Source organism: Macaca mulatta, chromosome 2 (assembly GCF_049350105.2).
Source record: "Macaca mulatta isolate MMU2019108-1 chromosome 2, T2T-MMU8v2.0, whole genome shotgun sequence".
Classification (NCBI taxonomy): Eukaryota; Metazoa; Chordata; class Mammalia; order Primates; family Cercopithecidae; genus Macaca; species Macaca mulatta.
The window spans coordinates 109829381-109965716 of record NC_133407.1 but is presented as its reverse complement, the minus strand read 5'-3'; the positions used below and the strand labels follow the sequence as shown (position 1 = coordinate 109965716).

Here is a 136336-nt window from a genome sequence, read left to right as displayed (position 1 = left end):
TGGACAGGAGCACCCAGGGTGCAGGAAGTGGTCTGTGCAGAGACCTGCAGTGGGAACCTTGCAGAACAAAGAGTTGCAGAAACAGATTGGGGATTGCCTGAGGTCAGTTGCGGGAGGGGACTGAGGGCAAAGGAGCATGGGGGCTCTTTTTAGGATAATGGAAATGTTCTGTGTCTTGTTTATTAGTTATTTATTTATTTTTTAAGAGAGAGTTTCGCTCTGTCACCCAGGTTGGATTGCAGTGGCACGATCTCAGCTCACTGCAACCTCCATCTCCTGGGTTGAAGCAATTCTCCTGCTTCAGCCTCCCGAGTAACTGGGATTACAGGTGCCTGCCACCACCCCTGGCTAATTTTTGTATTTTTAGTAGAGACAGGGTTTCACCATGTTGGCCAGGCTGGTCTCAAACTCCTGACCTCAGGTGATCCATCTGCCCCCACCTCCCAAAGTGCTGGGGTTACAGGTGTGAGCCTCCGTGCCTGGCCTATATCTTGTTTATAATGTTGATTATATAGCAGTATACAATTGCTAAAACTTACCAAACTCTATATTTTAAATGAGTGAATTTCACTACACATAAGTTATTCCTCAGTAAACATAGGGGAAAAGCTTCTTCTGTCTTTGGACTAGAAGTTCAAGTTCCCTGGGCTGGGCACGGTGGCTCATGCCTGTAATCCCAGCACTTTGGGAAGCCGAGATGGGTGGATCACTGAAGGTTCGAGATCAACCTGTCCAATATAGTGAAACCCCATCTCTACTAAAAATACAAAAAAATTAGCCGGGTGTGGTGGTGGGTGGGCGCCTGTAGTCCCAGCTACTTGGGAGGCTGAGGCAGGTGAATGGCGTAAACCCAGGAGGCGGAGCTTGCAGTGAGTCAAGATCGTGCCACTGCACTCCAGCCTGGGTGACAGAGCGAGACTCCATCTCAAAGAAAAACAAAGAAGTTCAAGTTCCCTGGCTCTAACCTACCGGGAGACTCTGTTAGCATCTTGTCATTAGGGTTTAGCCCATTTCTTCACAGGTAACGTGTATTTCTGTGAGTATTTGTGTTTCGATTTCCTAGTGTCTACAGTGAAGACAACTGCTCCTCTTAGTAGAAGTGTGATGAGGAGACTATCCATAGTTGGAAAGCTCTTGATAAGTAAATAGCTCTATTCCTCTGTATCCCCTCAGCCCAAAACGCCATCCAACCTTGTGCTTGAGAGAATTCGTGCTGCTGCGTCCAGTCAATCAGCACCAACTTGGACGAACCATAACCTCTATAACCCTTAGGAATTTTACTTCACAAAATCAACAATTAATGCTTACAGAGAACGACCGCATGAAGGGCTGTGAAGACATTGATTCGGTCAAACCAAATGTGTCGCACTTGACCGCCTGTGAGGCATCTGTGCTGCCCCAGGAGCCAACTCACATTCGGCAAATCGACGGGAACAAAGGAACATTTGTCCCTTGTGAGCCTTAACGCTGTGCCAGCAATTTGATTTCCCAAGTCTCAGTTACCCAGAGTATTAAACTCAAATTGAGAAATCTGAGAGCTGCTTTTTTAAAAGAGGCTTTTGGCTTACACTGAGTGTGCTTGTGACTCTTGGCTAGGATGGTTCAATGCACACCAGCTGACTGTGCACACCACTCACGTACTTCTTGCCTATTCAACACCTGAGAGCAAGTATTTCATGATTATTTTTCACATATCCAAAAGTATGTTTAACCACCTTTCACATTTTTCTTTATGATTGGGGCTTGAAATAGAACAGAAGGGTTCCAGATCCAAGTAAGATGGAGGAAGTACACCCTAATCTGTCTCTCCAAAGAATGCAGCCTGGACAGAATGTGTGGTGCGGCTGTTTGAGGACTCTGAAAAGTAAACAGCAGCAGGTAGATTAGGGGAAAACCCCCAGAATTCCAGTTACCATTGAACAGTGCTAGATTTTCTGTTTTTACTCTGGTATCCCCCGTTTAGACTCAAGGCAACCCAGAAGTGGGAACAAGGATAGAAAGAGCTCTGAGAAGTCCTCTGGTGCCGGGGAGAAAGGGAATTGGAACTCTCACATTGCTGGTAGACTGCAGGATGGTACAGGTATTATTGTGAAAAACAGTTTGGCAGTAGTTTCTTTTCTTTTTTTCTTTTCTTTTCTTTTTTTTTTTTTTTTTGAGAAGAAGTTTCCCTATTGTTGCCCAGGTTGGAGTGCGATGGCGTGATCTTGGCTCACTGCAACATCCACCTCCCAGGTTCAAGGGAGGGTATGACTGCAGAGGCAAAGCATGAAGGAACTGAGGGGAACCTGATGGAATTGTTCTGCATTCTTCATGGCGGTGGTTACACGAAGTTGTATGTATGTTAAAATTCATAGAACTAGGCCGGGTGCGGTGGCTCACGCCTGTAATCCCAGCACTCTGGGAGGCCGAGACGGGTGGATCACGAGGTCAGGAGATCGAGACCATCCTGGCTAACACGGTGAAACCCCGTCTCTACTAAAAAATACAAAAAACTAGCCGGGCGAGGTGGCAGGCGCCTGTAGTCCCAGCTACTCCGGAGGCTAAGGCAGGAGAATGGCGTGAACCCAGGAGGCGGAGCTTGCAGTGAGCTGAGATCCGGCCACTGCACTCCAGCCTGGGCAACAAAGCGAGACTCCGTCTCAAAAAAAAAAAAAAAAAAAAATTCATAGAACTGAGTACACACAAAAGAATCATTTTTTACTGTGTGTTAATTTAAAAATAAAAACTTTAAAAACGGAACAGAAAATGCTTTTGGTAAAATGCATTTTGACTGTGCTGATTTGATAAGATTCAGGCATGGAGAAGTCTCAAAGATTATTTACTGTCACTGAGACCCCAGTGAGCCCTGCCACCCAATTGTCCTGTGAACCAGCAGCACTGGCATCACCACGGAGTTGGAACAAGTGCAGAATTTATCAAGGCCCAAATCGGAATCAAACCCTGCATTTTCATTTCATCCCCAGAGGACTCCTGTGCATACTGCAGTTTAAGCAGCTCTGCTTCAGAATTACAAAGGCCGAAGCTAAGGTACAGCCTCCTCAGTGCTAGTCTCCCGAGAAGCCCACTGTGGTCGAGCATCTCTATTTGAACATTCCTTGAGGGTGTTCGTTCCTTTGGGGTATTGGCATCTCACAGTCCATATGTACTATTTTTCTCAGAGGCTGGTTAAGTGGACAGTGGCACCGATTTCCGGCTTTCTCACAGTTTAACTTGTTTTGATTGCATCATCGAATTATATAAATTAGGTATAGAAAAACCCCATTAGGATTTGTGAGTCATTCCCAAGCAGATGCAAGCAAGGGAATTCAGGGGGAAAGCTGAATCCCAGCCGCTGAGAAAGACAGGTTTACAGGCTTACAAGGGGCACATCCACTTCCCTTCCCGCCGAAGAGTGAGACGAACCTCCATCAGGCTCCCCCATCCACATCAAGTTCAACATCCTTTACCTTTGCGATGAATCTGCTGCTGCCTTGATGTGTTGTAACAGAAGGCAAGTATTGTAACTCCTGTTTCCTCAGCTCTGGGGCTCTCAGAGGCCACGACCTGGTCCTGAAACCTCAGGGTCTTAATCTTTTATATGCAGAGGGGAGGAGTTACAGAAATGCCTTTGCCTGACAAGGTTACACACACCAAATTAGCACTAGAATCATAGAGATCTTAAGTGTAAAACAGTCCCCATCCCCTGCTCCCTCTGCCCACCCCAGGGGCAGGTAAGCTTCTGCTCTGGCAGGTTCTACAGAGGCCATGACTTGGCTGGAAGTAAAGTTAATGTTTAGAACATGCCCCGGATCATCTGTGAACGTGAATCCTTAGTGCATCAGGCCAGGCTGCCCTTTGCGGCCCAGGGGATAAAGAAGGCGGGATGGTGTGACAAGTCACACTTCTGGGTCACCTTACAGGATGACTTAGCGAGGCATGTTGTTCTTTGGAGCCGCTAATCCAAGGATAGAGCTGGGTGGGGACATTTCACAGTATGCTCAGTCCTCCCCTAATGGGGACAGGAACAGTGACCGTTTTCCAGTAAAAGGCATCAAAACAAAAAGTGAACCAAACTTTCACTTCTCAGTTGAAAATGCCCTTTAGGTATTTCAAGGAGCATGGCATGTTCTTGAGTGAAACTTCTGGGGTGGTCCCCTGTCTGGAAACAGACCCAGTTCAAGTCATCATCACACCCTGCTTTGCCACTAATAAGCCTGCTTCTGACTTAGGTTACCGGAGTCGCAGTGTTCATACTAAGGGCAACACTGATATCACTGGAATATAATTAAAGGCAACAAAAATACCCATTTTGCTTTTTGTTTTTTTCTTCTGATAAATGTTATAACACAAGCAGACAGAATAGGATAAAAATGTTGTTTAAATATTTTTACTGTAAATTTAAATACCCATTTCCTCTTTAAAAAATTCACAGTGAAACTGAATATTTAATAGGTAGAAGATCATCTTGAAGGATTGGATTGTTTTGTTTTTGTTTATTCAGTGACATGCTAAATGCTAGGAAAGTCTTTTTCATTACACTAGATTCCTTAAACTTTATTGAAGCCGTTAGCAAGTCCTCCAAGAAAAAGCTTATAAAATTAAGCTTAAGTGTTGCTACTCCTCTTGGGCTCACAAATGATCGAAACGAAAAACAAAAACAAAACAAAACCCTAATCCACCAGCAGGAATTTCATAGCCTCCATAATTTGTTTACTTCAAAGCACAAACATTTACAATTTTTCCAGTTCAGCTGAATTTTGAATCAACAACTTTCTGAATTTCCAAATTTCCTTTCTGTTTATAATTGATTTAATGGACAGAGACTCCTACAAGGATCTTCTCATTTAGACTGAAGCCAAGTATCTTATTTAGAGTTAGAGTATGTCTTTAATCCATGTTACCCACAGACTTTCTCTGAGAAGTTTAAGAAGACTCCAGAGACAGAAGAAAATTTCTCTGTGGGGGTAGGAGTGGGCCGTGGTTGATTCTGTGTCCCCGTAGCCACAGTTGTTGACTTGGACCTGTTCCTGAGGTGCTCTCTCACATTTCAGGGTTTACAGTCATATAGGAATGGAGGGAGAGATGTTTAGCACAAGGTCCCTCCTGCTCTGACACCAGTGTTGTTCACATTATAGGCTAGGAAGCATTTAAAATTGTACTTAAAAAATCTCACAGCTTGGGAGGGGCCTGGGTGATAATAGAGCATGACCATTTCCCAATTTAGCAAGCTCCCATCTAGGTGTGTGTGTGTTATTTTTGCAAAGTTTTATATTTTCCACTTCATGGCTTGATTTCAAATAATTCTGATTAGCTCAAGCTATTTACCCCACTGGAAACCAAGCTCCTACCTAATGACAGGGATCCCACTAGAGGAGGGAGCTGTAATAAACTAAGTGGACAGGCCCTTTGCTTCCGCAGCTAGCCCTGGCAGTGTCAAGGTTCCTTCGCTGATGCCCAGACCCCTGTGGAACAGGAGCCCCTTCCTAGCACGCTTCCTGGACAGTGGGTGTGGTTGCATTTACTAGTACTTACAGACATTTCTGGCTCCCCTCCCTCTTCTGGACACAGAGAGGACTGCTTTACCCGACTTCCCTGCAGGGCCATGGGACCGGCTCTAGCAAAAGCCTGGAAAGGAGGCAACTTGTCCCCTGGTGTGAGATTTTCCATGCTTGCTCCTCCTACTGCTGTGAACCCCAAAGCCTCAGGTTGCTGGAAGATTGCATAAGCCTGGGACTGAGTAAGACCTTGGATGGCCCTGAAACGTTGGCTGTAAGTTTTGGGAACAAAAAATAAACTGCCACAGTTGTATGTTTCAGAAAACTTGGTGTTGCCTATTATGGCATCATAAACCAGCCTTTCTGACTGACACACATATATATCAAATATAATTGTCAAAAACTAAGTATGCTGTGGCTGAAACTTTGTAAGATTTGTGTTGCTGCCATGGCAAAACTCTGTCTCTACTAAAATACAAAAATTAGCTGGGTGTGGTGGTGGGTGCCTATAATCTCAGCTACTCAGGAGGCTGAGGCAGGAGAATCGCTTGAACCCGGGAGGCAGAGGTTGCAGTGAGCCAAGATCGCACCATTGCACTCCAGCCTGGGCGACAGAGTGAGACTCTGTCTCAAAAAATAAATAAATAAATAAATAAATAAATAAATAAATAAATAAATAGATTTGTATTGTTGCTTAGTTTTAAAATTAACTACTATTTTGCCTGTTGATAAGGGAGTGTCAAAGGAGAAGGGTGCTTTTAATGGTGGGAGGAGGATGCTGGTTACTACCCAAGAGCCACTGTCTACTTCTTTCCTGTGACTCAATCTCAGTTTTGCTTGGGTAACCCACCCTTCTTCACACAGCCACGTGCTTCACTGAGCCAGTCACGACAGTCCATGGGCTGGTGACACAACTCGAACTAAGGTGCTGGTTAAGATTTCCCTTTCCTAAAAAACACATGTTGGGAGTAGTCTTCCTTCTCCCTTGGATTTTGTTGTGTGGAAATAGTGCAGTCATGTTGGGACCACAGTGGGAGCTAAACCATCGCTGAAACTGGCAGAGCGGAGAGACAGAAAAACCCATGTTAGTGATGACATTGCTGAGCCACTGAATTCACCAGCCCCCAAGGCTCCCAAACTTGGACATTCATGGTAAGTGTGAGAATTAACTTCCTTTATAGTTTAAGTCAGTTGAGATGTTCTTTTACAGTGGCCCTTGAACAACGTGGGTTTGAACTGTGCAGGTCCACTTATACATAGATTTTCTTCCACCTCTGCCACCCCTTAGACAGCAAAGTCAACCATTTCTTCCTCTTCCTCCTTCTCCTCCTCAGCCTACTCAATGTGAAGGCAATGAGGATGAAGACATTCATGATGATCCACTTCCACTTAATAAATAGCAAATATATATATTTTATTGTATTTAATTAATTTAATTTTTAAAATATTATTGTTTTTTAATGAAGACATTTTATTTTATAAAGATTTACAAAAACAATTCTCATTCTATTGCCCAGGCTGGAATGCAGTGGCATGAACATGACTGACTACAGCCTTGAACTCCTGGGCTCAAACAATCCTCCTGTCTCAGCTTCTTGAGTAGCTGGGACAACAGGCCTGTGCCACTATGCCCAGCTAATTTTTGCATTCTTTGTAGAGATGTGGTCTTGCTATGTTGGCCAGGCTGGTTTTGAACTCCTGGCCTCATGTGATCTTCCCATCTTGGCCTTTTAAAGTGTTGGGATTACAGGCATGAGCCATTGTGCCTTGCCAATAAATTTTATCTTCTTTATGATTTTCTTAATAACTTTTTTCTCTATTTTATTGCAAGAATATAGTATATAATACACATAACATACAAAATATGTGCTAATATACTGTTTATGTTACCAGTAAGGCTTTGGGCCAACAGTACACTTTTAGTAGTTGAGTTTTGGGGGAGTCAAAGGTTATAGGCAGATTTCGACTGCATGGGCCATCAGTACCCCTAACTCCTGCATTATTGAATGTCAACTGTACAATCTTTCTTCCTGGGATAGAATTTATTCTTTTATTCTTTTTTTTTTTTTGGAGAGGGAGTCTCGCTCTGTCTCCAGGCTGGAGTGCAGTGGCACGATCTTGGCTCACTGCAACCTCTGCCTCCCGGGTTCAAGTGATTCTCTGCCTCAGCCTCCGAGTAGCTGGGATTACAAGCGCCCACCACCACACCCAGCTAATTTTTGTATTTTTAGTAGAGACGTGGCTTCACCATCTTGGCCAGGCTGGTCTTGAACTCCTGACCTCGTGATCCACCCTCCTTGGCCTCCCAAAGTGCTGGGATTACAGGCGTGAGCCACCACGCCCGGCCTAGAATTTATTCTTTGTCCTTTTCTCTGCTTTCTGGATTTTCTTTTTCTTCTTTTGCTAGTAAGGTATCCATAGAGACTTAATCAAATAGGCATATTGAAAAGGGCATAAACTTTGTCCTGTGACTAATGAGCCCATGCTAGTTAATTGGTTTTGCCAAGACCTAGCTTATTCATTGTAAAATAGGAATGTTAAAACTTGTAGAGAGTTATGATAATATTAAGCAGTTGTTTTTATGAGTATTATAAATAACAACTAATATTTACTAACTCTTTCTAGGTGTCTGGTACTGTTCTAAGCTATATACATATACATGCACACCTCACACACAGAATAGTCCTATGATATGGGTACTATTATCATCCTCATTTCATAGATAAGAAAACTGAAACACAAATGGGTAAGCATTGTAGCTAAGATTTTGTGAATAGTGACAGATTGGCCTTTGAATCCAGCAGCCTGACTTCAAAGTCCTAATCCAACGTGAGCTTCAGCATTTAGAGTTAATCCTGTGCTTACAGGCTACACCCAGACTCTTGTGTGTCTCTGCCCTTGTACTTCCACCATCTTTTCCAACTGCTAAGATACATGAAGAAGGGGGTTGAGATCACATACAAAGTTCTGAGAGTTGCTATAGTTTGGATGATTGCCCCCCAAAACCTCATGTTGAAATTTGATCCTCAGTTTTGGAGGTGGGGCCTAATTGAGAGGTGTTTGTTTCAGATCCCTCATGAATAGATTAACGCCCTGTCTCCAAGGTGAGTGAGTTCTCACTCTATAAGTTCCCACAACAGCTGGTTGTTAAAAAGATTACCTCTTGCCCTGCCTCTTGCTTTCTCTCTTGCTATGTGATCTCTGCACACACCAGCTCCCTTCCACTATAAGAAGCAGCCAGAGGCCCTCACCCAATGTGGATGCTGGCACCATGCTTCTTGTACAACCTACAAAACCATGAGCCAAATAAACCTCTCTTCTTTATAAGTGAACCAACCTCAGATATTCCTTTATAGCAACACACAATAGACTAAGACAGGGGTTATCAGACAAGATAAGACAAGATGACAGTCTGAAGGATAGACTTCCCACAGGACATCTCTTGGGAGCAGAGTCACCAGTGGTATAGCAGGGGAGTGCACACAGGCTTTGTTTAGAGTTGCTTTTTTGTTCGTTTTCAGCTTTGTATTTTGGAATAGTTATAGATTTACAGGAAGTTGAAAAGAAATGTACAGGGAGGTCCTGTGCACCCTTCCTCTAGTGTTAGCTTCTTGCATAACCATAGCACAGTATCAAGAGCAGGAAATGGACATTTGTACTATCTACAGGGCTTCTTCAGATTTCTCACATGCACTTGTTTGTGTGTGTGTGTGTGTGTGTGTGTGTGTGCATGTATAGTTCTATTCAGTTCTGTCATATTGTAACCAACCAGTGGGTTCATTTTGCCTGCTGCTTAGATAGAGCTGATTTGTCAAGACGGGGAAATTGCAATAGAGTTTAATTGCAAGAGTTTTATACACATAGAGCTAGCTAAACGGGAGACTGGAATTTTATTATTACTCAAATGAGCCTCCCCAAAAATTTGGAGGCTAGGGATTTTCAAGGATTTTCAAGGATGGTTTTGTGCGCAGAGGGGTAAGAAAGAAGGAATACTAATTGGTAGGGGATGCAATCAAAGGGGTGTGGAAAATGGTCCTCATGTGCTGAGTTGGCTTTTGGGTGGGGCCACAGAGGAGTTGCCAGTCCAGGAGGAGCCATCCAGTCACTGGAATGCAAAAGCCTGAAAAGATATCTCAAAAGGCCAGTGTTAGGTTAGACAATAGTGATGTTAATTATGGGAGTATTTGGAGAAGTTGTAAATCTTGTGACCTCCAGAATAATGGCTTGTAATTATTTAGCTATCTTAGAAGAATTCAGGCCTCTCTTGTAATCTGGTGGCCTTTCATGAGTTTTACAAAAGAGGTTTAGTTTTGGGAAGGGGTATTATCATTTAAACTGTAAACTAAATTTCTCCCAGAGTTAGCTTGGCCCATGTCCAGGAATGAACAAGGGCAGTTTGAAGGTTAAAGGCAAGATAGAATTGGTTAGGTCAGATCTCTTTCACTGTGGTAATTTTCTCACTGTTATGAGTTTTGCAAAGGCAGTTGCAGTATGCATAGATTTGTGTATCTATTGCAGTCAAGCTACAGGCCCATTCCATCACAAAGGTCCTTCTGATTGCCCTCTTAGAGTCATAGCTTCTTCCCTCCCTCCCTTTCTCTACATCCTCTAGTAGTAGTTTCAGGGCACAAAACTACAAATCTGTGCTCTGTAACATTTTAAGAATGCTATATAAATAGAATCCTACTGTGTGTGACTTTTTTTTGAGTTTGGCTTTTTGCACTCAGCATAATTTCCTTGAGATTCATCCAAACTGTTGCATATATGAATAGCTTGTTCCTTTTTATTGCTAAGTAGTATTCCATGGTGCGACTACACCAGTTTGTTTAACCAGTCACCTGTTGAAGGATGTTTTGGTGGTTTCAAGTCTTCGAGTATTACCAATAAAGCTGCTGGGAACATTCATGTACAGGTTTTTAGTGGACATAAGTTTTCCTTTTCTGGGATAAACACCCAAGAGCTCAATTACTGGGTCATATGGTAAGCACATGTTTAGTGTTTTAGGAAACTGCCAAACTATTTTCCAGAGTGTCTGTACCATTTTATATTCCCATCCTGCATATATCCTGCTTAATATCTTTCTTTTCACTTGTCATGTTTTGCTTTTTAATAAACTTGCTACTTTAAAATAATTTCACATTTAATAGCAAAGTTTCAAGAGTAGTACATAGAATATCCTTCACCAAGATTAACCAAATATCATTTTGCCACCTTTGCTGTAGCATTTCCTGACTCTTTCTCTGTCCCTTGCTATACCCACCACCTGTCTATCCATCTAGTTCTGTTTTTGAGTCGTTTGAAGGTAAGTTGCAAACAACAGGCCTTTTTACCACAAAATTCTTCATTGTGTATTTCTTAAGAACATTACCTTATATAACTACCATACGGTGATCAAAATTAGGAATTTTAACAAATATTATCTAATATACAAACACTTTTCAGATTTGATGCAACTTATAGCAATTCTTTTTCCTGGGATTCAATCCCAGATCAGACATGGCATTCACTTATCATGTCTCTTCAGCCACTTTTAGCTTAGCACACTTCCTCAGCACCCTTTTTTTCTTTTGTGACACTGATGTTTTTAAAGATCACAGGCCAACACTTTGTAGGATGCCTCTCAATTTAGTTTTGGTTGATGTTTCATCATTACTAGACTCAGCCTGTGGATTTTGGGTGTGAGTGCCACTGAAGAGACGATGTTTCCCATTGGGGCGTCCTCACCGGAGGCGTAAGATAGCCATTTGTTCCTGTATTGGTGTCAACACTGATCACTTGATCAAGGTGAAATCTACCAGTTTTCTCCCTGTAAAGTGACTATTTCTCCCTTCACAATGAATAAGCATCTTGTGGGGAGATGTTGTGAGACTGAGCAAACACCTTGTTGCCCGTCAAACTTTCAGACTCTAGTTTTAGCATCCACTGATGATTTTTGCCACCAACAATTTTTATTATGATGGTTACAAATGTAACTTTCCTTTATTTTTAACTTACTATTTTTTAGAGATGAGATCTCACTCTGTCACCTAGGCTGGAGTGCCGTGGCGCTATCATAGCTCACTGCAGCCTTGAACTCCTGGGCTCAAGGGATCCTCCCGCCTCAGTCTTCGGAGTAGTTGGGACTACACGTGTGCACCACCACACCCCGCTAATTTTTGTATTTTTTTTTTCTTGTAGAGATGAGATCTTGTTATGCTGCCCAGAATGGTCTCAAACTCCTTGCCTCAAGTGGTCCTCCTGCCTCAACCTGCCAAAGTGCTGGGATTCCAGGCGTGAGCCACTGTGCCTGTCCACACATGTAATTTTCTAACTCCATCTTTCCCTCTGCATTTATTAGTTGACATCCTACAGCAGAGAAGTTTCCTCTTCTCAACCATCAGCCTATTGATCTATTGACCTAGATATCAATTTACTACCAGTATGAACTTATAAATTATTATTATTATTATTTTTTGAGACAGCTTACTCTGTCACCCAGGTTGGACTGCAGTGGTGTGATCTCGGCTCACTGAAACCTCCGTCTTCTGGGCTCAAGCTATCCTCTCATCTCAGCCTCCTGAGTAGCTGGGACTATAGGTGCACGCCACCACATACGGCTAATTTTTGTATTTTTTGTAGAGATGGGTTTTGCCATGTTGTCTAGGCTGGTCTTGAACTCCTGGACTCAAGTGATCCTCCCATGTCGGCCTTCCAAAGTGCTGGGATTACAGGAGTGAGCCTCCGCTCTCAGCCACATCACTTTTAATTTTGATGCTCAAGTTGTCTCACATTTGACCACCTCAAGCTGCTTTCTGTGTCCCTTTGAGGTATTCCCATCATTCTTTGTGCATATCTTTACTTTTTGGCACAAAATGCTTCAGTGTCATCTTGTATTTTCCCTGTCTCAGCCCTGGAATCAGTCATTTCTCCAAGGAGCTCTGGCATCTTTTAGAGGAGAGAGGAATTTATAAACAACACACGGTACTGAGTGTGTCTGTGCTGTGGAGGGGTCCTAGCTTCCAAGCTAGGCTGGGCGAGGTGGTTCATGCCTGTAATCCCAGCACTTTGGGAGGCCGAGGTGGGTGGATCACCTGAGGTTGGGTATTCAAGATCAGTCTGGCCAACATGGTGAAACCCAGTCTCTACTAAAAATATATAAATTAGCCTGGTGCAGTGGCTCATGCCTGTAATACCAGCACTTTGGGAAGTTGAGCGGGCGGATCATGAGGTCAGGAGTTCGAGACCAGCCTGGCCAAAATGGTGAAACCCTGTCTCTACTAAAAATACAAAAATTAGCCAGATGTGGTGGTACACACCTATAGTCTTAGCTACTTGGAAGGCTGAGGCAGAGGAATTGCTTGAACCCAGGAGGCAGAAGTTGCAGTGAGCTGAGATCGTGCCACTGTACTCCAATCTGGGTGACAGAGTGAGACTCCGTCTCAAAAAAAAAAAAAATTATCTGGGTGTGGTGGCAGGTGTCTGTAATCCCAGCTACCTGGGAGACTGAGATAATCGTTTGAACCCAGGAGGCGGAGGCTGCAGTGAGCTGAGATCATGCCATTATACTCCAGCCTGGGCAACACAGTGAGACTCCATTTAAAAAAAAAAAAGTCTCTGGATGGCTAGGCTAGATCCAAGGCAAGTCAGGAAATAACATCAGTGACTGACCAAGGGGCCGTGTCCCTTACTCTGCCACATCTGGGTGGCTTTCACCTTGGACCAACCTGGGCCCCCTTCACCAAGACCATGGGGGACTGTTAAATAGGAAGCAGCTGAACATCTGTTGTCTCCCTCCATTCCTCAGCAAGCCCCTTACCAGGCTGGGCTCCTAATGGACAGGTCAAGAGTCCTGAGTCATGATTGTGAGTCTGCAACAATAAAAATTTAATACAGACTTCATAGAACACTTTTTAATTTACAAAGTGCTTTCAATTACATTATCGAATTTAATCAGTTATCAATGAGGATTTTAAAAAAGTGTTAAGAAACGCAACAAATATAACAAAAGACACAGACAGGCAGGGGAAGGCCCCCAAATGATGCTGCTCCTGTTGCAGAGGGCGTGATCAGAGAAGAGGCGGAGGCCTGCAGGGGAGTAGGCCCATGCATGCTGGGCCATCTGGGCAGGGCACTGGACTTGACAGAGGGATTGGGCAGACTCGCCGACCCATATACCCCTCTCCCCCTGCCCGCCACAGACCCCAACTGATACAGTGCCAGGAACTGGAGCTCCTCTGAGAAGCATCCTCTGCAACTCTGACAGAAGCCTCCCTCCAAAGCTTTAAGTGCCTTTGAGTGTTCTGGGAAGACTGTACCACTTTGTGATGCAGAAATCTGTGAGTAATTGGAAGTCTGTGCCACTGGTGATTTATCTTCAAAGACCTCATTTAAAATTGTGCATGGCAATGGACACGATTGTGAAATTGACATGGCCTGGGCTTGTGTCTCACTTGGCCTGACATTTTCCAACCCCTTTATAGATCGGATCCGTATTCCATTACTTTCAGATAAGCAGTTCCTGCTTGGCTGTCGAGGTGGATACTAGTTAGTAAGCCGCCCTGGATTACACTAGCATTTTCACTGGAGTGTTCCACGTCATTCTCTGAAGAAAACATGAGATCAGGGGAAGATTCTCCAGCAGTACTGTTGGGTAGATTATTTTGAGCAAGAGACTCTTTGGGGTCTTTCCAGACACTCAGAATGAGGTTGCTGAGTCCAGTCACGTCTGCCTGGGCACGTCCTTAGGTTTCAAGGTAAAAGGCTTGGAGAGGGCGGAGGTGGATCACAGAGCAGCTCTCTGGTCAGCCCCGAGGTGGGCTTCAGGGAGAAGGGATCAGGCTGCAGTGACCACGGAATGGAACCCCCTCCATTCTGCAGCCCAGGGGTGGGTGAACAAACATGTGTTCAGCTCATGGCGCGGGCTGACATCCTGGGTCTGGAGTGCAGCCTGTGATCTGTGAGTGACCACGGCACCAGCCAGGGCAGCTGCTGGACAATGGGGGGTGCCAGCAGTTGGACTTGAGGGCTTTGAGGACCTCCACCATTCATGCAGGATCGGTTCTTTCCAGGCTCCTCCCAGCTGCTCTACCAGGGTCTAATGACTTTCCTGTCAGTTAAGGCATTTTACGTTATCTCCTGGTGAACAAAGTGTCATCGGGGACAGCCTAGGGGATGGGGAGAGTCCAGGGGCTGAGTAAAGACAGGCTTTGGTGGAGTTGTGGCCTTGGAAACGCTTATCATTCTCAACCCTCCTATCATTGTAGATTCATCTGTGAAATGAGGGGATTTCAGGTCATTCCCACATATTTAACACACAGTGATTTCTGGGAGGGTTCCTAAGCCGAGGTCCATGGACCGTGGATGGTTTCAAGGCACCCATGAACCCCCTGAGCCTACATGTGCTCATCTCTGTATGCTCATATCTGCACAGGGCTCGGTGACAATGATGCTGGCAGAGCATTCTAGGGAGGTACCATTCTCATTCTTCAAATGAATGAACTCACATCCAGTCCTCACCTCAGCCCTCAGGGGCACAGAGAGGGAAAGTGATTTGCCCGAGGTCACACAGTGGGCATTGGGGCTCTGTTCCCCAAGCTTTTGTCCACTTTACTACTTGTGGGTGAGCAATGGTCTTTCCATTTTTTTTTTTTTTCTTGTGTCTGATAAAAACCTTCTCTTTTCACCTGAGGAGATGCTATAAAGACTAACAAGGTGTTTTAAGGTTAAATTCCTCTTCTGATTTAAATCACCAGTGCTGACTTCATCACTAATAATTAAACCATCAATACTGATTAAAGTCATTGGTAATAAGTTAATTGTAATACATCAATTGCAACAAATCAATAATGATTTAAATCATTAATAATGAAACTTTATTAAGAGCTATGGGAAAATTGGTACATGAAAAGCAGTATATATGCATGACTTTCACACAATTCTTTTTTCACAGTAGGTGACTGATCTCAGACAACCACTATTTTTACAGATTCCTGTAATTTTCAATTAATGTCCTGTGAAAACCAGTCTATTGTATTCTTCACAAAGATGGTTAAAGATATTCCCAGGTCTTGCATTGGCAGATTCATTTTTCTGTAGTGAAAATATATTAGCCTGTGGTCTGCTGTTACCCAAGCATGCATCTATAACAAAAATAAGTAAATAAAAAAAAGGAGACATAAAAGATTACTCATTACTCATAAAATGTTTTTCTGTAAACACCCAACATGGGACAATTACTTCATTACAGTCAAGCCTGACAGCCTCTCTTAGCTTTATGTTTTGATGTGTTTATTCTGGAGGCAGTTTGACTTCCTCGTTACTAGTTTGGATGCCCTTTATTTCTTTCTTTTGTCTAATTGCTCTGGCTAGGACCTCGAGTGCTATGCTGAATAGAAGTGGTGAGAGTGGACATCCTTGTCTTGTTCCAGCTCTCAGGGGGAAGGAATGCTTTCAACCAAAAGCCAGTTTTGACTTTTTTGAAGATGAAATGTTACAATAGCAATGTCAGTTGTTCTGATTAATATGATGTAATGATTTATCGAACCCTTAGTCCTCACTTTTTTTTTTCCAATTGAAAATAAATCTGAACGGGGACTTTATAATTTCCCATTTGCCTTTGATTCCTAGCATTGGCGTCTGCCATGGAGGGCTCACTATATGAAACTGGGGCAAATCTGAGAATTACGGGTTTACACCACACAATCAGCATCAGAAATACCTGTGCAGATCAGCAGTGCTGTATCACCAAGGAGAAGAATGTGAGCTCCCTCTTCTGTTTTCATTTCGCTCTCTCCCTTTTTCCTTTTAGACCAGTGTTGACTAGGGGGATGCGGCTGGCCAGGTCTGCAGGGAAGCGCAGACTCCTAGCGGGTGACCAGACCTGACAGGGCCTGCTTCTCCTCTGAAGGAGCTCTGTCTCTGCACTGCCTTGTTCTTTCTTTACTATCTTCCCCGTGCTGGGGGATGTAGGAGGCAATCTAAGAAGTGCTAATTATTATGTAAGAGGGTCTTGTCACTGTTAATGAGAAAGACCCTCTGCTTGCCCATCTCCCCTCTTCTTCCTTCCCTCTCTCCCTCTCTTCCTTTAATCTTTCCTTCCTCCACTTATCAAGCTTCTATGAAATGGCCCTAGGATTCCCGCAGCCGGCACACAGGTTCCGAGGATGCGTACAGACCAGTCGGGCTGACAGACATGAAAACGTATCAGTGTGATGGAGCATAACGGAACCTACAAGAGACTAAAGGTACATGAGGGGATTCAGTGGGGGCTCACAGAGTGGACATTCCCCTATGGCAGGGGCAGGGGTCTGGAAGGTAGGAAAAGTAGGAGGGACATGTGGGAGCCCCAGACTATGTTTCTCCCTCCCCGATGAGGATGATTGTACTATACCTGTGCCAAGGTGGGCATTACATTAAAAAAAAATTTCCACAGGTTATTGGGGTTCAGGTGGTATTTGGTTACATGAGTAAGTTATTTAGTGGTGATTTGTGAGATTATGGTGCACCCAACACCTGAGCAGTATATGTTGCACCCTACTCATAGTCTTTTATCCCTCACCCTCCTCCCACCCTTCTTCCCAAGTCCCCAAAGTCCATTGTATCATTCTTACGCCTTTGTGTTCTCATAGCTCAGCTCCCACTTATCAGTGAGAACATATGATATTTGTTTTTCCATTCCTGAGTTACTTCACTTAAAATAGTCTCCAATCTCATCCAGGTCGCTGCAAATGCTGTTAATTCATTCCTTTTTATGTCTGAGTAGTATTCCGTTGTATATATATACCACAGTTTCTTTATCCAGTCATCGATTGATGGGCATTTGGATTGGTTCCACAATTTTGCAATTACAAATTGTGCTGGTATAAACATGCATATGCAAGTATCTTTCTTGTATAATGATTTCTTTTCCTCTGGGTAGATACCCAGCAGTGGGATTGCTGAATCAAACGGTAGTTCTACTTTTAGTTCTTTAAGGAATCTCCACACTGTTTTCCATAGTGGCTGTGCTAGTTTACATTGGCATCAGCAGTGTGGAAGTGTTCCCTGATCACTGCATCCACGCCAACATCTACTGTTTTTTGATTTTCTGATTATGGCCATTCTTGCAGGAGTAAGGTGGTATCACATTGTGGTTTTGATTTGCATTTTCCTGATCATTAGTGATGTTGAGCATTTTTTTTCACGTTTGTTGGCCATTTGTATGTCTTCTTTTGAGAATTGTCTATTCATGTCCTTAGCCCACTTTTTGATGGGATTGTTTGTTTTTTTCTTACTGATTTGTTTGAATTCATTGTAGATTCTGGATATTAGTCCTTTGTCAGATGTATAGATTGTGAAGATTTTCTCCCACTCTGTGAGTTGTCTGTTTACTCTGCTGACTGTTCCTTTTGTTGTGCAAAAGCTCTTTAGTTTAATTAAGTCCCTGCTATTTATCTTTGTTTTTATTGCATTTGCTTTTGGGTTCTTGGTCATGAAATTCTTGCCTAAGCCAATGTCTAGAAGGGTTTTTCCAATGTTATCTTTTAGAATTTTTACAGTTTCAGGTCTTAGATTTAAATCTTTGATCCATCTTTAGTTCATTTTTGTATAAGGTGAGAGACGAGGATCCAGTTTCATTCTCCTACACGTGACTTGCCAATTATCCCAGTGCCATTTGTTGAATAGGGTGTCCTTTCCCCACTTCATGTTTTTGTTTGCTTTGTCAAAGATCAGTTGGCTGTAAGTATTTGGGTTTATTTCTGGGTTCTCTATTCTAGTCCATTGGTCTATGTGCCTATTTTTATACCAGTACCATGCTGTTTTGGTGAGTACGGCCATGAGTATAGTTTGAAATCAGGTAGTGTGATGCCTCCATATTTGTTCTTTTTGCTTAGTCTTGCTTTGGCTATGGAGGCTCTTTTATGGTTCCATATGAATTTTAGAATTGCTTTTTCTAATTCTGTGAAGAATGATGGTGGTATTTTGAAGGGGATTGCGTTGAATTTGTAGATTGCTTTTGGCAGTGTGGTCATTTTTACAATATTGATTCTACCCATCCATGAGCATGGGATGTGTTTCCATTTGTTTGTGTCATCTACAATTTCTTTCAGCAGTGTTTTGTAGTTTTCCTTGTAGAGATCTTTCGATTCCTTTGTTAGGTATATTCCTAGGTGTTTTATATTTTTTTGCAGCTATTGTAAAAGGAGTTGAGTTCTTGATTTTTTTCTCTGCTTGTTCGCTGTTGTTGTATAGAAGAGCTACTGATTTGTAGACATTAATCTTGTATCCAGAAACTTTGCTGAATTCTTTTATCAGTTCTAGGAGCTTTTCGGAGGAGGCTTCAGGGTTTTTGAGGTAAATGATCATATTGTCAGCAAACAGTGACAGTCTGACTTCTTCTTTGCCAATTTGGCTGCCCTTTATTTCTTTAGCTTGTCATATTGCTCTGGCTAGGTTTCCAGTACTATGTTGAAGAGGAGTAGTAAGAGTGGGCATCCTTGTCATGTTCCAGTTCTCAGAAGGAATGCTTTCAACTTTTCCCCTTTCAGTATTATGTTTGCTGTGGGTTTGTCATAGATGACTTTTATTACATTCAGTTATGTCCCTTGTAGGCCAATTTTGCTGAGAGTTTTTTTTATTTTTGAGACGGAGTTTCACTCTTGTTGCCCAGGCTAGAGTGCAATGGTGCGATCTCGGCTCACCACAACCTCTGCCTCCCAGATTCAAGCAATTCTCCTGCCTCAGCCTTCCGAGTAGCTGGGATTACAGGCATGCACCACCATGCCCGGCTAATTTTGTATTTTTAGTAGAGACAAGGTTTCTCCATGTTGAGGCTGGTCTCGAACTCCTGACCTCAGGTGATCCACCTTCCTCGGCCTCCCAAAGTGCTGGGATTACAGGCGTGAGCCATTGTGCCCGGCTGAGAGTTTTAATCATAAAGAGAGGCTGGGTTTTTTCTAATGCTTTTTCTTCATATATGGAGGTGATCACTGATTTTTAAAAAATTCTGTTTATGTCATGTATCACATTTATTGACATGCATATGTTAAACCACCCCTGCATCCCTGGTATGAAACCCACTTGATCATGGTGGATTACCTTTTTGACATGTTGTTGGATTCGGTTAGCTAATATTGTGTTAAGGATGTTAGCATCTATGTTCATCAGGGATATCGGTCTGTAGTTTTCTTTTTTGGTTATGTCCTTTCCTGGTTTTGGTATTAGGGTCATGATGGCTTCATAGAATAAATTAGGGAGGGCTCCTTCTTTCTTTATCTTGTGGAATAGTATCAAAAAGATTAATAAGATTAGTACCAATTCTTCTTTAAATGTGTGGTAGAATTCTGCTGTGAATCCATCTGGTCCTGGACTTTTTATTGTTGGTAATTTTTAAATTACCATTTCAATCTTGCTGCTTGTTATTGGTCTGTTCAGGGTATCTAATTCTTCATGATTTAAGCCAGGAGGGTTGCATTTTTCCAGGAATTTATCCATCTCTTCTAGGTTTTCTAATTTATGTATGTAAAGGTGTTCATAGTAGCCTTGAATGATCTTTTGTATTTCAGTGGTGCCAGTTGTAATATCTCCCTTTTCATTTCTTAATGAGGTTATTTGAAATTTCTCTCTTCTTTTTTTGGTTAATCTTGCTAACGGTCTATCAATTTTATCTTTTAAAAAAACCAGCTTTTTTTTTGGCCGGACGCAGTGGCTCAAGCCTGTAATCCCAGCACTTTGGGAAGCCGAGACAGGTGGATCACGAGGTCAGGAGATCGAGACCATCCTGGCTAACACGATGAAACCCCGTCTCTACTAAAAAATACAAAAAAAAAAACTAGCTGGGCGAGTTGGTGGGCACCTGTAGTCCCAGCTACTTGGGAGGCTGAGGCAGGAGAATAGCGTAAACCCGGGAGGCGGAGCTTGCAGTGAGCTGAGATCTGGCCACTGCACTCCAGCCTGGGTGACAGAGTGAGACTCCATCTCAAAAAACAAACAAACAAACAAAAAACCCCCCCAGCTTTTTGTTTCATTTATCTTTTGTGGTTTTTTGTTGTTGTTGTTGTTGTTTCAATTTCATTTAGTTCTGCTCTGATCTTGGTTATTTCATTTATTCTGCTGGGTTTAGGTTTGGTTTGTTCTTATTTCTCTAGTTCCTTGAGGTGTGACCTTAGATGTCAGTTTGTGGTCTTTCAGTCTTTTTGATACAGGCATTTAGGGCTATGAACTTTCCTCTTAGCACGGCCTTTGCTGTATCCCAGAGGTTTTGGTAGGTTGTGTCATAATTGTTCAGTTCAAAGAAATTTTAAATTTCCATCTTGCTTTCCTTTTTGACCCAATGATCATTCAGGAGCAGGTTACTTAATTTCCATGTATTTCCATGGTTTTGAAGTTTCCTTTTGGAGTTATTTCCAGTTTTATTCTACTGTGGTCTGAGAGAGTGCTTGATATAATTTCAATTTTCTTAAATTTATTGAGACTCATTTTGTGGCCTATCATATGGTGTATCTTAGAGAAAGTTCCATATGCTGTTGAATAGAATGTGTATTCTGCAGTTGTTGGATGAAATGTTCTGTATATATCTGCTAAGTCCATTTGTTCCAAAGTATAGTTGAAATCCATTGTTTCTTTGTTGAGTTTCTGTCTTGATGACCTGTCTAGTGCTCTCAGTGGAGTACTGAAGTCCCCTGCTATTATTGTGTTGCTGTCTATCTCATTTCCTAGGTCTTTTAGTAATTGTTTTATAAATTGGGGTTCTCCAGTGTTAGGTGCATATATATTTAGGATTGTGATATTTTCCTGTTGGACAAGGCCTTTTACCATTATATAATGACTCTCTTTGTTTTAACTGCTGTTGCTTTAAAGTTTGTTTTGTCTGATAGAAGAATAGCTACCCCTGCTTGCTTTTGGCGTCCGTTTGCATGAAATGCCTCTTTCCATCCCTTTAAGTTTATGTGAGTCCTTATGTGCTAGGTGAGTCTCCTGAAAGCAGCAGATAGTTGGTGGGTGATTTTTTTTATCCATTCTCCAGTTCTGTATCTTTTAAGAGGAGCATTTAGGCCATTTACATTCAATGTTAGTATTGAGATGTGAGGTACTATTCTGTTCATTGTGCTATTTGTTGCCCGTGTGCCTTGGTTTTTTTGTTTTTTGTTTTTGCTTTATAAATTGTATGTTTGTTTTATAGGTCCTGTGTGATTTATGCTTTATAGAGGTTTTGTTTTGATGTGTTTCCAGGATTTGTTTCAAGATTTAGAGCTCATTTTTAACAGTTCTTGTAGTGGTGACTTGGTAGTGGCAAATTCTCTCAGCATTTGTTTGTCTGAAAAAGACTGTATCTTTCCTTCATATATGTACTTAGTTTTGCTGGATACAAAATGCTTGGCTGATAATTGTTTTGTTTGAAGAGGCTGAAGAAAGGGCCCCAATCTTTTCTAGCTTGCAGGATTTCTCCTGAGAAATCTGCTGTTAATCTGATAGGTTTTCCTTTATAGGTTACCTAGTGCTTCTGTCTGACGCTCTTAAGATTCTTTCCTTCGTCTTAACTTTGGATAACCTAATGACAATGTGCCTAGGCGAGGAGCTTTTTGTGATGAATTTCCCAGGTGTTCTTTGTGTTTCTTGTATTTGGATGTGCAATCTCTAGTAAGGCCGGGAAGTTTTCCTCAATTATTCCCCCCAAATATGTTTTTCAAACTTTTAGATTTTTCTTCTTCCTCAGGGACACCGATTATTCTTAGGTTTGGTCATTTAACATAATCTCAGACTTCTTGGAGGCTTTGTTCATATTTTCCTGTTTTTTGTTTGTTTGTTTGTTTGTTTTTGTCTGTGTTGGATTGGGTTAATTTGAAGACCTTGTCTTTGAGCTCTGAATTTCCTTCTTCCACTTGTTCAATTCTGTTGCTGAGAATTTCAGAGCATTTTGCATTTCTACATCTAATGTTTCCTGAAATTTTGATTGTTTTTTCTTTATGTTATCTATTTCCTTGAATATTTCTCCCTTTACTTCTTGTATCCTTTTTGGATTTTCTTGCATTGGGCTTCACCTTTTTCTGGTGCCTCCCTGATTTGCTTGATAACAAACATCATGAATTCTTTTTCAGGTAAATCAGGGATTTCTTTTTGATTTGGATCCATTGCTGGTGAGCTAGTATGATTTTTTAGGGTTGCTAAAGAGCCTGTTTTGTCATATTACCAGAGTTGGTTTTCTGGTTCCTTCTCATTTGGATAGGCTCTGTCAGAGGGAAGGTCTAGGGCTGAAGCCTGTTGTTCAGATCCTTTTGTCCCATGGGGTGTTTCCTTGATGTAGTACTCTCCTCCTTTTCCTATGGATGTGGCTTTCTGAGAGCCAAGATGCAGTGATTGTTATCTCTCTTCTGGGTCTAGCAACCCAGCAAGTCTACCAGGCTCCGGCTGATACTGGGGGTTGTCTGCACAGAGTCCTGTGATGTGAACCGTCTATGGGTCTCTCAGCCATGGATACTAGCACAGTATTTGAGGTGTCTCCCAGGTCCTGCAGGAGCAGTCCACTTCCTTGAGAGGGTCTGTGGGTCCTCTCGGGATTGCCGGTTTGTTTTTGCACTCGTTCTGGAGCTAAAATTCACAATGTGAGCCTCTGCATGCTGCTCTGTCCATCTGAGTTGGAGCTGCAATCTCAGCACTACATTTTAAGGCTCATAACTACTTTGTAAGGCCTATTGACATCCATGCCAGTTTTTAAAATGTGGGCTGCCTTTGCTGTGCTCCTTGAACAGCCTGTGAGGTTGTCAGCCCTGGGGTGCCAGTAGCAGCCCAGGATGCTTTCCCATTGTGTGTTGTGGGTTGCCTGTGATTAAATGGGGGTTCAAATCCATTAGCTCCTGACTTCTCAACCACACTCGCCAGGTTGGTAAAGCTTCTTCTATCTTCAAGTCTTCTCACGGGTTGTTTCTCCTTCCTCTGTCTGGTCCTTAGGTGCTCATCAGGGCTGACCCTTAGCTCTTTCCTTTCCTTAGCAAAGAGTCATAGAGGGTTCATCCCTGAGCTGCTGAGCCCTGCCCTTGGCTCTAGTGCTGCCTTCCCCAGGGCCTCCCCTCCATTCCTCCTGCTGGCCCCTTTAATGAAATTTGGTAGTCTTTTTTTAATCAAGGAGTGCACATGCATAGTTGACAAAATCTGCACAATTGACTACTCTCCAATGTTGGTAGAATCAATGTAGAGCCAACTGGTTTTGTCAGCTGTAGAAATGTTTAAAAGTGAAGGTTTTACAAAACAATAGCTCCAAGACAAAACAGTGAGCTCATAGGTAACTGCATTCTTCCTGTTTGCTCATATAAGGCACCTGGAAACTCCCCACTGGCTGGTAGAGTTTGGAGTGATCGTGTCCCTGCTCCCCCATTTATAGAGGGGACAGACATGGACTGTCACCCATGCTCTGGGGGCACTACAGATGGGAGATGTTCTTGCAGAAAAGTATGAATAGTCAGACTCCCTGGGTTCTCCCCACGCAACCTGTTTTTCTTGTTTTGTTTTTTTGTTGTTTTAAGACTTTGCTGAGGCCAGAGAGGAGGCCTACCAGAGAATGTTGACAAATGGGAGTAATGCATGGCCCTTGATTAAGGTCTAAGCTAAGAAAGAAGTGGTTAAACATTAACTGTTGCATGATTATTGCAACAGCTAAGTCCTGAGGTGACCTGTGAAATGGCACATATAGTTTCATAAAATAATTCACAGTTGACCCTTGAACAACGTATGTTTGAACGGCACGAATCCACTTACATACGAATTTTCTTTCATCTCCAGCACCCCTGAGACAGCAAGGCCAACCCCTCCTCTTCCTTCTCCTCCTTGGCCTACTCAACATGAAGACGATGAGGATGAAGACCTTTATGATGACCCACTTCCACTGTATCAATAGTAAATATATTTTCTCTTCCTTATGATTTTCTTAATACTCTTTTCTGTAGTTTATTTCAAGAACATAATATATAATACACATGGCATACAAAATATGTGTTAATTGACTATGTTATTGGTAAGGCTTCTAGTTAACAGTAGGCTATTAGCAGTTAAGTTTTGGGGGAATCCAAAGTTATACATGGACTTTCAACTAAGTGAGGGGTCAGTTCAGCTAATCCCTGTGTTGCTCAGGAGTCAGCTGTGGGGTGGAAGAATAATTGTGGAGCACAGAAGTTGTGATCAGAGAAGCTGAATATTCACTGTTATGGAAGCAGCATGGCACAGGCAGTGTACATGTGAGAACGCCGTGGGGGCACTCCCTGGGGGTGGATTAGAGCATATTGGCTGCTCCTGGCTTAGTGTCTCTCACTGGGACTCACCCTTGACTGATAGGAACTGCTGAGGCCAAGGAGGTGCTTCCTCCCAGGGAAGATTCTAATGCTGTAGGGGTACAAAGGTTCAGCTCAGGTGATCCACAGGGGCATATTTTGGTACCCCTGCCCAATTTGAGCTTGAGAAGGGCATGAGGATCAGGGGTTTAGACCCTCTAGGGATGAAGGTTTGGTCACCCCCACCAGGCAATCCGCATACAACAGCAGAGGCGCTAGCTCAGGGCAAGGGGAGGCAGAATGGATACAGGAGGGAGATGAACCTCAGTTCTCTGTTGTGCTGTGAGATCAGCTGCAGGAGAGGGGACTGTAGTCTACCCACCAATCTTCTGTTAAAGTTCACCCAGGAAAGCCGACCATTCAGAATCCCGAAGGAAATGGAACCAGCAGCATGAGCAGTGGACTGTGATGAGATCCACCTTTCCCCAGAGGCTGGAGGTGTTGGGTGTGAACTGTCCTCATCTCAAAGGAGTCCACTTACCCAAGGCCACACGCCCTCCCGGGGGCAGCTTGTGCTCCATGACCGATTGATGTCGGGGGTAGAAAGACCTGGCTTCTTGCTTCAGCTGGGGACAACTCTGAAGGGCCACCCCAGCTCCAGAACTCCCCATGGCTCCAGAGCTCCCCATCGCACCCAGCAATGCAGGTGAGGTGTCTACTGACTGCAGCATCGGTGTCACCTCTCCCTGGCTGGCAAGGGCTGTGCCCAGGGCGCTCAAGAAACCCCTCTGAGACACGAGTCTCTTCGGAAAGACGATGAGGATGAAGACCTTTATGATGACCCACTTCCACTGTATGGAGAGTAAATATATTTTCTCTTCCTTATGATTCTCTTAATACTCTTTTCTGTAGTTTACTTTATTTCAAGAATATAACATATAATACATATGGCATACAAAATATGTGTCATCTCAGACACATTCCAAAGCAACTGCTTCTACCAGCGTTGCGTTTCCTCTAATTTTCTCTTTTTTTATTTTATTTTTTGAGATGAAGTCTTGCTCTGTGGCCCAGGCTGGAGTGCAGGGGTGGGATCTCGGCTCACTGCAACCTCTGCCTCCCAGGTTCAAGTGATTCTCCTGCCTCAGCCTCCCGAGTGGCTGGGATTACAGGTGCACATTACCATACTCAGCTAATTTTTGTATCCTTTTTTAGTGGAGATGGGGTTTCACTATGTTGGCCAGGCTGGTCTCAACACTCCTGACCTCAGGTGATCCATCCATCTCAGCCTTTTCCCAAAGTGCTGGGATTACAGGCGTGAGCCACCATGCTTGGCCTCTAATTTTCTTTTATTTACTGATGTCACCATAGTACAACCCTGTCATAATTTTCATTGAAATAGAAACATGTATTCTGCATCTAGCCACTCATCTCAAAGGTTTTTTCCCCTTATCATTTCATAGTTGTCCCAGGATGACTCCTCCTTTGCCCATGAAAGCACCCATGAACTTTACTTGGATTATTTGTAACCTCACAAATTCATACTAAGTTTTGCCTTTATTTACAAAAACTTAACTCCCCAATTATGAAATTAATTACATGCTATTTAGTTTAAAAAAATAAAATGTAAAATTACCCATAATTATCCTATTCAGAACTGACTGCTTTAATATTTTTATGTTTCCTACCTTTTAAGAATTCTAGTTGAGACCATACTATATTCTCCCTTTAACACCTGACATAGTATCTTCAGTATTTCTCCAGAGCATTAAAAATCCTTTCTAAAGATGATTTTTTAAAGGTGATGTAATATTCCATGGTGGAGGCTGAGCTCTTATAAGTAAACCATTCTCTGATGTCAGGCCTTTAAAACAGCACCATTGGCTGGGCATGGTGGCTCATGGCTGTAATCACAGCACTTTGGGAGGCTGAGGTAGGCGGATCACTTGAGGTCAGGAGTTTGAGACCAGCCTGGCTAATATGGTGAAACTCCATCTCTACTAAAAATACAAATATTAGCCAGGTGTGGTGGCAGGTGCCTGTAGTCCCAGCTACTTGGGAGACTGAGGCGGGAGAATGGCGTGAACCCAGGAGGCGGAGCTTGCAGTGAGCCAAGATCGCACCACTGCACTCCAGCCTGTGCAACAGAGTGAGACTCTGTCAAAAAAAAAAAAAAAAACAAAAACCAAAAACTAAAAAACCAGCACCAGTGTTTTGAATGAACCAGGGGGAGTCCACCCACAGGGAATGCCCTCCACCCCCAGAACGTGGACCCACACATGTCTATGGGTCCCACAAGGGGACCAGTACTTTCAGGACTCTGTAGGCCAGCTGAAGGTAGAATCTAGAGTCTCGCGTATCCCCCCAGAGAACCATTTCCCAACATGTACCTCTGCTTCATAATTTTAGATGGCTTGCAGGTGAACATTACTATTTTTTAATTTCAAGACTTGTGTAAATTATCTGGGACTTCACAAATGCTATTCCTTTGGCCAAGTAGAAAGCATTTTTAAAAATGAGTTGATAGCCACTAAGTACATGAAAAAAAAATCCTCATCTCTAATAATTAGGGAGATGCAAATCCAAACCATAATGAGATACCACTTCACACTCATCAGGATAACTAATATGAAAACAAAACAAAACAAAACAAAGCAGGTGCCAGGCAAGGATGTAGAGAAACTAGAACCCTTGTGCATTGCTGGTGGGAATGCAAAATGTCACAAAATTGAGACTTGGTATTACCATATTATTCAGCAATTCCACTTCTGAGTATGTACACAAAAGAAAGCAGGGACTCAAAACAGGTATTTGTACACCAGTGTTCACAGTAGCATGATTCACAGTAATCAAAGGTGGAAACAACTCAAATGTCCATCAATGGATGAATGTGGTACACACATACAATGAAATATATTCAGCATCAAAAAAAAAGAAAGTTTGACACACGCTGCAACGTGGATGAACCTTGAAGACAGGATGCTGAGTGAAATAAGCCAGCCACAAAAGGACAAATAGCGTACAACTCCCCCTACTGGAGGTATCCAGAACAGTCAAATTCAGAGACAAAGTTAAGAGTGGTTACCAGGGTCCTGGGGAAGGGCAAAGGGAAGTTAATGTTTAATAGGTAGAATTTCAGCTTAGGATGATGAAAAAGTTTTGGAAATAGATGGTGGTGACAGTTGTACAACAATACAAATGGACTTAAATGCTACTGAACTTACAAATGGTTAAAATGGTAAATGTTATGTATATTTTACCACAATAAAAATAAGTTGATAAAAAGAAAAAAATTAGCAGATGATGTGGCTTAAATCAAGAACCCATCTCTATAAAAAATAAGCAAAATTAGCTGGTCGTGGTGGTGTGCTCCTGTGGTCCCAGCTACTTGGGAGACTGAGGTGGCAGGAGCGCTTGAGCTCAGGCGGTCAAGGCTGCAGTGAGCTGCTGTGAATGCACCACTGCAGTCCAGCCTGGGGGACAGCATGAAACCCTGTCTCAGAAAAAAAGTAAATTATATTTCTGGCCCCAAAAATGTTTTAAAATCCTCTGTGGTAAATATGCAGGTAAAAAGAGAAGAAAATATGACATTTATTGAGAACCTATTTTGTATAAATGTTTTAACTATTTAACTATTTTATGTCACTTAGTTCTAATACTGTGATGTAGGCACTAATCCAGATTCAGATCAGGAAGCTGGGTCCAACTGTCAGTAAGTGGCCAGACCACCTTCCAAACCCAGCCTGTCCACCTCCTGATTTTGTGCTTTCTGGTACACCTCACTGCTTCCTGCTTATCCCATTTCACTTTCTTTCCACTGGACACTGTAAAAAATTTCACCTATTTGGAAGTTTGCATCTGCAGGAAATTAATTAGGAAAAACACAAATTATGGACCAAGTGGTACCTAAATAATAGAAGCAAATCTTGTCCTTCACAGAAGAACACACACGTCAAAGCCAGAAACAGAACTGAGCACTCACCTGGGACTCGGCTCTTCTGGTTTCCTCAGTTTTGAGCCAGATATAGTTGCCATATTCCGTATGAAATCAGTAAAAAAATCAGTACAAATCAATAAGGTGAAAGGGTTCTGTGACCAGTCATGGTGGGGGACGGGGAGGGGGTTGCCAGGGACTTTGAGGACCCTGGAAAACAGATACAACACATCCTCACCATGGTACTTTGGAAAATGCAGAAGGGCACAGAGAGCAAAAACCTACCACCATAAAGCACCTCATCACCTAGAAAGAACCAGTTCACATTTAGGTCAATATAGTTTCCATTTTTACTGCGCATACACATATATACAATGTATTTTAAAAATGGGTTTTACAATATGTAGTTTGATCACTTGGTTTACAACTAAATATACTGTGAACATTTTCTCTTCTACAATAGTTAAAAGAATTGCACAGCTTGGAGGAAACATAATTTATTAAGCAATGTTTTTGGGGACATTGAGGTATAATTTTTTTTCTAAGGAGACTTCATTCTTTTTACAATGCCTTTGGGGAAAAAAACGGGAGTCCTTGTCTTATATAGCTTTCTGTAGATGATGGAAACTTGCCCTTTCATTTAGCCTTTTTACTTGCTTCTCTACACCCACCTAATCACCAATCAAGTAACCCATTATGTTTTCCAACCTCTCTCTTCTCTTTGCTTCCTCTTTCCTACCCAGTCTCCCTGCACACACACAGACAGACTTCCATTCCTTCAGCACTCTGGTTCCTCCCCTTAAAGAGGCTTTCTTTCCTTCTAGAGAGACTATTTTAATTGATTTTGATCAACTCTACTCAAAACTGTATCCTAAGGTCCACATTAGAATTAGTCTTTAATAGTCTGAAGATATAATTCAATCATTTAAAAGAACATATTAAGAAGACCTTGGTAGAATTACATGTATCAAGAAACACCAGGCCTTGCGTGGTTGCTCACGTGTGTAATCTCAGCACTTTGAGAGGCTTAGGCAGGTGGATCACAACGTCAGAAGTTTGAGACCAGCCTGGCCAATACGCTGAAACCCCGTCTCTATTAAAAATACAAAAAAATTAGCCGGGCATGGTGGCCCATGCCTGTAATCCCAGCTACTTGGGAGGCTGAGGCAGGAGAATTGCTTGAACCTGGGATGCAGAGATTGCAGTGAACTGAGATTGCGCCATTGCACTCCAGCCTGGGTGACAGAGTGAGACTCCATCTCAAAAAAAAGAACCACTGGACTTGGGCACAATGGAGATATTGCTGACTTTTTTCCTTTTTTTTTTTGAGACAGTCTCGCTCTGTCGCCCAGGCTGGAGTGCAGTGGCGTGATCTCAGCGCACTGCAAGCTCCACCTCCCAGGTTCACACCATTCTCCTGCCTCAGTCTCCTGAGTACCTGGGACTACAGGTGCCCGCCACCATGCCCGGCTAATTTTTTGTATTTTTAGTAGAGACAGGGTTTCACAGTGTCAGTCAGGATGGTCTTGATCTCCTGACCTTGTGATCTGCCCACCTCAGCCTCCCAAAGTGCTGGGATTACAGGCGTGAGCCACCGCGCCCGGCAGATATGGCTGACTTTCTTTTGAAAAAAGAAGTAGTTTTTTGGGAGAGGGCAGGGCAAAGAGGTAAGAAGTAGTCAGTTCTGTAAGGAAACGTTAGAGACCATTTTGGAAATGTATTCATTATTTTAAGGCAACTAACAAATGATCATCTTTCAGTTAGGACATTGTAGCAGCCGCCTTTACTGGTCATGAAATTTGCATGATATCTAAAATTATATTTCTGGAAATAGGTCAATGTCGATTAATAGTAACTTTGTATAGAAAGGCAGATGCCAGCTAGCATAAAAGCAGTACGTGCAGACGGTGGTAGTTCTGGAGTCCTGGAAGCCACGAGGTGCTCATCCATCACAAGGCCATCTGGAAGTAGGGATGCTTGATCATTAAAGGAAACCTCTCTGGCAGTTCATCCTGCTGCCCACAAACGTGGCATATCTACATGCCTACTGTGAACCTGCTCTTCTCAGGACACTCACATTGGAACCTAGCCCAGTGGTGATGCCTTCACTTGCAGGGATAAGCAGAACCTGATTAGGTTCTGATGGGTTCCATGTTCCAGGAGGAGAACATGGTCCCTACATATCCAATCATTCAACCCACACTTATCAAACACCTATCCTAAGTCTGACACCCAGGATACAAATGGCAAAGACATAATCCCTGTCTGGATTGGGGAATTCCTTCCTGTTCTCAGTGAAATGTTTGCTTTCATTTACTTCCTGGACTTGAATATTTTCCATTTCTAACATCTCCAAGCCCAAAACTATTATAGGTCTCTGAACTTGGGGGGCCCTAGAAACCTGGCTCAGGCTGGGGTGGAGAGAGGACCGTCGCCTCTTTTTCTCTCCAGGTGCTGCCCTTCTTTTCATTGTTTTCCTCAAATTAGTAAAAATCAATAAGGTGAAAGGGTTCTACGACCAGTCATGGTAAGGTATGGGGAGAGGGTTACCAGGGACTTTTAGGACCCTGGAAGTTCCTAAAGGACTAGCAAGGGGCCAAGCCTCTGATAGAATTTGCTGTTGGGGTGGACTCCAAATGAGCTGCCCATCCTGGTTTGGGTCCTCCTGCCCAAAGGAAAGGAACACCAGAGAACATCTCTTGGTTAAACAAGAGACCAAGACTTGTTTGTTTTCCTCAATAGAAGTTCAGACCATAAAATGTCAAATAGACTTGAAATACATCTCCATCTGAAAGGCAGCAGGACTAGCCAGGTTTCCGAGGAAATAAATATCAAAGAAGCCAAGGCAACTATCTCATCAAGAGTCTGTGATGCTTTTATAAGCAGAACTTTGGTTGCTAGGCTCTAGCAAGCCAAGAGGTACAAGGAGAGCCTACTAACTAAGCACCCCCCAAGGCAACTTCAAAGGGCAAAAGAAAGAGGAGAACCTCAGCTTACCACAGCCAGGTAGAAATGCCTGAGGAAAGCAGCGGAGCTGGCCGTGCCAGCATTTACACAGGGAACACTTCTTGGGCAGCCAGGTGTCATGGGGCACAGACCCACAGTTCCTGAGAATGAACAGGGAAGGCAATAGCCATGGGTCTGAAATTTCTACTTCCCTTTCCCTCTCCTCTCCATGGCTCCCCTCCCCTCTGAATGGCTTACTCTTTGCGCACATCATGCTCACAGTTTCGTCCGTAGAAGGAGGGGGGGCAGGCACAAAAGGACCCCAGCATGCAGGTTCCCCCATTCAGGCAGCAGGTTCTGTTTAGCTCCTTACCTGAAAGGTAAGAACAGATGACTGAGGGTGTAGGGATGGAAAAGTGCAAGGGCAATTCCTGTAAGCGAAGGTTAATGCAACACTAATGTGTTGTCCCACAGAATAAGACTCTGCGTCTTTGAGCAGAAGTCATTTTCATGCATAGGCCAGTGGTGGTTCTGGGGTTCCCCAGCGTGAAGTGGACTCAGGTGATGAAAACTGCGCTCTAGGGAAGTAAAATACACAATCCCTGTCTCACTTCCAAAACCAAAAGCAGTCCAGCACCTGCCCAGTTCCAGAACCAGGTGCCCTTTTAGGTGAAAGAGCGTTGGAAAGATACTCAGGAGACACATGAAGGACCAGGGCAGAAGCATCGAAGCCAGGCACTTCTTACTGTTCTGTATCCCCATGGGCGACACATGCTGGGAAGACCGAGGCCGAATCGCAGGCTCCTCCTGGGGCCGAATGCTGTCATCTCTGAAGGCCAGGTCTCCCCGAGATGGACGTGCAAATTCCCGATGGCTGAGCCCTTAAGGACAAAATCAGTTCAAGGAGTCTGTATTTCAGGCCACATAAAAATTGTGAGTGATCAAAATAACAAAAGGTCTCTCACCGGCAACTAATCCCAGTTCAAAGGCTTTAGAAATGGCCATGATCCAAATCACACTAGGAAGAGGAAGTCAGACATGAGTTAGCAAAACAAAGGAAATAAAGCCTTACAGGTTAACACCTGGGTCCTCCCATCGCAAGGACAAGACCACAGATCACTCAAGAGAAATTGTAGAGCGCCACCTTTCTTTCTTTAATGGCCAATTCATGTAACAAAGAAAAATGTTGAAAAAGTCACCAATATCCAAGTCTTTTTAATATATTTTATTATTTCTTAGGCCCTGTCCTCACATAAGTACCTAATTTTAGGTCTTTTGTCTTTTATTTCACATATTTTTCTCCTGCATACAGTTTTCATACAAGGATTTAAAAATGGCTGCGTCCCATGTTACTGATGAATCACATTTTACAAACTACTTTATTTTTTGAGATGGAGTTTCACTTTTTCACCCATGCTGGAGTGCAATGGTGCAATCTCAGCTCACTGCAACCTCTGCCTCAAGCGATTCTCCTGCCTCAGCCTCTGGAGTAGCTGGGATTACAGGTGTCTGACACCTGTAATCCTAATTTTTGTATTTTTAGTAGAGACAGGGTTTCACCATGTTGGCCAGGCTGGTCTCAAACTCCTGACCTCAGGTGATCCACCCACCTTGGCTTCCCAAAGTGTTGGGATTACAGGCGTGAGCCACTGTGCCGGGCCAAACTATTTTAACCAATCATTTAAAAGGTTTTTAGGTAAAAAATGTGGGTTTTTTTTTTTCCTATTATCTTAATGGTTTTGCAAGTATCGTATCTGCTTATACCTTTAATCTTTTCAGAAGATTTTAAATTTGGTTGTAGTATTGACCTTTGTTTACACAAGAATAAAGAAACAATATTTCATAGACAGAGTCATTAACGTAAAATGAAAATTAACATTAACAGGAAAATGTTAAAAGCCAACGGCAAAGTTAGAAGTAACAGTGTGAAATTCCAGGTCTTTCAGGAAAAAGAGCAGTGCTGTTGGCAGCACTTTAAGGCTTAAGCAAGAGAAAAATCAAATGACGGGTGTAGAACATTCATTTCCTAAACTGGCAATCTCTAGCAATGAAAAAAAGCTCACATTCAAGATTAGCTCATACCTGTAAGAGAAGCGGGCCATCTTCCTGCAGTCCGTAGCTTTTAGCAATTAGCGGGGAAAGAAGGCGTTAGCATCGCTTTAATTCAGAGTCATTGCCAAAATAGCCAAAGGAAAACATTCATCTCCTAAAGCGAAAATGGCAATTTAAGAAGAAAATGAGAAATATGCGTTCCCCAGAAGGTCGTAGCAGAAGCAGGAACAAGATGTCCAGGGGAAACTGGAGGGCTTTCGGCCTTGAAAGTTTAGACCTTGAGCTGGAGACTCAGCCTTTCCGGGGATTCTCCTTCTTCAACAACAAACCCCAGTCGGGGCGGGGAGACCCTTCAGGTGGGCGGGACGCCCACCAGCATGACAATGGCCCACATGCAGGGAGAGGAGTCTTGTAAAACTGTGGTTAACTAGTCCTAATATCTCTCTCATTAGTTGCAGGCTAAAATGATCAGATGTACTCTTTTGGGGCGGGGCGGGGGGGGAGCGGGGCGGGGAGAAAGAAAGAAAGAAAGAAAAATCAGTTTCTCGAATCAAGTTGGTGATTCCAGGTTGGAGGGGTGGTGGAAAGTAATTGCTTTAATTAGGAAAACCTGAAAATGTATGGGTCTCAAGGCGTCTGATATTTTATTTCAGGAAGTTTTATTTCCTGAAATTTGCTTCCACCTTTGTTTTTCCGGGAGTTTTGAGCCCCGTACTCCCGCTGGGGGATACCCGGGTGGCCAAGAAAGGGGTGCTCTCCGCCCGAGGAGCTAGGTGTGTGTCGGGGGAAGACTAGGAAGCTTGAAACTGAGACAGAAGTTCAGGTTCAGGAGGGGTTCCTTGGGGACTCCAGACTTGAAGTGCAAATTCCAGGCGGACCTGAATTCCTGGAAAGACGCGGGAGCCGGCGCCAGGTGCCCGGGAGAGGGGAGGGGCGGCCAGGGGCGCAGCCGCTGGGGCTTTGCAGTGGGAGTGCCGGCCTGTTCCAGGAAAAAGTTCTAGAACCACGGCAGTCCGGCATGGGAGGCCGTTTCAGTCCCCAATCACGGGAATGTATCTCAGCCTTCAGCGCCCACAGTGCGACCTCTTGCAGCCCCTCGCCGTGCTGGCCCCACAACACCGGGAGTTACCGCCGGGCTCTAATGTGCCGCTTGCAGGGGTAAACGTGTTTATTGAGTGGCTCCACGAAGCTCCAGACGCCCCAGATGGAGAGGCGCGTCTATGAGCCGGAGTCGCCTCCCCTAACATTTCAATCCTCCGGGTAATATGTTACTAAATACGCCCAAAGTCGTTAGTAGTTTCTAAATCGCATTTAATTCCAATTTCTAAAGGAAAACCTGACGGTTACTTAATATTGCCAGGCACACAAATGTGAAGCTTTTATTAGATAGTTGTTTCCATCCATCTCTGTTTATTGGATTTAGGCCTCGGCAGAAAGAATTGGTGGCATCCAAACCCATTTCAGCGTCAGTGCCTACCTGTGTGGATGCCATGGATCCACAGGTGCTGGGAAGAGGTGCTATTTACTTCTACACATGATCTTGGGAGAAGCAAACGTAAAATAATTTGTACTGGGGGAGTGAGGCCCCATCCAGTCAAGGGTGGGATGCAGTAACATTTCCAACTCCACGGCAGTTGACTATTTCATTCCTGCTGCGCTTCACCTCCTCCCTGTGTGGTCTTTTCAGGTGAAACGCTTCAAGTACCATGCTGAGATTCACAGGGGACATGGGAACATGGCCTGAAGCTCTAGGAGGCCGGAGGTGGGGGAGGGCTTTGCAAAGGAGAAGGCTAGCCCTGGAGCTGCAAGGAGGTGTAAAGGTGTTACTCAGTGCGGTACATTTGTAAGGTAGCTTGTGCACCACAGTCCTCACCAGTCCAAGGTGCTAAGTAGATAAGTAGCGCCCACAATATTAGTCTCACTTTGTGGACAAGACAACTAGTTCTATTTGGTCTTGTCTTCAGAGACTGGGCAGGCCTGTGGCAGAACTGGCAACAGAACACACCCCTGCGTTGCTATTTCCTTATCTAAAGCTCTTGTGGAATTTTTAGAGCTTAAATAGGACCCCTGGAAATCACTGCATTTTCGGAGGAAGTAACTGAGGTCTCCAGTCTGGCGATGTTGGCATTGATGGGACCAGAATCCCAGGACGCCAGCTTTTCAGCCACACAAAATCCCTTCTCTAAGGACCAGAACCCCCTGAAGAGATCCCCATTCCCCATAGGTACTGACTGCAGAGGAAGCCAAGTGGATCCAGGGTAGTCAGAGCCTGGGCCAGGTTTTGGGATGGGGGGTGGGGAGAAGGGGAAGGGAAGGGCTGTGGTGTTTAAGAGAGGTTAGATATTTGCTGTTGGGCTGGAGATGTAAGGGCTATTTAACAGGTATTTGATGTCTACTGCTGGGCTGCCTGTAGACTGGAGCTTGGCTCTGGAGAAACAGCTGTGAGAAGTGACCCCACTGTGAGGCTGGAGAGGAAGAACAGTAATTGTTGATTCTAATTGTACTAACTGCAAAAAGTTGTTGCTGCCTCCAGGTGGGGAAATTGAATGACTACCCTAGGATGGCCACTGGTCACCTCTGCTTGGTCACTGTTGGAACTGGGCTGCTGGCCAGCCTCCAGGCCAATGAGTGCTTTGTGTCAAAAGGTCAGGCCTAGGATTGGGAAGTGCTGTGCAATGGGGGTTCCCCAATCACAGTCAGCCCATCTCATCCCTTACTAAAGGCACTGAGAACAGAAAGTAAAAAACAATGCTCTTGGTATTGACCATTTGTTGGTACTGCCCTTGAGACACTGTGTATTAAAAACTGGGGCAGAATTGTGTTTAAAAATCACACAAATAAGCCTTTGACTTAAAACCATCCAAACAAGAATGGTGGAATGAAATACATCATAATCAAAGGACAGACTTCCTGTGTCTGCCTAAAATTCAAGGAAGAAAATAAACTTGGAGAATGGGATCAATTTTAGCTATCAAAAGCCAATTCGACCTTGTTTAAATGGTTGAGAACACATAGAACTAAATTCCAACCAAAGAGTTAACAGAAGAACGCCATCTCTGCAGTACAATGACAGTATTTCAAGGTTAAAAGCCTCCTTTTATCATAGGGCTCTTAGGTCTTACCTCTGTCATTGTTTCCTTGAACATCCAGGCAGGCCAGAAGATGGGAGAGAGCAGAGGAGGTGGGGGAGTTCTGTATATTTATGTACCCTCCAGCTGAGGAACGTCAGGGCCTCTAATTTCGTCAAGCTTAGCGCCCAACAGCTTCTGTTAACACCTGAGCTACACTCCTGCGGAAGCATTATCCACCCAGTGTGTCCTGGCCATACTTCATTAACAAGTTAATGACTTTCTGTTTTCACTGGCAAACTTACAAATTCCAACTGGAAACCTATTCTGTATTTGCCACAGGTCTCTGTGTGGGACATAAAAGGACAGATTCCTGCATTCAAAAATCTGCAATTTCAGTGGGGAAGATGTGCTCAAGCAAGTCATTTTAGAGCCATATTGTTACACAAATGGCGTAAGAGGAAGGGAGAAGGGCTTAAGAGAGGACTTCATTTTTTTCTGTGAGCCATGGGGCTGTATCATATTTCTTCCTATGTAGACATACTATACATGATTTTATCAATGAATAGACATGACATGTTTCCACGTTTTGTGGTGAACTTCCTTGTATGTATATCTTGCCAAACGCTTGAAAGCATATTCCTCTTGCAAATTTCTAGCACTGGAATTGCTTGGTTAAAGGGTGGATGCTTCCAAATTATTTTCCAAGAAGCCTGCCCCTCCTCCCTCTCCCTTGAGTTGGTATTGAGAGCTCATCTCCCAAGTACTTACCAACTCTGGCTGCAGCAAGCATCTTAAGTTTTGCTAATACAGTATGTGAAAAGTAGTATTTCATTGTTGCTTGGATTTACATTGTGTCCTGTGGTTATTGGGTGTTTGTATTTCATTTTCTATGACCTGGCTGGTCCTTCTTACAGAGCACTTGAATTGGCTTCTTTGAGACTCAGCCCAAATGTCATTTGCTCTGGGAAGTCCTTGCTGAGACCATCTTCCCTACTACAGCTTCCAGCTGTTCTGAGAGCCCTGTCCTGGCACCCACTGACCCCGGAGTTTATCTTGTCATCACTGTATTTTTTTTTTTTTAGACGGAGTTTTGCTCTTGTTGCCCAGACTGGAGTGCAATGGCATGATCTCGGCTCACCCCAACCTCCGCCTCCCTGGTTCAAGCGATTCTCCTGCCAAGTAGCTGGGATTACAGGCATGCACCACCATGCCCGGCTAATTTTGTACTTTTAGTAGAGACGGGATTTTACCACGTTGGCCAGGCTGGTTTCAAACTCCCAACCTCAGGCAATCTGCCCACCTCGGCCTCCCAAAGTGCTGGGATTACAGGTGTGAGCCACCTTGCCCGTGTAAGGTGTATTGCAAATTGCTTGGGTTTTTTTTTTTTTTTTTTTTTTTTTTTTTTTTTGGTCTTTCACCAACTCTTCCCCCTATCCTTTATTCCCTTGGAGTAAGAGGTCCAGAAATCCGGTCTTCCAGAAACCTCAGCTTCTCCAACCTCTAGTGAAGTGTTTACCTGTGCTGGTTTTCTTTTGGCTTAGTCTTTCTCCAATAGCCACGTCTGTGACAGAGAGATATTAAATCTCAGCCCTATTTTCTAAAATGGGGGTGGGGCGAGGGCAAGGTCCTTGAGAAACCTTGAGAAACGCCACAGGAAAACAACTTGTTTCCCCAATCCTGATCCTAGAAATAAAACAAAGAATACCCTCTTCCCCCAGCGAAGAAGGAAAAAAAGACAAATCTGAAATATGTAACCCAAACCACCACTGATATTCTGGGCTGAATTCTGGGCAACTTATTAAGAGTATTTACCACATGTAAGACAAGATAATTTTGATGTGCTTACTGGGAACCATGTTAGACTATGGAAAATCTGATTTAACCTTTTTTTTTTTTTGAGATGGAGTTTCGCTCTTGATGCTCAGGCTGGAGTGCAATGGCGCAATCTCAGCTCACTGCAACCTCTGCTTCCCAGGTTAAGCAGTTCTCCTGCCTCAGCCTCCCAGGTAGCTGGGATTACAGGTGTGCGCCACCATGCCCAGCTAATTTTGTATTTTTAGTAGAGACGGCGTTTCACCATGTTGGCCAGGCTGATCTCAAACTCCTGACCTCAGGCAGTCTGCCTGCCTTGGCCTCCCAAAGTGCTGGGATTATAGGCATAAGCCACCGCACCCAGCCCTGATTTAGACTTTTAGACATAGCTATAATTTAGAATTCTTTTACACCAAAATCTTAATTTTTTCGATTAAATTCAACAAATATTTACTGATCAGCTATCTGTGCTTAGCACGATGAGGTAGACAGAGATTTTCCAGGTAGGGCTCCTGCTCCCATCTCCCCTGCCCTGAGATAAGACAAGCCCAGTAATCTAAATGAAATGCCATTTTAGTGTGATCAATAAGCTGCTGATGGGGAGGAGGCAGTCACTTCCTAGTTTCCTACCAACCAAGTCGAGGCCATTTGGCCCCAGCAGACAGATAGATGGACAGACAGACTCCCAGGAGTTAGACTTGGGAGGCAAGCTGGGGTCTCACTTGGTTTTCATGACCTGGACAATCTCATTTAAAAGTGCTTCTTAAGCCGGTGCAGTAGTTCATGCCTGTAATCCCAGCACTTTGGGAGGCTGAGGCAGACAGATCATCTGAGGTCAGGAGTTTGAGACCAGCCTGACCAACATTCAGAAACCCTGTCTCTGCTAAAAACACAACATTAGCCAGGCGTGGTGGCGGGCACCTGTAATCCTAGCTACTCAGGAGTCTGAGGCAGGAGAATTGCTTGAATCCGGGAGGCAGAGGTTGTGGTGAGCTGAGGTCACGCCATTGCACTCCAGCCTGGGCAACAAGAGTGAAACTCCATCTCAAAGAAAAAAAAAAGTGCTTCTTACATGGTGGATCTTGTATTTGATCACGTACAGCTCTTAATGACTATTTTATTTTTTTGAGATGGAGTCTTGCTATGTTGCCCAGGCTGGAGTGCAGTGGTTCCATCTTGGCTCACTGCAGCCTCTATCTGCTGCTGGGTTCAAGTGATTTTCAAGCCTCAGCCTCCTGAGTAGCTGGGACTACAGGCATGCGCCACCACGCCTGGCTAATTTTTTCCTTTTCTTTCTTTTTTTTTTTTTTGAGATGGAGTCTCGCTCTTGTCTCCCAGGCTGGAGTGCTATGACACAATCTCAGCTCACTGCAACCTTCACCTCCCGGGTTCAAAGGATTCTCCTGCCTCAGCCTCCTGAGTAGCTGGGATTACAGGTGCCTGCCACCATGCCCAGCTAATTTTTTGTATTTTCAGTGGAGACAGGGTTTCACTACGTTGGCCAGGCTGGTCTTGAACTCCTGACCTCAGGTGATCCACCTGACTCGGCCTCCCAAAGTGCTGGGATTATAGGCGTGAGCCACCATGCGCAGTCCTACTTTGATTTTTAGATCCCACAAATAAGTGAGAACATGGGAGGTTTGTCTTTCAGTGCCTGGCTTATTTCACTTAACATAATCATCTCCAGTTTCATCCATGTCATTGCAAATGACTGGATCTCATTCTTTTTTATGGCTGAATAGTATACCATTGTGTATATGTACCACATTTTCTTTATCCATTCATCTGCTGATGGACACTTAAGTTGCTTTCAAATCTTAGTTATTGTAAACAGCGCTGCAACAAACAGGAATGCAGATATCTCTCTGATATACTGATTTCCTTTCTTTTGCATATATACCCAGCAGTGGAATTGCTGGTTCATATGGTAGCTCAATTTTTAGTTTTTTGAGGAGTTTCCAAATTGTTCTCCATAGTGGTTGTACTAATTTGCATTCTCACTAACAGTGTGCAAGGGTTCCCTTTCTCCACATCCTTGCCAGCATTTGTTATGGCCTGTCTTTTAGATATAAGCCATTTTAACTGAGTTGAGATGATATCTTACTGTAGTTTTGATTTGCATTTCTCTGATGATCAGTGATGTTTAGCATCCTTTCATATGCCTGTGTGACATTTGTATGTCTTGTTTTGAGAAATGTCTATTTAAATCTTTTGCCCAGCTTTTTTGATCAGATTGTTAGATTTTTTTCCTATAGAGTTGTTTGAGCTCCTTATATATTCTTATTATTAATCTCTTGTCAGATGGGTAGTTTGCAAATATTTTCTCCCATTCTGTGGGTTGTCTCTTCACTTTGTTGATTTTATCCTCTGCTGTGCAGAAGCTTTTTAACTTGATGTAATCCCATTTGTCCATTTTTGCTTTGGTTGCCTGCGTTTGTGGGGTATTTGTGTGGTTGTGGCCTGTGGTTGTGGTGTTGCCCAGACCAAGGTCTTGGGGATTTTTCCCCATGTTTTCTTGTAGTAGTTTCATAGTTTGAAGTCTTAGATTTAAGTCTTTAATCCATTTTGATTTGATTTTTGTATGTGGTGAGAGATAGGGGTCTAGTTTAATTCTTTTGCGTATGGATATTCTGTTTTCCCAGCAGCTTTTATTGAAGAGACTGTTCTTTTCCCTAATGTATGTTCTTGGTACTTTTGTCAAAAAAGAGTTCTCTGTAGGTATGTAGATTTGTTTCTGGGTTCTCTATTCTGTTCCATTGGTCTATGTGTCTGTTTTTATGCCAGTACCATGCTGTTTTGGTTACTATGGCTCTGTGGTATAATTTGAAGTCAGATAATGTGAATCCTCTAGTTTTGTTCTTTTTGCTTAGGGTAGCTTTGGCTATTCTGGGTCTTCCGTGGTTTCATATAAATTTTAGAATTTCTTTTTTCTATTTCTGTGAAAAATGTCCAGTATTTTGATAGGGATTGCATTGAATCTGTAGATGGCTTAGGGTGGTGTGGACATTTTTAGCAATATTGATTCTTCCAACACATGAACACGGAATGTTTTTCCATTTTTTTGGTATTTTCTTCAATTTCCTTCATCAGTATCTTACAGTTTTCATTATAGAGATATTTCACTTCTTTGGTTAAGTTAATTCCTAGGTATTTAATTTAAGTGTGGTTATTGTACATGGGATTACTTTTTAAATTTCATTTTCATATTGTTCACTGTTGGCATATAGAAATGCTACTGACTCTTTTTTTGTTTGAGACAGGGTTTCTGTTTCCTAGGCTGGAGTGCAATGGCACAATCTCAGTTCACTGCAACTTCTGACTCCTGGGCTTAGATTATCCTCCTACCTCAGCCTCCCAAGCAGCTGGGACTACAGGTGTACACCACCATGCCTGGTTAATTTTTATATTTTTTTGTAGAGATGGGGTTTTGCCTTGTTGCCCAGGCTGGTCTCAAACTCCTGGGCTCAAGCAATCCATTTGCCCTGGGCTCCCAAAGTGCTGGGATTACAGGTGTGAGCCACTGTGCCCAGCCTGCTGCTGGGTTTTGTATGTTGATTTTGTCTCTCGCAACTTTACTGAATTTGTTTATCAGTTCTAATAGTTTTCTTGTGGAGTCTTTAGGTTTTTCCAAATATAAGACCATATCGTTAGCAAACAGATAATTTAACTTCTTCCTTTCCAATTTGGATGCCCTTTATATCTTTCTCTTGTCTGATTCTTCTAGCTAGGACTTCCAGTTCTATATTGAATAACAGTGGTGACAGTGGGCATCCTTGCTGTGTTCCAGCTGTTAGAAAAAAGGCTTAATTTTTTCCACATTCAGTAAGATACCAGTTGTGGATCTGTCATATATGGCTTTTATTATGTTGAGGTATGTTCCTTCAATACCCAGGTTTTTTTGAGGCTTTTTATCATAAGGGATGTTGAATTTTATCCAATGCTTTTTCAGCATCAATTAAAATGATCATATGATTTTTATCTTTCATTCTGTTGATCTGATGTATGGTGTCAATTGATTTGTGTATGTTGGAACTACCCTTGTATCCCAGGGATAAATTCCACTTGGTTGTGATGAATGATCTTTCTAATGTATTGCTGAATTCGGCTTGCTATTATTGTTGTTGAAGATTTTTGCATCAATATTCATCAGAGATGAATTTTGACCTGTAGTTTTCTTTCTTTTTTTTTTTTTTTTTTGATGTGTCTTTCTCTGGTTTTGGTATCAGGGTAATACTGGCCTATAGAATGAGTTTGCAAATATTCCTTCCTCCTCTATTTTCTGGAATAGTTTGGGTAGGATTGGTATTAGTTCTTCTTTAAATGTTTGGTAGAATTCAGCAGTGGAGCCATCAGGTTCTGGGCATTTCTTTACTGGGAGACTTTTTATTACCTTGATCTTGTTACTTGTTATTGGTCTGTTCAGGTTTTGAATTTCTTCCTGATTCAATCTTTGTAGGTTGTATGTACCTAGAATTTTGTTCATTTCTTCTAGACTTTCCAATTTATTGGCATACAGTTGCTCAATGAGTGGATTTTTAAAAGTAAAAGAAGGAGACAGAGAAGGATTGATATAAAGTTATTTGTTAGGAATTTTCATTGGTTTACAGAAATGACATTGATTAGTGATTGGCTATACATCCTTTAGCTATAGGGTGTGGGTTATAGTGTCTGGTGTGTTGCTCTTAGGTTAATTTACAGCTACTTGTGACGATAGCAAGCAATTTCAAGAGATGAAGACATAGCTCAAAGAGGGGAGTAGGCATGAGTGCAGTTTCATTATAATGTCTCCTTGGGCCTGATAATGGAAAAAAAACCTTGCATTTCTCAGATAAAAGTCCTTTTTTTTTTCTTTTTTGAGACAGAATTTCGCTCTTGTTGCTCAGGCTGGAGTGCAATGGCGTGATCTCGGCTCACTGCAACCTCCGCCTCCCGGGTTCAAGTGATTCTCCTGCCTCAGCCTCCCCAGTAGCTGGGATTACAGGAGCCTGCCACTACGCCCGGCTAATTTTGTATTTTTAGTAGAGACGGGGTTTCTCCATGTTGGCCGGGCTGGTCTCAAACTCCAGACCTCAGGTAATCCGCCTGTCTTGGCCTCCCAAAGTGTTGTGATTACAGGGGTGAGCCACCGTGCCCGGCCAAAAAGCATTATTTTCAAAAGGCTGGGCACCGTGGCTCACGCCTATAATCCCAGCACTTCGGGAGGCCCGCGGGCGGGATCACCTGAGATCAGGAATTTTAGATCAGCCTGGCCAACATGGTGAAACCCCGTATCTACAAAAATTAGCCGGGCGTGGTGTCAGGCGCCTGTAATCCCAGCTACTGGGGAGGCTGAGGCAGGAGAACCGCTTGAATCCGGGAGGCAGAGGTTGCAGTGAGCTGAGATTGCACCACTGCACTCCAGCCTAGGCGACAGAGGGAGACTCCTCTCAAATAAATAAATAAATAAATAAATAAATAAATAAATAAAATAAAAACAAAGAAAAAGAAAATTACGCTTTTTTAAGGAAATGAATTTTAGAAGTATGACATATATATCACACAAAAGGTATTTTTCAGTTTTAGGCTAAGGGATATGAGGAGCCACTGCCATTAAGGGTCAGGAAGGGGTCACATGGACTCTTGGGAGCAGCAAGGGACTTGATTACTGATTATTAATTTGTCATATTTTCACGATGTGGGCTATCAGCAAAACATATTTGCCCAATTAGTAAACTATCTAAAGAGAATCTAAGCTCACATACATTTTAGGAAATTAAAAATATAAAATATAACGGTGAAATTGAGACCTTGGATATCTGCTGCTTCCAACATCGAAAACGCTTTTACATTCCCTTGGTCATATGGCTTTCAAAGCCTGCGTCTGGCTTGGTTCCCAGTTTAGTGTGCTGAGCCCTCGGAACCCGCTCCCTTCCATTCCACACCCTCCGGGATCTCCAATGTGAAAAGGTCTGGCCCCGGGTAGGCGGCTGCAGATAGTCCCCGGGCCCGGGCTCTCGCTGGCCGGCTGCAGCGCGCAGGGTGCCAAGCCCTCCCCTACGAAGTCTGTTTTGTCTCAGGCTGGGCTGAGTCACATAGAATAGATAGATAGTTGATTAGCACATGTCCTCCAGATCATATTATCCGCCTACAAATATAGCCTGTTAGCGCACAGGCACGGTAGGCTTCTTCCGGCTCGGTCGTGCTGCTCAGCGGGTGTAAACAGCGTCTGTGGTGTAAACAGCCGCGGCGGGCAGGCCGCGACTGTCAGTGCCCGCCCCTCGGGGCAGGTAAGCGCTGGGCGTCCGAGGTGGCCTGCGGGGCGGGAGCAGGGGGCTTGCGCTCCCCGTGGGAGGACGCGGGCGGACGGCCGGTGCCCTAGGCACTCAGTTGTTTACGCCTTCCTCCGTGCCTTGGTGACCTGCAGTCGGCGGGAGCGACAGGGGTAAACGTCCCTAACCGGACAGCGGCTGGGGCTTAGGCATCGAAGGTATCTGAGGTCCAGGACTATGGTGGGATGGCGAGAAAGGAGAGAGCGTGGGGAGGCGGGTGTCCCCGCGAGTGAATCTTGCTCCGGGTTAGCGGTTCCCCTGCGGGTACTGCCCCGGTGCCCAAGGCTGAGCCCAAAGCTTTCTGGTCCAAAGAGCTGTCCAGGGGAGATAAATCAACTTTGTTTGTGCCCTGAATGGTATGATTGACACATGGCCCTGGCGGGGAAGTCTTTTCTCCCAGCGTCTCACGCCCCCTGGTTTGGGGTTGGGACAGGCGTGAGGCAAGGGCGGAAAGTGACTGGAGACCCAAAGGAGGAGAAATTGTCTGGCTTGTTAGCCGCTCTGCCCTGTTGCTAGCTCTTCTGCTGGACCAAACCCTCTCCCAGAACTCAGGGACTGGGGAGTTCCCCCATTATTCACCCAAAGAACCTCTGCTAATCATGCCAGGTGGAGAAAAATCCTCGGATGCTCACATACCTCTTGTTTTTGTCTTTTGTCACTTAATTGGTGACAGCGATTCTTAGTTTCCTTTCTTTTTACTTTAAGTGATTGAGCTTTTTGACCTTACTAGGTGCCAGGTACTGTCTTAAGCCCTTGACACAATGATCCTACGCGATGTTCTCGCCAACTTGTGAGCTCAGTGCTGTTTGCTCCATCACGTCCACAGGAGAACATAAGCTCAGAGAGGTTAGGCCATGTTCTCAGGGACGTGTGGCCAGAGAGTAGGTAGGCAGGGCTCCAGCCCAGGCAACTTGGCCCTGGAACTGCCCTCTTAATCCCGTTTGGACCCTCTGCCTCCCCTGGCTGAATTTTCTTGCTTAACAAATTACAATAAAATTAATCAGATGTCCCCAGGGAAACTGTGATCATGTGGCATAAATGTCATTTAATTCAGGATTTGGCTGACTATTCTGACCTTACTTGACTATTTAGCTCCCTATTTACCTCCATTTCTATCAGAAAACTCATTCGTTCATCCCAACCCTGGTGTCCAGGCAGTGGCCTTATGTGAGGATAGAATGGAATTTGTGAGTCACCAAAGATCCTTGGTTGTCATATTATTGCCCATTGTATCTTGGTGCCCCCAGAAATTCCCATGGGTTACAGTTGTTCTCTTGGATGCAGCGAGGCTGATGATAGAGGTTTTCCTCACATTGATGACACACCTGGAAGGGCGCCGTGGAGGGGAGTTCTGAGAGGCAGGTGTGGAGAAGAGAGCCTCTCTCTGCATGGCTGGTTCAGGTGACCTCTGGCATTAGCTTTGTCCTCCTCTCCTGCTCCATCTCTTGCTCCTGTCCCCCTCCCAGCCTCACAGAGGGAGCACCAAGAATGGCTTGGCACCTGCATGATGAGGTGACTCTCCTCCTAGACTCCCCCAGATCCTTCTTAGGATGCTCTGAGGGGTTAACCCTGCACCCACTCTACACCTCCTACCCAGCAACCCAGTGTCATTTGACAAGAAGGGAGAGGACTAGATGACTGGAAAGCCCCCCCTCCCCCTAGCATATGACTTCTGAGTGGAGACTACTGCCCTGGTGCCAGGGGACATGTTTTTCCAGTCATGCCCTCTGGCTCTGGAAGCGGATGGCTCTGTAGAGTGGATGACTGTAAAGTGGATGGCTCTGTCAAGTGGTTCTGATATAACTGGGTTGGGGAGTGGGGCGTGGAAAGTTGTTCCGTCAAACCTGCACTGTTAGCCCTTTCCCGTTCCTCAAGGTCCGGGCGGGACTCTCCCAACCCCTTCCCCTACCCTTTCTCTTTTGGCTCCTACAGGGGTTGGTTCAGCCTCTGTTGTCTAATGAACGTGCTGCGCTGAAAGATATCCTTTGATGCTCTCCCCTCTAGATTGGGAACTTGGAGGCATGGACAAAGCTTCTGTCTGTCTGCATTTTATGAGCACCCATAAATGTCACTTAGGGTTCCTAGGCATTGAAAAACAGAAATACACACTAAGTACGCTGGCTCAGTACACACAGTTTCTGTGTTGAGGTTCAGAAGCAGGAGACTGGCATCTGTAGCCCTTGGACTACTCAAAACCCCTCATTTGATGGCCATAGCACACCTCTCTCTGCAGGGGCTTGGACAAGATGATGGAGAGGCCCCTCCAGTTCCCATCATATGCTACAAATGACCTGCTCAGCTGAACTCATGGGGACCAGGCTGTGAACCCAAGTCTGGGGACTCCCAGGTGGCTGCTCCTGTCAGTAAACTGTGGCTCGTCTATGGCTTGGTCCATGGACATATAAAATATAATGGATCAAATACTTTAACTTCATTAAGTGTTGTGATGTAAATAAACAGTAGACTGAGAAATAAAATAACAGGTGGGTTTACTTTAGATGAGGAGGCCGGGAAGGCCGGACAGGAGAAACATTTAAGGTGGGTTCCAGGGGTGTGGGGAGGAAGCCATGTGACTGGGGGAGGAATGTTCTAGGCTAAGGGAGCAGTGTGTGCTGAGCTCTGAGGGGGAAGAGGCAAGGGGTGGACAAGCACTGAGGAGGGGAGCAGGAGTGTGAGGCGGGATGGGCTGGCCGAGGGCAGACCATGCCAGGGGCTCACTGCCTTTGGGGAAAGCTGGGATCTCATTGTCATTTCAAAGGCAGGCCTCGGGGGGATTTGTGCCAGGTGGTGGCATGATCTAGTTCTCACTGGAAAGTGACTCTCACTATTGACTAGAAGATGGTTTGGATGGAGTTGATTGGGAAGCCAGGAGACCAGTTAGGAGGCCTTTCCACAACTGAGGCAAGGCGTGACACTAGTTGGTGGTGAGAAGTGCATGCCCTCTAAGATGTAGGTGATAACTGGATGTGTGGATGAACGTGTGTGTGTGCACACGTGCATGTGTGTGCATGCCGTCTGCATAGTGGGTGGGGCAGAGTGAGGAAACGAAGCAAAAGAAGTGACTTCTGGCTGAGCGTGGTGGCTCATACCTGTAATCCCAGCACTTTCGGATGCAGAGGCGGGGAGATCACCTGAGGTCAGGAGTTCAACACCAGCCTGGTCAACATGGTGAAACCCCATCTCTACTAAAAATACAAAAAGTAGCCAGATATGGTGGCTTGTGCCTGTAATCCCAGGTACTCAGGAGGCTGAGGAAGGAGAATTGCTTGAACCCAGGAAGTGAAGTTTGCTTGAACCCAGGAAGTGAAGTTTGCAGTGAGCCGAGATTGTGCCACTGAACTCCAGCCTGGGTGACAGAGTGAGACTTTATCTCAAAAAAAAAAAAAAAAAGAATCAACTTCCAGATCTTCTAGATTATGATAGAGTCATTCCTGAGGTGTGGAATTAAGGGAGGCCCAAGATGGACAGATTCTAAAGGAGCAAGTTTGGAGAACATCATGTTTCTTTCAGATATGTGTGAGATATCCAAGGGCATATTCAAGGAGGCAGCTGAACATGGACACCAGATGGCACCAGAAGTTAAGACTGATTTTTATAAGTGCCTTATAAAAATCCACTGTCTTGGTTATTTATTGCTGCATAACAAGTTACCCCCAGGCGTAACAGTTTAGAATAACAAACATTTATTATCTCACAGTTTCTGAGAGTGAGAAATCTGGGGCATTTTAGCTGAGTGTTTCTGGCTTAGGGTCTCACGAAGTTGTGGTCAAGATGTCCATAGGGGCTGCCATCATCTGAAGGATTGACCGGGGCTGGAAGATCTGCTTTAAAGACGGCCCCCTCTCATGGCTGTTGACAGGAGGCCTCAGTTCCTTTCCTCGTGAAGCTTTTCCACAAGGCTGCTTGAGCATCGTCATGACATGGCAGCTGACTTCCTAGAGTGAGTGAACTGAAAGAGAGTGAAGACCTAGACTCAGAAGCCACACACCATTACTTTTACCACATTCTAGTCATTAGAAGTGAGTCACTAAGTCTAGCCTACGCTCAAGAGGGGAGGAATTAAGTTCTACCTTTTTAAAGGGAAGAATGTGAAAGACTTCACATCCACCAAAACAAAATATTTTATATTTTATTGTCCACTAAAGCTAGGATCAGTAAACTATAACCTGCAGGCCTGTCACCTGTTTGCATATGGAATGTGGCCCTGCTGGAGCATCTGGGGACCAAGCTGGAGTATTTTCTTCTGTCTCTATTCCCCCACTGCTCTCAGCGTCTGTCCACCTGGCCAGCTGTACCTTGCTGCAGGCCAGGGCCAACCCTAGTTGCCATCTACACATTGGAGACTCTATTGTTAGCAACTGCCAGGCTCCAAGCAATGGAATCTCAGTTCAGGAGCTGGTGACTTAGTAGGTCACCTTGCCTCCAGCCAGCTGTCCAACTTGTGATGACTGGAGGAGAGCAGGACACACAGGCACCTGTCTGGGTGATACTGGGGCAGAGAGAGAAGTGGACTGTAGCAGGCTCACTCTCCGGCCCCTTCCCCTGCCAACCTCTCCCCTCTCTTTTTGTTTTTTTGAGACCCAGGCTGGAGTGCACTGGTGCAATCTCAGCTCACTGCAACCTCCGCCTCACAGGCTCAAGTGATCCTCTCACGTCAGCCTCCTTAGTAGCTAGGACCACAGATGCATGCCACCACCCAGCTATTTTATTTATTTATTTTATTTTCTATTTTTAGTAGAGACAGGGTTTTGCCATGTTGCCCAGGCTGCTCAAACTCCTGAGCTTAAGCAATCCACCTGCCTCAGCCTCCCAAAGTGCTGTGATTACAGGTGTGAGCCACCACGCCCAGCCCCCCCTGCCCCTCTTTCACCATACCTGCTAGGCCTTTCCCTCTTGGGCTAGTCCCTCTTGTTCTTTTTTTTTTTTTTTTTTTTTTTTTTTTTTTGAGACGGAGTCTCGTTCTGCCGCCCAGGCTGGCGTGCAGTGGCCGGATCTCAGCTCACTGCAGGCTCCGCCTCCCGGGTTCATGCAATTCTCCTGCCTCAGCCTCCCCAGTAGCTGGGACTACAGGCGCCCGCCACCTCGCCCGGCTAGTTTTTTGTATTTTTTGTATTTTTTAGTAGAGACGGGGTTTCACCGTGTCAGCCAGGATGGTCTCGATCTCCTGACCTCGTGATCCGCCTGCCTCGGCCTCCCAAAGTGCTGGGATTACAGGCTTGAGCCACCGCGCCCGGCCTAGTCCCTCTTGTTCTGAGGATGTTTTTGGCAAGCAGCAGCTGGACATGAAACATGCTCACTACTCTGGATGGTGCTCTGGAGGCAAGCAGGGAGAGGCTCGCCAGAGGGTTCTCTTTTGTTATGTAAACACCTGCATATATCTTCAATTTTGCTTGTTGGCCTGCAAAACCTCAATTATTTACCATCAAGTTTTCTGAGCCCCGCACTAAAGCAAAAGATTTTCCAGGCATTATTTTCCTTAATCCAATCTTTGAGAGTGTGCTGATGGTTAGCATTTTCACTCAGGAGCTGGAACACTAAGTATCTGGGAGTCCTTGGACTAGAGAGGAACATGGCTGATGACACTCTGTGGCCCCAATGTTCTTTCCTTTGGGTGAGAGATGCCACTGTTCTCCTTCTGTCTCATCATTGCCGGCGTTTTCTTCTTTGGAAGACGCTCCGTGACTGTGGACAGTGTAGCCCAAATGGAGGGAGGCTTGTTTTCATAATTCTGCTATAACCACACAAAACCAGACCCACAGCAGGGAACCGGAATCAGATGCTGTCTTGGAACCATGACACTTTGTTGCCAAATTCAATGAGGGTCCAGGCTGAAGCTTGGCACCTAGGCGGCTTTGTAGAATCCACTTGGTTGTAAAGTTTCCTATTTGCTTTGTTTGTATTGAGGGTCTGCTGACTGGATCCCATAGAGGTTAATTTTTCCCTTTTCTGTGTTGGTGTAGTATATGATGATGACATTTCTATAGTCCTAGAGAAAGTTAATGCTTAGGACATTATATTCTATGTCTCTGCCTGAAAGACTGTGCTGACTAGGGTTTATTCTACAAAGAAGACATTAACTTTGTAAATTTGCTAGGAGATCTCGCCCCTGAGCTGCTGAGGGACTGGCACCTGTGTCTGTCCCTGAAAACTGCATCCTGTGGGCTCCCCAATGTGGCTTCTCCCCTGGATGGAGCATCTCCTACTTACCCTGGACTGACACACAGACTCTCACTTGAAACTACTTTACCAGTCTCAGCACCCACCCATGAGCTACTACCTTCTAGGTTAAGGTAAAATTTGTCCAGTTGTCTAGAGAGGTCTGGACTCAGCCCTGTCCTACATGGGATGCCAGGGGCTGGGCTGGACCTGGCACTTAGAACCTTGTATTTCATAGCTTCCCAGCACCTCTGGACATCACATGTAAATCTCTAGCAAATGTGGTCATCACCTACTGCTCTTAGAGTCTCCAGTTTGCATTATACATGTTTGCAAACAAAACTTCATCTTATAGGTAAGATGCAGATTTAAATCCTGGCACATTAAAAGCCCCCTTAATTGTATAAGAGAACCTCTTTTCCTGCTTTTTAAAACACAGGGAAAACGGTGAACATGGTTAGATGACAGACAGGATATACTCTTTCTCACCAAAATACTCAGTGTAGTAATGACTTCTAACTACTTAAAAATATGTCAGGGCCTTTGGTAATTAAATTTCAGAATTCCAGGAATTTATCAAAGATGATTAAGCCATTTTTTGTTGACATGATAAAATATTTAGAACACAAAGGCATCAAGAAGAGACCATTCCTCTAAGATGGGAACTAGAATTACATTTATCTAAGTTAATGCATAGAAATTAATAAGCAATGATTTTTAAGATGTAGGAGCAGTTAATGTACAGCTCTGGCTACTTGCCAAGAGCTAACTGCCCTAAGGAAATGAAAGAACCTCAACAACAGAGTCTGTGATGTGTCTGGTTGATCTGGAGAACACGAGCCCTGTGTATAGGGAGTAATTCTTCCAGCTTCAGTTACTCTGGCTGGCAGGGCTGCCCATGCTGCTCAAATGCAGTTAGCTTTACTTTGGCTTTTTTGGTTTACGTGGAGACTTGGGTTCTGTACAGAGATTTCCTCCAAAAAGCTAGGCTGATTGATTCTTTTTAGTGTTTCTTCACTACTGGCTGTGGACTTTGATCTTTTTATTTTCAGGCTGATGCGTAGTGTTCCTTTATGGAAACTTTTAAGTCGAAAGTTGAAGCCTTAATGAAGTAAGATCTTTGCAGGTTAGATACTCCTGAGCTGAAGATAACAGAGTAAGAAAAGTGGTAAAAGAAAAATTAAATGCACTTCTTTTACCTATCGTTTTTATGGTAGACATTTGAAATTTAGCCGTTTAGTGATTTTGAAATATGCAATACATTATTATTGACTATAGTCGCTCAGCTATGCAATAGATTTCAAAACATTCCTCCTACCTATCTGAAACTGTACCTTTCGACTAGTAACTCCCCATTCCCTTCCTCCTCGGCCCCAACCTCTTTCTACACGCTACTTCTACGAGTTCAACTTTTTTAGGTTTCATATAAAGTGAGGCATACAGGGAACCTTCCTTTTCTGACTAGAGGAGCTGTAGCCCAAGCGTGGAACAAACCGTCACGCTTTCTTACTCTCTTAAATCTTCGCTGCTTGGCCGCTACTGTGGGTGCAGTTGTAGGAAGTGCACGGCAGAGCAGGGTAACTACAACACCAAGTTTTTGGCCAGAGGACCGAAAAAGGGAACCCAGCGATCTGGAAAGGACTAGGGAGCTCACAGACAGGGAGGAATTTGGAGAAAACAGCTCCGTAAGTTTGTTCCTGGGCGCCTCCCCGAGTTGCGCATGCGTGGATCTGACCCTAAGCACGCCAGAGATGTTAGACCTGAACACGGGGATAGACCTTCAGCCACGCCGAGACTGGCCACTGGGTGGCGCACACGGAACATAGCTGAATAGCACCACGAAGACTGAAAACGGACCTGACATGGGGATCACAACCCACAGAAGGCAGGTTGGAGTTTGAGGTCTGAACTCAACCAAATTGGTTACCTACGGTGTCAGTTATCAACTTACTGCCTCTCAGCTTTGAATGCGCCACTCAATAAATATACCCTGTGTTTTACAATGGCCTTCCTTTAAATATTGGTCCTTTAAAGTGAGCGCAGTGCTATGCTTTCTCAGTAGAAGGCACTGGAGGGACAAGACTTCCTGCCCTTTTTTAGCGTGGGCTGGGGATCAGCAGTGTGCATGTGAGAATATCCATCGGAACCTGCCCCAAGCATGGGCTCAGAACAGTCCCTTTGCGACTTTGTATCCTTGGCCTTGCAGTCACCTTTCTACAGCTCTCTTGAGCCAGAAAACAGAGCCCTTGTGCAGCCCACCTGCTCCGAAGACCCCCTGCCTGCGCTTGTATTTCGACTTTCTTCGTAAGCCTCCATATTACCTGCACGCAGCTGCCTGCGGCCCTGAGGGTCACATGCCAACCTGCCACGCCTTCTGCAAGTGGCTGTGTGGTCCACACACTCTGAAGGCCATCTGTCCCTTCTAACACCTGGACTTCCATCGCATGCCCATGCCACCAGTTGCTGATTAGCTGTTTCTACCTGCACTTGAGGGGGTCGTCTATTAGTTGCCCAGCAACTCCAGACTAGCCTGCCCAAACCGGAGGACTTACCTGCTATCTGATGGGCTGAACCCCTTCCAAGTTGGCCCTTCCTTGGATACACTCCCTCAGCCCTGGGGTATGAATGGAAAGACAGAAAAATATCAACACAGAAACAGAAGATATAAATAACTCATTGGAAATTTTAGAAATAAAATAGACAATAATTGAAATAAAATACTGGATAGGCTCACAAACATAATGGAGATGGCATAGGGAAGAGCCAGGAAACTTGAAGGTAGATTACTGAGTATTACCAATCTGAAAATAAAAGAGAAGAAAATATTTATCTAAAATGAACAAGCCCTCAAGAATCTATGGAACAATACTGAAAAGTCTAATATTTGTGTCATCAGAATTCCAGAAGGAGAGGAGAAATAGTGTAATGCAGAAAAAAAAATTCCAAGAAATAATGGCTGAAAATCCCCAAATTTGGCAAAAGATATAAATCAAGTGATTTAAAAAGCCAAACAAATCCAAATCAGGATAATCCCCCCAAAAATCCAGGCCCAGATATAATAATTAACCTGAAGAAACTCAAAGATGAAAAAATTTTGCCAGGTGCTGTGGCTCATGCCTGTCATCCCAGCATTTTGGGAGGTTGAGATGGGAGAATAACTTGTGCCCAGGAGTTTGAGGCCAGCCTGGGCGACATAGTGAGACCTCATTGCTGCAAAAAAAAAATTTTTCTAAGTTAGCCGCACATGGTGGTGCATCCCTGTGTTTCCAGCTACCTGAGAGGCTGAGAAGGGAGGATTGTTTGAGCCTAGGAGTTTGAGGCTGCAGTGAGTTGTGATGGTGTCACTGCACTCCAGCCTGGGTGACAGAGTGAGATCTTGTCTCTGGAGGGGGAAAGAGAGAGAGAAAAAAAAAAAGAAAGTAGCAAGAGAAAAATGATGCATCCCCTATAGGAAAGTATGATTCAAATTATTTCAGATTTCTAATCAGAAACTATGGATGCCAGAAGAAAGTGGCACAACATTCTAAAGGTGCTGATTAATAGAAAAGAAAAGATTGCTTTCAAATTCTATATCCAGCAAAAATAATATTTATGAATGGAGGTAAGAAAAAGACATCCTCAGTTGAAGGAAAACAAAATATGTCAGCATATTTTCTCAAATAATTGTTAAGGCAAGTTTTTAGATAGAAGGGAAATGATAACAGAGGTAAACTTGAACAGCAGGAAGGAAGGAACATCAACATATAAATACCAAGATAAATATAATGGACTAGTTTTTTCCTCATGAGTTCTTTAAATTTGATGATTGGCAGCCAAAAATATAACACTGATTGACATAATACGTAAGACAACTGCAACATAAAGGTGAGAATGTTGGAGGACCTATATGGTGGTAAGATTTTTACATCTCACTTGAAGTGGTAAAATACTGTTTCTAAGTGGACTATGAAAAAGTAAGTATGTATAATAATACTTAGGGCAACCATAAAACAAGAGAAAAAACTACCCAAAGAGACATAGTAAAATATATAATAGAGAAAATAAAATGGAATACTAAAAAATGTTCAGAGAAAAGAAGGCAGGAAAGTGTAAAAGAGGAAAACAAAAGAGGGATCAAATAGAAAAAAAGTAATAAAATGACAGATTTAAATCCAGACATACAAGTAATTATATTAAATATAAATGGCATACATACATCAATTAAAAGACAGAGATAGTAAGAATTGGTTAAATAAATGATCCAGCAATAGTCTGTCTACAAAAATCTCACATCAACTATAAGCATATAGTTAGGTTAATACAAAATGATGGAATTAAGAAAGTGAAAAGCAACTCACAAAACGGAAGAAATTTTTTGCAAATTATATACCTGGTAAGGGACCTGTATCTGGAATATATAAAGTACTACTGCAACTTAACAATAAATAAAAAGACCAATTAACCCAATTAAAAAAGGGGAAAGGATCTGAATAGACATTTCTCCAAAGAAGATATGTAAATGCCTAATAAGCATATGAAAATATGCTCAACATCATTAGTCATCAGGAAAATGCAAATCAAAGCAACAAGATACCTCTTCACAACTACTAGGATGGCTATAATAAAAAAAGACAGATAATAATAAGTGTTGGTGAGGATGTGGAGAGAGAGGAATCTTCATACACTGCTGGTGGGAATGTAAAATGATGTAGCTGCTTTGGAAAACAGTCTGACAGTTCACAGAAAGGTTAACTATAGAGTTATCATGTAACCTAACAATTCTCCTCTATATTTACCCAAGATAAGACAACAAATATAACACAAAAACTTGTGCATCATTTTAACTTTTGTCAAAAATCTCCTTTAGGTAAAACAATTTTTTTTTTTTTTTAGATGGAGTCTCACTCTGTCTCCCAGGCTGGAGTGCACTGGCACGAAGTCTGCTCACTGCAACCTCTGCCTCCCAGGTTCAAGTGATTCTTCTGCCTCAGCCTTCCGAGTAGCTGGGACTATAGGTGCGCACCACCACACCCAGCTAATTTTTGTAATTTTTAGTAGAGATGGGGTTTCACCATATTGGCCAGGGTGGTCTTGAACTCCTGACCTCATGATCCATCCACCTCTGCCTCCCAAAGTACTGGGATTACAGGTGTGAACCACCGTGCCTGACCTCCTTTAGGTAAAACAATTCTAAAGGAGACAAAGGCAGTCTCAGGCTGGGCAGAGTGTCTCATGCCTGTAATCCCAGCACTTTGGGAGGCCTGGGTGGGTGGATTGCTTAAGCCCAGGAGTTTGAGACCAGTCTGGGCAACATAGTGGGACCACCATCTCTATAAAAATGCAAAAATTATCTGGGCGTAGTGGCACATGTCTATAGTCCCAGCTACTCGGGAGGTGGAGGTAGGAGGAATGCTTGAGCCTGGGGGGTTGAGGCTGCAGGGAACCGTGATGGTGTCACTGCATTCTAGCCTGGGCAACAGAGTGAGACCCTGTCTCAGGAAAAACGAAACAAACAAACAAACAAACAACAAACAAGGCAGTCTCAGACATCAGAAATCAAAGGAAAGAAGGGAATAAATTAGGTCTGCATTGTCAGCTCTTTAGAGTAAAATTATGCACGTTCATATGTTCAGCTGCACTTATAAGCCAGTTCTCCCACTCCTATTGGCAAGCCATTTATAGAGAGCACACTCTTGAGTCAGAAGATTAAATATTTTGGCCAGGCATGGTGGCTCATGCCTGTGATCCCAACACTTTGGGAGGCTGAAGCAGGAGGATCACTTGAGCCCAGGAGTTCAAGACCAGCCTGGGTAACGTAGTGAGGCCCCGCTTCTATAAAAAATTAAAAAATTAGCCAAGTGTGGTGACACACGACTGTGGTTCCAGCTACTTGGGAGGTTAAGATGGGAGGCTCACCTGAGCCCACAAGGTTGAGGCCGCAATGAGCAGTGATTGCACCTGGATCACTGCCCTCCAGCCTAGGGAACAGGTAATACCCTGTCCGAAAAAAAAAAAAGAAAAAGAAAAAGGAAAAGAAGATTAAATATTTGGCTTCATATCCGTGACTGCTATTTAGAAGTGTCTGAAATTAGAGGAGAATGTAGTCACCAACCCTACTATTTAGCAACTGACAATCTGTGTTTGTGCAAACCAGGACATGGATTTAGCAAGATTTTGCTGCTGCAGTTAGGGAATTTCAAAACAATATCTAGAAAGTTACTTTACTTAGATAAGGGACATAAGTATAACTTAGTGGAATGGACACTGAAACGTACTTTTCTGAGCTGATAATTTTTTTTGCAATGATCAAATTACTTAAAACAAAAAGTAAATATAAAGTAGGAAAATAAAAAAGAAGAGAGCTCATTTAGTGTCCTGGGAGCGAAGCAATATCTTTTATTTACTCATTCATTCATTCACTCACTCATGCATTCCACAATTATTTATGGAGGGCCTACCATGTGCAAGGCTCTACACTAGGTGCCAGGGAAATAGATATAAAATTTTGCAGGGCCTTTCATGTTTCATTTGGTGAAACTGAAAGTAGAGACTAAATCATCTCTAAAGTCCCACTGAGATGTGATGGCCAAAATGTACCCAAGTCTGACTTCCCTTGCTCTTGGAAAACCAGGTAAACAGAGATCAACAGTTTGTGAAGGTTCAATCTGCAGGGAAATCTCAGAAGACATGTCTCCAGGCTGTGTGGTCAGTCTTAGGTAGCAGAGTGCTCAGTGGGGCTCAGTGCCATTTTTTTTTTTAACTTAATGGTGGCTGGCCTGTGGCCTCAGATGATGAGGGCTGGGGATATTGGGGAGGAGAGGCAGAGACTGGTGGTCATAGAGACTACCCTGGAGAAGAGACATGAGTTAGGTCAGCTGGACTGAGGAAAGAAGGCAGGAGGAAGATGGAAAAGGCAGTCCCAGAAGGGAAGAACTGAGGTGATGGGTTACAGAAGGAAGTCGCTGTTACATGCCTCATGTCCTACACTTACAGGAAGGAAAGAACACTCAAATATATTTAGAATAAATTTCTACCAACAAAAGGGGACTTTTAGAAAAGCAATTGTAACACTGCCTATGCGAGATTTGTCTTTTGTTTTTAATTTAAATACAAGTAAGAAGTTATATTCCATTCTACTTGAGAGAGGAGAGAGGATGTGTATGCATGCCTGCGTGCATGTGTGTGTGCACGCGCCTGTGCCTTGTGGTTGATTCATCTAACTTATCCTTGATTATGTAACAACCTACTGAGACTATTAGGTACATATACTAGTGAATTCAGTAGGATGTGGAACCATGAAGTTTCAGGAATCCCCAGGGGTCTTTGGGAGCCCAGAGTCTATCTGAGGGTTAGGGAGACAAGTGTGACCATCTAGAGAAGGTGACCCTAGGGTGAGTGTTGAACTATGACTTACTTACACAAGGTACTGTCAAACCTTAAGAACATTAGCAAACTGTCATCCTCCCAGCCTGGGGAATAGAGCAAGACCCTGTCTCTACAAAAAATTTAAAAATTAGTTGGGTGTGATGGTGTGAGCCTGTAGTCCCAGCTGCTTGGGAGGCTGAGGCAGGAAGATTGCTTGAGCCCAGGAGGTTGAGGCTGCAGTTGGAGCTATGATTGTGCCACTGCATTCCAGCCTGGGCAACAGAGTGAGACTCTGTCTCAATAAAAACAAAACAAAACAAAACCAAACCCAACCAGCCAAACAAGCCAAAACCAACCAACCAACCAACCAAACAAGCAAAAGAACAAAGCAAACTGTCATCCTTGAAGTAGTAAGGCATATCATCATTTCTTAAGCCAGGTGATTCATTCATATTTCATTTTAAAGTTTATGTTAAAACTGTTTTCTGTTTGTGTATCAAGCTGACATATCTATTTTTTTTTAAATAGGTAATTTCATGCTCCCAAAATGGGACATAAAGTGGTTGTCTTCGACATTTCTGTCGTCAGAGCCTTGTGGGAAACTCGTGTGAAGAAGCACAAAGCTTGGCAGAAGAAGGAGGCGGAAAGGCTTGAGAAGAGTGCCTTGGAGAAGTATGTGTTTTCTCAACCTAGTCTTGTAGCTTGTTTGGTGAATAAGGATTTGGACAGGCAGCAGTTGCGTTGTGAAGGAGGATGCTTTTCTTCTGGGATTTCTCACTGTTGCTAACATTTTCCTCATTAAACTTCAGAGCCTTACACTGTTGCTCAGTACAAATATGCAGTTCCTATGATAGCAACACCCCTGGTTATAAGGACCTACCTACCACCCAGGCACCGTGCTAGGCATGAGGAAGACAGAGATGACATGATAAATCCCCCTACAGTAAATGCTGTAGCAGGCTGCCTAGCTAGAGTTCACTGAGCTAACTCACCAGGCTGTCTGGCGCTCTGGAGACCATCTGACTGCCGTCTGGGGCAGCTTGGGGCTACTCTGTTGTGCACTTCAGCCCTTCCCCGTTGAGCTGAATTCTAGGTAAGATTCATTGTGTTGGTGTCATTTTTACTGGGATGAAATGGTGTCATTTGCCTGTCATATACGGTCATGAAATATGAGTAAGAGAGAGTTATGTATATGAACACCAAGTTGAGTGCTTTGGAAAATTTACAAAGTAGAAAGGTTGCAGGTGGCTTTGCATGTGTCTGCAATTTTTATTCCCTGTGGAGAAACCAGAACTGGAACTCATGGATGATGCATTAGGGGTGCTGTTTATATAAAATAGACACAATGGGATTCTGATTGGCAGACCCATTCTCAAAGAAAGTCCCAACCCTACATCAAGTTGGCCAATGATGGTATATTTGCACACTTTAAGTTAAAAACAAGATGTGTAGGGGCCGGGCGCGGTGGCTCATGCCTGTAATCCCAGCACTTTGGGAGGCCGAGGCGGGTGGATCACGAGGTCAGGAGATTGAGACCATCCTGGCTAACATGGTGAAACCCCATCTCTACTAAAAATACAAAAAATTAGCCAGGCATGGTGGCGGGCGCCTGTAGTCCCAGCTACTTGGGAGGCTGAGGCAGGAAGGCAGGATAATAACATGAACCCGGGAGGCAGAGGTTGCAGTGAGCTGAGATCAAGCCACTGCACTCCAGCCTGGGTGACAGAGCAGGACTCCGTCTCAAAAAAAAAAAAAAAATATTCGTAAGGTGCAAATGTATCTACATTCTTGGTTCTCCACTTTTATTAGCTTTTTGGATTAAACAAATACCTATTCTGATCATGCTTGATAATTAAGCTGCTACTGTATTCATCACAGTGGTTTCAGGTGGTTACCACCATCCCTAATTTGCAGAGGAGGAAACTGGGACTTAGGTAAGTTGCTCAAGTTCACACACATGGTAAGCGGAAGATGTGGCCAAGCCCTTGCCTCTATGTAATGCTGTAATCACAGGTAGTTAGAACATCTTTTCTCTTGCCACTAATCTGAGATTGTCCAATATGAAGTAAAGGATTGCTTGAGGCCGGGCGCGGTGGCTCAAGCCTGTAATCCCAGCACTTTGGGAGGTTGAGACGGGTGGATCACGAGGTCAGGAGATCGAGACCATCCTGGCTAACACGGTGAAACCCCATCTCTACTAAAAAATACAAAAAACTAGCCGGGCGAGGTGGCGGGCGCCTGTAGTCCCAGCTACTCAGGAGGCTGAGGCAGGAGAATGGCGTAAACCTGGGAGGTGGAGCTTGCAGTGAGCTGAGATCCGGCCACCGCACCCCAGCCTGGGCAACAGAGCAAGACTCCGTCTCAAAAAAAAAAAAAAAAAAAGGATTGCTTGAGGAGTTTGAGACTAGACTGGGCAACATAGTGAGACTCTGTCTTTACAAACAAACAACAAAAAAGAATTAGAACCCTTAAACCAGAAAGCCCACATGGCAATGCATCCAAGAGACCTACACTCACATAAATCATACAAGGTCCCAGAGCCCAAAATAGCCCTGAGCCCTGCTTTGATTTCTTCCACACACCTAGCATCTGGGGTCACTCTAGACAGAACAAGCTTGCTGCACGGAGGCCCACGCCCTTGGCAGTGGGGAGGGGAGTTAGGGAACACCTGTAGCTGATGCCACTTACTGAGGTTCTTGGAAGAGGAGCCACCTGCAGACACCTGGGGTCTGCAAACTGTGTTCTCTCATCCGCTTTGGAGTGGGATCTGCCCCTTCATCCCTGTCTTTTGTTGTGGTGTTAACAGCTTCATGCATCTCATGTACATAGGTTTGAGCTTGACTTGGGCTCGGTGTCACTGAGCTTGTGCAGTATCTCATCTTAATCTAAGATGGAAAACTTCTTGGGTATTTGTTTGGCTTTTCTAGCCCAAGATAAGAAAAACAGTCACCAAGTTGGCTGGGCAGATAAGGAGGAATGTGAGGTAGGGCTGGGGAGGAATGTGCATGTTTAAGAGAGGAACTTAGTTTCTCAGGCTCCTCAGAAATGGGGGTAAGTAAATTTGCTGTCTTTACAGGTGTTTTTGAGCTTCCATAATATAATTCATACTGTGATCATTAGTACTATTTGAGGGTTAACTTTTCGTTTCTCAGGATCTGTTTACTGTGCAGAGGAGGAAATAATATGTTGAAAAATTAATGCCTGCCTGATTATAAAAGGCAACTATTTGGTTAATTTAAATTTACTGAAACAAATAAAACCTTCCAGCTTGTTCTGTTACCTCACTTTAGAGTATCTCATCCTGTAATGCTGTAGTTGTTCCATGAAGTATATACTGACACTTAAAAATTATAAGTAGAGATAAAATATGAAATATCACTCTCTCCGAATGAAACTGGATCATTTAGAGCAGAGGTTCCCAAGCCCCGGGCTGGCCTGTTAGGAACTGGGCCGCACAGCAGGACCGCCCGAGCTCCGCCTCCTGTCAGATCAGTGGCAGCGTTAGATTCTCATAGGAGCACAAACCCTTTTGTGAATTGTGCATACGAGGGATCTAGGTTGCCCACTGCTTATGAGAATCTAATGCCTGATGATCTGAGGTGGAGCAGTTTTATCCCGAAACCATCCCCCAACCCCTCATCCGTGGAAAAATTGTCTTCCATGAAACTGGTCCCTGGTGCCAAAAAGTTGAGGACCGCTGATTTAGAGGGAGAAATTAAAGAGTTATTGTTAGGCTCTAAGTGAAGATTTTCTTCTCCATTGAGGCTGTTTGCCGTCTGGGCTTAAGGAAAAGGTATTTTATTTTCACATTTATTGATTTAATTAGTAGAACTCTAATGGCATTTTTTTGGGGTATGTTTATTGAATATTTGGCATTCTACTAAAACTGAGTTGAGAGGAAGATTTCACGTTCAATTATACGGGTGATAGAGTGAAAAGACAATGAATTTTATTCATTTTAATTACTCTCAAGGAAGAGAATGGAATTAAAAAAATAGTTTATATTTCCTTCACTTTCCTATCATTAGGTTTCAAAGGGAATAAGACATAAAATATTTAAGAAAGAAAATAAGACATAAAATAAGACAAAAATACTTAAGAAAGAAATAAAAAATAGATTTGGTATATAATTATTTTTAATGGGGTACATCTAATTTTCTTTTTTCTCCATTTTATATTGGCTGTACCAAAATATGTGAAATATTTATAACAATTTGTAATATGTGCTATAGGAATACTATATTACATAGGGATGAACTGGTATCATCTCATTATATTGCTAGGATCTGCCCTTAGGTTCAGTCTAAGAAATGAGGAAAGAAAAGTTAGAGACATTAATCTGAAAAGTGCCCACTGAATACAAGAACTTGCAGTGACTGTGCTGTTGGTTTTAAAAATTTTGGAGCGATTGCTTCTAACAGAAGTTCCAGCAGCATGTCTTTGAACTAGAGTCTGCCCCTTGTCCTGACTGCTACAGTAAGATCTAAATCTACAGGTAGATATTTAAAATTCATTTTTATCATATAGTTATAAAACTAAATCCCACGGAAAAGCTAATAAGGAAAAGCAACAATTCCAAGCCCCTACAACATCTCCCAGAGGAGCCCACTTCTCTTTCAGCACTTTCTTCTGCTTTTAAATTCGTATCCCTTCATGTGCTCACACACACACACACACACACACACACACACACACACACACACACACACATATATTTTAATTTTTTTGAGACAAGTCTCTTCCTGTTGCCCAGGCTGGAGTGCAATGGTGTGATCATAGCTCACTGCAGTCTTGACCTCCAGGGCCTAAGCAGTCCTCCTAGCTCAGCCTCCTGAGTAGCTGGGACTAGAGGCATGTGCCACCAGTCCCGCTTTTTTTTTTTTCTTGTGATTTTTTGTAGAGACAGGGGTCTCACTTTGTTTCCCAGGCTGGTCTCAAACTTTGGCCTCAAGTGTTCCTCCCACCTGAGCCACCTTACCCGGCAATATTTTTAAATCTATCACTTTCGTTACATTACTTATAGACTTCATATGTAGATCCTGAAGCCCCGACTCATTGATTGCTGGGTACTTTTCCCTGACGCAGCTCACTGGGACTGAGACCTATAGAGCTGTGCCAGCCAGTGCTGTCAGCAAAATGCTTTTTTTCAAATGTTCCAGCTTCCCTCAGCTGAATGGCAAGCATGAAACTCCAGCAATATCTGAAATGGTTTCTTAAAAGCAAAACATCTGATTAAGAAGGTGACATTTGCATGTAGACCTGGGGAGCCAGCCTTGCAGAAATCTAAGAACAAGGGTTCCAGGCAGGCAGAACAGCAAATGCAAATGCCCTGAGGCAAGCGTTTTCCCGGATATTCAATGAAGAGCAAGGAGACCAGTGCGACTGCGCCAGAAGATCAAGTGAGGGCAGAGGGGATGAGGTCAGAGCCACAAGGGGAGGGACACAGGTCTGTAGGGCCTTGTAGATCATGCTGTGTGAGAAGAGAAGCCAGTAAGAGGTGTGTGTGGGCAGAGGCATGATGTGATTGACTTTGTAAGAGGCTCACTCAAGCTGCTGGGTGAGTTTGGACCACAGGGAGGCAGGGGTGGTGACAGTAAGCAGAAGATGGTGGCTTGGACCAGCGTGGAAGCAGTGAAGATGATGAGGAGTGGATGGATTCTGATAAAACTGGCCATATTTGTTGATGGATTTGATATGTGGTATGAAGGAAAGCATGGAGTCAAAGATGACCCTGAGATTTTTGGCCAGAGCTGCTGGAAGCCTTTTACTGAGTTTTGGGGTCGAAGATCAGGAGTTTGTGCTGATCAAAAGTTTGTCACTGGGATCACACGTTAACTTTGAGATGCCTTTTAGGCATCCAGGTGGAGATGTTGGAGAGGCAGTTTGATACAGGAGGCTGGATTCAATGAGAAAGTCTTGGCTGGAGATATACATGTGAGCATGGTCAGTATATAGATGTATTTAAAGCCACAAGCTGGAAGGTATCTAAAGAACGAGTGCAGACAGGGAAGAGGCCCAAGGGTTGGGTGTTGGGCACTTGGAAATCCAGAGGCTGAGAAGATGAGGAGGAAGCAGCACAGTGTCTAGAGAGGTAGGAGGGTAACCAGCAGAGTGAGGCATCCTGGAAGCCAAGTGCCAAAAAGCCTTCGAGGAGGAGGAAGTGATTGGCTGTGTCAAATGCTACAGATGGATCAGATAAGATGAGGACTGGGATTTGCCCACTGGGTTAGCAAAGTGGTGGTCATTGATGACCTTGATGAGAGGCTTGTTTCAAAAGACAAGTGAGGGTGACTGAAGTGGATTCAACAGAGAATGAGGGAGAAGAGAATTGTAGCTATGAGCAAGGACAACTCTTTCATGGAGTTTTGCTATAAAGTGGAGCAGAGACACAGGCCCATGGGAGACATGGGGTGGGGTTAAGGATGGGAGAAATAACTGCATATTTGTGCACTGAAGAGAAGGATGCACAAGCGGAAATACTGATGAGGGAGAACTTCTGTGGTAATGCCCTTGAATCAATGGGAGGCTGGCCCTTGTGATCATGGGCAGGGTTTGGCTGTCGGTAGGATCTTGGAGTGTTCTTCCAGGGGAACAGAAAGGAAGGCAGAGGCTATGGGAACAGATGCAAATAGGTGGTGTAGATGCCCAGGGAGTTTGTGGAAATTCTGTTGTCTTTCATCTCTTTTCTCTGGGAACCAGGAAGTTCACATCATGAGTTGAGAATGAGGATGGGGTGGGTGGTAATGGAGTTTTGACTGAAAGGGAGAAAATGTGAAACAGTCATCTGGGGCTTGGGAAGAGGAATAGTCTTGGGAGGTATGGTATGACTCCTGGGCAACAGTGAGGGGCCCCTGAGTTAGTGGTTATCCATTCAAAGCCAGACCAGTGTGCAAGGTTGTGAGTTTTCCTTCATCTCATTTACTGTGTGGGGGCAGGTGTAGAGCAGGGAGATAATGGATACAAACTAAACTGTGATTTGTTCAAGTGACGGCAAGAGAGGGGCAAGGGAGTTAAGGATGGATGCCAGGAGATGATTACAATGGGAGCCATGAAATATATTTTTATAAAAGGCCTATTGAAGGGTAATTGATGTCCAATGAATGATTCACATTTAAAGTGTACAATCTGAAAAATTTTGACATATGTATTCCCCCATAAAACTGTCAATGATCATATTCATCACTTTTTTTTTTTTTTTGAGATGGAGTCTTGCTCTGTCTCCCAGGCTGGAGTGCTGTGGCTGGATCTCAGCTCACTGCAAGCTCCGCCTCCCAGGTTTACGCCTTTCTCCTGCCTCAGCCTCCCAAGTAGCTGGGACTATAGGCGCCCGCCACCTCGCCCGGCTAGTTTTTTGTATTTTTTTTTTAGTAGAGACGGGGTTTCACCGTGTTAGCCAGGATGGTCTCGATCTCCTGACCTCGTGATCCACCCATCTCAGCCTCCCAAAGTGCTGGGATTACAGGCTTGAGCCACCGCGCCCGGCCCATATTCATCACTTTAAAAGTGATTCCAACCCAGGTTTGTTCTGCCTGTGCACAGTAAGCCAATAACTGGGACAACAGGTTTTGCAAAAGAGAAAAGATTTTCCTCACAAGTCTGCTAAGCAAGGAGACAGGAGAACAAATCTCAAATCCATCTCCCTAAAAGTAGGGCTTGGGGATATTCATGGGATAGAAAGTGGGGTAGTCTAAAGTATGGTGAAATGTGATTGGTGGGTAGAAAAGGTGAGGTAATCAGGGTTTACAGAAGCATAATCAGGCCACGTGACTCTTCACCGGATATGTGTTCAGAGAATGGCAGTGTTAGCATGATCTGAGGTTGGAGTTTTTGGCCCTCTGATGTCAAAGGTCAATCTTTTGGCACCCCTGCAAGCCTTGCAAGCTGAGTCGAGGGGTCAGTGGTTTGGACTGGACAGGGGCTGCCCCTGAAAAACAGCTTGAGTAACCATTGCCATGGCGATCCATGCCTCAGAGATGTTATCTGTAAGGAAGCTAGTGAGAGTTTAGCATATTGTTTGGCTACGTGACTTTTAGCTATATAGTTTAGGATCTACCAGAAGTAAGTGATTAGATGCAAACAAGGCAGGTTAAGTCTGGCGGGCTTAAATCAGGTGAGCCCTTGGTTTCCAAAGTTTCTTCTTCACTCTTTGTAATTCTTTCCTGTCATCCCCCAGCCCCATTCCCCAACTCCATCTCCAGGCAATCACTACTTTCTATCACTATATTCTGCATTTATTGGAGTTTCATATGTATATTTGTTTTTGAGAAGGGATTTCACTCTGTCACCCTGACTGGAGTGCAGTGATGTGATCTTGGCTTACTGTAGCCTCAACCTCCCTGGCTCAAGTTATCCTCCCACCACAGCCTCCCAAGTAACTGGGACTGCTGGTTATGGAAGATCCATGCCACTATGCTTGGCTAATTAAACATTTTTTTTTTTTCTAGAGATGGAGTCTCACTATGTTGCTCAGGCTGGTCTTGAATTCCTGGGCTCAAACTGTCCTCCTTCCTTGGCCTCCCAAAGTTGCTGGGATTATAGGCATAAGCCACAATGCCCAGCCATATATTCTTCTTTTTCTGGTTTCTTTCATGTTTAGATTCACTCATGTAGCATGTATCTGTGGTTCATTTCTCTATTGCTGAGTAGTAAGAAACTACATTTTTTCATTCATTCACCTGTGAATGTGCATTTGGGTTGTTTTCAGTTTGGAGCTATAAAACTGATGTGAACACATACATTGGTCTTTGTATGGACATGTGCTTTCTTTTCTCTTGTGTGAGTACCTAGGAGTGGAATGTGTGGATCATCCAGTAACAGTACCTTTATAAAAGCCATTGGAACATAGAGGGTTGATGACTGGGAGGGTCCAGCTGTGTCCAAACTGCCCTCCCCTCATGGCTACCCTTTCCGCCACATACAGCACACCCAAGGAATGAGTCTGCTCCTCTCCCCTAATTACTGACGTTTAACCACCAGGCCCTAGCCCTGCTGCTAATCTTTTTTTTTTTTTTGAGATGGAGTCTCGCTTTGTCACCCAGGCTGGAGTGCAGTGGCGCGATCTTGGCTCACTGCAAGCTCTGCCTCCCGGGTTCACGCCATTCTCCTGGCTCAGCCTCCGAGTAGCTGGGACTACAGGCGCCGCCACCATGCCCGGCTAATTTTTTGTATTTTTAGTAGAGACAGGGTTTCACCGTGTTAGCCAGGATGGTCTCGATCTCCTGACCTCGTGATGCACCCGCCTCGGCCTCCCAAAGTGCTGGGATTACAGGCGTGAGCCACTGCGCCCGGCAATCTTTTGTGACCCTCCTAACTTGATTGGGTGAAAGACTCAGTGGATGAAGCACTGACGAGAATCTTTACAGGCAGCTGACTTCCTTTCTAAGGGTCCTCCCAGCTTTGATTCAGGGCTGTCTTTGGGAGCTTCTAGCTCTGTGTCTTCTGCTTGCCTTCTTGGTGGCTTTGATCCTCTCGTTTCCCTCCTCACGCATTCTACTCTTGGTATTTGCACATCACATTTAGTCAAGAGTGGGAAATTGTGATCATATGAACAAAGAACTAATGCTGAGTGCCCAGTGGGTAAAACTAAAATCAGACAGTATTGAAAGCAAATGGAACTACGTAGATGAAAGGTGGACACAACTTAATGAGCCCTGAAAATCCCAAGACAAGAAGGGCCCAGGGAAAGAGGTTGGGCTGTCTCTCCCCATGTCTCAGTGTCCCTGCTGACCTTCTGACCCTAACTGGTATTAAAGGATAATTTGCAAAAAAGGTGAAACCATGATTCTGTAGCAGATATAAAAGGAACATCCATTAAACACTTTATTTTTCTCATTATTTATAAGAGGGAAACTGTAAAATGTTACAACAAGCTCAAAGGAGAATCCAAAGGACAGACATTGAGAGACTAGGAATATTGAATACATTTGAAAATGAAGCAGCTGGGCACAGTGGCTCACACCTGTAATCCCAGCACTTTGGGAGGCCGAGGTGGGTGGATCACCTTAGGTCAGGAGTTCGAGACAAGCCTGGCCAACAGTGAGAAACCCTGTCTCTACTAAAAATGCAAAAATTAGCTGGGTGTGGTGGCAGGCGCCTGTAATCCCAGCTACTTGGGAGGCTGAGGCAGGAGAATTGCTTGAACCCGGGAGGCGGAGGTTGCAGTGAGCTGAGACTGCACCATTGCACTCCAGCCTGGGTGACAGAGCAAAACTCTGTCTCAAAAAAAACAAACAAAAAAAAAGGGGAGCAAATTGGTGTTGTTGGGGGTGGGAGAGGGTTGTCCCTCCACTGGGTAAAATTTATGTGTGTTTATGGATAAGAATTATGTGTATGGCTTTTCATTTTCTACAAGTTAACTTTACTTTCTACAGAGTTATAAAATAGCTTAGTCAAAGTCAAAGGTACATTCCTATAGAATCGGAGAATCCCCTGGAGGCTCTGGTATTCCAGGAAAAGGCTATCCAGCTGTGTTTTGCTTCTTTCAAAGTCTGAAATTTCTCCTTACACTTGACAGTACCTGGTGGTCCAGACCGGGACTTCCTGCATGCCCAGTCCTGGAAGATGGTCTTGTCCCAGGGGCAGTAAACCTTCAGACCCCTCCTAACCACTCCAATGGCAGGCTTGCCTGTGCCCGACAGTGCCACCCTACAGCCTGACTGAGACTCTGAACCACCCTTCCTTCAGATAACAGCAGAGAGTTTCCACACTACGATTGTTCCCTGACCATGGGGCTTATCTCATACTTATTTAGTGTATATACTGCCTTGGGCCATGTGGAGACCAAGTCTGCATCTGCAGCTTGTTTCTAAAGTAGTGCCCGGAAGACCTGAATCCTGACTGCCACCAGGTTCCCAGTTGGGCTGAGTAGGGTCTGGAACGCTTTTCTGAGTGTGGAATGCATCTAAGCCCCTATCAAATGTGGGCTACCTTATTTTGAGTCAGACAACATCTGTGTTTGATGGTTTTGAAGGAAAACCACAAAACATCTGTTTTGCATCACATAGAATATGTTAAAGGCCTCAAACAGAAAACAAATTCCTAAATGAAGAAAGGCCCACCAGGTGCAGAGCCCTGTTCTGACAGCTGTGTGGGCATCTGAAGGGCTGTGAGACATGCCAGCTGTCATCATGGAGCTTAGCATCCAGCTGGGGGATAAGTTATGGATGTGGAAAGCTCTAAAAGATAGGTCAGAAAATTAGTGACACATGGGTGGTGAGGTTTGGTGTGGATGCTGAGTCCTCAGCCAGCTGCAGTGTCTGAGTGGACCTCAGGTCCATCTACTGGCGTGAAATTCCCCAAGGTGACTGATAGTGACATTCCAAAGTCAGGTGTTTTATACACTGGAGTTCCTCTGCATTTCTATTCAAATACCCTTGAAAGATAGGTGAATCCCTGTGGCCCTGCACTTTTTTAAAACTGAGGTTGGCGTGATATAATTTCAAAGGAAATGATAATTAAACGCATAGCCAGAAATTCCATCTAACCCATCTTCTCTACTTTTTAAGTTAAAGTTACTAATATTTCACAAAAGGGTTTAGGGTTTCCCCTGCACCCCCACAGCAGGGAGGAAAGAGGAAGGGAGTGCTTACGTAGGCCTGTGAATGATAAGGAGAGCACCCATGCCCAGGTGGCTGACTCACTTCTCTAGGCAGTGATGGCCAGTCCCCAGGAGAGTAACTGTGACCCCTGCTGCCTGTTTTAGGATAAAGGAGGAGTGGAACTTTGTGGCCGAATGCAGGAGGAAGGGCATCCCCCAGGCTGCGTACTGCAAGAATGGCTTCATAGACACCAGCGTGCGGCTTCTGGACAAGATTGAAAGGAACGCTCTCACAAGGCAGAGTTCACTTCCCAAGGACAGAGGCAAACGGAGCAGTGCGTTTGTGTTCGAACTTTCTGGGGAGCACTGGACGGTGAGTTGAGGCAGTTCTCGCCCAATGCAGTGCTGTGGTCGATGACTGCTGCTTGCCTGAGCCCAAGGATGAATGAATGAATGCTTTTGCCTTTAGAGGCGGTTCTTCTGTCCCTTCCTCAGGGAAACGCAGCGCAGTCCTGGAAGCAGTGATGGGACCCACTTGGATACCTCTGTGGCTGAGCAGCTGGGATGCCTGTGCCCGCTCCTGGACAGCACAATCTTTCAGGATGCATTCCTCTCCTGTCCCCTGCCCCAGTCTCTTAACATAATTCTTTGCCTTTAGAAAACATTAATTTAAGTGACAGCGCCTTTCATTCATCTAACACCCTGGCAGTGGGCAATTACTTACTTGCCAAAGTGCCGTAGGGCAGCAAAGGAATTCTGCAGATCCTTTTTCTGGTTTTCCTGTCCTGAGATTCTGAGGCCAGGGCAAAGACAATTCCATCTTTCTTTCCTCAGGCCCCATAATAACTTGGGCTATTGCCCATTTCATTGGGACAGAGTTCCCTAGGACCCTCCCTCCATCTCTTTCTATCCTGCCATTTTGTGTCTTTTTTTTTTTTTTTGTTCAAGAGTCTTGCTCTGTCACCCAGGCTGGAGTACAGTGGCGAGATCTCAGTTTCCCGAGTCGCTGGGACTACAGGTGCGCACCACCACGCCTGGCTAATTTTTGTATTTTTAGTAGAGACGGGATTTCACCATGTTGGCCAGGCTGGTCTCGAACTCCTGACCTCAGGTGATCTGCCTGCCTCGGCCTCCCAAAGTGCTGGGATTACAGGCAAGAGTCACTTTGCCTGGGCTTTGTTATTTTTTTTCTAGAGGAGGGGTTTTGCCAGGTTGCCCAGGCTGGTCTTGAATTCCTGAGCTTGAGCCTATTACCCTGCCATTTTGGGACTAAAAGGACTCGGTAGAGAGACTAAATATTTGGCATGACCTGGGGCTGTCTTTTATTAGCCATGTGATCCGAGGTGGTTTTTATCATTTGATAAAAATGCATATCACTTTTATGGGTTTTTATCATTCTTCTCAGCAAAATGCTGCTAATGCTTGACCTGACCGTATCTGAGGGCTATTGAGAGGATGAAGTGCATGAATATTCTGTGAAGTATGCAGTTCTCCAAAAACGCGACAGTTTATTGCTGTAAACCTCTTTGCTGTTCTTTCCCTTGCATCCCCATCATTGAGATCAGTAGGTAATGAGCTGCCTATTCCGAGGCACGAAGGGAGGCATGTCTGGGTTGTTAATTAAATATTGTTGGCCGGTAAACATGATCCTGGGTAAGCCACTTACCCTCATGGAGAACCTGCCATGAGCCCTCATGTTTCACAATCTATCTTTTGAAAATCATTGTAAAGTGTATTTATTTATTTATTTATTTATTTATTATTATTATTATTTTGAGATGGAGTCTCTCTCTGTCACCCAGGCTGGAGTGCAGTGGTGTGATCTCGGCTCACTGCAAGCTCCACCTCCCGGGGTTCACACCATTCACTTGCCTCAGCCTCCCAAGTAGCTGGGACCATAGGCACCCGCCACCACATCTGGCTAAATTTTTGTATTTTTTAGTAGAGACGGAGTTTCACTGTGTGAACCAGGATGGTCTCACTCTCCTGACCTCGTGATCCGCCCGCCTCGGCCTCCCAAAGTGCTGGGATTACAGGCATGAGCCACTGCGTCTGGCCTGTAAAGTGTGTTTAATGTGCCTGGTATGGTAAGGGGAATGGGAAGATGGTTAGGATTTAGCAGGCTCGGAGAGACCCCCATTGTGAACCAGGTGGATGGCGTCCTCCCCATACTCCATCCCCTAAGCTGTACTCTGTTGTGACTGAGTACGGGAGAGTCCAGGAAGACTCTGGGCCCACATATTCATTAGAGTGAATTTCAGTTACCGTTTTCCTCCCCCAGAGAGCTGGTGCTTCGGCCTCACCTCTGACTAAGGAGTGAAAAGCTGTGTGTGTTAAGGGATTTTGCAACCTCTTAGAGTCTCTGTGGCAGTGAGGGAGTTGTGGCCTCTAAAGTCACACCTGGCAGCCTGCCTGGCCCCTGCAAGAGGTCAGGAGGGAAGGAATGGGCTGTGGAGCTTCTGGGGCCTTAGGGACTAGGTAGAGAGAGATCTGCTAGGGCCCTTAGGGCTGGCTGAGGCTGTGTGGCCAGGTTGGGCTGGGGGCTGGGGCTCCTGTTTTGAGCCAGAAGCTCTCAGACCCCAGACCCTGCTCTTTTAGGGGAGGTCCTGAATTTTATTTTCCAACCCTTCAATAGGATTTGTCATTTTTACTACCACATGTTTAATTTCCCAGAGCTGTTTGCTGTTTGTTTTTTCAAAGGGATGAATTCTGTGAAGTGGCTTTATTTTTCCACTTTTACAGATATCTCTTAATCTTAGCTTTTAAAATGTTGTTCTGTTTTTATTTTGCAGGGTAATGGCTTTTCTGCTTTTCTTAGCTATCTTGGGATCAATCTTTTTTTTTTTTCTTTTCCTCTTTTATTTTTTGTTTGTTTTTTGAGACAGAGCCTTGCTTAGTCACTCCATCTGGAGTGCAGTGGCATGAGCATGGCTCACTGTAGCCTCTATCTCCTGAACTCAAGCGATCCTTCCACCTTAGCCTTCTCTGTAGCTGGAACCAACAGGTGCATGCCACCACACTCAGCTAATTTAAATTTTTTATTTTAAAGATGGAGTCTCACTTTGTTGTCCAGGCTGGTCTTGAACTCCGGGGCTCAAGTGATTGTCTTGCCTTAGCCTCCCAAAGTGCTGGATAGTTTTTTTGTGGGGATGGGGATGTTTTCTTGTTTCAGAGCTTCCTTTTTCTTTTAGGGTGTGTCTTTTTTTTTTTTTTTTTTTTGAGGCGGAGTCTTGCTGTGTCGGCCAGGCTGGAGTGTAGCGGCGTCTTCTCGGCTCACTGCAAGCTCCGCCTCCTGGGTTCATGCCATTCTCCTGCCTCAGCCTCCTGAGTAGCTGGGACTATAGGCACCCGCCACCTTGTCCGGCTAATTTTCTGTATTTTTAGTAGAGATGGGATTTCACCGTGTTAGCCAGGATGGTCTCGATCTCCTGACCTCGTGATCCACCCACCTCAGCCTCCTAAAGTGCTGGGATTACAAGCCTGAGCCACTGCGCCCGGCCAGGGTGTGTGTCTTTATCTTGCATGTTGGGACTTTTCTTGGAGGTCTGGAGACACTGGGTTGTCCAGAGCACTAACAAGCTGACCAGAAACTCTGAGTGTGTGTCGGGCACACTTCGCTTTTGAAGACGTTGCTGTAAAGTCCCCATCTCACTGGTGCCTCCCCTCTTCTATTCATGATTATTCATGAATGTTCATGAATGCACATTTGTGATTTGTCTGGAGCTATGAGAGTATACAGGGAAGGATCTTGTCAGTTCCTGGGACAGACAGAATCTCAGCATTCGTCACTCATCATCTGATTGCCACCTCCCCTGCCTCAGCGGTGCCTGAGGTACCCCAGTTCAGGGACTTTGTTGAACCTCCTCCAGTGAATAAGCCTCACTGTAATCGCCAGGTGGCATGGATGGGGGTCAAGGTTCTGGTCCTCAGACTTTGAACCTGATCTCTTTCTTTGGGCCCTGCCTTCAGCTCTCACTTCCAGGGATACCAGGCTCTTCTACTACCAACTCTCTGGTGGCTTCTGGTGAGAAGCCCCGGTTGTATCTCAGTTGTTTCTGCTGCTGGTCTAAGATTGAGCAGCTCTGGGAAGCCAGGTTACCATCTTCTAGCTGTCTGGTTATCCACATTTCACAGCTGATGTCTCCTTTCCTTTTCTCTTTGCCCTTCTACAAGGTTTATGGCACCTAAAAAGTTCCTATACTGTTGTCTTTAATGGAATTTTGGAGGAGAGCAAAAGTATATGCATACATTCAATCTGTCATTTTTACTCGATTCTTTTCATTTCTATTTAACATGATATCTTAATATTTTTCTTTCTTTCTTTCTTTTCTTTTTCGTTTGAGATGGAGTCTCGCTCTGTCGCCCAGGCTGGAGTGCAGCGGCGTCTTCTCGGCTCACTTCAAGCTCCGCGTCCCGAGTTCACACCATTCTCCTGCTTCAGCCTCCCGAGTAGCTGGGACTATAGGCGCCCGCCACCTCGCCCGGCTAATTTTTTGTATTTTTAGTAGAGATGGGATTTCACTGTGTTAGCCAGGATGGTCTCGATCTCCTGACCTCGTGATCCGCCCACCTCAGCCTCCCAAAGTGCTGGGATTATAGCCGTGAGCCACCGTGCCCGGCCTATCTTAATATCTTTCTTGTTAAAAATAGTCATGAACATAATTTTAGAAATGTAATAATCTTTCATGTGTGCCATAATTGAAAGAGTGGAATGAGATAGGTTATTTATGAGGCAGTTAGCACGTTGAAGTTTCAATGAAGAGATTGTGATTATGAGCCTGTGGTCAGCTCCCTGATGACCCAACTCATTTTGTCTCAGTTCCAGGAGGCAACCCTCTGGCATGGTGTGGGTTCCATTCAGATCAAGTGGTGTCGGGACAGTTTGCCAGGGCCACGTGAAGGGGGCGGGTGGTACCTAGGTAGTTGGCTGCAGAAGCAGTGGCACAGGGCCCTATGCTTGGTTTAATGCTGTGTGCTTACCATCTTGAACTTCTTAATTTTTAATAAGGTGCCCACATTTTCATTTTGCACTAGGCTCTGCAAATTCAGTAGGGGATCCTTACTGTAAGTGATTCACTTAAATGTCTTTGGGGTTTCAGCTTTCCTTTTCCAAAGGGGCTCACTTTGCCTATCAATTTTTTTTTTTTTAAGATGGAGTCTCACTGTGTTGCCCAGGCTGGAGTGCAGTGGTGCTATTTTGGCTCACTGCAACCTTCTCCTCCTGGGTTCAAGCGATTCTTCTGCCTCAGCCTCCCAAGTAGCTGGGATTACAAGTGCACGCCACCACACCCAGCTAATTTTTGTATTTTTAGTAGAGATGGGGTTTCACCATGTTGGCCAGGCTGGTCTCGAACTCTTGACTGCAGGTGATTCACCTGCCTCGGCCTCCCAAAGTGCTGGGATTACAGGCGTGAGCCACCATGCCCAGCCCACTTTGCCTATCTTATGGTACTGTTGCATGAGACAGTGCTAGAGTGAAAGCACTTTTGCAAGTTAACAGCTTAACCCACACGCAGGATGGCAATGGTTGTAAAGCACATTACAAGTACCAAGTACAAAAAGGAAGGATGGCTATGGACTCCATTACTCCCTCCACCTCCCCTTTAGCTGCCATGGAGTTTTCCACACCTCATCCCACCTCCACCCTGTGCTCCAGCCACTTTGCTGATGGTGCGTTGTGGCCAGCTTCTGAGGTCAGGGGACCTGTGTGTCTCATCTTTGCCCCACCCCTCAGTGCTGAGCACCCCTCGCCTGCAATGAGGGCTCGGTAACTCTCTGTGAATTAGATTTCTTCAGCTGGACAAATAGCCTCCCTAACATCTTTAAACGCTTCTTGCTTGACACCTTTACAGTTTTATCCCAGAACACTTGAGCTAGGGGAGGCCTTGGACACTGAGTTCATCAATGTCATTTCAGCAGTGGAGACCCAGGGAGGTGGCGCGACTGGAAAATGGCGGGGCCTCGGCCGGAACTCAGGTGTCCCAGCTGACTGTTTCTCATGCTCTTTCCCTTTCATAGACTCTTAAGAATATTTGGAAATGTGGTGCAGCAAATATTAGAGGTTTATCAAGTATTTCTAAAAGCCACTACAGAGAAAGGGAAACGAAGCACAAATTTTGAAATCGAATGTATAGACAGAACTTAGGGGATGTTAAATTGGTATGTTGCAAATAAATAATACATATTGTGGCTCCAAGTGTGAGTCTGGTTGGTTGTGTTCACTAGGATTTAATTTTAATAACATCATGAATTCACGGCAGTTTTGAAATGGGGCTAATATACGGTTGTGAAGTTGACGGCAACTGCGGTATCTTTGGTTTCTTTTTGAAATGGCCAGAGTGCTGGTGGTTACGCTTCATGCTCTCATGTCTGCTTTCTCTTTCCCTGTTTTAAAATAAATGCTTGGTTTTACACGGCTTTGTGCACATGGAGGAGCTAGTTCTGACTGATGTTATTCTTTCTGTTTTAGGAGCTCCCAGATTCATTGAAGGAGCAGACACACCTGAAAGAATGGCACATAAGCAATACCCTGATTCAAATCATTCCTACATATATTGAGTTATTTCAAGCAATGAGAATTCTGGATCTGCCGAAAAACCAAATCTCATATCTTCCAGCAGAAATCGGTATGTCAACTTAGCAGGGGTCTTCCGGCCTCTGGTGTGTTAAGTAGGCAGCTGTTGGGCAGGTAACAGACACTGTGCAGACACCGTTTTTCCTCTCCTGCTGCCCCAGGAAGTGGCTGGGCAGGGCTGTTTCGAGGCTCCCCAGAGCTGCTTGTTTGCAGCATCCCTTTGGGCGGTGAGGTCGGCATCTCGCCTGTATAACTCAGCACATAGGACACTTGCCAATTGCTCAGAAACCAGAAGTTTCATGAGTGAGCAATACTTTGTTTAGGAGCTCTGTGTTTATTTTCTTTTAGTTTTAAACCTATAAACATGCAATATGCTTATTATAAATGTATTATTCCTATATATTACTCCATTGATAAATCTAGTTTAGCTTATGATGTGTCTTTTTTTTTTTTTCTTGAGACAGAGTTTCGCTCTTGTTGCCCAGGCTGGAGTGCAATGGCACAATCTTGGCTCACTGCAATCTCTGCCTCCCTGGTTCAAGCGATTCTTCTGCCTCAGCCTCCCAAGCAGCTAGGATTAGAGTCATGTGCCACCATGCCCAGCTGATTTTGTATTTTTTTTAGTAGAGAAGGGCTTTCACCATGTTAGCCAGGCTGGTCTCAAACTCCTGACCTCAGGTGATCTGCCTGCCTCGGCCTCCTAAAGTGTTGGGCTTACAGGTGTGAGCCACCGTAACCAGCCTGATGTCTTTTTGATGGATCAAAATTTTACAATTCTGTCATTATTCAGTTGTGTTATCTTAAAATGAAAATGACAGTGATCATTATTGCTTCTCTTTCTCCTGGGGTGGAAGGAGTGAAGGTCTGGGGCTGCACAGAGCTCCATTCTTACACATGTGCCCTGGGACCAGTGGTTAATCATAGTTATGTGAAAATTTACCAAAAGCCAAGACCCTGTGGGACAGGTGGCTTGTGGGGTCTCTGGTGTTCGTACACATCTTGCTGGCTGTGTCAAGACTACAAGGCTCTGATCACCCTCTTACCCAGGCCAATCTTGGGGATGTTTATGCACATAATAACCTTGAGGGATGAGGTGACACCTGCTCCCGGGCAAAGAGCAGCCTTGCTAACCACTTGCTGTAAAAGCAGTGGGTTCCCCAAGCTTGGGGTTCTCAGCCGTGATGTATATGTGCATCTAACTGGGCCATCTGCGTCACACTTGGTAGACTTAGCTGTAAGGGCAACTGACATCAGTATGCTGTCTTGGAACAGGAGCCTCGTGTCTTCTGCCAGTATCCATGAAACAGGAATAGGCAAAACTTATTAGCGTCTAAGCAGGGTAAAATCAAGTTCTAGATCCAACAAGGACAAGTACTTCTGTTTCCTTGCCTAGTTTCTGGAAAGGTAGAAAGGACCTTAGAATTTTTATGACTGAAAAGTACCATTTTTGACATGTAGGGGTCATTTACCTCCTGCCCCTTTATTTTGCAAATTGGAGAGACCCTCTGATGTTAGCTGACTGAATCATTATCATTTACATATTACACTAAGGAACTTCTTCAGAGCCTGGGCTAGAAGCCAGATTTTGGGCAAGCTCATAGTATATTTAAATAACTGGATAGAGTTTCTGAGGACTGAGTTACTTTTAAAAACTCTTTTTAGGCTGGAGGCATTGGCTCATGCCTGGAATCCCAGCACTTCGGGAGGCAAAGGCGGGCAGATCACTTGAGTCTAGGAGTTTGAGACCAGCCCGGGCAACATGGTGAAATCCCATCTCTACAAAAAGTAAAAAATTAGCCAGGCATGATGGCACGTGCCTGTGGGATCGCTTGAGCCCAGGAGGTTCAGGCTTCAGTGACTGGTGATGGCACCGCTGCACTCCAGCCTGGGTGACAGGGTGAGACCCTGTCTCAAAACAAACAAACAAACAACCAAACAAACAAACAAATAAAACTCCACCCTTTTCAAGTAGAAAGATTCTGTCCTTATACATTTGAGAAGCCACAGTGGTTGACCTAGACTCAAGGATCCTTGTTATCCTGCCAGCTGGGCTTGGGAATCCAGTGGTTGGCAGCAAGATAGATGGGGTACTAAGCATGGAGCCATCAAAAGAGGGGGGACGTCAGATTATCACCATGGGATGAGTCATGCTTACAGTTGTCTGAAATGTCATCAGAGGTCCTCCACTTAATATGTATCTTTGTTCATCTCTTGAAATGTCTTCCTTGAATTTATTGCCAGCCAGATTAATACCTGTTCTTTTTTAACTTCCCACACTACACCAATGTAATATTCATTCTTTCCTTGTGAGCCAGTTTGATTTGAGCAGTGGTTTTCACCTTGGCTACACTTTAGAATCCCCCAAAGAGCCTTAAAAATCTAAATGCCCAAGACCCACTGCAGAACAATTCCATAGGAATCTCTGGGTGCAGGGCCAGGAATCAGCATTTAACAAACTCTCTACATGATTCCCATGTGCAGCCATGGTTGAGACCACTGGTGAGGGAGTGAGGATGTGATCCTTGCACACTCAGGGGAGGAGAAGAGATTGGTGGGTGAGGGGTATCCGTGGGAGACCAATGTGGGATTGGGGCACTATACTTAATCTCTTTGCTCTTCAGTTTCTTCATCTATGAAGTGGGGATAATAGTTGTTGCTGTCATTTAGTTGTTGTGAGGATTAGATAAGGCAATAAACACCAACATATTGGGTACATACTTGTTATTCCAAGTGATTATTCAAGTGATTATTCCAAACACTCGAGTCCTGTTGGAGACATGATGGCATCCCGATAGACCTCATTCATGTGCAGGGAAAACTATTCAAACATTTTAGAAATGTGTAAAATGTAAAATCAAGCCTCTCAGTAAGCACTAAGTTTCCTGGGTATTCACATTGTACATGCACTCATGCCGTTCTACAGACCTACGTTGTAGCTGTCTATTTATAAACAGACACGTAACCATGCATGTTAAATATACTTACACACATGGGCTTACACTGTGTTCTTCAGTCTGTGCCTCACATGTTTCCCCCGACCACACCATGAAGGCGGAGGTGGACTCCAGGATCAGGCTGCCTGGGTCTTCGACCTACTGGAAGGTCACCCTGAACAAGTCATTTACTGGTTTTCAGTTTTCTCATCTGTAAAATGGGGATAACAATAGTACCTACTTCACAGGCTTGTTGTGAGGATTAAATAGGTAATACATAGAAAGCATTTAGAGTAGGTGAATCCCTGGCATTCACTAGCCATTATTATTATTATTACTATTATTAGCATCATCTTTATGTTAATGTTATCTTTCAGTATCAGAACATCTAAACCTTTCCCATTCTCCCCGGTAGCTGAGTGATGATTACGACATGATTTATTTCACTTGTTCCCAAAATATTTTAAAATGAAACTTAGTGAATTGAAGACTGACCTAAGATTTTGAAGACACAGCTGTTATCTAACTTCGAGTAACTTGAGCACATATTTTAATTTTTAAAATCTTAATTATCCTCATTTGTAGGATAAGGGTCAGAATGATCTTTAAAACATCTGCCACCTCTAAAATTCTCTAGTTGAATTTTTTTGTGAGTTAACCTATGGGAGGGAGGGGGACAATAAATCTCAGAGGCTTTAACACTCTATACCAGATTTAAGTCATATATGTATTTTATCCAACTTATAATTTTCAGTCTATTTCAAGTCAATGGAATATAATTTATCTAAATACATCCATAGCTTAGGCAAAAACAGACCACTCCCTTCTCACATGACTGAGACATATATCATATCTCCAGTTTGGAAATTCTTATGACATGTGAGTATCACAATTTTCCATCATTATAGAGGAAATTCTTAAGAAAAGAACACAATAATAAAGAGGAAAGTGTTCTTAGAATGATTTGGGTAAGGTTGTCACCCTAATTTTCTTCTAGTACTTGCTTCTTGATACTCTTTGTGTCATTAACATGGAGTATTTTGAGAAAATCCTTTTTTTACCAAAGGTAAGTATTGAGGGCATCTAGAATAAATCAGTTTTCACATGTGGGGCAAAACGAAAAGAAATGAAAATACATTAATTCAGGGCATGTTTCTCTCCTAGAGGAGCAGATATAGCTCCTAACAAACTAGGGATAAATGAAGAAACACTCAGCTGCAGGATCTGATGCTCAAGCATAGTGAGGAACTTGGGAATGAACAAAGGATTTTTAGCTCTTTTATGTTGAGCAGCTGAATTTTGTAAAGGAGGTGGGGTTTGATCTCTTATCGTGTTGTCTTATAGATCTATTGAGGGCTGATGGAGGGGAGGAGTTAGGGAGGTGTGATTACTAGACAGGGTATTCTTTTTCTCATTATTAGAGCAATTATTTTTGACATTTGACATCAAGGAATTAAGAATGACAATGAGTGGTGCTCTTAACTTCCTTGTGAAACTCCCAAGAAATTATCATTATATGGATTTAAAATAACTAATTATTGGAATTACAGATAATCCGCAATTTACAATGGTTAGATGTAAGGTTTTTCAGCTATTTGATGGTGTGAAAGCAATGTGCATTCGGTAGAAACTGCACTTTGTTCCTAGAAGGGTGCAGCTGCTAGAAAGAAAGAAAGAAAGAAAGAGAAAAGAAAAGAAAAGAAAAGAAAAGAAAAGAAAGAAAACAACAAAAGAGCAGCACTATTTACAATAGTAAAGACTTGGAACCAAACCAAATGCCCATCAATGACAGACTGCATAAAGCAAATGTGGCACACATACACCATGGAATACTCTGCAGCCACAAAAAAGGAGTTTGTGTCCTTTGCAGGGACATGGATGAAGCTGGAAGCCATCATTCTCAGCAAACGGACACCGGAACAGAAAACCAAACACTGCATATTCTCACTCATAGTGGGAGTTGAACAATGAGAACACATGGACACAGGGAGGGAACGTCACACACCAGGCCTGTTGGGGGCTGGGGGGGAAAGGGGAGGGAGAACATTAGAACAAATACCTAATGCATGTGGGGCTTAAAACCTAGATGATGGGTTGATAGGTGCAGCCAACCACCATGGCGCATGTATACTTATGTAAGAAACCTGAACATTCTGCACATGTATCCCAGAACTTAAAGTAAAACAAACAAAGAAAAAAAATTTAAAAAAAAGAAAAGAAGGAAGGAAGAAAGGAAGGGCAAGAAAGAGAAAAAAAGAAGGAAGGAAAGAAAGAAAAAAGAAAAGAAAGAAAAAGAAAGAAAGAAAGAAAGAGAAAAGAAAGAAAAGAGAGAGGGAGGGAGGGAGGGAAGCAGGAAGGAAGGAAGGAAGGAAGGAAGGAAGGAAGGAACGAACTGTGAGTACCCATACAAACATTCTGCTTTTCATTTTCGGTGCAGCATTCAATTTATTACAGGAGATATTCAACACTTTATTATAAAACAGGCTTTATGTTGGATGATTTTGCCCAACTGTAGGCTAATGTAAGTGTTCTGAGCACATTTAAGGTAGTCTAGGTGAAGCTACAATGTTTGATAGGTTAGGTGTATTAAATGCATTTTTGACTTATGATATTTTCAACGTATGATGGGCTTATTGAGGTGTAACTCCATCATAAGTTAGGGAGCATCTGTATTTAAACATTTTTACTCAAATATTGTAGGATATGGTAATTCCTTAAGCTGCTCTTTGGGCTCTAGAAACAAGGAGCCTCTATACAATTCACTGTGCTCCAGTTGCAATATCTTCCCCTTACTGGAAATTAGGTCTGAGGGCTTGGGAGAGCAGAGAGTAGGTAGGCAGCTTTCATTTCAGTTGGAAAGATCCCTGGGCATTTCAAGAAAGAATAGACAAATCAGTTATTTAAAAATATGACACACTGAAGGCATGAGCCTTGAAAGTTTTGTTTTAGATTCTGTAATATTGGACCCTTATCACACTGAAAAACTGATTTCAGAACCTCGGGTTCATGATGCTACAAGATAATGTTCATCAGATACACTCCCCCAAACCCAAATGCTAAATTATGTTTAGTTCCTTCCCCATCATTATTTACAGAGCTGTTTACTTCTTAGTTTTGTTTTTTGTTCTTAAAAGGCCTTAAATGACCTGTTCAACGGATGTTAACTTTTTCTGCTGACAGGTTGTTTAAAGAACCTGAAAGAACTCAATGTGAGTTTCAACCATCTGAAGAGCATTCCTCCAGAATTGGGAGATTGTGAAAATCTAGACAGACTGGATTGTTCTGGAAATCTAGAATTAATGGAGCTGCCCTTTGAAGTAAGAGATAAACATTTCTGCACTACGATTTACTTTTATTTGGTTTATGACATAGAATGGTCTATAATATGGCAAGAAGTTTTAACATATGAAATCTATCTTTATTACATCACCTTTTCCTGACATTTCAATCACCATATACTGGTCTTTAAAAACTTTTTTTTTTTTGAGATGGAGTCTTGCTCTGTCACCCAGGCTGGAGTGCTGTGGTGCGATCTCGGCTCACTGCAGGTTTCGCCTCCTGGGTTCAAGCAATTCTTCTGCCTCAGCCTCCTGAGTAGCTGGGACTATAGGTGCACACCACCACATCTGGCTAATTTTTGTATTTTTAGTAGAGATGGGGTTTCGCTATGTTGGCCAGGCTGGTCTCTAACTCCTGACCTCAAGTGATCCACCTGCCTCGGCCTCCCAGAGTGCTGGAATTATAGGCGTGGGCCACTGCACCTGTCCTTTAAAAACATTTTATACTAGGTCAGAACCCGAATTTAAGTTCAGAAATGCTATCAAAGGAAAACCAGGCAAAATTTCACACAATAAATTTTTATTTAATGCTTGTTGATGCTTGTAATATATGATGCCTGTTGTCTCTAATGCAGATCCTAATTTATTTATCCAAAACGGTAAAATTGAAAATAAAAGGGGTAAAATTTTTTTATATACTCATAGCAAAACTTGTAGATGACTAAAGTAGTCCTACAGATAGGATTTAAGAAATCCACTAATTTAAAAATATTCATTAGTTTCTTTTGGTCTGTATTCATAGAAAAATGATTTTAAATCATTTCTGATAAAGTGGAGCACATAAAAGTGGACAATTTTTAATGCCAAATTAAACTCAATAAGCATCTCATGCTGGAGTGAGAGAAGGATCTCGCAATGCTACTGGTAATGAATGGGCTATAAATGGTGATTGCTGGTGACAAGGCACTGGACACCGATTGCCATCCTAGAAGGGGCATTATTTGCCTTTCCTGAATGCTTCAGGGTATAGGAGGAAGTGGCTGCTTCTAAGCTGTTAGCACCCATTCTACCCTGGGAGATGCCCAGCAGGTGTCCTGGTGAGGGTGCACAGCCAGGGGTCATGGCTTCCTGCACAGATCCACTCATACCCCAGTCTTTTCCAGTTCAGGCAATGGCTCAATCTCCACACAGATGTTAAGGCTGGAAGTAAATTAAGTCATCCTTAACCTCTCTTCTCCCATGTGCCCTATCCAATCCATAAATAAATCCTGTTGAGCATGCCCTCCAGAATATATTCTGTGTAACCATTTTCATCACCTTCCCACTGCCACACTGGTCAAGACAGTGTTGTCTGTCATCTGGACTGGGGCAACAGCCTCCCTGTTTGCTTCTCTGTCCCTTCTTCTACCTTTTCCTCCTTCATTGAAGTGTAATCTACATACCATACAACTCACCCATTACAAGTGTACAGATTCAAATTTAGGCCATTTCCATCACTCCTCCCCACTACCCCCAATTATCTCTTGCACCTTTGATATGAATCCCCATTCCCACTCCCAAGACTAGGCAACATGGGAGATAGAGGCTGCAGTGAGCTGAGGTCTCTCCACTGCACTCCAGACTGGACGACAGAGTGAAACTCCATCTCAAAAAAAAAAAAAAAAACAAAACAAAACAACTCTAACTATAATTGTTGAATTGTCTCTTTGTCCTTTTAATTCCATCAGTTTTTACTTCATATATTTTAGTTGTTAGTTGCGTATACATTTATGATTCTTGCATCTTCCTGACCTATGTCAGGGGAACTCCTGCTATTGACCCTTTTATTATTATGAAATGTCCTTCTTTATTCCTAACAATATTGTTTCTTAAATATAATTTGTCTGATATTAATATAGTCACTCTATCTCTCTTATAGTTATGTTTTACATGATGATATGGTGATATGGTTTGGCTGTGTCCCCACCCAAATCTCATCTTGAATTGCAGCTCCCATAATTCCCACACGTCGTGGGAAGGACCTGGTGGGAGGTAATTGAATCATGGGAGCAGGTCTTTCTTGTGCTGTTCTCATGAGAATAAGTCTCATGAGATCTGGTGGCTTTATAAATGGGAGTTCCTCTGCATAACCTCTCTTTTTGCCTGCTGCCACGTAAGACGTGCCTTCGCTTCTCCTTTGCCTTCCACCACGATTGTGAGGCCTCCCCAGCCATGTGGAACTATGAATCCATTAAACCTCTTTACTTTATAAATTACCTGGTATTGTTTATATCTTTATTAGCAGTGTGAGAATAAACTAATACACATTATATATATATATCTATTTCCATCTTTTTTACTTTTAACTTATTTGTATCTTTGATTCTAAGTTGTGTTTCCTATAGCCAGCATATAGTTGGATTTTTTGGTAAAACCCGACTAACAATCTGTGTCTTTTGACTCATTAGTATACCATTTTTTTTCTTCTGTTGATTTTTAAAAACTATTTTTTGTTTTTATTTTTGTGTGTGCTTATTCTAGAGATTACAATATTCTTCTTAATTTAACACAATCTACTGCAGCTTAGTAATAACTTAATTCTGGTAAAATATAAAAACTTTTGCCCCAATATAGCTCCATTACATTCATCCTTTGTATTTTTATTGTCACATATTTACATCTATATATCAAAAATAAAAAATACAGTGTTGTAACTATTGCTTAATATTTTATATATATATATATTTCTTTTCTTTTCTTTTTCCTTTTTTTGTGTGCAGTGGCATAATCTCAGCTCACTGGAACCTCCACTATCCGGGTTCAAGTGATTCTCCTGACTCAGCCTCCCAAGTAGTTGGGATTACAGGTTGCACCACCACATCTGGCTAATTTTTGTATTTTCAGTAGAGATGGGGTTTTGCCATGGTGTCCAGGCTGGTCTTGAACTTCTGGGCTCAAGCAATCTGTCCACCTCAGCCTCCCAAACTGCTAGAATTACAGGCATGAGCAACCAAGCCCAGCTTGCACTGATAATTTTTAGCAATATAAAATCCTGGAAGGCAGCTGCAATGTATTATTTATCTTAACTTCCCTACCCATACACAGTGAATGACACATCCGAGGTGCTCCAAAATACATCCTGTATTGATCTGCTTTGCGTATATTCATAGAAATGCCTTTGGGAAAGAAATATCAATCTTAAAATTGTTGGTTGAACTTTATTCCCACTCTTATAAAAGTAATTAGAACATTTTGTTATTCATTTCTAGTTAAGTAATTTGAAGCAAGTTACATTTGTAGATATCTCAGCAAACAAGTTTTCCAGTGTCCCGATCTGTGTCCTGCGGATGTCGAATTTGCAGTGGTTGGATATCAGCAACAATAACCTGATCGACCTGCCTCAAGATATAGACAGGTAGCTACTTGCATTCTAAGGTGAGGTGTATGTATTAGTTACTAACGCTTCAAACACTGTTAACATTTAAAACATGTATAGTACCTGAATGTTCTTTGGAATCAACTAATTTTCCAGAGTTTATTGTTTCCAGGAAATCAGTTTCCAAAGAAATTATAGAATCAGACAGTTTCCAGTCTGCATCATACATGTATGTGTTTACGTGCATTTGAACACCTCTTCATTGTCTTGATGAACTTTAATTTGCTTTAGTCTTCCATAGAATGGCACCATTAACTTTCCTTCACTCTACAGAAGTGGAGAAGTTAATTTATTAATTATAGAATGGAAACATATCACTCTATGTTTAGAATAGCAATGAGGACAAATTTTATTAGTTTCATTTGTTGATTCATTATACATAAACTTTCAAACAAAATTGATATGCTTAGCCAGGTTTTCAAATTATATTCTTTCAAATTAAAAATATACATATTTTAAAATTTTTATTTTTTGTTGAGACAGGGTCTTGCTTTGTTTCTCAGGCTGGTCTCAAACTCCTGGGTGCAAGCAATCCTTCTGCCTTGGCTTCTCAAAGTTCTGGGATTGCAGGCATGAGCCACCGTGCCTGGCCCAAATTAGATTCTTGCAGCTATTTCATGTTTTTAAAAATAAGAGTTATCATGTAAGATTCAGTCATTCACTTATAATATTATCAGACTCCTGTATGGCAAGCCTAGAGAATGGGATGGGTTTAAAGTGGTAAATGAAACACAATCTCTGGCATCCTGGAATCTACAATTTTTTTTTGTTTTTTGAGACAGAGTCCTGCTAGTTGCCCAGGCAGGAGTGCAGTAGTGCAGTCATGGCTCACTGCAGGCTCGACTGCTTGGGCTCATGCAATTCCCTCACCTCAGCCTCCCAAGTAGCTGGAGCCACAGATGTGTGGCCTGGCTAATTTTTTAAATCACGCCTGGCTAATTTTTTAAAATAATTTTTTTGTGGAGACAAGGTCTTGCTATATTACCCAGGCTGGTCTTGAATTCCTGGACTCGCGTGATCCTCCTGCCTCAGCCTCCCAAAGTGCTGGGATTACAGGCATGAGCCACCATGCCTGGCCTACAATCTTTTTTATAAAGAAACACAAGCAAGCTATGGTGACACAGAGGCCAGCAGTGGCTTCGGCCTGAATGCCATCTTGTATGACTTTTCTTTATTCCTGATACATGTGATATGTATTGATGCTTTCCAGGCTTTTGAGACTAAGAGGGGATCTTTTAGTTTGCAACATGGGAACTTTATGAAATATCTGTGTGATAAGCCAAAGTTTTGGAAATAAATGAAAGAAAAATTCCCGGGGGGAGGCCACTGAGTTAGAATAAAATGGAAAACAGAATAAGACATGTTTGAAACGTATTTTGCTGATTTACTTTTCACTCTGCAGTTGCCTTCCTGTTTTAAAGTTGGAAAATGTGATGACAGAAGGATAATAACTGGGCTTTAAAGATATACAAGAGGAGGCTGGGCACAGTGGCTCTTGCCTGGAATCCTTGCACTTTGGGAGACCAAGGAAGGAGGATTACTTAAAGCCAGGAGTTCAAGACAAGCCTAGGCAACATAGTGAGACCCTGTCTCTCTCATTAAAAAAAAAAAAAGATGTACAAAAGGAAGTACATTGCTAAAATCTGTTTATTCTCATTTTCATTCCAGTATGATTGCCTTCCCATGCCCTGTTAACCCTTGTAAATGCAGTCAACTCTCAGAAGGGACATACAGATATTTGAGGCTCCATCATGGCCTAGTGTGTATTGTGTGGTATGCTTAACCCACTGCTATAGCTGTGTCTTCAACTGGTGATTAAGTCAGTAAAAACTTACAAAAAATCATGTCACCTGGCATGACTTTAGTTATTTAAAACTTAGGCAGTGCATAGTGGCTCATGCCTGTAATCTTAACACTTTGCGAGGCTGAGGCAGGCAGACTGCTTGAGCCCAGGAGTTCAAGACCAGCCTGGGCACTATGGCAAGACCCTCTGTCTCTACAAAAAATACAAAAAATAATTAGCTGGGCATGGTGGCATGTGCTTGTAGTCAGGAGGCTGAGGTGGGAGGATCTTTTGAGCCCAGGAGGTTGAGGCTGCAGTGAGCCGAGATTATGCCACTGCACTCCAACCTGGGCAACACAATAAGCCCCTGTCTCAAAAAAACAAACAAACAAACAAACAAAAAACACAACAAGAACAAAACTTAGAATAAGTTGGTTCTCATAAAGGTCACATGGATAAAATAAAGTAGGGACTTCCTATTAGAATTTATTTGTAATTCACATTGGTTTTCTTAGCTATGATGCCAAGTTCAGTGTTATGATTGTTTTTACCTCTTCTTAGGCTAGAAGAGCTGCAGAGCTTTCTCTTGTATAAAAACAAGTTGACCTACCTTCCCTACTCCATGCTGAACCTGAAGAAGCTCACTCTGTTAGTCGTCAGTGGGGACCATTTGGTGGAGCTCCCAACTGCCCTTTGTGACTCGTCCACACCTTTAAAGTGAGTAGCCCAGAAATCCCAGCAGACACACTCAGACACAGGTAAGGAGTGAGCAACACTGGAGCCTGGGCAGCTGTCTCAGGACCCGGATTAGATGCCTCTCATACTCTGAGAACCTGTTCCCAACTCACAGAAATTCTGGTGACATTTTACAGGATTTTGGAGTTTGTGGCATATGACACGAGGAAGAGGCATAGGGTTCAGAGGATTTCTGCACAAATGCTGCATGCTGGTTGGTGGTGTTGCAGGACTTATGTCCAGGGCCCATGGTCTTTCGCTCAGTGCTCACATCGCTGCCGGCCTGGAGGGGTCAGCAGATGTTGAAAGGACCCTCCCTGGTTGCTTCACCCTTCTTTAGGTTTCCTTAAGTGAACCTATAAACCACCCATGACTAAGAAAAACCATCCATGCAACTGGGGTGAGATGGAAATGGAATTGAAAAGTCCTAGCTCCACCTTTCCCAGAAATGACTCCAAGGTAGCTGATGGCTCCCTGGCAGCACATCCTCCCAGAATCTGGAGCTTTGGGGTTGCCCCATTAATTCTACCTGAGACCATTTTTGTCCATCCCCAGCGGTTTGGGCCCTCCCCACATTCTTCACATGAGGCTGCTTTAGTAAGAGCCACCTTCTCTCTGTCCAGAGACCCATTAGCCTTGAACACCAGGAGGCTGTTAACACAACCACTAGCCAGAATATTTCCCCAGGACTCCTAGTTCTTCAGTGGTAAGTGCTTACTATCAGCAGAGTTCAATCTTATCTTCCTGTCCTTGCAATAAATGCATGGCAAACAAAGAGGTTTGACTGCTGCAAAGAAAGAGACCAACTTCATATCTGTATAAGCACAAGATAAACAGGGTGTAAGACATCTCATGCATGCCCTACTCTGCCCCTTCCACCAAAATAGGTCTTCCACTGTGCTTGGCTGTGTGTGGAATATTGTTTGAATAAGAAGAGGACCACCGGTGAGAGGGGTAGCAGGATTCCTCTCTAGAGCCCCTTCCACATCCAGCCCCTGGAAGTAGGCTTGGCAGCTTCATGTCTCATAGCAGTCAGGGTAAACCTGTCACCTAACTAAAGTAATTTCAAATGATATAATTGTAGGACTCAGAAATCTAAGAGAATCAGATGGAAGCTCTTTGAATTATTGAAATTTCAATAAAAAGAATAGATACAAGTTTGCAGAAAAATTTAATAGCTTACTGATTTCTTAGAAATAACCTGTAGAAGTTCAAGACCAGCCTGACTAACATGGTGAAACCCCGTCTCTACTAAAAATACAAAAAATTAGCTGGCAACAGTGATGGACACCTGTAATCCCAGCTACTCAGGAGGCTGAGGCAGGAGAATCGCTTGAAACCGGGAGGTGGACGTTGCAATGAGCTGAGATCGTGCTGCTGCACTCAGCCTGGCGACAGAGAGAGACTCCACCAAAAACAAACAAACAAACAAACAAACAAACAAACAAACAAAAAACAGCCTGGCGTGGTGGCATGTGCCTGTAGTCCCAGCTACCTGAGAGGCTGACGTGCAAGGGTCACTTGAGCTTGGGAGATCGAGGCTGCAGTGAGCCATGATTGTGCACCACTGCACTGCAGCCTGGACGACAGAGCAAGACCCTATCTGAAAAAAAAAAAAAAAAAAAAAAAAGAATTACAGCATATTTAGAAGGGGTGATCTCAAAATGATGCAATGCTGGGCAATGATTTGTAGGTGAGTTATTGGAAGAGAATAGGTAGTCCTGAAATCAATGCTAATACATGATATAGGAATTTTCATAAGCAACTGGGGATTTCATATGGTATGAAGAAACTGGCTAGTGATAAAGCCTGTTCTTCACTTTATAGCATAAGAAATCTTGGAGTACATAGCTATATATGCCATATATAGTTAATATCACAAATATATGGCGTAAATAGCATATGGAAAGAAAACTAGACCAAGAAACAAGTCAAATAAGAAAAGAAAGTTATAAAAAGAATAAGAAATGCCATGTTAATGATGATGGCTTGATCCCTTTGAACACTTATACACTTATCCCTTAAAAGAGTCTACTAAAATGAAAGGAAAAAATGTAAAATATGAGAAATCTCAAATTTTTATGAGATACCTCGAGTAGACAGAATAGCAGTCATTGATGAAAGTGAGGTGAAACAAACCAAATCCCGGAGAACAAGCCGAGGAGCAAGCCAATCTGTCCTGAAGATGCTTGGTGGCCAGAAATGTCGGTACAGGGAGGTGTAGACAGAAATATGGTGCTTAAAACAAGAGGAAAAATGGAAAAAGTTTTATATCAACAGGCACCCCCCAACCACCTCCTTAATTACAATGGGCAGACCACTCTGTACCAGCAGTCCAGGCCCCAGACCAAAAGCCTGAGACGTTCTCTAAGGTACCCCTGGAGAAAAGACCCCAGAGTTTTGTGTTTGGCGATTGCCCTGGGAACCTGCTAGCTCCATGCCTGAGCGAGTGATCACCCACAGTGGGGCCGGTACCTTGGCCAGCACTGCCTACATACTCAGGGGCCGAGCCAAATTCTGCTGTCTCATTCTCAGATAGGAAGGCATTACCAAGCCTTACCAGATAGTTGTCACAAAAATGTAAATATTATTTATTGATTTTCAATTTTAGAGTCAAACTGCAGCCAAAAGAAAAGTGAGATGTGATTACACATCAGAATGTGTATAGTATTGACCTTAACAAAGTAAAAGTACACAATGTCTGTGATGGTGCCTTGAGATGCATAAAAAAAATGAGATGTCTGATGTGTGGATAGATGTGTGAATAGATGGGTGGATGGATAGGTGGATAGATGGGTGGACAGATGGTTGGATGGATGGTTGGACAAATGGTTGGATGGATGGATGGATAGATGGGTGGATAGAAGGGTAGATGGATGGGTAGATGGATGGGTGGATGGATGGGTGGATAGAAGGGTAGATGGATGGGTAGATGGATGGGTGGATGGATGGGTGGATGGATGGGTGAATGGATGGGTAGATGGATGGGTGGATAGATGGGTGGATAGATGAGTAGATGGATGGGTGGATGGATGGGTGGATAGATGGGTGGATAGTTGGCGGATAAGTGTGTGGACAGATGGGCGGATATGTGTTAAAGCAAGTATAGTAAAACGTTAAACATGGAATCTAGAGGATTGTACATGGGTGTTCACTATAAACTTTTTTCTACTTTTGTGAATATTTAAGAATTTTCATAATAAAATGTTTAAAAAGTAAAATGGTAAAAATTTAGAAGTGTGAAGGTTGGGAAACTGGAAAGAAGGGGAGAAATACCACCACTTGATTGAATGACATGAAAGTATTTGTCCTAATGTAAAAGGCATTTTAAATAGATTAAGGAAAAACAGTGATAGACCAATGAAAAAATATTGCTTCTGGGATCTGAAGAGTAATTAAGGGGAGGGTGAGAGACTGTTGCTTCACAAAGAAGCACAATTACACTCTGCAGGTTTAAAAATATGTACAGTGATTACTTTGATTAAAAATTTTAAGAATGATAAAATGTAGGTATATTTCTTATTTTTGAATAGGGAAGGAAGATAAACATTAACTCAATGAAAAAAAAGTAAAGGAAAAGTTGAATGGTTCTATCTACATTAAACATTACAACTTTTAAACTCTCTCTATGTTCAGACATTAAACAAAATTAACAGGAAAATGAAGTGGGAAATATATATATATATGTGTATATATATATAGTGTGTATATATACTAAAATACAACACTCGTGGCTCATATCTTCCATATATACAGCCCTCGTCTATAATCCAATGAGAACACGCTAACACCTCAAGACAGCAGGGCCTGCAATCGCAACCAAAAACTATTTAAGAGATTTACTGTTTTGAATTGAAATAATTATAACATTTTTCACATCAATACATCTTTGAAAATTGTGAAGACAGAAGATCAAATGCCATTTGCGTTTCACCCCTTTAGCTTGTGCGTGTGTGTGTGCCTTTTATTTTTTTAGCAGCATTTCATGTTTTATTTATTTTTACTCTTATTTTTTCAGAGATGGGGTCTTATTCCATTGCCCAGGCTAGAGTGCAGTAGTGTCGTCATAGCTCACTGGAGCCTTGACTTCCTGGGACCAAGCGATCCTCTTGCCTCAGCCTGCCGAGTAGCTGGGATTACAGGCATGTGCCACCACACTCAGCTAATCTTTTGTATTTCTTGTAGAGTTGGAGTCTCTCTATGTTGCCCAGGCTGGTCTCCAACTCCTGGCCTCAAGCATATCCTCCTGCCTTGGCCTCCTAAAATGCTGGGATTATAGGCATGAGTCTCTGTTCCTGTCCTGTCTTTTATTTATTTATTTATTTATTTATTTATTTATTTATTTATTTTTGAGATTGAGTCTCTCTCTGTTGCCCAGGCTAGAGTGCCATGGTGTGATTTTAGCTCACTTCAACCTCTGCCTCCCAGGTTCAAGCGATTTTCCTGCCTCAGCCTCCTGAGTAGCTGGGATTATAGGCACATGCCACCACATCCAGCTAATGTTTGTATTTTTAGTAGAGATGGGGTTTCACCATGTTGTTTAGGCTGGTCTCGAACTCTTGACCTCAGGTGATCCACCCGCCTCAGCCTTCCAAAGTGCTGGGATTATAGGAGTGAGCCACTGCGCCGAGTCATGTCCTATCTTTTAAATACCCATTTTGTGGGGATTTTCCTTAAGTCCTTTGTAATTTGGACACATCATTTTAAAGATGGATGTCCCTTACTGGGAGTAACATCAAACATTGCAGGATGACATGCAGCTGTGAGGATCTGCCTGAGAGAGGAGGTGTTAGTGTCCACTCCATGGCCTCCTGTCCTCTCTGCCTGTGACTAGGGAGCTCTCATTTCCCCATCAGGCCTCTGAACAGTCTGTACTTTAAAACTGGCTCTATATTACTGTTGGATTATTCCACACTGGAATTTCACTGGTGATGCTAATATCATGGGGTCAATGGTGACTTTTAAAGATAAGCCGGAACTTGGGATAACAGAGGTTATTTTGTGTGAGGAATTTTGCAGTTTAAAATGCACAGGTGACAATGTGATACTTTCCATGCTTTCTCGAATAGATTTGTAAGCCTTAGGGACAATCCTATTGATAATGCCCGATGTGAAGATGGCGATGAAATAATGGAAAGTGAACGGGATCGCCAACATTTTGATAAAGAAGTTATGAAAGCCTATATTGAAGACCTTAAAGAAAGAGGTGGGTTACTCATATTTAAAATTATTTAAAATGAGTGTACAGACTTTCACTTGTGTAACACATTTGTTAATAGAAGTCAAATTGACAAAAAGTTTATGGGTTGAGGGGCACGTTACTTTGTAAATTATTTTTCCATTTACCCTCCAACACATTCCAAATGATACATTTCCTTAAAATATCAAATTGTCCTAGTCCATTTGAATGCTTGATGAATCATCCACTGTTTGACAGAGAAGCTGGGAAATGTGCGCTTAAAATGTGAGGGTTGCATTACTAACCATACGTGAGTTTTTAACTAAACGATATTGACAAAATAGTATCCTAAGTTACATGAAAAATAAGATGACGTTTCAAAATCCATTTAAATTCAACTTTTGAAAAAGTTACCTCATATAAATCAAGAACACTTACATAAAAATCACAAAAGGGAAGTGCAGGATGGCCAATTTGCGCATAGATGCATTTAGTTTTGGTTTCCATAGGGTGGTGAGAATACAGAGGGGCGAGGCGGGTCAAGTACCTGAGGAAAGGGTGGGAAGGTTTTTTCCCAGCGCCAGATTCCGGCGGCTGTTTCCAAAGGAGTGGAGAGATCCTAATGATGTTCTGGAAGCCTTAAGCCCTTCCTTCCATCACAAGACAGCCTCCCCAGGAAAAAGGCATACGTCAGTCTTTGGTCTTCTAATCACTGCCGCCTTTTTGGGTGTGCATGCCTGAGAGTTATTCCTTAATTTTTCAGTTCTTTGATGAGCTAGGTGCAGACCTGGCAGGAAGAGAGATGTCCCCCATGTGGATTTAGGGAGGAAGCAGCACTGGCCCTGGGCCTCTGATGATGAGCATCTGTGGGCAGGCTCCCTCAGCCACCCTCAGAAAATGGCACGCGTGGGCATGCCCCTCCCTCATCAGTAGATGTCTGAAGACGATTAGTCACATTCAGATAGCCAGAAATGATGAAAAGTGTCATTTATTGGGCAAATTAAAAATTGTTTCAGCTAAACTAAAATTTCTATATGGTTACTTTTAATCTGTTTGGATATCCCTAATTTTGAATGCTGAACTAATATGAAATAAAGTAGAAATCTATTGTAAATGTGAAACTGAAATAACAGAACCATTTATTTGTCAAAATTTACCTTTGTGTTGTATGGTTTTCCTCTTGTGAGAACCTTTAGTGTTCCATTTTACTCATTTATTTATTCATAATTATATTGTAGTGCTATTATGTAAAACTACAAGAAAGAAAATAGGTGTTAAGTTTTAGATCTATGTGGCCAGTAATAATAATTTGCTTTTAAAATTAATCAATTTAAATAAAATAAATATATTTATCTATTATAAAAAATACCATTTAATAAATATATTATTGATTTTATTGATAATATATTATTAGCTATTATTTATTTAAATAAGTTAATTTATTTTAAAATAATTTGCTTTTAAAAATTAACTTTAGGGATGATAGATTTTTAATTTGTTTACTTATTTCTAAATAATAATGATAACTTTATCCTGTATATATTCATGTATATTAGATTGAACACATGATATTGCTAATATTAAGCTGGTTTTGTCCTACAGAAATGCCACTTTTTGATGGTTCAACCTAGATATGGTCAGGCATGTGCTCTGAATTTTAAAAAATTTGCTCGTTTTCTTTTCTTTATCATGGTGTCTTCCTTGTTTTCCTTCTTTCCCCATCAGACCAATGTCTGAGTGAAAAAATAGTAGATTTGATCTGCCCATAAGGGCCTACAACCTTGTGTGATTCCAGAAGGATGAGGATGTGAAGCCCTCACTGGTCCTCAAGCTTTAGTGAACATAGGAATGAGAGTTTTTACTCATCAGGCCTGGGGCAGGGCCTGACAAAGTACACTTCTGACCAGCTCTCTGATGATGTTGATGTCTTGTGTCTGAGAAGTACACTCTGAGAGCCATTGATATAGACCATCCTTTGACAAAATTTGGCTATGAAGGGAGACAGAAGAGGGGTCAGCAACTAGTGGGAAGAGCAAGGCTGAGAGAAGGTTCACTATGAAAGATCATGTATGGTTTAGGAACAGCCCAAACTTCTCTTATAAACGGTACCCTCTGCCACCTACTAGCCACAGTCCCAAGTCCGTGACCATCTATTTCTATTTTTTTTTTTTTTTTTTGAGACGGAGTCTCGCTCTGTAGCCCAGGCTGGAGTGCAGTGACCGGATCTCAGCTCACTGCAAGCTCCGCCTCCCGGGTTCACGCCATTCTCCGGCCTCAGCCTCCCGAGTAGCTGGGACTACAGGCGCCGCCACCTCGCCCGGCTATTTTTTGTATTTCTTAGTAGAGACGGGGTTTCACCGGGTTAGCCAGGATGGTCTCGATCTCCTGACCTCGTGATCCGCCCATCTCGGCCTCCCAAAGTGCTGGGATTACAGGCTTGAGCCACCGCGCCCGGCCTATCTCTATTTTGTCATCTATTAATACTATAGGGTCATACAGCTTCCAAGATCTTGATGTAGCTGTAAGTTGGCTGGAAAGATTGCAAAAGAATGAGAGTTAACGATTCTTAGATCTAAACATTTCTAAAGTTTGACTGCACTTTTGTGATGGCTGACTTAATGGTGACAGATGCATTATTTATCACCTATACAGTATCTCTATACTTAAAACATGAAGTGACAATAATGGGTGTATTGACATAGGCCATAGCATGTAGTTAGATTTCATAATAAAATGGTGAATGACTGAGCATATTTTTTTCTTTCTGTTACAGAATCTGTTCCCAGCTATACCACCAAAGTGTCTTTTAGCCTTCAACTTTGATATCTGTCAGAAGACTGCAAATCTCACTATTCTCTGGAGCTATATATAAATCTTTGTTATGATCATGTCATATAGGAAGAATGGCTTGTGCTTAAGGACAAAGCCTAGAAACCACTGTCATAGTTGCTAAGAAAAATGGTTTTCAAATGTCAAATACATGAGTATCTCCCTCCATGGATTGGCGAATTGAAAAATTGGTTTATATATTGATATTTCCAGGTTCATTTGCATACACTTGTTTCCAAATAATGCGCATTTAATATGTTTTAAAATGTTTTAAAATGTCTTATTTTTAAGAATTATAACTAAAAGACCAAATACGGAAATTAAGTGCATTGTTTTCAGGAATCAAAAGATAAAGGGAACGAGCGCGGTGGCTCACACCTGTAATCCCAGCACTTTGGGAGGCCGAAGTGGGTGAATCACCTGAGGTCAGGAGTTCGAGACTAGTTTGGCCAACATGACAAAACCCCATCTCTACTAAAAATACAAAAAATTAGCTGGGTTTGGTGGCAGGTGCCTGTAATCCCAGCTGCTCAGGAGGCTGAGGCAGGAGAATCACTTGAACCTGGGAGGCAGAGGTTGCAGTGAGCCGAGATCATGCCACTGCACTCCAGCCTGGGTGACAGAACTGTCTCAAAAAAAAAAAAAAAAAAGATAAGGGATTGTGAAAAGAGCATTTATATTGGACTAATCAAATGAGAGTACTTTGTTATTTTGAAAGTTTCATTATTTCTTTTACTGAGAATAATCTTCCTTGAGTTTATATAAACTGCTATTTTCATATGTTTTAAGTTATATTTTGGCAAGTGTAGGCTCCCAGGAGAGACTTGTAGGTACAATCTAGGCCTTGAAGGTGGAAAGAAAGGCTGGAATATCTGCCCATGTATTGGGCACGGGATGCTCAGATGGTGCATGGGTAGCTCTAGCTGAGGAAGTGTGGGCCTGGCTGTTCATGGGAAGTCTTCAGTGGCCTTCATGGATGGCCACCCTGCCCTGAGTGGCCACCTTGGGGGTCCTGGGACACACCTCAGTAAAGAGCAAAGGCAATGCCCTCGGGATCCCTTCCTCCAAGATGGCCATGTAGGGTAACGGCGATGACCAGTCCACACTGATAAGGAGTTCCTAGCAAGGCTTCCTGGTGGGTACCACAGGACAACTCTGCCCATAGCAAAGATGCTTCAGTCCAGAGGGAGCCCATGGGCTGTTTGAATTTTGGAGAGGTGGGATTCATTACAGGACTTTGGGCTCTTATGTCACATCACAAGATTTGGAGAAATTATACACAATCTCTTATTTTTATACCACTGTCCTGGGCTAAAATAAACAGGTTGTGGCTGACGGTGTTAAAGATAAATAAGCTTAAACATATAACTTTGACTGGGCATGGTGGCTCACACCTGTAATCCCAGCACTATGGGAGGCCAAGGCAAGCATGTTGTTTGAGCCCAGGAGTTTGAGAACAGCTTGGGCATCATGGCAAAACACCATCTCCACAAAAAAATTAGCCAGGTTTGGTGGCACATGCCTGTGGTCCCAGCTACTCAGGAGGCTGAGGTGGGAAAGTCGCCTGAGCCTGGGAGGTCGAGGCTACAGTGAGCTGTGATTGTGTCAGTGCCCTCCAGCCTGGGTGACAGAGTGAGACCCTGTCTCAAAAGCAAATCAAACAGCAATAACAGTGTTATTATTGTTATAACTAAAAAAACCAAGCAGCTTTTGTGACTAAGAAGGAAAATATGTATATAGTGGCATATTTTTATATGAATCATCTCCTCTGTGGTCCTGCCCAGTACCATCCAGTGGAGCTTTCTACAGTGACGGAAATGTTCTGTATTTGCGTTGTCCAAGGTGGTAAACCAGACACATGTGATTCTTGAGCACTTGAACAGTGACTGATGTGATTGAAGAACCCATCTTTCAATTCAATTCAATTTAAATAGCCACATTGTTCCATCAGGTCAAACCCAAGACTGGAGTCACACTAGCCTTGGGTTTGACCTGATGGGGAATTCCCATGACAGAATGCTCCAAACCGTTCCAAGGCGGGGCCAGTTGCGATTCTAAAGGAAGAAGCACGAAATCGCAGGGTGATCAGTCCAAAGCATTTATGAGGGGAGCTTACACACAGTGTGGGCTGCAGTGTCCTTGTGATGGGCAGTGAGACAAGGGATGTTCTACCTGGGCATGTCCCCGGTGAGCGGGTCAGGTGATGGAGTTCACATGAGGATGTAAGGAATTTGGGTGGAGGCTGGGCTGGCTTCCACATGTTTAGCAACATGGTTGATCTTTCAGTGTTTCCAGCAACAACCTAAACACCTTTATTAGTGCCTAGGAATGTTCAAGGCCCAGGCTGGGGTTCAGACCTGCAGAGGAAAACATCAGCTGGCTGGGTCAAGGCACTGTGTGTTTCTTGGTCAGGACAGAGACAAAAATGGGGAAAACTAGGGGACCCCACACACATGTGGCTACCATACTCCAGAACAGGTATAGCCAGTATTTTGTTTTTTGGAAGTTAATCTGGGGTAGAAATGTAGGGTGATTTTTATTTTCTCTGTCTGAAGAACTAACCATTTTTAAAAGGGTTATTATTGACATCCCAATATTTTGTCTTGATGGGCTTACTCATAAGTCCAAACATTTTATTCTCAACAGGTGTGAAACAGGCAGAGTGTTCTAAAACCACATGGTAGTGCTTCGATGGAGGACTGCTTCCACTTAGAAACAAACTCTGAGAAGTAGGTTAAGAGATGAAAACAGGGTCAGGCACGGTGACTCACGCCTGTAATCCCAGCACTTTGGGAGGCCGAGATGGGCGAATCACGAGGTCAGGAGTTCGAGACCAGTCTAAACAACATGGTGAAACCCTGTCTCTATTAAAAATACAAAAAATTAGCCGGGTGTGGTGACAGGTACCTGTAATCCCAGCTACTTGGGAGGCTGAGGCAAGAGAATCGCTTGAACCCAGGAGGTAGAGGTTGCAGTGAGCCAAGATCCTACCATTGCACTCCAGCCTGGGCAACAGAGTGAGACTCCATCTCAAAAAAAAAAAAAAAAAAAAAGAGAGATGAAAACAGTAGGAAAATGAGAAATCACCTTTATTGAATCTTAAACGGTTACATTTTCTTTCTTTTTAACACTAAAAATACAATTCAAATTTATTAGCTGTACTACTTGAATGATTTTTATTTCATGCTAGGTATATGTTACGTATAGGCAAGTGGAAAATATATCTGAAGAGGGGCTTTCACACAAATAGACTCTTCATAATTTATGTAAATTTTATTTTAATAAAACCAGTTTTTGTGTAAAAACCTTGTTTCACTGTCACATATGAAAAAAATACTGCATTGAGATATAATTATTTAATGTTATGTAATAACCGAAAACAAATATATTACTTGACTATGTTTGTAGAGATACTATTTAATTTATTCATATAAACGTGCAGAAAGATTCCAAAGGAGAATATGTATCTTAGTGGAAATATAGAGATTTGAAAATTTGACATGATGCAAGTAGACTGATACATAATTTGGAAAGGTTATTTACATGGCAGAATACACGTATGAATATTAAAGTAATATGAGTGAAAGAATAAAATATTCTTAAAAGAAAAACATCCTGGTTCTAAAAGCTTTTTATTAAACCTATTTTTTATATGTTGGAAGTGTAGGGGGGAAAAGATTTTTTTTCCTCATCTGTTGCTAGGTTCATGGCTGAGACTCCTATAACAAAAGATGGATTAAGAAGTGAAAATAACATACGAATATATTTAACATAAGTTTTATGTGATATGGGAGCCTTCAGAAATGAAGACTCAAAGAAACAGGTAAATTTGTGTGTTTTTTTTTTGGGGGGGACAGAGTCTCGCTCTGTTACCCAGGCTGGAGTGCAGTGGTATAATCTCAGCTCACTGTAACCTCCACCTCTCGGCTGAAGAGATTCTTCCACCTCTGCCTCCCGAGTAGCTGGGATTACAGGTGTGTGCCGCCATGCCTGGCTAAGTTTTGTATTTTTGGTAGAGATGGGGTTTCACCATATTGGCCAGGCTGGTCTTGAACTCCTGACCTCAAGTGATCCTCCCTCTTTGGCCTCCCAAATTGCTGGGATTATAGGCGTAAGCCACTGTGCCTGGACAACTAGTGCATTTTTTGATACTAAGTTTGATGATGAAGTGCATAGTTGTGGAAAAACATGATTGGAGGACAACAAGGTGTGATCTAATAGAAATACGCTGGGGGAAAATTACCAAGGCCTGTCAGTTCAGATTCTTCTTGGCGTCCCCGTGTCTTTGAGGATAAGGATGTTCCTATACTTCAGATACAGGCAGGATACCTCCAGAAGGGGGGTCTTATGACCAGCTGCAGGGAGGAAGGTCAGATAATTCTGTTATGACCTACTTCAGGGGTGAAGGCTGAGAGGAAAGTCAGAGATACCTTCCTGCTTCTGCAGTTTTCTCAAATGCCAAGGCGCCATATTTTGGGATAGAATGTAATGACGCCCATCAGAAATGAAGGGGCAAAGGCACTTAGGTGAAATCCTTGAGTAGTGTATTGTAATTAATAGCAGGACTCACATCTGGTTTCTTGACTGTAGCTTTAATTTTATTTCCACCAGAATCTCTTTTAAATTTCTTGATGGTTCTAGCCACCCTCCCCACCCACATGTTTTCTTGTTTGGGGTGTAATGGATCACAGAGCTAGTAAGCTATAAAGTAGTGAATTAAATCCTTACTACCATGTTCCTCCCAATTTGAGTTATGGAAGAATCCAACAGTCTTTTTTTGTACAGAAAGAGACAGAAGTTCATTTTAATTTTAATAACTGGATGTGGTAGGAGATGGTTCCTTCTCACTTTCTCACTTTTCTGTAGAAAGACCCAGCAAGCTTCTCAACTCTCCTTCTGGCTTAGAGATGCCTCCTTCCGAAGGCGTGGCTGGTGTTTATCTGGGTCATTAGAGCAGATATTCACAAAATGGTCAGTTTTTTAAACTTTAAAAGAAAAAGGTTGAGGAAGTGGATATCCAATCCTACTACTTACTGAGGTGTATATTCTAATCGGCTCAGAATGGATTATGTTTTCACCCAAAGACCGTTCTGTATTTGAGCCAAGGTTTAGTGCTTTATCATTGTACTGAGGGTACTAATCCTTTTTAAAACTAGGATTTGGTTTTGATACATAGATGACTTCTGTTTCTTACTCCAGCTTTGACCTTTAATATCGGCACCTGTTTCTGGTTTCTCCTCTTTGGGACAACTCCACTTGGGAATCCCATTGACATCTAAAACAAGTGTATGACAGGTGTGTTTATTTTCTTCCTCCATTTTCCAAAGTTACAGGAACAATATTTTATTGGTCTTACAAATGTGTAATTCTATATAATTTTCTTTTTCAAAAATTACCTATTTAAAAAAATCCATGGATCTTACTCATTTCTCTTTTCTTTAAAATATTTACTTGATTCTAATTTTTCCTGATAATAAGGAGGACATTTTTTTCTAGTATCTCATCTTGCAGCTTCTCCCACACCACTTGTCAGTGGCAAGATCTGTCATCAAAGTCAGTTTAGACCACATAATAGCATTTCTTAGGATTTTGAAGGACTTTCCAATTCTTTCTTGAGATTAAAGTTCTTGGTTCTAGTCTTCAGTGAGCTCACAAATAATCTAACTTCCATTTCTTTTATTGTCCTAATTATCCAAGTTTAAAAAATTATTGCCTAGTTTGTTTTCCTTATTTAATCGGTGCTATGATATATAAATATTGTTTGTGATATTGCCTTGAAAGTGTGAATGTGCATCATAAAATAGCATTTTCTAGAAATGCAAATCAAAATGACTACAAGATATCACTTCAAACCTATATGTATGGCTATGATAAAAGAAAACAAAAGCAGAAAATAACAAGTGTTTGTGAGGATGTAGAGAAATTGAAACCCTTGCACACTGTTGGTGGGATTGCAAAATGGTGTTATCACTGTGGAAAACCATAATAGTTCCTCAAAAAATTAAAAATAGAACTACCATATGATCCAGCAATCTCACTTCTGGGTATATACCCAAAAGGATTGAAAGAAGGGTCTCACTTAAAATAAGAAAAAAGAAGGACGCCAGTGAGGGATATTTGCACACTCATATTCATAGCAGCACAGTTCACAATAGCCAAGAAGTGGAAGCAACACAAATGTTTATCAATGGATCAAATGATGAATGGATAAACAACATGTGGAGTATTATTCAGCCTTAAGAAGGAGGGAAATTCTGACACATACTACAACATGGATGAACCTGGAGGATGTTAAGTTAAATGAAATAAGCCAGTCACAAAAAGACAAATGCTGTGTGATTTCACTTATTTGCAGTATCTAATGCAGTGAAATTTGTAGAAACAGAAAAGTAGAATGGTGATTGCCAGGGGCTTGGAGGAGAGGAAATAGGGAGTTGTTTGTTAATGGGTATGGAGTTTTAGTTCTGCAAGATTAAAAAGTTCTGGGGAGCTGTTTCACAACAATGTGAATCTACTTACATGACTGAACTGTGAACTTAAATATGGTTCAGGATTTTGAGGTTTTTTTTTTTTTTTTTTTTAGCACAATTTTAAAAAATTACGTTTTCTTACTTTTGTGAAATCAGATGTCAAGCCTGAGTTACAAGCACATTCTGTGTGCACCAAAGCTCTCTGAAACCTTGTGTTAAGTTTCAACTCTCCAGTGAGCCAAGTGAGAATACTTTAGGGCTAATTTCTCATCTTCACCTTTGTCAATTTTACCTTAAAAATCCTCTCATTCTAGAACAAAGGATGGTATGATCATTAGATAACACTGTAATTAAGGTGGCATTACAACTGAGGTAGTTAGAACCTTGCAGAAGCCAAATTTCTTGGGGCTGAAAGAAGACACCTGGCAAGCTGCATATTTGGTAATTCAATCTGATAAATTAAAATAACACTCCTTCACAGAGGATTATGTTAAACTTCTAAAGTTCTCACTTCTATCTCTGAAGTGTCTAGTAACCGGATACTTCTTATTTGTTCAAGTGCAACTTGCTGGACCAAAGGTCCTCAATCCAGCTTGCTGTCCTTCCTATCTGGGTTTTGGGGGTGGGTTTGGGAGGGTCCCCCTTTGATTCCCCGACCTGTGCCACTATTTCCAACATTCCTACTGAATAAGAAATTAGAAAAGGGCAGTCAGAAGGTTAGATTATGACTTAGGATGGGGCCGGGAGTCCCTTTGCTTCGCAGGCAGAGAAACTTAAGAGGTATGAATTCCCTATTGCTGCTGTAACAGAACCACAAGTTCAATGGTTTAAAATAACACAAATGTATTCTCGTACAATTCTGTAGGTCAGAAGTTCAACACAGTTCTTACTGTGCTAAAATCAAGGCAGGGCTGCATTCCTTTTTAGAGGCTTTTCGAGAAAATCTGTTTCCTTGCCCATCCTGGTCTCTGGAGGCAACCCCCATTCTTTTGGGCTCCTGACCTCCTTCCTTCATCTTCAAAGCCAGCAACATTGCGTCTCTCCAACTCTTCTGAAGTCACATCTGTCTGACAAAAGCCAGGAAAGATTCTCCACTGTAAGAACTCGTGTGATATATTGAGCCTAGCTGGATGATCGAGGACACTCTCCCCATCTCTAGGTCCTCCTCCTTAATCACATTTGTAAAGTCCCCTGTGCTGCATAAGGTCACCTGTTCACAGGTTCTGGGGATTAGGACATGGGCATCATTGAACCACATCACAGAGGAATTCACTCATTTTTTCCATGTACTTATAAGGTTTTATTATTTCCATTTAAGTCTCTAATTCATTTGAAATTTATCATGGCATATGGCTTGAGGAATGGTTCTAATTTTATCTTTTACCATAGGGCTGTCTAGTCATCCTAAAAACACTTGCTAAAAAGTGTCTACCCTTTCTGCAAAGATTTGAGATGATGCCTTCGTTGTATGTTAAATTTGCATATGAGTCTGTTTATCTGTTTATGGACTTTACATTTTGTTTTAATGGCCGTGAATGCCCATTCTTGGTTTTAAAATACTCAATGAAATAGAAATTGATGAGTATTCTCAAAGCCAACATTGTACCTAATGAGGAAAATTTGGAGACATCTCCTCTAAAATCCCTATTACTACTACTCGATTAGAGAAGAGGAAGAAAACAGAGATATCAAAGTTAAAAAGGAGGTAAAACCCACAGTTTGCAGATGATGTGATTGCCTACCTGGGAAACCCAAGAGAATCAACTGAAACATTACTACAAAAAATAATAGAAGTCAGGAGGGTAGTGGCATATAAAATAATACATGGAAGCCAAAGGCCTTTATACATAGCAATAACAGCTAGAAGATATAATGAGAGAGAAACCTATTTGTAATATAAAATCTTCCTAATAACATATATATAAAAACTATCTATGAAAGACTTTAAAACACATATGAAGGACACAACAGGCATTTACAAAGGGAATGATGTACCATGTTCTTGGATAGGAAGATTTAGCATGATAAAGATTCTAATTTTTTCTAAATTAATCTATACATTTAATGGGATCACAGTAAAACATCCACAGGTTTTCTTGTCTGTCTTTAAATTTCTTTCTTTTTTTGTCAGGTTGATTCTAAAATACATATGGGAAAATAAACCAGCAAAATAGCCCGGGAAACCCCAAAAAGAAGATTGAAAATTGTGAAAGCACTATCCAGTTCTTTATCTCTTAGTAAGTTTGAGGAGATGAAACACAAGCTCAGGACTTAGTGAGACCTAGGCTGGGACGGGAAGTCTAGGAAGGTGTGAATGGTTAATTTTAGGTGTCTACTTGACTGGACTAAGAGATACCCAGATATTATAGCTGGTGAAATGTCATTTCTGGGTGTGTCTGTGAGGGTGTTTCCCAAAGAGGTTTACATTTGAATCCGTAGACTGAGGAAAGAAGGTTGCCCTCCCCAGTGTGGGTGGGCAGACAGAATAAAACGGTGGAGGAAGGGTGAATCCAACCTTCTGGAGCTGGGACATCCATCTTCTCCTGCCCTCCTGCTCTCAAATGACAGAGCTCTCAGGCCTTTGAACTCTGGGACTTACACGTGTACCCTCACACCTCCAGTTCTCAGGCCTTCAGACTCAGACTGAATTACACCCCTGGGTTTCTGGTTCTCCAGCTTGCAGACTGTGGGACTTTTTGGCCTCTTTAATAACATGAACCCATTTCACAGTAAATCCCTGTCACAGGTGAGTGGCGACTATCTGGGCTGGTGGTGAAGGGGTAAAAGAATTTACCAAGACAGTTGTAGGTACAGAAAGGCAGATTTATTATAGAAAGTATGAAAATACATTGCAAGAAGGCAACTGGCAGGATCAGCAGAAGAGGAGCTGACTGCAAGGAAACAAAGGATTGCTGGAGATTTTATAGAATGGAACTTGGGCTAGTTGATAATGTCAAGGCAACAGGGAGCTTAACCTGCATTCTTCTGTCAGCCAGAGTGTTTGATAAATTGAGGCATTTGATGGTATGCAGGAAATTTTTGAGTTGTGTACGTCATCAGGACATATGGCCATATGTCCTGCACAGATAAATCTTGTAACTAAAGGAGATAGGAATGACTTAGGGATAAAAGACTAATCTTTTTGGCCCAGGACATATGTCCTGGGCCATAAAAAAAGGCAGACCTATAGCTCATTTACTTTATCTCTTTGTTTTCCCCTGGTCCCACCAGCCTGACTCCTTTTCCGTAATTAGGACTCCACATTCCCCTCATAAATCTATATACAGATGGCCCCTGACTTAGAATGGTTCAATTTATTATTATTTTTTACTTTACAATGATGCAAAAGTGACATATATTTAGTAGAAACCATACTTTAAAATGGGAAGTTTGATCTTTTCCCAGCCTAGCCATAGGCAGTAAGATACTCTGCCCTATTGCTGTTCTGAACATGTTAAGGTGGGCTAGGCCAGGCTAAGCTAAGCTATGATGCTTGGTGGGTGGGGTTGTTATTAAATGCATTTTTGACTTATGATATTTCTACTTATGGTGGGTCTATCAGGACATAACCCCATCATAAGTTGGGGAGCATCTGTATATCCCAGTGGTTCTGTTTCTGTGGAGAACCCTGATTACACAGAAGGCTACTCTCAACCACATATGACATGAATTTGGGAAGTGATGTCTGAGCCTGTAGGAACGGGGAAAATCTTATAACTAAAGGAGGTAGGGGTGACTTAGGGACAAAAGACTAATCTTTAGGGGAAAACTCCTTGGGGGAATTCCTTGAGGAATAATGACCAAATTATTTTTAAGAAAAGATCATTTCCTACATTAAACTTGAACTGTTTCTAGCCCTGTGTTACTATTAGCGTACTTTGTTACTTCCATGAGTTCAAGAAAATAAGAAAACCAAACCCACTAACCAGTGTTTGAAGTCACCCAAGCAGGTGTGGTCTTCCCTAGTCACCATGTTCTCTTTGTGTTTATCAGCAAATATTAGTTGCCTTCCCCAGAACTTCACTACCAAGAGGCAAAGACTGAATTCTGCAAGGGAGTAAACTGTCATTGGCAAGCAGGTCCCTTGTCATGCCACCTGGTCTGGGAGCCCTTGGGTTTTCAGGTGGCCCAGACTTGCTCCTGTGTATGCCCCTTCCAGGTAGACAGGAATGTGCTCTGATGGTGGGAACACTGTGTCAGACTATGGTGTCCTCTGTTTAGTGGGGAACACAGAGCCAGGGTTTTAAACCAGGGCACGGTTCTCAAAGTATGGGACCACTGGGCACTTCTGACTCTTCTACTCCATTCATGGGAAAGGGGGAAGATACCAGCACAACCACAGGTGGTGAACATCACTTATTTCACCAATACAAGTAATTTCTGATATGTTTTATGCAAATTAACAATGACCCCTTTGCAGAAATATTTGAAACTTAGCACAGCTGTCTTGAGTGAGGATCCCAATTAGTTGCTAATGAATGCTAATTGACCACCTCTGGGATGGGGGTAACAGGCCACAGGGTATAGATGGCACAGATACAGACACACACACACCCTAGTATCTATACTGAAGTGTTTAGAAGCAAATCACAATGAATGATTGGGTGTTCTGTGAAAAGGCTGTACACGGAAAATGATCCCCAAATGACACAGGATCCGAGAAACCAAAGAAAGAGGCAGACAAATCCAGTTTGTCGGTATTGGGTGATTTTTTAGGGGGGATTTACAGACAGTGTAAGAGACAGTGTACAGAAAAGACCATATAGACAGTGTGGTCTTTTGCGGTTGCAAGACAGGCAGATCTCTGCATTGCAACCCTCCAGACACAGGGCTTATATCTTGGTTAAATATTGTACGTGCTGTAGAAGGAATGTGCAGGATGCTACGGGCATCCCAGTCCATGATTTCTGCAACAACGAGGGTTGTTTTGGAGGAAACTTACAATAAATATGTGTTCCTACATAAACAGCCAGGAGTTCAAGACCAGCCTGGGTGACAGAGTGAAACCTTGTCTCTACCAAAAAAAAAAAAAAAAATTAATGTGGCTACTGAAAACATTTAAGTTACCTATGTGGCTGACATGCTCTAACTCTACTAGACAGCACTGCCAAAATGAAGGCGATGTTTATAGAAGAGGAAGGAAATTCTCTCAGTTGGCTGGCTTTGTGTCCACCTCTACTCCCATATTAGAAGACAGTAGCCTTGACTGTATGTGAGAAATTTGACAACTCTGTTGAGATTTTGGAATAACAACTGCAAAATTCTTTCTGATTCTGGCCACTGCAGAGCAGCTACGTTTGGACCCTTCCTATCACCAAAAATAGCTATAAAAGCTAGGCAAAAACAAGGAAACAAAGGATGAGATGCACTGGAGAGCAACAAGCATGGATAGGCTGCGAGGAGCTGGTCCTCTGGAGGAGGGACACACATAGGGCAAGCCTCATGTGCCCGAGTTGGCTTGAAGACAGTTTCTGAAGCTCAGGAAATAAAGCAAAACAAAAAGTGATTATTTCAGTTGAATGAGGAGACAGGAGTCAGAATCTGAGGCTGCCTAGGCACCTGAAATTTAAAGGCAAAATCCCAGAAAGAAGGGAATTGAAGGGAAGAGGCTCAAAATGCTGCATTCCATTTTTCTTTCATTGGCTGATTACCAAGATGTGCTGTTCCAAGGGAAAACAAAGCCAGGCTCTGGGAGGCTAAAGGTTTGCATGGAAATTCTGGCAGCCATGCAGTACTGGAAAGCCAGAAATGGGAGGGAATGCCTAGTAGGGAGTGTGTATGGGGGTGGGGGTGGTGTTGGTAAACACCCGTGGCTTCCAGGCGAGAGCACAGAAAACCTCAGCCTCAGATTGGCTTTCTCCCCAGCATGGGCTACACAGCCTATGAGTAAGGGCAAAGGTGAAGTATGCCCCAGCTTCAGGTAGGTCCCAACGGCGTCTAAAACCAAGCCAAATTGCCCAGACTGCTGCTCTCACCCCTCTCCAAGCACAGGGACCCTCCTCCAGTTGGCCTTGGCCCTTGCCCAGCTTGCTCTGCAGTGCTGCCTGTCCCTGAGTCAGCACTCTGTATGCTAATTACCACAGTGGTGACGTCTTCTAAGGCAAGGCCCATCTGTGGTCATTTTTTCCTGACTTGTTTATCAAGTTTCAGCCACTCATTCTTCCACATGAATTAAACACACATCTTTTTCTGTTTCAGAAACAGTGTGTCCTTTGCCAAAGAGTCAGCGAGGATCATCCATGAATACACATGAGGAGACAGACTGCAAATGGGTAAAGTGGAAAACATCATTTTCATTTCCAAGCTGTTCATGGCCAAATGGCATGCAGAGAGCCCAGCAGTGCTCAGTCCAGATGTGGCAGGCTCATTCACCAAGCAGCCCTTCTTTCACCTCACACAGCTGTGCAGAGACTCCTCCCTGGGTTAGGAAGCAGGGAAAGGTGAGGTGAACCGGGCCCTGCCTCAGAAATTCCTGCTTCACTAGGAAGCCAGAGAGCATTAGAACTGGGTGGAATAGAACGGGGGCTGTGTAGATGGACAACCAGCACTAGTGGAATGAAACTCTCACCAGGGAGATGAAAGGAGGCACCTCGGGGATACTGGCACTCCAGTAGGGAATTAAAAGATGGACATGGTCTCATGAGTAGCTAGGAATAGGCAGAGGGAATTGGTGAGCAAAAGCCTAGGAGTGGGAAAGATAAATTAGCCAAGGCATGGTTGCAGGTGTGGTTTGAGGGAACAGGTGGGAGACATGAACTGCCAGAATGACACTCCAGGACAACGTGAGGATGCAATGTGCCCTAGAGGGAGCACCAGGGTGCAAGCAAGGCACAATTCCAGTCGATGGAGGGGGGCAGGTGGGGAGAGGATGGGGATGAGGGTGAATGAAAAGAAGTTGTTGGCTGTAAGTGACTATTACACTAATTTCCATTGCATAAATGGAAGGATTCACATTTCTAGATTTAAAAAAAGGTGTGAGAAGGAGTCTTAAAATTAATGTCATTAATCAGGACACAGCGTGTTCAAAAGACTGCTTTGGTTTCAGAGTCCTGGTGATATGGTTTGAATGCGTCCCCACCCAAATCTCATCTTGAATTATAGTTCTCATAATCCCCACGTGTCATGGGAGGGACCCGGTGGGAGGTAATGGAATCATGGGGGCGGTTTCCCTCATGCTGTTCTTGTGATAGTTAGTGAGTTCTCACGATATCTGATGGTTTTATAAAGGACTTTTCCCTTCTTACTTGGCACTCATTCTCTCTTCTGCCACTCTGTGAAGAGGTGCCTTCCGCCCTGATTGTGTTCCTGAGGCCTCTCTAGCCGTGCGGAACTGTGAGTCAATTAAATCTCTTTTCTTTATAAATTACCCAGTCTTGGGTATTTGTTCACAGCAGGGTGAGAATGGACTAATACACCTGGTAAGAATCTGTCCACAGACTTCCACATTTGCTCCTTTAGAATAGGAGTCCTCAGTGTTTCTTTTTTTATTATTTTTATTATTTTTGTGATCATCCAGCCCAAAATGTCAGTCCCAATATTTTTGATTGCACAACAAGGTTAAAAAAAACTGAGCATGCACTGCAAATGTGTGTATATTTGTTATTCATGCATCCTCTGCATATTTATGATACCATTATCCTAATATATTTGCATACATTATAAAAACATACCATAAGAGATAGTCAACTTTAAGGAAAAACTAGACAGGATATCCCTCCCTCCTCAGCGGTGCATCCTGCCTCACCCCTCAGTCACAGGTGGCCCCATGGAGACCACTCACTGAGAACCCACGTTTTCAGCCTGACTGGCTCCTTCGTCAACAGACTCACACTGTGGCAGTCTCCCCTCCTCTCCACTAGTTATGTTTCTCAGTATTACTTTGCTCGGCTCAAAAGTTACCTAGATGTAAGGGCCTTCTTAAATTCTCCCTTTTGACTATTTCTTTTCTTTCAGCCTCTCTCTCTGTGTTCCTCCCACTGACTCTCAACTTCAGGGAAAGGGGGAAGGTGCAGGGAAGAGAATCTGGACTAGAAGTCCTGGAAGCTTTAGGCCTTGGGCTCTGAGCAGCTGTGGACAATGCTGCAGTCACTGCGGGCATTCCGAGGATGAAGTGCAGCCGTTTATGTGGAAGGGTGCTAGGCACGTGCTATCGTTTGAATATTTGACCCTTTAAACTTCATGATGAAATTAGATCCCCAGTGTTAGAGGTGGGGCCTCATGGGAAATGTTTGGATCATGTGGACGAATCCCTCATGAATGGCTTGGTGCCATCCTTGCTGTAATGGGTGAGTTCTCGCTCTTAGTTCCTGCCAGAGTCAGTTGTTAGAACCCGGCACCTCCCCCCATCTCTCTTGCTTCCTGTCTCCCCATGTGATCCCTGCTTGTGCCAGGACTCCTTCACCTTCTATCATGAGCAGAGACAGCCTGAGGTCCTCACCAGAAGCAGATGCTAGTGCCATGCTACTTGTACACTCTGCAGAACTGTGAATGAAACAAGCCTCTTTTCTTTGTAAATTACCCAGACTCAGCTATTCCTTTATAGCAAAATGAACAGACTTAGACAGTATGCCTGTGCAGAGAAGGGCCCATAAGCCAATGCTGGTCTCTCATCTGCTCGCGCCTGGCAAACGCAATTCCAGGATCGATTTGGAACACCTTCTACTGTCACCCAGGCCTACCCACTCTGGAAACAGATATTTATCAACATAATTACCAGCTTGCATTACCATCTCTTATCTGGCAAAGGCAGGGCAGGCTCCGTACTCTCTTCCCTTGCCCTGGGGGTTGGCTTTGTCATGACCCTCCATACACTCACCTCAGTCTTCCAGTCCAGAGGCCACTCTCCTTGGAACAGGGTCAATTCCCAGCCTAGACACTCACTGTCAACTCTTTCCGAATACTGGACTGGGCCCTTGTGTGTTGCTGGGAGGAGACCATCTCGGGCCTTTGTATACTGGGAGATAGTGGGAGCTTGGGGAGGGGCACGAGTCTCCTTTTACTTTCCTGCTGACCTGCTGGAGGCCTTAGGTCAAATTTTAATTTGCACAGAAGCAATACCAGTATTCATCCAGTTCAGGTCGTGCCCTAAGCCCACCACTTGGACACCCGTTTCGTCTTTCCGGCAGATACTAGGCAGCAACTGTCACTGGTCAGACAATATATTTCAGAGCAGGTGTATGTATGTCAGAGGTTACTTTTTTTTTTTTTGAGATAGAGTCTCGCTCTGTCACCCAGGCTGGAGTGCAGTGGTGCAATCTTTCACTGCAACCTCTGCCTCCTGGGTTCAAGTGATTCTTGTGCCTCAGCCTTCCAGTAGCTGGAATTATAGGTGCATGTCACCACATGTTTATATTTTTAGTAGAGATGGGGTTTCACCGTGTTGTCCTGGCTGGTCTTGAGCTCCTGAGCTCAGGTGATCTGCCCACGTTGGCCTCCCAAAGTGCTGGAATTACAGGCATGAGCCACCAGACTTCAATTACTTCCTTAGAAATTAGGCATCCCCTTAGAAGTGATAGATTTTTATGGCTATCTGGAATATTTAAAATCAGAACTTTCTATCTAGCCAGGTACCGTGCCTCCTTACATCCATCTTTCAATAGAAGTTTCATAAAGTCAATCCTTTGTTCAATTTTACTAAGAAAAATCTCAGCTTCATTCAGTTCAGTCACTGGGAGGACATGGTCTAAGGAGCAAATAGTTTCTGAGATCCTGTCCTCTGAACATGAAAAATTCTGGTTAGCTGGTAGGAATCCCAGAGCTCCAAGCTGACAGCCCTCACGTGAGGCTTGTGGGCGAGAACTCCACATGTGGACCGCATGTTAGTAAAACAGAGTCATCCACAGTTCAAAGCCATTTGAGACTGCACAGGTCAGCCCCATTATTCGTGGAGTCTATCTGTGATTTTGCCTACCTGTTGTAATCTATTAGTAACCCCCGTATCAGTACTCATGGTGCATTTGTGGTCATTCACAGACACGTGCAGAGCAGGAGAAATTGGAGTCACCAGCACCCGTGTTCCCAACTGAGCCGGAGCAGGGCCTGTGTGTTCCCTGCCTGTTTGTTCCAGCTTTTGTACTATAAACAAACGTCCTTCTCCTGATCTATTTTGCCATGCGTTCCACATTTTTGTGCTTCTGTTGGTGATTTTGCCTGTTTTCAATGGTTCTCAAGCATAGTGCAGAGCACTGTCTGGTGTTCCTAAGAGTGAGAAGGCTATGATGTGCCTTATGGAGAGAGTATATGTGTATTAGAGAGGCCTGGGTTATGATGCTATGGGCTGGGAGTTCCCTGTTAATCAACAATTTACACTAATTACATTACCTTTAAAAAGAAAGATCTTGTGGCACGTCCTGCCCGCCCTCACCCCTGAGCAGCATGCACACCTCCCTCCATGGAGACAACTGTTTGAGAATGCAGGTTTTCATCCCGATGCTTTTGACTGCAAATGCCTTCACAGTCTGACCTCAGAGGGTCTGTGCAAAATTCCCTGGTGAGGGGGCCCACAGGCTTCACAAGATTTCCAAATGGTTTGTGAATCATAGACACTTCAGACTCAGTTCTCTAGAGAGTGAACACAATTGTGAAGGTCTTTTTTTAAAATACTGAAGTGAAAGTCACAGAACAAATGTAACCATTGAAAGTGAACAGTTCAATGACATTTAGTGCATTGACAGTGTTGTGCAAGCACACCTCTATCTCAGTCCAAAACATTTGCATCACACCTCTCTCCCCTGCAAAAGAAACCCCATCAGGATTAAGCAGCTGCTTCCCATCTCCCACTACATCTCCCACTCCAGGCCCTGCTAGCAATTCATCTAATAGATTTACCTATTCTGGACCTTTCACATAAATGAAATCATATAACATATGACTTTTTGTATCTGATTTTTTTTCTGATTTAGCATCATGTTTCCAAGGCTCATATAGCAGTTCTTGCAACAATCACCACAATAACAATGAGGATGACACAACAGCAGAAAATGCTTACGTTCCTACAGATGTGGTTCTGCAATATGTAGGAACAGACATTCTTTCTTGAGGCCCAGGGCTCAACTCCCTCCTCCACCTTGTAAATGGAGTATACTCTTGGGGTCTGAGATTGGGGGAGGCTTGTAACCTGTTTGGACCTAGCACAGAAGCCCTCCAGACAGGCCTCACAGTTGTCACTATTGTGTGGTCCTTCAAGAGAGATGTCCTTGATCATAGGAACCTCCTCTGTCAACTGAAATCTTCCTCTATAGCATTTCTTCATAATTCGGAACACCAGGTTTTTCAGGATTCTTGAGATGTTCTCTTGCGTGAACTCAGGGTCCTCAAACAGAGGTTGGGGGCACTTCTTACATCTCTGGGTAAACACCCTCATCTTTACCTGGCCCCTGGACTTCTCCTCACTCCAGTGCATGTGGAAAAGGACCAGAACCTGGGCAGAGGCCCAATTACGAGAGCAGGAGGAGCACTGGAACCTGTGGAGACAGAAGAGAGCCTCAGCCTGGCTCCATGTGGCCAAATCACAGGGCACTGCCAGAGAGAGAAAGGAGCTACCAACTGCAGAGAGACATGACTTGACTGGGGCTGTGGCTCAGTGGTGGAAGAAATTACTAAGACCTCATTCCCATCTCCACTGTGCCACTGACACGCTGCATGCCACACACTGTCTGCTATGAAAACAGTGAATTGCAAGCTGTTAGATCTGGGAGGGACCTTGGGCATCTTCTAAGTCCAACACATTCATTTTAGAGATGAGGCACACTCTGAAAACTCCTCATGTCCAGAGACCCAGTGGGTGTAAAAAGGCATGACTGGGACTCTGGTCTCCCTATTCCAAAGCAAAGCTTCTTCAAATGTAGATTCAAATGGGTCAGAGGCTACAACTGCAGCAGCAGCCAGTTCAGTTCAGGACCCTGAAATCCACAAATCCATACAGGTGAGTGTTGATTAAGTTATAGACTCATGAGTTGGCGGCAGGAGCCTGAAGAGTCCAGGATTCTCCTAGAGGAAAGCCTTTGCCTTTCTCTTGGCTGCCGAGGGTCCCTGGTCGGCAGTATTGCAGGGAGATCACAGCGTCCAGCTCTCTCTTCATTTGTTCCCCCTCCAACCCAGTTCCTTTGCTCAAAGTAGCCTGGAAAGCTTCATATTCTGAATGCCACTGGCTGCAGACAGGGTTCAAGAGAATGACACCTTGTCTCAGCAGGGAGGAGGGCAATTTTCTGAGCTAAGGTATCTGGACAAATACATGTTAGGAGGTAGAGAGAGAATAAGGCTGGAAGCACATGGCTGTACCCAGGAAAGGAATTATGGGAGAGGCAGAGAGCTGCAGTGTGGCGGAGACATTTAATGCTCACCTAATTATCCATGCACTCCCTCCCACTTCCCAGCCCCTTTGCCGTGAGGTTGGGGCCATGGGATCATTGGGCGATGAGATGAGGCCAGCAGTGATATATGTTCCTTCCAGATATGGTCACAGAAGCCCTGGTAAGACATTCCAGCTTTCTCTTCCTCTGCTTCGGTGACCTTGGAAGCCACATGTAAGGTTAAATCAGTGATATTTCCAGGTTTATTTGTCACTGTCACTGAGCCTAGCCTTGGCTTGATGCCTGGATACAGAGAAATTAGGCCGCGGGTGGTGAATTGGAGAGGGCTGGGAAGACTGAGTTAGTCCAGGGCATGCTCCTATATCTTGACTCTAGCTGCAACCCACAGAGTGAATGCAAGGTTGAAATGAGAGGGAGAGGTCAAGAAGCTGTGATCACTGTGAGAGGACCTTGCTGGGAGTCACCCAGAGTCAGCAGTGCAGAGGGACCTGGGCCCTGCTCTGAGCAGACGTCCACTGCCATCCCCTGGGTCTCAGTGCTGTGTTCCTGTGCTGGTTCAGAGTTCAAACTTCCCACAGATAAATAGACTGAGACTTTGGTGCAATGCTCCCTATGGCAGCTCCTGGCCTGAGAAAGCCATAGGCCAGTGGGAGGGCTCTGCTCCCTCTATGTAGACTCTCCCCTGGAGGGGGCAGCAGGTGGGACAGAGTCCCCAGCCTCCACCCTCTGTGCACTGTGGGCAGTCATCCCCGTCACCCTCCCAAGCCTTGGGGCTCCCCATTTCCACCTGGAAAAGAGAGGATGAGACTTAGGACGATTTCTAAGACTCCTATTTTAAAAAGATTCTATCAGCTCAGAGTAGAGAGGGGCAGGATTGCTGCCTGGTGCCCAGGCCCCCTGCTCCTCTGGCCTCCCCCGGGGGGGTCTCCTCAGTGCCGTGAGTCTCTCCTCCTAGGGGTTCCATGGTGGGTCCAACAGTCTCCCTAGGCAGGGGGTACATGCACCGCCCATGGGTGCAACAGCTGTCCTTCCTCCCCTCCCCTTTCCTGGCTGCTCCCTGTCCCCACCCCCGCCCGCAGACTGATTTCTCTGTATTCAGGCATTAGCTCACAAAAGTGCTCAGGCCTGCTCTTGTTTTGGGGCTCATTGTAATTGTGAAAAAACAATCTTTTTTTTTTTGAGACGGAGTCTCGCTGTGTCGCCCAGGCTGGAGTGCAGTGGCGCGATCTCGGCTCACTGCAAGCTCCGCCTCCTGGGTTCACGCCATTCTCCTGCCTCAGCCTCCCGAGTAGCTGGGACTACAGGCGCCCGCCACCGCGCCCGGCTAATTTTTTGTGTTTTTAGTAGAGACGGGGTTTCACCATGTTAGCCAGGATGGTCTCTATCTCCTGACCTCGTGATCTGCCCACCTCGGCCTCCCAAAGTGCTGGGATTACAGGCGTGAGCCACCACGCCTGGCCGAAAAAACAATCTTTAATGAAGTTAAAACTTCTTGGATGATGGGCATCTTATTTCCCATAGTCTTCAATTTGCAAGCATGGAATAGAACAAGAAAAGTAACAAGTATACCTAGTAAGAAATGCTCAAGGATTTTCTGGAATTCGTACCATCATATTCCCCCTCACCTGGCGAAGGTCCACTGCTGGTATTGCATCCAGCCTGGCTTCAGGACGTTGGGAAGAAGGCCCTTGTCTGGTCTCAGGGTCCATCTGTGCCATGGCTTCACCTCCTGCATTAACTCCTGAAACATTTGCTTCCACACTTCTGTGTCCCGAGTCATCTCTGCTGTTACGGTGTGCCAGGGTGGGTTGAGCTCTCCTGGGCCCTGGCAGGTCTGTAGTGGGAGATGAGGTTTCTCACTTCACAGGGCAAGGGCTCAGACCTGCCCTCCCTTTGAGGACCTGGATTGGGCCCATGGATCATGTCTCTGCCCCAGGGACAAAGGTCAGTTGGCTCCAAGTTCAGAGGATGGCACTAGGCTCCACAAGGAATTTCAAAAGGCACAGAACTTGTGATTTTATTCATCAAAATGTTGCCAAGGGAGAGCTCTAAACTCCAAATCAGGAGGAGTGCACTTCACTTCAGTCTGGCTCTGCTGTCTACCTGCCTGTGACCAGGAACACATCTTTTCACTTCCAGCACCCCTGTACACGGTGGAGAGAGGCTGCAGGTGTTCTCTCCAGCTCTAACACTGGAAAATCCTTCTCCGTCAGGCTGCTGTGCTCATGCTGGGGAGGAGAGGCACAGGGAAGAAGGATGCAGTGGTCCTGGGACCTCAACGGGATTCGGATTCCCGTGTCCTTGCTCCAGGCTCTTTACATTCCGGCAGACACCCGAGGCTGCCCACCCATGAGAAACCAAAGCTGACGCAATCACTGTTTGCCCAGGTGACAGGTACAAGGGCGCAGGTCGGTGAGAGGCCACTAGCCCTAGGCAAACCCAGAGTCACTGCCCTCCTCCCTGAGGCGGTTCCCCATCCTCTACTTCCTGCAAGAGAGGATGAGGAGGAGGAAGAGGGGAGATTAGGGAGTGGGTACCGGAGTGGGCAACACCCCAGGAAGGTACACAAGACTCTGGTGTCCGCATCCCAAGACCTGTCCACAAACTGCGTGTGTCTTCCTCGGAGCCAGGCACTGGCCTATGTCCCTGGCCACCTCCCAAGAGGAGGAGAGGAAGGAAGGGAGCAGACCAGGGAGGAAAAAGGAAAGGAGGCTGGGGATGCAGGGGGACGAGGGGATCTTCTGGGGCACTTGGAAACAAAGCCACCTCCTTCCTCCTCTCCAGCCCAGCTGCCCGCAGCTCTTGCCCTTGGGTTCAGCTCCTTGGCAGGTCCAAGTCCTGGGCCTCCCCTCTTTCCAAGACAGTTTTGTTTCTCAGCATTAAAGCTATCCCTCAGTTCCAGGGGGATTGGTTCCATGGACCCCCACAGATACCAAAATCCTTGGATGCTCAGGTCCCTTATATAAAATTACATAGTATTTGCATATAATCTATGTACATCCTTCCGTATCCTTTAATTGATCTCTAGATTGCTTATAATACCTAATATAATGTAAATGCTATGTAAATAGCTGTTATACTGTATTGATTTTAAACTGCGAACTAAAAATAAGATCCTAAGCCCCCAAACCAACTGAATGGACTCGCTTTTGGCCAAGGGGACCCCTGAGAAACCTGAAAAACTAAATTCCCAGCTAGATAGGAGGGGGAGTTGGAAACACCTTATCATACTCCCTCCCTTTGAGCTTAGGGACAACTGACCAGCATTGAGGTTAAAACAGAGATCATAAGACTGACAAAATAGACTGCTTGTCGCAATAAGATAACCACTTTATAAACAAGACCTAAGGCCATGCACGGTAAAAGTTATGCCCTACAAACCATAATATCTCATTAAAGGGAGTTTTATTAACCTGGTGTAATGGGGCTACTTTCCAACCTGACTGTGGTATACATCACATGACAGAGAGCAGACTCCCTTGACTTCAGCATTCCTTTTGCTGACTTCATCTGCACACAACGCTTAAGTCATTGCTACACCCCGAAAGAGATGTCCAACTTTGAATGTGACTATATTTGGAAAAAGGGTTTCTGCAGATGTAATTAAGTGAAGGATCTAGAGATGAGGTCAGTTTCATGAAATTTAAAGTTTCTTTTCATGGCAGGACATAACACAATGACAGGAAGATAGATACAAGGCAGAACTTTTTGTTAGTTATAACTCCAGACAAGAGAAGGCTGCCAGCCAGGCCCACACAGGGTGCCTGGGGACAGGGTAAGAGCCAGCTGGAGCTGTGAGGGGCAGTTTGTGGGTGGGAAGTTGGGTAGTTGCGTGGGGCTAGCTAGGTTTCATGGGCTCCCTGTGGATTGGCTCATTTAAATAATTCTGAGCGCTCCAGGGCATAGGGATTGCCCCTAGTTGTCTAGTACTATTACGGACAAAATTGGTTCCCCCTAAATGGGGTCTTTTCCTGTTTAGTGCTGCAAAGCCAATATGCAAAATCAAAAGTGAATCTTAAGCAGCACAAGTTTTATTCAATGGCCATGGAATTGAGAAGTGGGAGCTTGGCTCACAAATCAACTTCTCAACTAGTGAGGGAAGAAGGATTTCTCTAATGAAGGGGTTAAACATTAGAAACGAGGGGAGGAATAGTCATGTCTTTTCTGGAGATGGGTGGCGAACTTCTTGGAACTGGAGTGCTGCTTTCCTTTTTGTCCTTTTATGGCCTCTTTTGATCATGGTCATGGTGATTGTCAACCATCATGGTGCTTGTAGGAGGGTCTTTTAGCATGGAAATGAGATTATAATAAAGCCTGAGATCTTTCTGAAGTCATTTGGTTGTCTATCTTCGTTCTAACCAGTCTTAGCTGGTCTGGTTACAAAGGGACATTTGTATCACAGGTGTCCTCTTTTTCAAAGATAAGCAGAGGTAAAATGGGGTAGAAATTCAGCTGTGTCACAGAGGCATTACACTAGGTAACAGTTCCTGGCCTTGGGATTATTAGGGCAGGTGCACAGTGATCAGGAGTGGCCAGATAAAAAAAAGTGGTTGGAGTGTGGACTGACTCCTCTTTAGCCAGGGCCTCAAACATCATTAAAAAACAAAACTAAGCTATATTACAAGACTGTCCTGGATTTGGGGTAGGCCCTAAACCCAGTGACAGGTATCTCTATAAGGGAAAGGCAGAGTGACATTTGAGACACAGAGACCTAGGAGAAGGTCATATGGAGACAGAGCAGAGAATAGAGTTAAGCTGGCACAAGCCAAGGAACACCTGAAGCCCACAGAAGCTGGAAGAGGCAAGAAAGGATTCTCTCTAGACCAGCCTTTATAGGAGGCACGGCCCTGCTCATGCTTTGATTTTGGTCTTCTAGCCTCCAGAATTATGAGAGAATTCATTTGTGTTGTTTTTAAGGTGTCCAACTTGTGATATTATGCGTGGAAGCCTTAAGAAATGATACACTGGTGTTTAACCCCCCTTGACTTCCCAGCTGTCCCGAGGGTTGGAGCCACCTGCCTGCTCTCTACAACAGGTAGAAGAATAGAAAGCAACTTCAGCACATACTTGCACTAGTGTGGGCCTTCCTTTTCCTACCTGCCACCACTTCCTTGGGTTCAGGTCCTCACTATCTGACTGGACAATTTTTATTTATATCCTCGAGTATTGTCTGTCAAAAATCATCCTTTACAGAGCTGCCAAAGAGCTTTTAAAAATTCAAATGCCACCCCCTGGCCAAGCTGGCCTCCTTGCTCTTCCTTGCACAGAATAAGCTGGAGCATGGCTCATTCTGTCAGTTCCTCTGGGCTTCCTCTTGAATTATTAGGGAGGCCTTCCTTAAATTCCCTCAATAAAGCAGCAAACCTCTCCCTCTCCTCCCACACTCTCTTTCCTTCTCACTATTCTATTTTTCCACATTCGCTTATTTTTTAATCATCTCCTGACATAGTCTTGCTTTCTAGGAAACTGCCAGTCCTGAGATAGAAAAGCAGGGAATTTTTGTTCATCTGAGCAGTGCCTGGATATTCAGTAATTATTTGAATGAATGTTGAATGAATTCTGTCCCAAATTCTGTTAACTCTATAGAACTATCCCAGTCTGGGGTTCCAGGGGTGGGAGGAGGGAGAATGGGGATGGTCTTGCAATTGCTCTTATTACAGTTTTTATGAGGGCAAGTACAGTTTTCTGGATCTATGCATTCTCTGGGGAATCATCCATTTCCTCTCTGATAACTTACTTCTTTTTCTGTTGAAGCTTTCTGCTGTGTCATCATCTAAGACCTAATGACACTTAAATAATCCCCTTTTAGTTTCCCAACTGTAGGAGCCTTTGGATCAAGGTAAGCCTCTTTTCCCTTTCAAATGTGGCCAGCCTACCCTCTGTGATCTTATTCTCCAAGGAAATTGCTCTCTCAGTCAAGTTTAATGAAAATGCTTTCCGCTATTTTTCTTTCCTTTTACACTGTCCCTGTGCTGAATGCAAGATCAAAAGTTTTACAAGCCAGTTTAGTTCTTCCTTGAAGCTGAGATGCGATTCCTAAGAACAGATTTTTCCAGGGCTGGGACTTTTAAATGTTTCCTTTGAATGACTGGTTTTATGATTCAACTGAGAATTTTTAACTGCAACCCAATGAGATGATTTGCCCTCCATATTCTAAAAGTTCTCATTTCTGATGATCTGTTCATTGGCTGAAATACACCACTCCCCTGAGATAAAATTCACAGCCTGCGCCAGGACTTACGTAAATGAACAATCCAGAATCAATATGAGACCATGTGACTTTGGAAGTCTGTGGATGGCCACAGGAAATCCCTCCTTGCTCAGCAGTCAGGGCAGCTCAGGCAGTGGCACCTACTGAACCTAGACCAGATATCCAGGTGTGCTCCCAGGCTGCAGAGGTTCCTGACTCGCAGAGCTCCTGGGGCCTGCTCTTGCCACGGAAATGGAAAACCTCCAAAGTGGGCAGTGGCCCTCGCTGCTCCTGGTCCTTCTGTCTTCTGGAACTTTTTTGTCACTTGTGTGCTTCAAATTTGTTTTTTTTTTATAATTCTATTGTCAATGCCATAAAAAGGCATACATATAAATGATGATTATTTTTATTAAACAGTTTTGGTCTACACAGCCTCCTCCCAGCCCTGTGGCAGGAAACATGAAGCGCCTTCAAAGGGGTGTTAGAAGAGCCTGCTGACCAAATACCAAATGTTTATAAGCATGTGGGGCAACAGGGACAAATATAGCTGCCGCTCTTAGAAATTAGTACAGCCACTTTGGGAAAGAGTTTAGGATTAAAGATACACATGCCCTGTTCAGCAATTCTACTTGTATGTATACTATCCAGATAAACACTTGCACATATAATATACTGATATGTATTAGAATACTTATAGAAATACAATTTTAAAATTGAAACAACTGGAACACCCCTCTCTCCTCTCAGTGAACAGATAAAAACTTTTGTTAGAGTCATCCAGTGGAATTCTATGCAGCAGTGAAAATGAATGAACTAGAGTAGGGTTTGGTGAATTTTGGCCCACAAACAAATCTGGCCCATCACCAGTTTCTGTGTGGCTCGAGAACTAAGAATAACTTATAAAGATGGATATTTGCAGTAGATAAGAAATCGTCACTTTGATGTTATTTTCCCCAAAAGAACTTCATTATTCTAGGTCTGTATTACAAAAAATTGATTTAATTATGATTATATGTAATAATATTATAACATTACATTTTGAATTTCATCAACAAAGTTTTGTAGAAATTTGTCTTCCTTCTTATACCTAGATGAGTACCTACATAATATCTTTGATTTGCCTCTTGGTCCACAAAGCCTAAAATATTTATTATCTGGCTCTTTACAGAAAGAGGTTTGCCATTCCTTATACTAGAGCTACATATATCAACATGGGCTTATCTCACAGTCACGGCATTGAGTAAAGAATTCAAGCTGCTGGAGCTTCTACACAGCAAAATACCTCTTATATGAGGAACAAAACCACAACGCCATCGCTTAGGAAGTCATGCACTTGTAGTTAAGAACATAAGGAAATTTATAAACATAAAGGCGGGTGGATGAGAGGTCCTATGGCTGTGCTGGGGTTGTGAGCCACCCTGGCTATGGCAGTATTTCCAGTTCAGGCTTGAGAGAGCGAGTGCTACCTACCCTTCTAAATGCCGCAAAGAGTATCACTGAGCAAAGGATGCCATGATCAGCACAGGGAACAGAGAACACACTGGACTCAAAGGAGAGAAAGTGAATTTGTAACTTTGGGTTCCTTTAAACCTGGTTTTCTTGTGATCCCCGCTCTCTTACTGTTGAAGCTGTGGCCAACCTGTTCCTGAGACCAGCCTGCCCGAGTAACTCTGCCTGGCCTTCCTGTGGGGCAGAAGAGAGTATGTCTCATGTCCTTGGACCAGGTGACCCATGATCAGTGGCTCCCAGGCCAAGTTCCAGGTGAACGTTCAAGGCTGGGGTTTGAGAGCGGGATGCTAACCAGCCTCGCTGCTCCTGCCACCAGCCCAGGGACACAGGGCACCAACCAGAACCTCCATTTCTCATCCCACTGGCCTTGGTCCCCAAGGTGCTGCAGTAATTGAGCTGCTCTTTAAATTAGGACACATTCCTCTGGGGCCAAGGCTGTTCTTCTTTCCCAGAGGGAGTGCTCCTAGGACAGGAGAGGAGTTAATGAAGAAACTCTGCATTGTATCCTCGTGCTGAGGGAGTGCAACCGGGAAGGACAAGCTTGGAAGGGTTCAGACTGTTTGGAGCTGCAGTCAGCACACCTGTTAGCAGAGGGCTCTCACGGGTTTGGTAAGGCTGGCGCTGGCCAGGAATTTGCTGGGCAGGCAACAGGCCACTGTCTGTAAGCCGACAAAGGAGCAGCGGATCGGGAACCAATGGCATGGGCATACAGTGGGGACAGGAGGCCTTCTGAGCGCCTGAGCCACTGGAGGCGTGCCGGAAGTGCTACAGCTCAGCACGGGACCCTCGGGGCCACAGGGCAGGCGGGAGCTTGGAGAGGAAGTCTGGGCGCCAGCACGGACAGCAGGCCTGCAGCATACACAGGCTGCTCGGAGACTCCGAGGTCTGTGTTGAGAGGGCTGCAGAAAAGGTCATCACCACACCCAGGCTGCAGGGGCAGCGGACCGCAGTCCTCACATCCTGGCCGCCCTCCCGCGGCCCTCACTGGAAATGGCAGGAGCGCCCCTTCCTCCTGCAATGTCCCTCCGGCGCCCTCTAACGAGCAAGCTTGCTGAGCTCACTGAAGGAGAGAGATGCTTGGAGAAGTCCACGTCAGCGCATGTACTATATTGAAGGGTGATTCGGAGCTGGGAGACAATGCATACAAAGCATACAAACTTTATTACAAATTCATGATATAACCGCACCAATGGGGGCTTGGGAAGAGAAGGAACTGGCCTAAATAACTTTGGAAGATAATGTTTTGCCTGGAAATTATTAGGCTAAAGATGAAAGGCACTGTGAACAATGTACTCTAATTGATTATTTATTTATTTATTTATTTATTTATTTATTTATTTTTGAGACAGTGTCTTGCTCTGTCTCCTAGGCTGGAGTGCAATGGCGCGATCTTGGCTCACTGCAACCTCTGACTTCCTGGTTCAAGCGATTCTCCTGCCTCAGCCTCCCAAGTAGCTGGGATTACAGGCACATGCCACCATGACCAGCTAATTTTTATATTTTTAGTAGAGATGGGGTTTCACCATGTTGGCCAGGATGGTTTCGATCTCCTGACCTCATGATCTGCCCGCCTTGGCCTCCCAAAATGCTGGGATTACAGGCGTGAGGCACTGTGCCTGGCCGATAAATTTATTTTATATAAGGGTACGCAGGTAAAAGATTCTGAAACAGCTTCACAGGTGTACTGGGAATGAGCAAATAAGTAAATGCATGATAGAAGGTGGGCCAGGTTGTTCACACTATGGGAGAGGAAAGTTACAGATTAACAAGAAAGGAAGGCTGGAATGATTCCTGGAGACTGGATTAGAGTTGGAAACATCAGTACGAAGCTCAGTATATACACAGATGGATAGGTACAGAAATAATGTGTATATGTGTATATATAATAATTTAGTATGTATGCATATATTACCTGGCTCAGTCTGCTGAGAGGGCCTAGAGGCAATGACACCCCAGTGCTCACGTCTTGGTTTCTAAATACCATTCTGCAATAAAAGGAACAAAGGATCCTTGGAGAAATGACTGATAAAATACAAGAGCCTGGAGCATCTTGTAGTACCAGAAAGGAAGGAAGTACTCAAAAACAAAAAGGATGGGAATACATCAGAGGGACACAGGAACCAACCTGAAGGAGCTCCCAATGGCCAATGCTGGAATGATGTGAACAACAAAATAACTAACATAGTATTATATTGTACTATAACCCAAAGTATTAAATATAAGTGAGACTCTTCTGATATAAATGATTTAGTAAATCGTTTATATCAAATGATATACAAATGAGTACAAAGACAAATCTTTTTTAAACAGAATTTCAAATAGCATGTTAGACAGTCCTCCCTCCAGGGAATGAGGCTTAGTTCAGCCTCTGCCACCCTCTTTCTGGGCAGGCTAGAATCACTTCCAAAGAACTGAGTATGGAAAGGGGAAAAGAGTAACTAGTAGAGAAACCTGGTAGATACCACCTTTAACCCAGTAATGAAGGTGAGCATCAGCAGTGTGGATGTAAGGCACCCTCTAATAGGATGTGATAAGAAGGGTGCTCGTCATCTATAGTATGCTTCCCCCAAACCTATAATCCCAGTCTGATAATGAGAAAAACATCAGACAGACTTAGACTGGGGGACATTCTACAGGATTCCTGACCAGTACTCCTCAAAACTGTTGAGGTCCTTAAAATTAAGGGGAAACTCAAAAACTGTCACAGCAGAGGAGGCCGGGACAAATGACAAGTAAATGCAATGTGGTGTCCTGGATGGGATCCTGGAACAGAAAAGATGACATTAATAGAAAAGTTGATGGAATCCAAATAAGGTCTGGCATTTAGTTAATAGTAACATACCAATGTCAGTTTCTTAGTTTTGACAAATGTACCATAGCAATGTAAGATGGTAACAATGGGGGAAACTGGATGAGAAGTGGATGGGAAATCTCTGAACAATCTTTGCAACTTTACTATAAAACTATACCAAAATAAAAAGTTTATTTTAAAACATGGGTGTATTGGGCAGGTAAGTTCTCCTTTGTGAGCCCCAGTTTTCTTACTTGTAAAATGAGGTAAATACTCTGGGTCCTGCCAGGCCAGGATGAAGAAATGTCTTTGTGGTCAACAGATGCACAGTGCATGTTGAGGTACAGGGGCTGGATAGTGCAGAGGCCAAGCTTGCACCTTTACAAGGTACCTTGGTCTACTTATGTGGCTGAGCTGGACTTCTCTTGGCCCCACAGTTTTCTTTACCCCTCTCTGTGGAGAGTGGTAGTTCTGGTGTCTATCTTACCAAAGTCTTCCCAGTTGCAATTCATTCTACCACTTTTGTTCCCTCCTCTGGGAAGATATGAGTTCCCTAATGCAGCCTGGAGCCCACCTCATCTTCACGGATGGACAAGAGACTTCTGAGAAACAAACTCGCCCATTCAAACCCGAAGAATGGACTCAGAGACACCGAGAATAGTGAAAGTGCGACTTTTAATGGCGGTCTTGCAAGATCGGATGTGTGGCGTGCAGGCACACCCAGCAAAGTTTCAACAAGCAACTTATCCCCTAGTGGCAGGTCCGTCCCCTGGTTCCCAATAGGCTGAGTACTATGGGGCTACAATCTTCCTGGATGTTGCCTATTGATTGTTAGTCAGGGGCTTTAGGTGTTTTGTTTTTTGGTTGGTTTGTTTTTATGGTTGTCTTGCTGCATTTTATTGCAACCCACGATGCATTACAATCCTTGTTAGCTTAGGGGCTCTTTAAGTATTTGACTTATGACCTAAGTAGTGGGGCAGGCTGATAAGAACAGACAAAGCAAGCTATTTTGCAGACTAGTAAACTTTTACCTTAGACTAAACTTCTTTGGTTCGGGTGAGGACAACTAAGGGTGGGGGAAGGGAGAGGAAGGCGGAGGCCAACAAGCAGGAGCCGGCTATCCAAGCAGGAGCCTAGTACATCCTGTTCCTTCTGTAGTTTGCTGACCTAAGGTGATTCAAGGCACTTTATCTTGGAAATGGACCACTGTATGCATTATTTCCTTCAGACCTGTCTGGGCCTTGGTCTCCAAAACCAGAAAATGGCAGCAACAATGAATGCACCACAAACTGCTGCACTTTGGCGGTGAACACTGACCCCAAAGCTTTGAGTACAGTCTGTCTCACCCCACACCCCTACCCACCTACAGGGCTTCCTCTTTCCCAGGCAGGAGCTGTTGGCACTCCCAGAGGGAGGGAAGGTGGGGAGCTCTTCTCAGGGGCCAGGAAGTTCTGGAAAACTTCCCCTCAGCAGAGCTCCCCACCTTCCCTCCCCCTGGGAGTGCCAGCAGTACCTGCATTCCCGCCTATTCTGGCTCTCCGGCAGGGAGCTCTGCCTCACTTCCCAGTGGACGGTGTCATGGCCTTCACAGCTGGCCTGAGTGAGCACAGCGGGCACTGAGGGGAACAAAGTGTGGAGGCCCACCAGCAGCCCTTATCATCACCTGCCAGCCACCTGCGTCAGGCTGGGCCGGCTGCACCCTGGGCTTTCTGCTACTGGCTTCCCGGATCCCTGGAACTCCAGCTGGGCCCCTGGGCTGTGGTCTGACTTGATCCAGAATTTAATGAGCAGAAGGAATGGAAGAAGGCTTATTCCCCCTGGTCCTGGCAGGTGCTCCCAGAGCCAGAGGAGCTGGCTGTGTCCTGAGAGCAGCAGGGTCCCAGAGAGGGTCTGGAAGCAGTGGGGCTGGCCAGGGAGGAGACATCACCCCAGGGCCAGGCCTGTACATCCTTCTTTCTTTCCCAGCAGCCCCCAAGGATGTGAAAGAATTGACCTCTCTGCTCCGAGGTGGTGGGTAGGGGCATGGGGTGAGACAGACTGTATACCTTCAGGTATCACACCTGCTGGGAATGTTTGACTTCATTTTTCATCTGTTTCCTTATTCCTCCTCCAGGCACTTTTAATGTTCTTGCTTCATCAAGTTTAGCTAATTTTGATTGACAACAATACGCTGTGGGCCCCAGATCGTAAGGGCTCAGTTCCAGTGTGGGAGGAGGGTGGATACTGGCAGAACATTCCAGGCCCTTCTTGGCACTGCCTTCCCAGCAGGGACATGCAGTTTTTTAGTGGAGCAAGAGTAGGGGTGTGGTGAGGAGAGCACAGCCCCTAAGGCCTGAGGCTGCCTGGAGGGAACCGCAGTTTCATCTTGCCCTGAGCCTCAGTCTCCTGATCTGTGAGATGGGGATGATGGTCACAGGACCTTCCTCACGGAGGTGGCTGAGGATCAAGCAGTGTTCAGAGCAGCACCCTATGGGGGCAAGTGTTCAGAAGATGTTCCCCAAAGTCTGCCAAGCAACTTCGTTCTTTCTTTTCTCCCTAGTTTTTACCCTTTACTGTCCAGAGCCCAGGCCCCAGCTCGAACACCTATGCCACTATGACTTGGGTAATCAGGACTATTGTCCATTTACAAATTTCCATCCTCTTCCCTTCTCCGACCCCTCCCTTCCCTCTTCAGCCATTTGTTTGTTTGTTTGTTTGTTTTTAGGGTTGTCTTGCTGCATTTTATTGCAGCCCACAATGCATTGCAATCCTAGTTAGCTTAGGGGCTTTTTAAGTATTTGCCTTGTGACCTAAGTAGCTGGGCAGGCTGATAGGAACAGACAAAGCAAGCTATTTTGCAGACTAGTAAACTTTTACCTTAGACTAAACTTCTTTGGTTCGGGTGAGGGCAACCAAGGGTGGGGGAAGGGGATGGAAGGGGAAGGCTGACAAGCAGGGTTGACATTTGAGGTAGGAGGCCATATTTCAAGAAACCTTTGCTCTGCAGCCTCCAGGGGGCCTCCCAAGGGTATCTCTGGTACATCCCAAACAAGGACAGCACCTTTGGGGAGTGCCAAGGTTATTCATGAGGCCGAAGTCATTTGTATGCCTTCCTGCTGGGGGCTTTTAAAAATAAACTTTTGGCCAGGGTGTAGTGGCTCACATCTATAATCCCAGCACATTGGGAGGCAGAGGCAGGAAGATTGCTTGAGGCTGGGAGTTTGAGGCTACCCAGGCCAACATAGCAAGACCCCTGTCCCCGGTTTTTTTTTTAACTAAATAAAATAAAATAAACTTTATATTGACACCCAACATACATATAGAAACGTGTACAGTTAATATTTGTGTAGCTACATGAGTTATCACAAAATGAACACTTTTGTGTAGTCACCACCCAGATCAAGAAATAGAAACATTTCCACCCCCAGGCCCCACTCTTGCTCCCATTAATCACTTTCCTGCCCCTCTTCCTCGAGGTTAACACTCCCCTACCTTGTGGCCTCACGGGCACTGGTTTTTACTGTTCTTGAGCTTCACATAAATGCAGGCAGGTGGTAGGTGCTCTTCTGTGTCCAACCTCTTATGCTCAATATTATGTGTGTGACATTCAACCATACTGTCGTGGGCAGCAGCAGTTAGCTCATTCTCACTGCTTAGTTGATAGTATTACAATTGATTTATCCATCTACCACTCACAGACATTTGGGATATGTATGGACGATGCTCTTATCAACATTCTCGTTTGTGTTTTTGGTGCACACATGTATGCTTTTCTGCTGGGCGTACACCTAGGAGAGGAGAGGCTGGGTTCCAGGCAGTGCTGTGCTGGCGTTGGCTCATGGGAGCTGGCTGTTACGTGGTCAGGGATTTGCAAAATTTTCCTCCATTCTGATCTTCCTTTCCCTTGCATTCCTGTGGCTCTTGAGGTTATTTCAGCCTATTGTATCTGTATGGTAGGAATGTTATACAACAGTGGAATATCACTCATCTCCTCCCAACTCCAAATTCAGTGGCACCCATCCATGTTGGCAACTTGAAGTCATTCAAGGAGTTTTTACACCACAGAAATTGACAAATGCTACATATTAGAGCTTCATAGGTTTATTGTTTTGTTGATTGTCTAAAGTTAGACTTAAGAAAGTGATTCCTCCCTTCCTCCCTCCCCTCCCCTCCCCTCCCCTCCCCTCCCCTCCCCTCTCCTCTCCTCTCCTCTCCTCTCCTCTCCTCTCCTCTCCTCTCCTCTCCTCTTCTCTCCTCTCCTCTCCTCTCCTTCCCTTTCCTTTCCTTCTTCTTTCTTTTTTGACAGGGTCTCACTTTATTGTCCAGGCTGGAGTGCAATGATATAATCACAGCTCACTACAGCCTCGACCTCCCAGGCTCAGGTGATCCTCCCACCTCAGCCTTCCAGGTAGCTGGAACTACAGGTGCTTGCCACCAAGCCAGGCCAACTTTTCTTTCTTTCTTCTATAGGACCACTTGCTCAGCGGTGATCCAGGCAGGGCAGTGAGTTGCAGGAAGGAAGAGGTCACAAGGGTGCAGGTGCTGAGCTTCCTGGAGGGGGGCTGTACTCAAATGGCCCTGAGAGTTGGAGTGGCCAAGGAGAGACATCAGGCACCAGGGCAGGGACAGCCTGTGAGTGCTGTGGGCATGGAGTGTGGCTGGGCCATGATGCCCATCAGCAGTGGAGGAGTGTGCAGGCTGGGGCACTTCCATTGGCAGGTGTGTCCCTGCTGTCGAGGGCTCCTGGCTTTTATGTGTCAGCCCCCATGGCCCACCTGGAGGGGAAACTGCATGGCTGTCTCTGGGGCAGATGCTTAGTTTGAGGAAGCTGTGCTTCCTTCTCGAGACTTCTCTCCTAGGTTTAATTCTCACGTCTTGTATTTAACTGCTCAGATCTAGTCTCAATACATTCTTTTGTGCACTGACAATGGTGGGTAATGCAGAGTGACCCGTAAAATAACAAATCAACATTGTCCAAAGCTGCACACAAACCTTTTTGAAGCCCGTGAATGTGCCATTGTCTTTTTTGTAGCTGGGACATACATTTCCTGCTCTTACTCTCATGGAAAGGCCATGATGCGGTCAACAATCGACCACAAACAGGTTTTAATTTGATATTCCCAGAGCCAGGCCCAGCACCAGACAGGGACCATGCAGAGAAAACTTCAGCCCCTCTCTGGGTCCACGAGCAAGGAAGGAACCAATGTGCATGAAGTAAGGCAGGAGAGCAGCAGGTCCCCGCAGTCAAGGGCATGACAATCCATCGCCACAGGCACAATGGGCATGGTGCGGAAAGGTCAGAGTGGGGCTTCAAGGGTGGTTAGGAAGGTTGAGGAGTCCAAACTCTGGAAATGTGAGAACAATCCAGGGACGATACAGAGCATTCTACAAACCCCAGGAGCTGGACACAGCAATTTGTGTGAATGCGCATCTGCATTGTCCTTGGGAGAAAATGTGCCCAGGGTCCAAAAATTAGTTTTAAATAAAGTTCAAGGCCTCTACCTTTGGCTTCTATAGCAGCAATACCATTCTGAGTGGCAGTGAGTCAGGGAGCTGACTTCTCCACGATCCACCTGGATGTCCGGGGTCTGCTAGTCTCACCATGATTAGAATGGAGCTTCTGATCCACCTCCTCCTCAATCTGCTTTATTCCCAGTCTTCCCCATCTCAGTTAATGCAACTCCCTCCTTTTAGTTTCTCAGGCCAAACACCTTGGTGCCATCATCCACCTCTTTCTTTCACACCCCACATCCCCTTGTAATGTAAGCAAATCCCATGACCTCCTCTTTTAAAATACGTCAAGAATCCAGCCATCTCACTGTTTCTCCACTGCCACATCCTAATCAAAACCACTTCTGGCTGGGCGTGGTGGCTCACGCCTGTAATCCCAGCACTTTGGGAGGCCAAGGTAGGTGGATCACTTGAGGTCAGAAGTTCGAGACCAGCCTAGAAACCAGCCATAGGGGAAACCCCGTCTCTACTAAAAACACAAACATTAGCCAGCGGTGGTGGCATGTGCCTATAGTCCCAGCTACTCAGGAGGCTGAGGCAGGAGAATCACTTGAATCCGGGAGGCAGAGGTTGCAGTGAGTCGAGATCGTGCCACTGCACTCCAAACTGGGCGACAGAGTGAGACTCTGTCTCAAACAAACAAACAGACAAACAAACAGAAAAGCCACTTCATCTCTCTCCCAGGTCACTGATGGAGCCTTCCCAATCATCTTTCTGCTCCCCACTTGTTCCCCCTCTCAGTCCATTCTCAGCCTTCTGCCTTGGCTCCTACATCCTCAGAGTAAAAGCAGATGGTCTTCTAGGTACCCATAGGACCCCACAATTCCTGGGCCCTATAATCTCTCCCTCAATCACTTGGTTCTGGCCAAACCCACTTTGTGGAGGTTGCTGGAAGATGCCAGGGTGGGAGACAGGGGGCTACGGGGTTTCCCTGCATGTCACAGGGTCAGGCTGCCCCTCCTCCAGAGCTACCACAGGTGGGAGGCAGATTCCCCACCACAGGGCCTTGGGGACATACTTCTTCTGTTATTATGGTCCGTGGACATTGTCATCTCCTATGGTGGTAACTGCCTATTCCCTTTTCTGTTGCCCTTGGGGGCAGAACTAACTCAGTTTGGTGACCCAGTACCTAACAAGGACCTGGTCCAGGGTAAATGCTCCGTGAGGATGGTTTTAGTTGAGGGGAACCCCTCTAAGTGCAAGGAGTCAGCAAACTGGATTCTACCTGGTCACACCATGTCAGGTCTGAGCAGGCCACATGCCCCCTCTGGGCTTAGAGACCTCATTTGTAAAATGGCATAAAAAATGTTATTTTCTGAGAGTGTCTGATTTTCTTGGTCAAATTGTTTCATGGTAGTAACCTCAAGCCAGAATATTTCCAAATATCCTGGAAATTGCTCGCTTTTGTGACTCTTTCCTCCATTTCCAAATAGCCATCAGGTCCTGCTTCATCTACCAGGTCCCCAGGCCCACCCACTAGTTCCTCATTCTGCCAGTCATCTTCTGCTCTCTGTCCTCCCCTTGGTCCTCTAGCATCCACGTTGCATCCTGCGACTGCTTCCTCATCCAGCTGCACTGTCCAGGAAAATGGGGAGTGATGATTAAGAGCAGGGTGGACCTGGCCTCACCCCTTGGTCCCTGGCACTCTCTAGGGCCCCTGCCCATGCCTGCTGATAGCACTGTGGAGAGCAAAGTGTGTCACCTGCCCTTTGTCAACAACATAGCAACCCTCAGCTTCTGGGGAAGTGACCAAGTGGCTATATGGGTTCTGGGAAAGCTTCCCTTGTAGACCAGGGACCCTTGGAGGGGAAGAGATAAGATGTGTGGAGTAAAGCCAGGACTGAGAAGTGGGATGCAGCTGGGTGACTGGTGAGTGGAAATTCAAGGAGGCTGCCCAGGCTGCTGAGAGGGGCCATTAGGACAAGTCTCAGGGCAGTGGGGCGGGAAGAGGGCATGATGGTGAGAGAGACGGAGAACTGGAGAGAGAGGATGAGACCTGGAGACTGAGAAAGAGGGGGACGTCATAAAAGAGAGAGGAGTGAAAGAGCTACAAAGAGTTACAGATAACAGGACAGAATGCGGGCATAAGGAGTGTGGGTGTGGAGAGGAGCCCAAGGAATCACAAAGACAGATGTCTGGAAAAGGGCTGGGGCGCGCTGCTGGGTTCAGCTTCAGGAGGGAGGCTGGGGAAAGTGGCTCCCCATCGGCCCTCTGTCTTCCCTGTAGGGTGGACTTGCCTTTGCCAACACCTTCTGTTGGATTGTGATTCATCTGGAGCCTGTGGAAAGGGACCTCCTTGCAGATCCCCAGGACTCTGCATAGGGTCTGGCTCACAGCGGGGCCCAGAAATGCCTGGAAATAATAACAATAACAGTTAATGTTGACTGAGTTTTCACAGTGTGGTTTGGCCTTGTACTGAAATTTTACATCCATTCACTTATTAATTCACACATCCATTCCTTCATTCAAAAAATATTGATTGAGCAGCCCCCATGTGCTGGCACTGTTCTAAGCATCTTTATGTTACTTCATTAAGTTCTCACAGTTTTATGAGGGAGATGCTTTTAGTATTCCTATTTTCACATGGGGACGCTGAAGCTGAGACAGGCTGAATGATGTGGCTAGATCTGGGGAGTGGGGAAGAGGTAGAGCTGGTTTCAAACTCCCCTGCCTGCGATGTTTAACTACTCTCATCACTGACCCTGCCTTTCAGGAACCAGACGACCCAGTGAATCAAAGAAGGGACAAGGAAGTCAGCTAGAATGCAGATGCCGCCTTGCGATGTGCCCAGAAGGGCCAGGCTTCATCTGGGCTTAGAAGAGCTGAGGGAGGAGGAGCACTGGGCTCCCTCACGGAGGCAAGTGGAGGGAAATGGTGACTCTGAAGAATATTGAAAGAACTATCAGCCAGTAAGAAAAAGCCTTACCAAACAATCAAAAAATGGACAAAAGACATTCCCAAACAGAGTGGCTGAAATGAAAAAGACAGACAATGCCAAGTGTTGCCAAGGGTGTCAAGCAGCTGGAACTCTCATATACATTGGTGGGAATATGAATTGTTATGATTAACTTTGGAAAACTGGCAGAATTTTCTAAAGCAGAACATAGGCATATGCTGTAAAACTCCATTCCTAAGTACATGACCGACAGAAAAGAATACATATGTTCACTTCAGCACCATTGTAATAACCCCAAGTTAGAAACGATCAAAATATCTATCACCAATAGAATATACACGTAACTGTGGTACTACACTCATATACATAAAGACTATATAGAAGTGAGCATGTAAGAGCTATTTCTTTATGGAACAACATTGGAGAGGCTAATAAACAAATTTTTAAACAAAAAGCCTCAGGCACCTTCTATACAATTCCATTTATAAAAACTTCATACACAGTCATAATGAATACATTGTGCTAGATGTCAGGATAGTGATTACCCCTGTGATAGTGATTGGAAAGAGGCATGTACAGAGTTTTTGCGGGCTAGTGATCTTCTCTTTATTTGAGAGCTATTTGAGAGCTATTTTATAGCTCTCAAATATAGTTCAAATTTTAAAAATTCATCCAACTCTACATTTATGATTTGTGCATCTGCTGTTATACATGCATATGTATGCTACACTTTAATAAAAAGTGTATTTTAAAAAGACAAATATTGCCATTTACAGACTGCATGAGAAATTTAAGTTTGGCTTGGTATTTGAAAATAAACTGGTAAGATTCATCACCAAAGAGAAAAATCAAATGATTATCTCAGTTGATGCTGAAATTCAGCATCCATTTATGTTTATAACTAACTATCTAAAGGTACTTCCTTAACCTACAAAGGTTGCTATACAATCTACATATCTATAAAAAAAACCAACAGAAAATGGATAACATATTTAATGGGGAGAATGTTGAAAGCTTGCATCTGAGATCAGGAACAAGACCCAGATGCTGTTATCTCCATATCTATTCAACATTGTACGGAAAGTCCCATCCAGTGCAAAATCAATGGAAAGAAAATATAAAGCTCTCATTATTATGTTAGTGGAAATTCCCAAGTAATTAGATTTTATAAGTGAATTTAGCAAGCTTGCCAGACAGAAGGATAAATACAAAAATAGATTGTATTTCTAATACTAGCAATTATTACTAAATTAAATAAAAATTAGAAACTGAATTAAAGGATGATCTCACAAGCAGAATGTTGAATGAAGGAAATCAGATACAAAAGAACACATATTGTATGTTTCCATTTATATAAAATTCAGAAGTAGGCAGATCTAAGGTGTAGTGTAGAAATTAGAATAGTAGCTAGATTTAGGGGTTGGGAGAGGGTGTGGAGTTGAGTGGAGGCATAAGGGGGTTTTGAATGTTGGCAGTTTTCTTTGACCTGGGTGGTGGTTACATGAGTGTTCTTTGGGATAATTTGCTCAATTGTACATTTATGTTTTAATATTTCTCTTATCAGAGTTTGTTTTTAAGTTAAAAAAGATTACTTGGCCAACTTGAGTTGGGTCGTCTCTAATGGTCAATTGGCTGCAGCCAGATCAAAGGAGCCACGTGGTTCACATGGTAATACCTTGCAGGGCCATAGAGTTGGAAAGTAGATGAAGACAGTGTGTGTGTTTGTGTGTGTGTTTGTGTGTGTGTTTGTGTGTATGTGTGTGTGTGTAGGGGGAGAGCAAATAAAAGTCATTGACATCTCATAGGGAGTTTTCCCCAAGAACAACAGAGATGACCCTCTCCTTTTTCTCTCTTGGTAACAAACGGGCCTCATGGAATGTATTGGAGAGTATTTCCTCTTCTCGGTTTTGGAAGAGGTTGTGTGGAATTGGTGATAATTATTTAAACGTTTAGTAGAATTCGACAGTGAAACCATTTGAGTCTGAAGATGTCTTTTTTGAGAATTTTAAAATCATGAACTCTGTTTCTTAATTCGGATGATCTGTTTCATATTGTGAGTTGTGATAGTTTGTTTTTTTTGGAGAAATTGGTCAATTTCATATC

The 136336-nt window shown here is 43.9% G+C and overlaps 3 protein-coding genes and 1 long non-coding RNA gene across 10 annotated transcripts; 2 read left to right on the top strand and 2 right to left on the bottom strand.

Moving 5' to 3' along the window:
* Positions 1 to 13982: 13982 nt before the first annotated feature.
* Positions 13983 to 25233, top strand: LOC106996933 (uncharacterized). The gene is made up of 5 exons (XR_001443030.3): positions 13983 to 14206; positions 16080 to 16210; positions 16585 to 16696; positions 24207 to 24320; positions 25090 to 25233. It is a non-coding gene; the product is annotated as an uncharacterized LOC106996933 (long non-coding RNA).
* On the bottom strand, positions 24361 to 34120 carry CRIPTO (cripto, EGF-CFC family member). 2 transcript variants are annotated; one of them, XR_013413837.1, is made up of 7 exons: positions 33654 to 34120; positions 32537 to 32589; positions 32318 to 32452; positions 31830 to 31944; positions 31623 to 31732; positions 30133 to 30586; positions 24361 to 29762 (listed from the first exon to the last, which is right to left on the bottom strand). XR_013413837.1 is itself a non-coding variant. In XM_001114010.5 (6 exons), the coding sequence occupies exons 1-6, from the start codon at positions 33671 to 33673 to the stop codon at positions 30471 to 30473; spliced, it is 549 nt and encodes a 182-aa protein (XP_001114010.1). In that variant the 5' UTR covers positions 33674 to 34120; the 3' UTR covers positions 24361 to 30470. The 2 variants fall into 2 exon arrangements, 1 of the variants encoding a protein (XP_001114010.1); XM_001114010.5 differs by having other exon boundaries at positions 24361 to 30586.
* Positions 34121 to 44385: 10265 nt separating this feature from the next.
* On the top strand, positions 44386 to 134198 carry LRRC2 (leucine rich repeat containing 2). 6 transcript variants are annotated; one of them, XR_013413836.1, is made up of 11 exons: positions 44423 to 44772; positions 58843 to 58986; positions 70016 to 70223; positions 76320 to 76476; positions 82538 to 82674; positions 85884 to 86029; positions 88395 to 88550; positions 93638 to 93774; positions 109245 to 109318; positions 126390 to 126607; positions 134051 to 134198. XR_013413836.1 is itself a non-coding variant. In XM_077992313.1 (10 exons), exons 2-10 carry the CDS (start codon positions 58862 to 58864, stop codon positions 134096 to 134098), a joined length of 1188 nt encoding a protein of 395 aa, XP_077848439.1. In that variant the 5' UTR covers positions 44423 to 44772; positions 58843 to 58861; the 3' UTR covers positions 134099 to 134189. The 6 variants fall into 6 exon arrangements, 5 of the variants coding, with proteins under 5 accessions (XP_014986621.2, XP_077848439.1, XP_077848440.1 ...); XM_077992313.1 differs by lacking the exon at positions 126390 to 126607 and having other exon boundaries at positions 134051 to 134189; XM_077992314.1 differs by lacking the exons at positions 126390 to 126607; positions 134051 to 134198 and adding an exon at positions 110326 to 110409.
* RTP3 (receptor transporter protein 3) lies at positions 113608 to 117675 on the bottom strand. Its single transcript, XM_001114053.5, has 2 exons — positions 116983 to 117675; positions 113608 to 114508 (listed from the first exon to the last, which is right to left on the bottom strand). Exons 1-2 carry the CDS (start codon positions 117135 to 117137, stop codon positions 113965 to 113967), a joined length of 699 nt encoding a protein of 232 aa, XP_001114053.1. The 5' UTR covers positions 117138 to 117675; the 3' UTR covers positions 113608 to 113964.
* Positions 134199 to 136336: the final 2138 nt, after the last annotated feature.

Coding starts and splice junctions, on each gene's coding strand:
- LRRC2 (XM_077992313.1), top strand. CDS start 58,862: ATGGGACATAAAGTGGTTGTCTTCGACATTTCTGTCGTCAGAGCCTTG. Junction 76,477..82,537: donor ATATCTTCCAGCAGAAATCG/GTATGTCAACTT, acceptor TTCTGCTGACAG/GTTGTTTAAAGAACCTGAAA. Junction 93,775..109,244: donor TGAAGACCTTAAAGAAAGAG/GTGGGTTACTCA, acceptor TTTCTGTTTCAG/AAACAGTGTGTCCTTTGCCA.
- RTP3 (XM_001114053.5), bottom strand. CDS start 117,137: ATGACTCGGGACACAGAAGTGTGGAAGCAAATGTTTCAGGAGTTAATG. Junction 114,509..116,982: donor CAGCAGTGGACCTTCGCCAG/GTGAGGGGGAAT, acceptor CTGTCTCCACAG/GTTCCAGTGCTCCTCCTGCT.
- CRIPTO (XM_001114010.5), bottom strand. CDS start 33,673: ATGGCCCGCTTCTCTTACAG. Junction 31,733..31,829: donor GAGCATGATGTGCGCAAAGA/GTAAGCCATTCA, acceptor GTTCATTCTCAG/GAACTGTGGGTCTGTGCCCC. Junction 30,587..31,622: donor GGCATTTCTACCTGGCTGTG/GTAAGCTGAGGT, acceptor CCCTACTTCCAG/ATGGCCTTGTGATGGATGAG.